At 40.6% G+C, this 136,578-nt stretch overlaps 1 protein-coding gene across 1 annotated transcript; it reads right to left on the minus strand.

Moving 5' to 3' along the window:
* Positions 1-24,812: 24,812 nt before the first annotated feature.
* Positions 24,813-119,925, minus strand: LOC126106469 (uncharacterized). Its single transcript, XM_049912755.1, has 12 exons — positions 119,830-119,925; positions 114,581-114,898; positions 108,574-108,736; positions 101,993-102,198; positions 82,296-84,971; positions 65,974-66,168; positions 58,539-59,002; positions 50,299-50,526; positions 45,567-45,671; positions 43,177-43,367; positions 31,494-31,718; positions 24,813-27,828 (listed from the first exon to the last, which is right to left on the minus strand). Exons 1-12 carry the CDS (start codon positions 119,899-119,901, stop codon positions 27,737-27,739), a joined length of 4,935 nt encoding a protein of 1,644 aa, XP_049768712.1. The 5' UTR covers positions 119,902-119,925; the 3' UTR covers positions 24,813-27,736.
* Between the last annotated feature and the right edge of the window lie 16,653 nt (positions 119,926-136,578).

The following is a 136,578-nucleotide window of genomic DNA, read 5'->3' on the forward strand; positions in this document are numbered from 1 at the left end:
TGGCCCGGACCGAGACTCGAACTTGGGACCTTTGCCTTTCACGGGCAAGTGCCCTACCAACTGAGCTACCCAAGCATGACTCACGCCCTGTCCTCACAGCTTTATTTCTGCCAGTACCTCATCTCCTACCTTCCAAACTTTACAGAAGCTCTCCTGTGAACCTTGCAGAACTAGCACTCCTGAAAGAAAGGATATTGCGGAGACGTGGCTTAGCCACAGCCTGGGGGATGTTTCCAGAATGAGATTTTCACTCTGCAGCGGAGTGTGCACTGATATGAAACTTACTGGGAGATTAAAACTGTGTGCCAGACCGAGACTCAAACTCGGGACCTTTGCCTTTCACGGGCAGCCTTGGGTACCTCAGTTGGTAGAGCACTTGCCCGTGAAAGGCAAAGGTCCCGAGTTCGAGTCTCGGTCCGGCACACATTTTTAATCTCCCAGTAAGTTTCATATCAGCGCACACTCCACTGCAGAGTGAAAATCTCATTCTGGTGACGTCATTCTGACCATGGTATTATTTCTACAGTGGTTTGAAAGTTTAACTTTAATTATAATCACCCTGTATGTATCATAGTAGGATCACTGCTGTTAGCCTTTTATTACAAACACCTTAATGTGTTTTAAAAATGATTTCACTACCTTAATGATTTACATTTTATATTTTTAGATGAGTGGCATTGAATAAGTAATGTGACACTTTTTTTCGGTCCAATTTTGGTAGAAAAAAATGCAGAATTTGTTGCAGTACATCATTGAGTATTCCCACTCGAGCCCCTATAGTTTGACGAACTTCCAGTAGGTGGTGGCACTATACATAATATTCAAAATGGTATGTGTAGAGAAGTGCGTTCAAAGCAAAACTCTCTTATCAAGTTTCTTTTGGAGAAAAACCAAAGCTTCAGAGATATTCGTAGGCACTTGCAGATTTCTTTGGAGACCAGGCAGTAATCAAAAGCGTAGTGAGTCATTGGGCACAGTGTCCATCATCACGACAACAAGGTCACACAAACCTGTCTGATCTCCCATGTGCAGACACTCTCATTCCAGGTGATCAACAGATCACAAACACCTCACTGTCCAACTGGACAGTAGCATTGACACACTTGCTCACTAGTCGAGGTACTCAAAGGTGTGTGCCTGCTGAGTTCCTTACTGCCAAACAGAAGACCATAAAGAGTAACAAATGACCATCTGTGCCAAAATGCTTGTGCGTTACAAGGCTGATCGTGACAATTATTTGTCAAATATCTTCATAGGTGTTGGAACATGCGCTCATCATTCCAAACTGGAAACAAAATGGCAATCCGTGGAGTGATGCCACACCCCCTCTTCTCTGAAGAACCCTGTGTATTGTGCTACCCTCAGAAAATTGAAGAAAAGACTGCAACCTGTTCAGTGTCATAAAAGTGCTACAAACCTCTGCTTCTCCCTGACAAAGTAACGACTCAAACGAGTTTGCACACCCAAGAGAATCTCACAAAACTTCATTGGACTATTCTTCCCCTTCCACACTACAGCCTGGATCTCACATCTCCCGAATTCCAGCTGTTTGTCACAATGTAGGCTTGACTCTGCAGGAAGCAGTACATGGATGATGGGGAGGTTATTGATGCAAGACTTCGGCTCTGATATCGACCATTAGAGTGGTAGCATGTGGGCATACAGGGCCTCCCAGTATCGTAGAGTAAAGACAACACATTGAATGGAGATTATATTGAAAAATCCCCAATTTCCATCTGTTTGGCACATTGAAGGATTCACTTTACAGGAAGCAGTATATGGATGATGGGAGCTTATTGATGGAGACCATTAGAGATGCAGCACGCAGGCATACAGGCCCTTCCTGTAAGGTGGTGTAAGGCTGACACATTGAATGGAGATAAAGTAAAAAAAAAAAAATTTGGCACCCAGAAGAGGGGGAATAATATGCAGTACTGGAATCCTGGATAAAAGCAACCGGCTTTCAGAAAAAAATGCTTTCCATTACTCACTGAATACCCCTCATATAACAAATAGCTGTCAGAACCTTCATTGTAACTTTCATATACTTCTACAACTATTACATGTATATCTATACTCTGCAAACCATCATGAGGAGCACGGCAGAGAGTACATTCCATTGTACCAGTTATTAGGTTTTCTTCCTGTTCCATTCATGCATAGAGCACAGGAAGAATGATGGTTTAAATGCCTCTCTGCATGCAGTAATTATTCTAACCTTACCTTCATGATCTCTAAGTGAGCAGTATGTAGTGGGTGTAATACATTCCTAGAGTAATTATATAAAACTGGTTCTTGAAACTTCATTAATAGACTTTCTTGGGATAGTTTAAGTTTATCTTCAAGAGTTTTTCAGTTCAGTTCCTTCAGTATATCTGTGACACTCTCCCATCAATTAAATAAACCTGTGGCCATTCATGTTGGCCTTCTCTGTGCACATTCAGTATCCCCTGCTAGTTCTATCAGGTATGGGTCCCACACTTGAGCAATCCCTACAAAGTGTTACACCCTGGTATATGTATGAGTTGGCTGATTCCAACAGTGACCCATTGATGATATAGACTACGTTTTTACATTTCATGAAGTGCATAATTTTTCATTTAAAGCAAGTTGTCAATCTCTGCACCAATTTGAAATCTTATCAAGGTCTTACTGAATATTTATGCAGATTCTTGCAGATGGTACTTCATTATAGATAAGCGCATCATCTACAAAAAGCTTGATGTAACTATTAATATTGTCTACAAGGTCATTAACATACAACATGAACAGCAATGGTCCCAACACACTTCCCTGGGACACACCCAAAGTTACTTCTACATCTGACAATGACTCTCCATCCAAGATAACATGTTGCATCCTCTCTACCAAAAAGTGCTCAATTCAGTCACAAATTTCACTCGATACGCCATATGATCCAACTTTTCACAATAAGTGTGGGTGTGGCACTGAGTAAAATGCTTTTTGGAAATCATGAAATATGGCACATACTGCCTTGATCCAAAGCTTTCAGTATGTCAGGTGAGAAAAGTGCGAGCTGGGTTTCACATGATCGATGTTTTCAAAAACCGTGCTGGTTGGCATTGAGGGGGTCATTCTGTTCAAGATACCTAATTACGTTTGAGCTCAGAATATGTTCTTTACAGTTTTCACATTTAAAGATTTGCTGCATTAGATGAGACACGCATTTAGCACGAAGTGTAGGGAAAGCTAATCAAACTTGGTCATGCCTACATATTTCCATGTATTATGTTGTTACAGTCCGAAAAAATGTAATGAGTGTTTTGTTCATCAAATGCTGCCCGACGCCAACAGGTATGAATTGTAGATTTTTCAGTTTTACTTTCCTTAACTCACAAGTAACACTGGCGAAAAATTTTTGCGTGTTTAACATGTTAATACAAGCTTTTCTCGATTTTTCTGATTGTGGCATGTAAAGTGCTTTATTTACATTGTCTGTGAGCTTTACACCTTCTTGTTATTTTCATCATTTTTATTACCTTCAGAACAACAAACACTTGACTTAACCACTCTCATTTTTTCCATTTAAAATTTCTATAAAGGTGTTCTGAAACTGCTTTGCAGCTGTTGTTTTCATGTTAAGACACAATGAGTCAAGGGAATTTTGAATTATTTTGTCTCACAGTGTATAAAATCTAATCATTTGGTTCAGGCACAGGGAACATTTGAAAAATTTGTAGTAAAACTTCACCACAAATACAGAACAACCTATGCTAATAACAATCAAACAATTGAAAATCCAGGATGGAATGTAATAATACGAGAGAAGGAAAGTTGCTACTCACCATATAGTGGAGATGTTGAGTCGCGATAGGCACAATAAAAAGATTCACACAATCACAGCTTTCAGCCATTAAGGACTTTGTCAGCAGTAGACACACATACACGCACGCACACACACACACACTCACGCAACTTGCACACACGTCTGCAGTCTCAGAGAGCTGAAACTACACTGCGGGCAGCAGCACCAGTGCATGATGGGAGTGGCATCTAGGTGGGGGTAAGGAGGAGGCAGAGGCAGGAAGGGGGGATGGATAGTATGGTGGGAGTGGCTGACAGTGAAGTGTTGCAGTTTAGACGGAGAGCAGGAGAGAAGGTGTGGAGAGGGGAGGGGGTAAGTAGCAGGAAGGACAGAAATAAAACTGGCTGGCTCTGAGCACTATGGGACTTAACTGCTGAGGTCATCAGTCCCGAAATAAAAATAATAAGAAATTAAAAGTCTGGGTATGGCAGTGAAATTACGGCTGTGTAGTGCTGGAATGGGGACAGGGAGGGGGCTGGATGGGTGAGGACAGTGACTAACAGAGGTTGAGGCCAGGAGGGTTATGGGAATGTAGGATGTATTGCAGGGAAAGCCCACCTGTGCAGTTCAGAAAAGCTGGTGTTGGTGGGAAGGATCCATATGGCACAGGCTGTGAAGCAGTCATTGAGATTAGGGGTATCATGCTTGGCAGTGTGTTCAGCTACAGGGTGGTCCACTTGTTTTTTGGTCACAGTTTGTCAGTGGCCGTTCAAGTGGACAGACAGATTGTTGGTTGTCATGCCTACATAGAATGCAGCACAGTGGTTGCAGCTTAGCTTGTAAATCACATGACTGGTTTCACAGGTACCCCTGCCTTTGATGGGATAGGTGATGTTAGTGACCGGACTGGAGTAGGTGGTGGTAGGAGGATGTATGGGGCAGGTCTTGCATCTAGGTCTATTACAGGGGTATGGGTCATGAGGTAAGGGATGGGGAGCGGGGGTTGTGTAAAGATGGACAAGTATATTGTGTAGGTTCAGTGGACAGTGGAATACCTAGGTAGGAGGGGTAGGAAGGATAGTGGGCAGGACATTTCTCATTTCAGGGCATGACGAGAGGTAATTGAAACCCTGGCAGAGAATGTAATTCAGTTGCTCCAGTCCCAGATGTTACTGAGTTATGAGGGGAGTGCTCCTCTGTGGCCAGATTGTGGGACTTTGAGAGGTGGTGGGAGGCTGGAAAGATAAAGCACGGGAGATTTGTTTTTGTACAAGGATGGGAGGATAATTACTGTCAGTGAAGGCCACAGTGAGAGCCTCGGTATATTTAGAGAGGGACTGCTCGTCACTGCAGATGCAACGACCATGGGTGGCTAGGCAGTACGGAAGCGACTATGCTAATAACAGTATCTTAAGAATATTGCAGTTCCATTATAAAAAGAAAACTAAGTTACACCATGCACAAGTGATCAGTTCATCCACCACAAATTCTTTTATCAAATAGCAGCATTTCTTCCACAGAATCTCCTGTTGCTTCATTTTTAGAAGCCCTGGCATCATATTAAGCATTTTTGCCTATTAATTTATTGTATACTGTATTTTCATCCCATAAACTGTCTCCACAGTGCATATAATTTCAAACGGTCTGTGGGGATCATAAAATTCTTTGTTCCTCCTGTTGCATGCATGACTAAAATGATCCTCCTCAAATAATTTTTGCCTGCTGTTGAAAATTATAATTTCATAAATGTATAAGAAGGGGACAGTTACAACTTGTTATTTCCTAAATAATGGGCAACAAGATTCTTTGAGCCATGCAGTAGACCTGTACCTGACTATTATCTTCCGCAATGTCAGCATCCAAGGTCTGCTATTTGAACTTCCTCACAAAACAGTATCAGATCTAATGACAGATTCAAAATGATATGCTGTTTTCCATTTACTCTTCTCAGTAACATTTTGCATTATTTGCATTGCAAGTGCAAAACTGCTTAACGTATTTGACAGGAAATCAACATGTGTCTTCTAGCTTAACCGCTTGACCACAGTTGGTCCAAGGAATCTGTCAGAGTCACTACACCCATCATTTGACTATTATGCTGTATTTTAACCTCCACACATTTTGAAATGTTCAAACAATGGAAAATCCAGGATGGAATGAAACAATATTATATATAGGGTAGTTGCTGCTCACCATATAGCAGAGATGTTGCATTGCAGATAGGCAATAGGCATATCAAAAAGACTGTCAAAAAGTGAGCTTTCAGACAATAAGACCTTCGTCGAAAATAGAAAACACACACACACACACTGAGCCAGAGACTCTCTCTCTGTGTGTGTGTGTGTGTGTGTGTGTGTGTGTGTGTGTGTGTTTGGTCTTTTTGTGACTCAGCACCTCTGTCACTATGTGGTGAGTGGCAACTATCCTTTCCACAATAATTTTGAAATGTTCAGTTTCAGCTAATTGAATTAGAACAAGTCATCTAGGGTACGAAGAGTACTCACAATGAATCTCAGAATTTTTTTGGAATCATCAACTTCAAATAAAAAAGAAGAATTGTCTGCAAACAGAAGTGATGAAGAATCTATACTTACTGGTAAGTCATTTATGTAGATAACGAAAAGACTTGTGCTAGAATGAAGCCTTGAGGCCTACCTTGTGATATCATACTGCATTTAGAATAGTAGCTTACTGAATTTGAAGCGACAGTTACACTTTGTTTTCTGTTCTGGAAGTATGCTGTAAACCATCTCAGAACATAACCGTTAAATCCAGCTTTATTTAATTTGTAGATATGCAAGATACATTTTGTTGAATAAAATGCTGTTGTAAGATCATTGACAATACTTCCAACTTTACTCCTTTGATCTAATGCTTAGCTTATCTTTTTAATAAAACTGATCACTTGATCCAGAGTGTCTTTTCCTCGATGTGCTCGCTTATAGTTAGGCCTCGAGGCACTCAGTAATTTTGCATATAACTGTAGGCATGAAGCAGTACAGACCCTACAATGTTGAAAAAGGGCAAACCCACATTAAGGCTGTTTTCTCAGTGGCAATTTAGCTCACTGAAATTTGTGACTATCACAGGGTTGAGCCATTTGGCACATGACTGAACTGTGGCAAACATTGTTTGTTGCATTCTGTTGCTTTTTGCTGCATTGCTGAAAAGGAAATACAGATGCCCCTGATGATACTGTAAGTACTGGATTCCTCATGTGGTATTTACGCCACACTGTTGGTCACCATTTGTTGTATGTATAGCATCATATTTTCCCCTATATCTGTGCAAGCCGGTAGAGAGACAGGTTACGCACTGCACAAGTGACTGATGGTCACGACACCTGGACTTGGGATTGTGGGGAAGCTCTAGCAGTAGGATGCTTTGCACTCAAGTGACGGGAGGTCAGAGGAACTCCAGCATCAAAATTAGCACCAAGAAGCATCCAGTAATAATACTTGTATTTTATGTTACACTTATTAAAAAACCAGAGTAACAATGTTGAAGTCTACACCCGTGCTAAAGCTTAGTAATTGCAATTTCATCTATTAAAAATCAGCCTCAAAAAGATACCAAATGAATTAGATTGCTATAGCAAATATTGGCAGAAATGGTCAAGCTGTCGTAAAAATGTGTCTTGCTTGGGCAGGCACAAAATGTTTAAGTCTATAACCTTTGCCTTTCACAGGCAAGTAATTTACCATCTGAGCTACGCAAGTATGATTCACAACCCATCCTCACAGCTTCAATCCCACCAGTCATCAATCAGCCATTGAGATGTGAACATTAAAGGAATCATCAGCAGCATCCAGATTTTTGTGTAATTACATATTGTTTTCCTTTGCTCCTAGGCACATTAAAATCGTAAATGTTCATGATGATCTGTGTGTTGATATACAGAGGGGTCCAAAAAAATGTATCCACTGTTTAAAAGTCCATAACTGGCAAACTAATTGACGGAGTTGTCTCATCTTTGGTAGTGTAATAGTTTGAAGTTCCGGTAATTGCCACATAAGCATTGTATTGTGTTGTTTTGTTTTGTCAGATGACAGTTGCCAGATAGTCAGTGTTTTGTGCTTAGTTGCACCTAGTTACTCGAGTAAACATGGCTGGCACAAGGCTTACATTCGATGAAAGGAAGTCAGTTTTGAAGTGGTATTTTAAGTACGAAAACATTAATGAAGTTCGACGGCAATGGCAAAATGAGTATCAAACAGAGCCACCGACACGTTTAACGATTCGTCGCATTCGAGACAAATTGGAAGCTGAAGGCTGTGTTAAAGATGTACACAAACAACAATCTGGACGACCTGTAACAGTAACAAGTCCAGCTAACTCCCGTCGTGTGTTACAACAATTCACTCAATCACCACAGAAGTCTGTGAGACAGTGTGCCCGTGAAACTGGAGTGAGTCGCTCAATTGTTCGGCAAATTTTGAAGACAGCAAAGTGGAAGTACTACATCCCACAATTGGTACACATAATGAAAGAGGACAACCCAGATCATAGAATGGAGTACTGCGAGTGGTTTACTAACATTGTGCGCAACGATGAAGAGTTTGCAGAGATGATTGTATCGTATGATGAGTCGCAGTTCAAACTCAATGGTACATTAAATAGCCACAATTGCATCTACTGGGCCACCAAAAATCCGAATGTCCATGTAGACAAAGCCATGAATTTTTCAGGAGTAAATGTGTGGTGTGGGTTGTCTTACCGGGGCTTGATTGGGCCATTCTTCTTTGACGCCACAGTTACCGGTGAGGTGTACCTTCAGAAGCTTCAGACATCCATTTTACCTGCCATCCAAGACTTGTATGTTGATGGAAGAGTTTACTCTCAACAAGATGGTGCCCCAGCCCACTACCAAAATCATGTTAGGGTGTATCTCGACGAAAATCTACCAGGAAGATGGATAGTCCATAGAGGTGCTGTGGAGTATCCACCACATTCCCCAGACCTAACTCCTCTGGACTTTTACCTTTGGGGAACACTAAAGGATGTTGTTTATTAACAAAAGCCACACACATTGGATGAACTTCGAGAATCCATTGTACATTCATGTGCAAATATTCAACTGAACACGTTGCAGTCAGTAGTTCATGCCGCAGTTCAGTGGCATTGTTTGTGTGTGGATGTTAATGGTGACCTTTTCGAACACCTACAGCGATGTCTTTAAATTGGACTTTAAGCTACACTTTCACCAAAAATGAGGCAACTCCGTCAATTAGTTTACAAGTTATAGACTTTTAAACAGTGGATACATTTTTTTGGACCCTTCTGTATTTCATATCACTACATATTTTCCCATACTTCACTATAATCACACAGTTTTGCATACTCTCTTAAGACAAAAAATGTGCTATGGAGGAATTATCCAAATTGGGCAGAAACTGGTAATATGATGTACATGCATAGACAAACAAATGACTACAATTTCAAGGAAAAAGGATGATTTATTAAAGAGAAAGAGCTCAACAGATTCAGAAATTCAATAAAATTGTCTACCTTGGCCCTTATGCAAGCAGTTATATGGCTTGGCTTTGATTAACAGAGTTGTCAGATGTCTTCTAGAGATGTTGTTGTTATTGTGGTCTTCAGTCCTGAGACTGGTTCGACGCAGCTCTCCATGCTACTCTATCCTGTGCAAGCTTCTTCATCTCCCAGTACCTACTGCAACCTACACCCTTTTGAATCTGCTTAATGTATTCATCTCTTGGTCTCCCTCTACAATTTTTACCCTCCACGCTGCCCTCCAATACTAAATTGGTGATCCCTCAATGTCTCAGAACATGTCCTACCAACCGATCCCTTCTTCTAGTTAAGTTGTGCCACAAACTTCTCTTCTCCCCAATCCTATTCAATACCTCCTCATTAGTTATGTGATCTACACATCTAATCTTCAGCATTCTTTTGTAGCACCACATTTCGAAAGCTTCTATTCTCTTCTTGTCCAAACTATTTATCATCCATGTTTCACTTCCATACATGGCCACACTCCATACAAATTCTTTCAGAAATGATTTCCTGACACTTAAATCTACATTCGATGTTAACAAATTTCTCTTCTTCAGAAACGCTTTCCTTGCCATTGCCAGTCTACATTTTATATCTTCTCTACTTTGACCATCATCATCATCAGTGATTTTGCTCCCCAAATAGCAAAACTCCTTTACTACTTTAAGCGTCTCATTTCCTAATCTAATTCCCTCAGCATCACCCGACTTAATTCGACTACATTCCATTATACTCGTTTTGCTTCTGTTGATGTTCATCTTATATCCTCCTTTCAAGACACTATCCATTCTGTTCAACTGCTCTTCCAAGTCCTTTGCTGTCTCTGACAGAATTACAATGTCATCGGCAAACCTCAAAGTTTTTATTACTTCTCCATGGATTTTAATACCTACTCCGAATTTTTCTCTTGTTTCCTTCACTGCTTGTTCAATATAAAGATTGAATAACATCGGGGATAGGCTACAACCCTGTCTCACACCCTTCCCAACCACTGCTTCTCTTTCATGTCCCTCGACTTCTAGAGATATCATGCAAAATTCTGTCTGAATGACACATTAGCTCATCCTGAGGTGGTTGAGAACACTTCTCATAATGCTCCAAACGTTCTTAATGTGGGAGAGATCCAGCAGCCTAGTTGGGGGGAGGAGGGGGGGGGCTGTACAGTTTGGCAAGCATGAATAGTAGGAGTGGAAACTCACTGTGGTTGGGCAGGAATTATCATCAGAATGAAATTTTCACTCTGCAGTGGAGTGTGTGCTGATGTGAAACTTCCTGGCAGATTAAAACTGTGTTCCAGACCGAGACTTGAACTCGAGACCTTTGCATTTCGCAGGCAAGTGCTTGACCATCTGAGATACCCAAGAACAATTTCAGTTCTCAAAAGCAAAACAGTAAAATAACAATATGACATGATGCATTTTAGCAGCCATTATTGTGTGTAGTAAAGGACTTTGTGTGGTATCAGGATTGGCAGTGGAGCAAACAAAAGACTAGCACCCACCAGTTTCCTGGCTGCTAGCAACTTCTACCAATTCAGACATATAGAGTGTGTGCACTGAGAAGAGTTTGTCAAATAGTATTTATTAAGAGTCCACGACTGTGTTCATTATACCTCATGTTGCAGCAAAATTAAGATCTTGGCTTATGATGGCTGGCACTTTCACTTCTAATGGAGAGCTTGTTCCATGTTGAGCAAGAAATAAGCAGATCGGGTATTCCATGAAGTCCCAATTTCAGCAATATATAGATAGTGATGCATACAAAGCAGAATGATTGTCTAAGAAGCAAATGTTATCGAAGCAGCTGAAAAAGACTCTAAACTCCATAAATGAATTTTTCTATGATGTATGTCCCATTATGGTTGCTGCAAAAGTTCCACAGTACAAACTTCAAGTACCTGAATACTGTGCATATCTAAGTATTGCAGGGAGCAGATATCTGACAAACTGACATGGAAAAACTATTTCGATTTCTGACCAGGAGGATCTGAAATGTAACCAGAACATATGGATAGCTGTCGATGAAACAACAGATATATGTGGATGTTTCATTGATAGCCTCATTGTTGGCAAACTCGATGGAGAAGTACCATCAGAGTAGTTACTGATTTCCTGCAAAGCATAAATCATTCAACAATAGCTTGTTTTGTGAATGGCAGTCATGAAGTGCTGTGGCTTCGAGGAATTTGAGAAGAAAATGTTGCTGATGCTGCAGCTTCCTAATGCAACACACTTTTTCTCAGCCAGTTTCAATTGAGAAAATGCAGAATTTGTTGTGGAGGATGTGGAATATTCCTGCTTCAACCCCAATAATTTCATGAAGTTCTAGGAGGTGGTGGCACTACACACAGCCTTCAAAATGGCATCTGTAACAGAGATGCGTTCCAAGCACAGAGCCGTCACTACGTTCTTTTGGTGGAAAATCAAAGCATCACAGATATTCGGAGGCACTTGCAGAATGTCTATGGAGAACTGGTAGTGAACAGAAGCACGCTGAGGTGTTGGGCAAGGTGTCTGTCATCATCATAATGAGGTTGCACAAATCTGCCCAATCTCTTGTATGCTTGCTAGCCTCACACAACTGTGACTCCTGCAATGTTGGAATGTACAGATGATCTCATTCAAAGTGATCGACAGATCACAGTCACTATCAAACATCCTGTGGCACTAGACTTGGTCACTGTTTCTATGTTTTGATACAGTGTATCAATACGTGGAACTGTTTCAGTGTTTTGGAACGGCTACGGTTCACTGTTTCGAAACAGTGGTGTTTCATTCCACCCCTGTCTCAGATAACTGAACCAGATTCGGTCTCGAGCCAGACACAGAAACCATATCGTTGTTTCAAAATAAGGCTGTTTCAATCCACCTGTGCTTGGAACGGACTAATTGTATTGAAACAGTGATGCTTCATTCCCCTCTTTGTTGGACGAGATTCGGGCTCGGCACAGGTACTGAAACACATTTAACATACCACTTCATGAAAAACTTTCAAGAGTGTCGAAATCTTTTTGACAATCAATAGCATGAAGCTTAAGATATCCGAAAATAAAGCTTCGTTTCTAGCTGACTGTCATATTCTGAAATGGCGAAACATCTGCTTTATAAACACTAACCAAACAATCAAACAACGCATACTATTCACATTCAATATAATAAATATGTGAAATTCACTCAGTAAAATTACACTTTTTGATAACATACGCTTCTTTGTTCACGTACAGCAATGATATTAAGAAACGTAAGTAAGCCTACAACATTTTGAATAAAAAAAGGCGTACAGTGACAGTTATTAGACATATACATAAATTCGATGTAGGTATAATTGCAAGCAATCTGTTTGACATATCACTGATAGTGTAATGGTGAACGGGAAGGACTAGGAAGCATGGTGAATTTATAGTAACGGTTCGAAACACCTTAAAAGACAAAATTTTTTTCTATTATATTTTGTTATTTATTCGAATTATTTGGCGTTATTTGTGAGTCTATAGTCACTGTGCCTATTATCCTCAATGATTCCCTTTGTGTGCATGAAAATTAGCAGGATGGGTATATCACCCATACTAACGGAATGTGGGAATCCCAGTAGCATATCCGCTGCTTCTGCAGTTTGCTCCCACCTCCAGTTCCGTTCGTGGTGGCTCTTCTGTCTTCAGCTATGGCTGTCCTCAGCCAATTGAAAAGTATGAAAGTCACACGACACGAAAGCAGCGCATTTGCTGCAGAAATACGAAACTGCCAAGATGCCTAAGTGATAATTTCATACTTTCTGCGATATGATTAGCGCTCTCGCACCTCATTTGTGTTTATGTGGACATACTCATACAGTAAACAGTCAAGACCATAAAATGTGTAGGTTTATTAGATTAAAAAACACAAACTTTTTTCGAAACAGTGTTTTTAGACATTAAATTGTACTGTTTCATTTGTTTCAAAACAGTTACGTGTTTCAGTTTGCCCATCTCTATGTGGCACAACTGGGCATCTCTGTAGGCAATGCTTGCAAAATTGTCCATCAGTTTGGATACTAAAAGGTATATACCTATTGGATTCCTCATCACCTAACACAAGACCATAAGGAACAACAAAGGACCAGCTGTATGGAATTTCTTGCCCATTATAAGGCTGACTGTGGTAATTTTTTGTCAAACACTGTTACAGGCAATGAAACATGGGTTTATCACTTCAAGCTAGAATCAAAACAGCAATTCATGGAGTAGTGTCACACCACCTCTCCTCCTAAGAAAAGTTCAAAGCTGTACCCTCAGGTAATAAAGTGACAGTCTTCTGGGTCTCTGAAGGGATTCTTCTGTTTCATGTCCTCCCTCATGGTGCAACAATCAAATCTGAAGCATAATGTGCTACTCTCATGTCTATCACCATTAAAATGAAAACAAACCTCTCCTTCTCCATGACAACACAAGGCATTACATGAGTATGGGTATCCAAGAGGAGCTCACAAAACTTCATTTGATTATTCTTCCTCATCCACCCTACAGCCCAGATCTCTCACCTTCCAACTTCCACCTGTTTGGTGCAATGAAGGCTGCACTCCACAAGAAGCAGGGTATGGCTGATGGGGACATTACTGACGCAGCACGATGTCGGCTTTAATGTTGACTGTCAGAGTGGTACCACGCGTGCATACAGGCTCTTCCAGAAAGTGTAATACAACTGTCACATTGAACAGAGATTGTTTTGTAGCCAAAGGGTAGGAAATAATAAGTTGTTGTTGTTGTGGTCTTCAGTGCTGAGACTGGTTTGATGCAGCTCTCCATGCTACTCTATCCTATGCAAGCTTCTTCATCTCCCAGTACCTACCGCAACCTACATCCTTCTGAATCTGCTGAGTGTATTCATTTCTTGGTCTCCCTCTACAATTTTTACCATCCACACTGCCCTCCAATACTAAATTGGTGATCCCTTGATGCCTCAGAACATGTCCTACCAACCGATCCCTTCTTCTAGTCAAGTTGTGCCACAAATTTCTCTTCTCTTCAATTCTGTTCAATACCTCCTCATTAGTTATGTGATCTACCCATCTAATCTTCAGCATTCTTCTGTAGCACCACATTTCGAAAGCTTCTATTCTCTTCTTGTCCAAACTATTTATCATCCATATTTCACTTCCATACATGGCTACACTCCATACAAATACTTTCAGAAACCACTTCCAGACACTTAAATCTATGGTCGATGTTAACAAAGTTCTTTTCTTCAGAAACACTTTCCTTGCCATTGTCAGTCTACATTTTATATCCTTTCTACTTCGACCAACATCAGTTATTTTGCTCCCCAAATAGCAAAACTCCTTTACTACTTTAAGTGTCTCATTTCCTAATCTAATTCCCTTAGCATCACCTGAGTTAACTCGACTACATTCCATTATCCTCGTTTTGCTTTTGTTGATGTTCATCTTATATCCTCCTTTCAAGACATTGTTAATTCCATTAAACTGCTCTTCCAAGTCCTTTGCTGTCTCCGACAGAATTACAATGTCATCGGCGAACCTCCATTTTTTTTTTTTCTTCTCCATGGATTTTAATTCCTACTCCAAATTTTTCTTTTGTTTCCTTTACTGCTTGCTCAATATTCAGATTGAATAGCATCAGGGATCGGCTACAACCCTGCTCACTCCCTTCTCAACCACTGCTTCCCTATCATGCCCCTCGACTCTTATAACTGCCATCTGTTTTCTGTACAAATTGTAAATAGCCTTTCGCTCCTTGTATTTTACACCTTCAGAATTTGAAAGAGAGTATTCCAATCAACATTGTCAAAAGCTTTCTCTATGTCTACAAATGCTAGAAATGTAGTATGCCTTTCCTGAAACAATCTTCTAAGGTAAGTCGTAGGGTCAGTATTGCATCTCGTTTTCCAACATTTCTACAGAATTCAAACTGATCTTCCCCAAGGTCAGCTTCTACCAGTTTCTCCATTCGTCTGTAAAGAATTCATGTTAGTATTTTGCAGCCATGACTTATTAAACTGATTGTTCGGTAATTTTCACATCTGTCAACACCTACCTTCAAGTCTGAGGGTATTTTGCCTGTCTCATACATCTTGCTCACCAGATGGTAGAATTTTGTCAGGACTCGCTCTCCCAAGGGCATCAGTAATTCTAATGGAATGTTGTCTACTCCCGGGGCCTTGTTTCGACTCAGGTCTTTCAGTGCTCTGTCAAACTCTTCACTCAGTATCGTATCTCCCATTTCATCTTCATCTACATTCTCTTCCATTTCCATAATATTGTCCTCAAGCACATCGCCCTTGTATGGACTCTCTATATAATTCTTCCATCTTTCTGCTTCCTCTTCTTTGCTTAGACCTGGGTTTCCATCTGAGCTCTTGAGCTCTTGATATTCATAGCCCGCATCTCGTGGTCGTGCGGTAGCGTTCTCGCTTCCCACGCCCGGGTTCCCGGGTTCGATTCCCGGCGGGGTCAGGGATTTTCTCTGCCTCGTGATGGCTGGGTGTTGTGTGCTGTCCTTAGGTTAGTTAGGTTCAAGTAGTTCTAAGTTCTAGGGGACTGATGACCATAGATGTTAAGTCCCATAGTGCTCAGAGCCATTTGAACCATTTTTTTGATATTCATACAAGTGGTTCTTTTTCCTCCAAATTTTCCTGTAGGCAGTATCTATCTTACACCTAGTGATATATGCCTCCAATCCTTACATTTTCTTCCAGCCATTGCTGCTTAGCCATTTTGCACTTTCTGTCGATCTCATTTTTGAGACTTTTGTATTCCTTTTTGTCTGCTTCATTTACTGCATTTTTATATTTTCTCCTTCCATCAATTAAATTCAATATATCTTCTATTACCCAAGGATTTCTACTAGACCTCATGTTTTTACCAACTTGATCCTCTTCTGCCTTCACTATTTCATCTCTCAAAGCTACCCATTCTTCTTGTACTGTATTTGTTGCCCCCATTCTTGTCAGTCATTCCCTAATGCTCTCTCTGAAACTCTCTGCAATCTCTGGTTCTGTCAGTTTATCCAGGTCCCACCTTTTTGCAATTTCTTCGGTTTTAATCTGCAGTTCACGACCAATAGATTGTGGTTAGAGTCCACATCTGCCCCTGGAAATGTCTTACAATTTAAAACCTGGTTCCTAAATCTCTGTCCTACCATTATATAATCTATCTGAAACCTTCTAGTATCTCCAGGCCTCTTCCATGTATACAACCTTCTTTCATGATTCTTGAACCAAGTGTTAGCTATGATTAAGTTATGCTTTGCGCAAAATTCTACCAGGTGGCTTCCTCTTTCATTCCTTATCCCTATTCCATATTCATCTACTACGTTTTTTCTCTTCTTTTTCCTACTACCGAATTCCAGTCACCCGTGAGTATTAAATTTTCGTCTCCCTTCACTATCTGGATAATTTCTTTTATCTCATCATACAGTTCATCAATCATCTATAATATATTGTATTGGAATCCTGAATAAAACCAACCTGGATTCAGGAAAAATAGTATTGCATCACTTATTGAACATCTCTTGTAGAAACTGTTGAGAATGTCAAATGCAAGCTGACTGACATTACAGCTGATATTGGGCACAGAACAGTGAATACATTTCACACTGTTTTGGCAACAAATCTAGGTTACTCAACATTTGCTGCAATTTGCAGTATCCTCCAAGGAAGTGAAGATGAAATTCAGGTTGGCATCTCTCCAGGAAAATTTCATCTCCTAAAATTTGCATCAGTGCATCTGTCATATGTAGAGATCATTTTCCTTCCACAAAAACACTCTTTCTGATGGGCGACAGTCTGTGACTATAACACGTTTGGATAAGTTCCTGGATGTTCATAGTGCTTCAAAAATTCAGTTAAGATGGGCATTTTAGTAAACAGATATGGTAGAAAATAATTTGTTTTATTAGCACAGCAGAGACTTTCAAATTAAAAAAGAATAAGTACTGTAAAATGTGGCTTCTTGATGTACTTTCCAAAAGTCAGTTATGTGCAAGTGTATATCAAGATAACATAGTAGGCTGTGGACTAATTCAAAAGACGATTTCACTTGAAATTACCAGTTTTGTTAAATATTTAATAAAATATTTCTCAAATATTTTATCCATTTTCTGTACATAAAAATGCAGGCTCTAGTCGTGTATCATGTATGATGACATGTATCACTCATGATATAATGGGTTGGTTATTCTGATGTAAGTAAAAGTGATATAAGTGATAATCTTGCCTCAGGAAACATTAATCTGATCTAAAACTTACTGGACAAAAAGACAGTTAAGTTACAGTTAATATTTGATATGATTATCTGACACTCTCAGTGGAAATAGTAGGTGGTCTTCTGTATTTCAGAGTCTGGTGTCCTTTCAAAGCACTTTGTTGCCTAAATTGCAATGTCTAATACGTTGCAAGTTCTGGGATTATGGATCTGAAGATGCCCACTGAACTGACCGAAACTGGTTATCTGCGTCACAAAACTTGTGATTTACACAATAAACTGTTCTAGACTTTCTTTAATATTTGTGGTGCTCCTTGAGATAGTATGATCAAAGCTCACACCAATACATTGATGTGTGAATTGTGAGAGACTCCTATAAAGCATTGCTTTTGTTACATAGCTAGATATAAGTGTTTTCCTATTTCACTTGGACAAATAGGTAACCTAGCTTCCCCTCATCCCTTTTTATTAAAGTAAAAACATGAAGTATTATTATAGAAACTGTAGTAGCAATCCCAAAAGCCACACTGAATTTCACAATTAAAAATAACAATATTATGAAAAGGAAAGTTGTTACTCACCAGTGTGGCTCCAGTTGCCAGAGACTGCAGTCGTGTGTGTGCGAGCTGTGTATACCTTTCAAAATGTTCTAACATATACCATTTCTGAGTTTTTAAAGGTTTTTTATTTTTCGTATTCAGTATTTCATTATTTGCTGTTCTTCTGTTTTGATGTTTAATTGTTTGTTTTTGATTTGCAGAGGGGAGCTAGAAGATCTACAGATTGTCAGTAAATGGTTGGTGTGGCAATCCAATGGTGTGAAAGAGATCCTAAGTGAGTGTTTCCTATGAAAGATAGTGGATTTGATATCTTTTTTTATCAAAAAGCATAAAATTGGTAGAATGCAGATCTCCATTGCCTTTGGTGCTCAGTTAGCTATTTTCTTCGTTTTAGCATAACTGCTGCATCGCACGTCACCAATCTTCCTTATACTGTGTCTTTAAACAAAAGTGTCCCATATTCTTATAGTAGATAGTATGGGTCAACATTAGAAAAAAGTATCAGCAGAGCTGAGCCATGCCATTCACTGTCCCGATGATGTGGTGTGAGCCTAATGACCATTATTCAGACTGTTACTGTCTTACAAATATTTCGGGACATTCAAGCAAAACTAGACATAAAATAAAGTAACCAATGTCTCTTCAGTGATGAAGGGTTGCCTGTTCCTGTCTGTAACTTAAAAGCCACGGAACCAGACACCATGTCAAGGGAATAAGAAAGTATTGAATATATAGAAGAGTACTACCCACAGTATCATGACACTTCGCCTTAGCTCTTTAATCAAAAGTTCACGATCTAAAACTTTCGAAACAGCAAGCTGAACTCTTGGGGTCAAGACTGCAACAATGGAACCTTCTAGCTCCAGGGACAAAAATTTCCTGTTTCAGATCAAGAGGAGCTTCCTTCGCTCAATATTTCGATATGCAGAATTCAATGTGTGTATGTAGAGATGTCAAGGGTCTGATGAAGCAGCTAGGTGTACAACATAATCCACAGGAGTGGCAACTATTTATTGACTGCAATAAAACCGGCATGAAAGCGTTACTAATACATAATGGCAATGCATTTCCACCGGTACCTTTTGCTAATGCAGTAGACATGCATTACGAAACTATGGCTTTGCTGCTACAGCCAATCAAATATTAGAAATATTAATGGCAGCTTTGCTGTGATTTAAAAGTTGTTGCACTCCTTACAGGTTTACAGGCTGGATTCATGAAATACTGCTGCTTTTTGTGCCTTTGGGACAGCCGTGACACCAAGAATCACTATACAGTCAAGGAATGGCCTATAAGGAAATCATACGTTCCTGGAAATGTAAATGTGGACAATACCCCATTGGTTGAGCCCGATAACATAATTTAGCCTCCCCTTCATATCAAGTTGGGCCTTATCAAGAACTTTAAAAGTTTCCCAAATTAAGTGAGGCAAAGCTGAAAGAGGGCATATTTGCTGAACCACGAACAAGAAAATTGCTGAAAGATCCAACCTTTGATACCAAACTCACAGATATCCAATTAGCTGCTTGGCCTTCTTTTAAAGCAATTGTGAAGGGCTTCTTGAGTAACAGAAAGGACAAAAACTATGTTACCATTGTGAATGGTCGGTTGGACATCTATAAGAACATGGGGTGTAGAACGTCGCTTAACACTTTCGCTGTGGCTGACGCTTATAAGCGTCACAACAAGCCACGAGCCAGTGCGGCTGACACTTATAAGCGTCCGCACTCACTGTCGGATTACTCAGTCTAGTTGCAGCGTCTAAGCTAGCACCAAAGCGTGTAAACTTTTGTTTTGTGTGGTCAGTTATCGAATGTATATTGTTCGTAATGGCGGCTAATGAACCGACACCTGGTCCTTCCAATGTGAAAAGGAGCAGGAAAAGTGTTAAATTGACAGAGGAACAGTTACTTAGTATACTAAATGACAGTGATTTTCTGTGCAGTGACGACGAGGCATACCACGGAGCTTGTCATTCAGAGGGTGCAGAAGAATTGCAGAGTGACGATAGCGTGGAAGCACAGCTTTCGAATCTGTTTTGTGACAGTTCCGCTACTAAACTGATGACCTCTAACAGAGACAATCTTAAAAATGTGCATTTGAAGTAAATATAATTTCAAATGAATCCAGTTTCCTTTTCCCTTTTTTTCCTTCATGAGAATTTGCGTTTTGGAATCCAAATTTTTCCTAAATGCAGTGGATTTGGTGCTTGTTTGAATTGTATTTTTTGTTACATTATCAACAAATCACGAACATTTGAATGACGCCTATGACCCCTATAGGTGTCAGACAGCAAACAGACCTTGAAACATGACCACAATACAGTCTAAGCATATTTGAAGTAATGCATCTAGGGTGTCATCATGAAGTCAGTATAGAACTTGATCCTACAGATCTTACAAGGTCTTGATGTCAGCCTGTACCTCAGGCGTGCTTAGGAGCGTCGGCTCCGAGCAGTGCCTGCCACGTCAGTGTTACCGGCCCGCACTCGCACGTTGCCGGGCCGCACTGGAGAGTTGTGCGCCTGCACTGATGCCGCAGTGAAAAATGTTAAAATTCACTTTTTACTTTCTCACCTTGATTTCTTCCCAGAAAATTTGGGAGCCATAAGCGATGAGTATGGTGAACGCTTTCACCAAGACATTCTTATCGTGGAACATCTTTACCAAGGCCATTGGAACCCTTGAATGATGGGTGACTACTGCTGGGGTCTTGTTAGGGAGAGTGATGAAATGGGAAACAAGAAAGCTCAGTCATAGCATTTTTTAAAAACCAAAAACGATTAAAGGTGAAAATATCGTATGAACTAATTTGGACCTTTTTTTGGCATCGTGCCCATATATACATACAAAATAGTATTGATTTCAAACGTTCTGAATGTGTATTTTTGTTTGACTTAATTGCGTCAATTTTCACTATTTCCATTTTTTTATTCTGCTGTGTATCTAGGAAATGTCACATCATAGAGAAAAACTAATTTTACTAGTGTATTCAGCACCCCAAAATTAGGTAAATCCACCCATTTACAGACCAGATGCAGAAAAAATAGTTTAAATTTGTTAACTAGTGTAATTTGTGAGAGTCTTTTTGTTGCACCTATCTGCGACTCAGCATCTCAACTATACGGTGAGTAAAAATGTTCCATTTCATAATATTGTTACATTCCATCTTTCATTTTCCATTGTTTGATTTTTGCCCTTAAAAATAGCTACTGTTGAAGTCTCGACATATGGAGAAGAATTCCAATGAGGAGAACAAAACAACTTTAGAAGATATAAAGTAACCAGGCCTCTTCTTGAACAAACATTGAAATGCCATGTCCAGACTGATAGTATTTACTCTAGTAGTTTATCCAGTGTAGCTGTCCATATGCAGCTTTACATGTTAACATATTTAGATGCATTAATGTACTACAGCAAGGAAGACTCCCTGCAGCAAACTTTTTTGGTAGAAGAGACTGGGACCAGGGAAACTGCTACAACCTGGTGAAAACTTGTTGTTTGGAAGCCATAATGAATTTCAAAATTTGCGAACTACTGTAGCATATCACTGTCAGCTTTTGATGAGATAAGTTATATTTTACACAGGCCCTCTCAAGCATTTTTTATTTCATTGCTGTAATCTTTGTTTCCTGAATTGTAGGGCAATACTCTATTTCAATAATTAGGAACACTGCATCAAAATCCAGTGCAGACAAATCTTACAAAATGAAGTACGATTCACATGCAAACAAGAATCAATCATACAGAAAGAGAAGTAATAAAATGATACAGGGAGGCAAAAGCTTGAGTGTATGTAGGTTGCCCAAGTTACCTGTATACAGAGACGAAGAGACTCATTGGAAAGCATTCTTTGGAATGAACATTAAAACAAGAAAAAGCAGATAAAAGATGGATATCTGCAATAAAACTTGCATGCTCTTCTGCACAGCATCTGTGTCAATGTACCACCTTTTAACAAACCTTATTCCTCCTCTTGTGGGTCACTAATTTCTTAACTTGAAGTGGCACAAGCCAAACTAATTTTGGGTTCTGTAATATGTTTTCTTGCCTTCCGAACGAAGAAAGTAGTATCTTTTTCAATAATTATACTAGGAGGCGGCACATTTGCTGAAACAACATTCATTCTCTGTTACATCACTGCTTCGGCTTTCAGAAAAATGATCAAAGAAACGGTGATATGGTACTGGTGTGAACAGAGCTTCCTTTCACTAACTGACTTTTTCTGGACAAAATAAAAAGTTGTTCCATGCTTATATCGTTTCTGATCTCCAACCACTTGAGAAGGAAAATGTGTCAAGACATTTAACATTTTACATTCTCCTCAATGGAAATCCACCAACAACAGTATGAAAACTAAAATAAAATACCCCACAATCGTAATTCCTTGAAATCAAAGAGCTTTTTTTCCTTTTTTTTTTTTCATGTGATCAAAAGGTGAAAGTGAATATCGCTGTTAATGTTATACTGCCCACTTAATAATATTCCTTCCACTGTTTGTGAATGTACTGAATACTATACACTTAAGTGTGCAACATATCATTCTCTCATCCAGGAATATATGTGAATATAAATGCAAACACAAATCAGTGTAGGTGTCTGTACACATGTACCCCATCAAAACACAAAAAACCTTATGTTCTCTAGAATGAAGAATTTAAAAGTTAGTCTGATGAACACTCCTTGTCACAGGATATTAACTATCAAGATTAAAAACCTTAGGTCTAAGCGTAGAAAACATAGTTCTAAACTGTACCTCTTGTTGTTGTTGTTGTTGTTGTTGTTGTGTGGTCTTCAGTCCTGAGACTGGTTTGATGCAGCTCTCCATGCTACTCTATCCTGTGCAAGCTTCTTCATCTCCCAGTACCTACTGCAGTCTACATCCTTCTGAATCTGCTTAGTGTATTCATCTCTTGGTCTCCCTCTACGATTTTTACCCTCCACGCTGCCCTCCAATACTAAATTGGTGATCCCTTGATGCCTCAGAACATGTCCTACCAACCGATCCCTTTTTCCAGTCAAGTTGTGCCACAAGCTCCTCTTCTCCCCAAATCTATTCAATACCTCCTCATTAGTTATTTAATCTACCCATATAATCTTCAGCATTCTTCTGTAGCACCACATCTCGAAAGCTTCTATTCTCTTCTTGTCTAAACTATTTATTGTCCACGTTTCACTTCCATACATGGCTACACTCCATACAAATACTTTCAGAAACGACTTCCTGACATTTAAATCTATACTCGATGTTAACAAATCTTTTCTTCTTCAGAAATGCTTTCCTTGCCATTGCCAGTCTACATTTTATATCCTCTCTACTTCGACCATCATCAGTTATTTTGCTCCCAAAATAACAAAACTCCTTTACTACTTTAAGTGTCTCATTTCCTAATCTAATTCCCGCAGTATCACCTGACTTAATTCGACTACATTCCATTATCCTCGTTTTGCTTTTGTTGATGTTCATCTTATACCCTCCTTTCAAGACACTGTCCTTTCCATTAAACTGCTCTTCCAAGTCCTTTGCTGTCTCCGACAGAATTACAATGTCATCAGCAAACCTCAAAGTTTTTATTTCCTCTCCATGGATTTTAATTCCTACTCTAAACTTTTCTTTTGTTTCCTTTATTGCTTGCTCAATATACAGATTGAATAACATCGGGGAGAGGCTTCAACCCTCTCACTCCCTTCCCAACCACTGCTTCCCTTTCATGTCCCTCGACTCTTATAACTGCCATCTGGTTTCTGACAAACTGTAAATATCCTTTCGCTCCTTGTATTTTACCCCTGTCACCTTCAGAATTTGAAAGAGAGTATTCCAGTCAACATTGTCAAAAGCTTTCTCTCCAAGTCCACAAATGCTAGAAACGTAGGTTTGCCTTTTCTTAATCTATTTTCTAAGATAAGTCGTAGGATCATTATTGCCTCATGTGTTCCAACATTTCTACGGAATCCAAACTGATCTTCCCCGAGGTCAGCTTCTACCAGTTTTTCCATTCATCTGTAAAGAATTCGTGTTAGTATTTTGCAGCTGTGACTTATTACACTGATAGTTCGGTAATTTTCACATCTGTCAACACCTGCTTTCTTTGCGATTGGAATTATTATATTCTTCTTGAAGTCTGAGTGTATTTCGTCTGTCTCATACATCTTGCTCACCACATGGTGGAGTTTTGTCAGGACTGGCTCTCCTAAGTCTGTCAGTAGTTTTAATGGAATGTTGTCTACCCCGTGGGCCTTGTTTCGACTCAGGTCTGTGAGTGCTCTGTTAAACTCTTCACGCATTATCATATCTCCCATTTCATCTTCATCTACATCCTCTTCCATTTCCATAATATTGTCCTCAAGTACATCACCCTTGTATAGACCCTCTATATACTCCTTCCACCTTTCTGCTTTCCCTTCTTTGCTTAGAACTGGGTTTCTATCAAAGCTCTTGATATTCTTGCAAGTGGTTCTCCTTTCTCCAAAGGTCTCTTTAATTTTCCTGTAGGCAGTATCTATCTTACCCCTAGTGAGATAAGCCTCTCATTCAGCAGCAAATAGTTATAATGCCTTTTGTACTATACAGGATCTCATCTGATAAAAAAAGTGTGTGTCACACTAACATCAAATCACTCTTAATGAAGTTGTGATAAGATCTTTTCATTCACACTTTTCATGAAGTTTATTTTACAATTAACTAAACTTACAGTTTAAAGATAGTGTATTAAGGAAGAGGAAAATAAAGCAGGTGAAGGGAAAGGAAGTAAAATAACAAACAAGAAACAAAACTTAAAGTAACAAATTTTATATGGCATAGTGCATGAACTTAACAGTGTTACAAAAGCAGTCTTGGCTGTGACACACAAACATGTGCAGCTTCTGCATCTGATTGAGTTTACAAGAAAGATGTGACTACTATTCATGTTTCACAGCTTCGTAAAGCTTCCATTTCCGTCACAGAAAAATATGCTCAATCTTTTAGCATTGCACTACCTTCTGAAGAACAACTTGTACTGAAAAAAAAACTTTAAAAAGGTTTCTTCCATGAAATCTCTGGTTTTATACAAGTTATGACCACACAACAAGTACACAAACACATCTAACATTAATACTGGTATCTCAAAAGAGTGATTATAATATTCTCTCTCTCTCTCTCTCTCTCTCTCTCTCTCACACACACACACACACAGAAAATCTCAAATATCATATACATGTGTAAACAGTACGGTCAGCATAAACATTTTTATAAAATAAACAAAATGTGCAGGTCCCACACTTTAGGTTAAAAGAACTATTGCCAAACATAGCCTCCCATACAGGAGAAATTATGACTGTGTATTTACATTTTATTATAACTTTCAACTGTCTCATAGGCTTGAGTGGAGTTTAACTACATGATGATCTGCTTCCACTTCTCATGAACATATAGTGAGGATGAAGTAAAAAATAAACAGTTAAAGTGAATTACAACAAGATAAACCTCAATAGTTAATCTTTTTAAATGCAAGTGGGACCCTGCTAACAACATCTATGGGCTACAACAATGATGATGATGATGATGGTAAAATTATAATAATTATTATCAGTTAAGTTACAAAAGCACCATCCAAAAAATTATCTCAAGTACAAAATATACAGATGGAAGAAACAAAAAAATATGTTTTATATATACATACACTTTTTCCTTTAAAGAATCTGGTTTCTGATCTCAAGTGTATTTGTTTTGACTATAGTGTAGCACCAATTGAAGAAGATATCCCCAGCCTGATTCCAGGAAATACAATTTTCAACAGAACACTTATTTTTTCATTATTTGTATATCTCCACAGAAATACAATCAAAATACACACTACAACTATTTCACTTCATAAATATCCATTCTGCAGACATTATACAACATCCAGGAACTAATAATTTGTACTTACACATACATTCGTAAGCTACTGCAGGGTTCAGTATATATGTCAGGCAAATCAATAAGCTGCTCTTAAAAGATAACTGGAAAGCTTCTTCAGCATAGCTCAGAATTTCCAACTAGTTTGATTGCAGACATATCATCTGTCCTTGAGAATGACAGGAAAGAATACATATGCATATTTCACAGACAGCACTAACAAAACAGAAAAGTCAGACTAGTTCACAAAAAAGGCCACAGTAACTGCCACTGGACAATCTTGAGGAAGTGCAGTTAGAATCAGATTTTTTTCTGTTATTAGACATCATTTTACACTTACAAAGAACATTTTAAAACTGTAATTCATTGTGAAAACTTTTTCCATTTGTGGTAATTTCATAAGGACACTTTTAGAACATTATCTCCTGTCTTCCCAACACTTTTCAGTTTTTACAAATAAAATGGGTATGTATGCAGTTTTGTTGCCTTTATAATGCTCCACTGCATAATTTAGGATCACAGCACAAAAAACCCTGTTATAAAACAGATCTTGTTAGTGTGGTTAGCACTGGCTGAACTAGAAATACATCATCTCTAATTCTGCAACTGCTACTGAATTTACAAATTTACAAAAGACAGCACAAAATCTGTAAAAGACTTTATTTGGTAGCGTGATAATTATCACTTTTGAAGATTTAGGGCTTTAATGTTGAACACCTTCGCTCCAAAAATACATACAGCACATTTATTTTGTTATTTTCCACCTCTTTCACTTTTGGAATAGCTGTACAAGTGCAAATCTTGTACACTAATGTTATTTTATTAAATGCCAATTACAAGAAGATTGTAATAGTGACTCATGTACTTCCTGCAGTCTTTACTAATTGAATAACTATCTATCCGAACAGAACTGGAATAGCAAACACACCTACTCTGGGATTACACACACTGTTGCAGAAACTATTATCCATTCAGCATCAATAATGTATACAAAAAAGTGACACTAATAACTGTTACTTCAAGACACAGGTTGCAGAAAACAGATGATATGTGCTGCGAGCATAAACAGCAAGACTCCAACTAACACAATTAGAAACACTTGCTGACATCGATCTTACTAACACACTAAACAAATACACTACTCAACAACAAACATCACACAGAAGTGGACCATACTGTCAAATACATTAAAACTTTCCATACATTAAATTCTTTCAGTTCATCATCACACTGGGCACGTTACAAAAAAATGATAACAATGAAACCAGGCTTTTAAGATGAATTATCTAAAGAATACACACTGGTTCCAGTGTGAATAACTATTAAATCACTGGAAAATATAAACATATACATAATTCAATCTAAGCTTCTTTAATCAGGTCTCAAATGATATTAAATAAATAGCTTAATAAAAGGAACAAAATCTGGTGACTTAGCTCCACACTGTTATATATGATTTACTTTCCATATAATAATAAAAAACATACAGTGCAATTTCAGGAAATATAATCTCTGCAAATAATTTTACTAAAACATTTCATTTCATTGGGAGCAGCAGTGCTGCACAGAGATAAAACTGTACACTCAGTTTTACAATGGAACGAATAAAGCAACGAATGAATATTGTAGACATGGCAAATCACATCTGCAAATTCTAGCCTGTTCAAACTACAAATTATCCTAAAACATTTCACATTCCTGATACATTCATTAATCCACATACCATCTTCATACAGCTACAGACACTAGCACCAGTATTTGCACAGCCCAAACTCTCCTCAAACTTCTCACAAAATCTTCTCCCAGCAGGTACTACTTACTATTTCACTAGCTTGCTTCCTGTGACAGCAATTGTGGCCAACGAAGACAGCGCAATATTGCTGAGGACGGCTGGTTCAACCACTGCCGTATCTGCAAAGAATTAGAAAACCAAAACTGCAAGTCATCATTGAAACTTTAAAGCACAAATTTAGAAAACAGTACATGTTCATGAGCAATAGGTAGCTGCTATGTTGGAGGTAAGCCACTCATCACTACAACAAAAGAAATAGAACATGTGTCAATGTACACTCAGGCTACAAAAGAAAATTTATTTTCCTACTTATAAAAGGTTAAATTTTTGGGAAAAGTAATTTTAAATTTCCTGTGTAAGATGATGTATCTCACCAAATGAAAGCATTGGTATGTTGATAGAGACACTAACAAACACACACACAAAATTCAAGCTTTCGCAACCCACGGTTGCTTCATCAGGAAGGAGGGAAGGAGAGGGAAAGACGAAAGGATGTGGGTTTTAAGGGAGAGGGTACGGAGTCATTCCAATCCTGGGAGCGGAAAGACTTACCTTAGGGGGAAAACAAGTCTTTCCGTTCCCGAGATTGGAATGACTCCTTACCCTCTCCCTTAAAACCCACATCCTTTCGTCTTTCCCTCTCCTTCCCTCCTTCCTGATGAAGCAACCGTGGGTTGCGAAAGCTTGAATTTTGTGTGTGTGTTTGTGTTTGTTAGTGTCTCTATCAACATACCAACGCTTTCGTTTGGTAAGTTACAGGAAATTTAAAATTACATCAAGAATTCTCTGTAGCAATCACTTTCCCAGAGGTAGAAATACATTCCTTTCAGCTACAGTCCAACACTTTATTCTGTAATTTATTCCTCTCATACACAAGCAGTGTTAAAAAAATAGGAATTTTGTAATTTCACGGGTTGTATTAGCCCAATTTACATGATTTATTGTTGTTGTGTTCTGTCGGAAACATATCAATACTCTGATAGTCATATTGGATGTTTAGCCTGCTGTCAGTTGTCAAGGTGGTTACATGTGTTTGCTTACAAGTGGCAATTATTGGTTTGTTTTGAAAATGGTTCAGAGAATTTTGCTCTAAAATTGAATAACATGTAAATTTTTTTTTTTTTTTGGAAATGTTCAATATTGCTTTTGGTGAGTCCGCTATGAGTAAAACAAGGGTTTACGAGGAGTTTCCAAGTTTCCAAGATGGATATGAAGACATTGAATGTAACAAGTGTATTGGACACTCTAGCACAACAACAACCGATAAAAATATGGAAAAAGTGAAAGAAATGATAATGAATGAGCACCAAATCTCAATCAAAGAAGTTGCTGATGATGCTGGCCCATCACCTGGCTCATGCCATGAAATCTTTGTGGATGTTTTGTGTATGAAACAAGTGACAGCAAAATTTGTGCCACATGAATTTGCTCACACTTCATTGCTCGTTTGTGAAATATTTGTGAACGACAAGATTATAATTATGCTAAGGCCTGCATATTCACCAGATATGGCCCCTTGCAGATTCTTTCTGTTTCCAGAAATAAAGAGAACCTTAAAGGGCAACCATTTTACAAGCATTGCTCAGTTAAAAGCACATCACTGAAAGAGCTAAGTGCTGTCCCAAAGACAGAGTTCCGGAAGTGTTTCAAAGATTGGAAGAACTACTGGCATAAGTGTATAACATCTAGCAGGGACTACTTTGAAGGAGATAACATTAATGTAAATTAATAAATGAAATTACTTCCAAAAACCAATAAATTCCTGATACTTTCTGAACACACCAAGTATACTTTACTCAGATTCATCTGCACTATCAACAACAATATTAGCCTTAGCTCCAACACTTGGAAAAATCAACCATTCACAGCTAGTACCAAAACAGCAGTAACAGCTTTTTGCTGCCACAACAATGTGGATATGTGCTCTGGCTTGGGTTGGGCTCATCTTCCAATCACTTGTAGAAATACTGGGATCACATTTTCCTTAACTAATATCCCTTCCACTCTAGTGCAGAATGATGCAAGCATAATAATCTTCATTGAAACTGGGGCCACAACTGCAATGATTTGTGCAGATGATTAATGCCACCTGCAGCTGTCATTTTTTTCTTTATTCATTGTACAATTGCACTATTTTGATCTTAGACCATTATCAAGTACCCTATTAAACAGAAGCAATGACAGTGTATTAGGAATCAGTAAAAAGTTAAACATAGTAACAGGTTATACCTTAAATGTGCTAGATAACCTCTTCAGGGGACACCAACTTGTCAATTTACTGATCGCTCAGGCAAAGAGGCTTGTGTGTTTGCATAAAACTGAGAGCTATGCTGATTGTAGTACAGCTACTGACAGGGTCCCCCATGCCGGATATGCCTCAGAGGATGAAACAGACTAAAAATGTCCCAAAATGCCCCATCTATCCCATATCTACTCCCACAATCCTTCCCATATTACCAAGATATCCTACCCAATGTGTGATGTGATTTGCACTGATGAGTGTCTGGCGCATGGGAAGATGTATCAGGGATACTGGGTGACCAGCCCGAGTAATTAAGCATTACACCGCGTGGGGATCCGTGGTGTCAACCAAATAAATCTCCTATTCTCACGGGATCAAATCTGCTAATACTTTAATCTAACACTGCACAATTATTTTTCCTATTCAAATGCATTAACTTACTTCCTCCCACATTTAGAGCAAGTTACTATTCATCATACCAAATAGAAATTCTATCCAAGTCATTCTGTATCATGCTACAGACACTTGAAGATGATACCTTCCCATACACTACACCATTATCAGCAAACTGTTGCAGATTTCTGCTTATCCTGTCCATCATATCATCTATGTATATAGAGAACAAAAATAGTTCTATCATGTAACTTCTTGGCAGATTAAAACTGTGTAATGGACAAGGACTCTTAACTCAGGACTATTGCTTCTGCGGGCAAGTGCTCTACCAACTGAGCTACCCAAGCACAACTCACAATCCCTCCTAACAGCTTCACTTCCACTAGAACATCATCTTCCACCTTCCAAACTTCACAGGAGCTCTCCTGCGAAACTTGCAAGACTAGCATTCCTGGAAGAAAGAATATTGTGGAAACACGGTTTAGCCACAGCTTGGGGGTGTTCCAAGAACAAAATTTTCACTCTGAAGTGGAGTGTGTGCTGATACGAAACTTCTTGGCAGGTTAAAATCGTGTGCCAGACCGCATTTCAAACTCGTCAAGTCCCAATCCGGGACACAGTTTTATTCTGCCGGGAGGCTTCGTATCGGCACACACACTGTTGCAGACTGAAAATTTCATTCCAGTCTACCATATTTCCCTGGGACACTCCTGGCGATATCGTTATCCCTGACGAATGCTCGCCATCAAGGACAACATACTAGGCTCTGTTACTTTAGAAGTCTTCGAGCCAGTCACATTCTAGGAGGCTCATCTGTCTGCTCTGACCTCCTTTAACAATCTTCAGTGCGACACCGTGTCAAATGCTTAATGGAAATCTACAAATATGGAATCTGCCTGTTGCCCTTCATCCACGGTTCGCGTATATCATTTGAAAAAAGGGCAGAGAGAGTTTTGCCATCACGATGCTTTCTAAATCTGTGTTGATTTGTGGATAAAAGCTATTCTTTCTGAACAAAATTTATTACATACAAACTTAGAATATGCTCAAGAATTCTGCAGCAACCTAACCTTAAGGATATTAGTCTGCAATTTCTACAGCCCTCGTAACATACAAGTGCAGAAGTGTGAAGTGCGCCTGACTACTCACCCCTGAGTATGCGCACGTTGTCAGAGTCGAGCCTGGTGATGCTCTGTTTGCGGGCCTTCCGCTTCTGGCTACCGACGAGCTGCCGCGACGCGTCTGCTGCACTCCCCACCGCAGACGCCGAGGTCACTGCCCCAGCACTCTGCAGGTGTGCCGTCGAACACAGCCGGCTTCCGTCAGAGGAGGTGACCACTGCTGTCGCTTCCACAGTCAGTGTGACTCTGTTCCCTGCCGAACACAGAACCACACTAATGTGGGACTGGAAGAACTTGATTGGAAAACAAAACCTAGAAAGTATAAAGATAATCACACAAAACACAAGGAGGTTAAAGAACAACTTTAACGTAATGCTTAGCTTAGCTTTTCTGAACTCTGGAGACTGGGTATTCCTCTCCAACAATCCCTTGCAGCCCACCACTCTCCTAGATTCAGTCTCCGTCAACATGCCTCCCCTTTCCCTTTTTTACTGATGGTTATCCATTTTATATCTTCAAATTTAACGCATTTTTCGGACAACACAACACACATATAAGTCACTGAGTAAGTTGACCTGTGTACAAGTCGGCATTCGATTAAACACTGAGTCTCAGTCTAGCGGCCGCTGCTCAGCTGGCCGCTTAGGTGGCACAGCTGCTGCCTGGCTGGCAGACAGCGCCGCACGTAGAGGACGTGCGTAATTGCGCGGCGGCACTTTGAATAATCGGCGAGTCACAACACTTTTCCCCCCTTTGAAATTGTTGCACTGGTCTTGATGGAGGTGTCCTGGAGATGGCTAACGTCCATAGGCGTTGTTTGACTCGCCGTAAAGTCTCGAGGAGGAGGCTTCCTGTACGGACGGAAGTGTCCCCGATGATAACGGGTCGAGATGACAGGAGACGTAGGGGTTGAATCTGCTGGGGCCCCCTGCACCAATCTGCCCGTTGCGGCAAGTCCAGTTGATATGACAGGAGACATGGGCGATGTGTCGGCGTCTGTTGGAGGAGGAGGAGGCGAGTAGATGTACTCTGACAGAGGACGGTCCTCCGGTTCCTGCATGGGCACGTCTCCTGGTGGCGTCCGTTCTGGTGCTGGCATCGCGATGACGGTGAGAGGGCTGCGTTGTGAGTATTGAGAGATGCCAAGATCCCGAGCATCAGGTAGAGCCAAAGGTGGTGTGGCAGCATTCGGAACAGGCGTTGCTGGCACCCGAGGCCGAAGCTGGTCCGAATGACGCACTGCAACACCCGCGTCCGTCTGGATTTCATACAGGCGTCTGCCACGGTGTTGTAAGATGCGGCCCGGGCTCCATTTTGGCCGCCTGCCATATCCCCGTACCCAGACGAGGTCGTCGGCGGTGAACCGGCCAAGTGAAGGCACCCGCGGCCGTGAGGTGGGAGGCCGCAGAAGATGAAGTAGCGTGCGGGGCTGTCGGCCATGTAAGAGCTCAGCCGGGCTGTGATCGCCCATGGGGGTGAAACGGTAAGACGCCAGGAACTGGAGAAGCACGTCATCAGCAGCAGAAGAAGTCAGAAGTTTCCGCATCTGAGCCTTAAATGTGCGGACCAGTCGTTCAGCCTCACCGTTGGATTGTGGATGGAACGGCGGGGCCGTGACATGCGTAACGCCGTGACGAGCACAAAAATCCGCAAAGTCGGAAGAGGCAAATTGCGGACCATTATCAGTAACAAGAGTAGAGGGGAGGCCTTCCAAAGAAAAAACGCGGGCGAGAGCACTGGTGGTTGCCGCGGTGGTAGGTGACGTGCAACGGACAATGAAAGGAAAGTTAGAGTAGGCGTCAATTACGAGGAGCCAATAAGTACCTAGAAAGGGTCCCGCAAAGTCAGCATGAATGCGCTCCCAGGGCTTCTCAGGCGAAGGCCACGGTGACAAAGATGACTTCGGGGCAGCGGCCTGTGACGCACAAGGGCCGCAGGCAGCGACCATGTGTGCGATGTCAGAGTCGATGCCAGGCCAGTACACATGACGGCGTGCCAGAGATTTTGTGCGAGACACACCCCAGTGCCCCTGGTGAAGGAGGCGCAAGACCGAAGCACACAAAGACGCAGGTACCACAACACGCGGCGAAGCATTGTCAGTGGAGAGGAGGATAACACCATCCCTAGCCGTGAGGCGGTAGCGCAAAGTGTAGTAGTTCCGCAACAGATCAGAAGTCTTAGCGGACGGGCGATCTGGCCAACCCTTCTGAATACAGCGTAAAACCCGGGAGAGGGTAGGGTCAGAACCCGTAGCAGCCGCCAGCCTGTCCCCAGTGATGGGGAACCCGTCCACAACCCGCTGCTCGGCAACATCCAGGTGGAAACACAAAAGTTCGTCCCTATCGAATGCCTGATCAGGACCCATGGGAAGGCGAGACAAAGCATCAGCATTCGCATGTTGAGCCGTTGGCCGGAAATGAATCTCATAATTGAAACGGGACAAGTAAAGAGCCCAACGCTGGAGGCGGTGTGCAGCCTTGTCAGGAAGTGATGTTGATGGATGAAACAAGGAAACAAGCAGTTTGTGATCCGTAACAAGATGAAATTTTGAGCCATAGAGAAAAACACCAAACTTATGAAGAGCATAAATGATGGCCAAAGCTTCTTTCTCAATTTGAGAATACTTTTGTTGGGCATCCGTGAGCGTTTTGGAGGCATAAGCGATGGGTTGTTCTGAACCATCAGAAAAACGGTGCACAAGGACTGCACCGACCCCGTATTGAGAGGCGTCTGTGGCAAGAACAAGATGTTGGCCAGGTCGATAAGTAGCCAGGCACGGGGCCTGTTTCAGCATAGTCTTTAATTTCTGGAAAGCCGCGTCACATGACGCGGACCAGTGAAAAGGCACGTTTTTATGCAACAGGCGATGCAACGGCTGAGCCACTGACGCCGCAGACGGTAAAAACTTGTGATAGTATGCTATTTTCCCCAAGAAAGCCTGCAGTTCCTTAACCGATGTAGGGTGAGGAAGGGCACCGATCGCAGCAACAGTGTGTTGAAGCGGACGAATACCATCCCGAGAGAGTTGAAAACCCAAGTACGTGATAGATGCCTGAAAGAATTGTGATTTCTGAAGATTACACTTAAGACCAGCAGTCTGTAAGACATTAAAAAGTGTGTGGAGATTTTGAAGATGTTCTTCAGTGGTGGAGCCAGAGACAACAATGTCGTCCATGTAATTGATACACCCCGGGACAGGGAGCAATAATTGTTCCAAGAATCGCTGAAAAAGAGCAGGGGCGCTAGCAACCCCGAATGGCAAGCGTTGGTATTGATAGAGGCCGAAAGGCGTGTTAAGGACCAGAAACTGCCGGAAAGTAGCGTCGAGAGGAAGTTGATGATAAGCTTCCAACAGGTCAATTTTAGAAAAATACTGTCCTCCAGCGAGTTTAGTGAACAGTTCTTCAGGACGGGGCATAGGGTAAGTGTCGATGAGGCATTGAGCATTTACAGTGGCTTTGAAATCGCCACAGAGACGAATATCACCATTGGGCTTAGCAACTACAACGACAGGAGAGGACCACTCACTGGAAGTGACAGGAAGCAAGACCCCTGAAGCAGTGAGACAATCCAACTCCCGTTTTACCCGATCACGAAGGGCCACAGGAATGGGCCGAGCCCGAAAAAACTTAGGCCGAGCAGTGGGTTTGAGCGTGATATGAGCTTCAAAGTCGTTTGCACGGCCTAACCCAGGAGAAAAAAGGGACGAAAATGTCGTCGACAAGGAATCCAGCTGAGCATAAGGAATAGCATCAGAGACAATATTGACAGAGTCATCTATGGAGAACCCAAAAACGCGAAAGGCACCGAAACCAAAAAGATTTTCTGCGGTGCTCTGGTCGACCACAAATATGGGAACAGTGCGAACGACGGATTTGTAAGATACCTCAGCATTAAACTGTCCCAAGAGAGAAATCTTCTGTTTATTGTACGTCGTAATTCCCGAGTGACAGGGGACAGGAGAGGAGAACCCAGCTGAAGATACGTCTGAGAATTAATTATAGTGGCAGCAGAACCGGTATCCACTTGCATGCGAACATCTCGACCAAGGATTTGGACAATGAGGAATAACTTCCCTGAAAGGGAAGAAGTGCAATTGACAGACAACACAGAATCAGAATCAGCGTCATGTTCATGAACATCATGCATGCGGTCGGATTTACAAACGGAAGACACGACCTTTCTTTTTGCAATTGTGACACACAGCCCAACTTTGGGGACAATCCTCGCGTGAATGTTTCGTAAAACACCGCAGACATGAAGGAAGTTGCCGGGGGTTTTGCTGCAGTTTCTTAGCGGGTTGTTTACGGCTAGGCCGCGGCTGCGCGTGGGAGCGTACTGCGGCCACGTCGGCCGGCGGGGACGCGCCGCACGCGTCGTCAACAGCGCACAGAGGTTGTATTTCCCCGACGTCACCCCACGCCTCTATTTGCGCCCCAGCGGCGTGAGAAATTTCAAAAGACTGCGCAATGGAGAGAACTTCATCGAGAGTCGGATTCGCCAACTGAAGGGCACGTTGCCGAACTTCTTTGTCGGGCGCCGACCGGATAATAGCATCCCGTACCATGGAATCGGCATAGGATTCTTTGTGAACGTCAATAACAAATTGACACTTTCGACTGAGGCCATGAAGTTCAGCAGCCCAAGCGCGATAGGACTGATTTGGTTGTTTTTGACAACGATAAAAGGCAACACGAGAGGCTACCACATGCGTTTGCTTTTGAAAATAGACAGACAGAAGGGAGCACATTTCAGCAAAGGACAAAGACGCAGGATCCTTCAAAGGAGCCAATTACGACAACAACCGATACATTTGAGGTGAAATCCAGGAAAGGAACAGAGACTTACATGGTTGTTCGTCCGTGACATGAAATGCCAAGAAGTGCTGTCGAAGACGTTTTTCATAATCAGACCAGTCTTCCGCCGTCTCGTCGTAAGGTGGAAAATGAGGTACAGCCAACGACGAGAAACGCCCCGCATTTGACGCCGCGACGAAATCGCGAATCGGCGCTGTTAGAAGCGTTTGCTGTTCAAGGAGATTTTGCAATAGTTGCTCGACAGTAGCCACGGAACCCTGTGAGTCAACGGTGAAAAGGAAAAATCCACTACCTCGTCGCCAATTTTTATATCTTCAAATTTAACACATATTTCGGACAACAACACATATAAGTCACTGAGTAAGTTGACCTGTGTACAAGTCGGCATTCGATTAAACACTGAGTCTCAGTCTAGCGGCCGCTGCTCGGCTGGCCGCTTAGGTGGCGCAGCTGCTGCCTGGCTGGCAGACAGCGCCGCACGTAGAGGACGTGCGTAATTGCGCGGCGGCACTTTGAATAATCGGCGAGTCACAACAATCCACTCAATACCTCTTCCTCTTTTTATCTTCATCTACCCCCTTCTCCCGCCCTCACCATCCCTCCATTTTTTTGTTTTCCACCTTCTTTTTCTGATTTGCTCTTACAAGAATGGCTTAGAGACTGCGACTCTTCAATTTTGTTCGTACTTTCAGGATTTAGAGGGCGCTGCCTGGACATCAATGTCCTAAAGTAATGCAATGAAATTTTGCAAAAAACTTGAAAAAAAAAAATTATATTTGAAGATTTCGAAGCACCATTAAAACCTTTGTGAAGAAGCGGCCGGGCCGCAACACTGCATTCGAAGGAATACACCTGAGTATATCTCACCCCACTGCTTGAGAAACCTATTGCTTGAAAACTGGATTGATTTCATATGAGAACAATGTATGGACTTACTACTACCTGTCCCTTGACAGGTGCTGCCTTGTGTTGTCCGTTTATGAAATTACTTTGAAAGAAGCAGTAGGAAACTTAACGCGACATCTTCGCAAATGACTGACACACAGTGTGCTTTCATTGTAATGAGATTCGTGCATCTATTTAGTTAGGTACATCCATTTGCTTTAATTCTGCTACAAATGTATCAGATTTGTTGCGTACAAAATTTTGGAAGCTCCAGAGTAAGAACTCAATGATTCTGGACTGGAGGAAGAAATATCTCAATGGGAACAGCCTGAAGTATATTTATATTCAGGAAGGCTGTAGTCTGCTACAATTTCTCATTGCTAATATTGTTGCTGGAGACACCGCTACTGTAATTATGATTTAGTTTTTGATGAAGCAACATCCAATAAAAGTTTCCAAGATTTTTATTTTGGATAAGATGAAGCTATCTACCGGCAAAGCAAGGAGCTAAGAAACAAGCTGGTATTGGCCTGACTGCAACATACTTCGCTGTGTGCCAGAATGCATCAGACTTTTTCAAGCAAAAGTCAATTATGTTTGAAATTGCTCAAGAACTCATGTAGCACCTTTTTTCTCACAAAGTTCATTATACTTTGTGTCATCATTATTGTTAAATTTTTAATCTATCACACAACTAAAATAATTCTGAAAAATAAACCTCGGTCTTTTTCAGTTGGAGTGCTCTACCCTTTAAGATATGTGAAACACAAATGTGCCAGTAAATTGTGGCTTAAATGGCTGATTTTCTGGACCCAAAATTATTCTCAGTAGCTGAACCTGAAAATATTAAGTACTAGACATTTCTAGATTCATCGGTACCTGTGTGTAGTGTAACAGATTTGTAACTGTTAAGCTGATGCTTCAAATCTCACCAGTAGCAACTTCTTTTTTTCCCTTTTATTTAAAATCCATGTTTGTTATCAAAAACATAAATAAACAAACAATGAATGATAGTTTCTTGAAATATATAACATCTTTTTGTTTTCAATTACTGGTCATATGAAAACATATTAAAATTTGATAGAAATGTGAAATGCTTTTTGTAAAACGATAAAAATTATTTAAGTCAATGATCTGTTTTATCTCTAAAAATAAAAAAGTGTTTTCATTTCTATTTAATATTTCACATTTGTGTACCAAAATTTAATTTATTGCATGCAAATAGTAATTTAAAATAAAAATTTTATTAAGAAACGATGATTCAATATTTGTTCATTTCTTTATTTCTCAATAAATATTGAATTTAAATAAAAGTAAAACATAAATAGCCTACTAGCGAGTTTCAATTGCAAATATGTTAAGCATCGCATTCATCTGCACTCTGTTATGTTCTCGTTTTTAAGCCTTTAACCGTTGGGTTGGTTAGCAGCAGCTCACCACACTTTTCTATCTTCTGTTTTCCTGTCGAGTGAGGCATAGGTGGTATCTCGATAGTTTGGTTGGTGTATTCCAGACTCGGTCTGCCTCTTGTGTTGTTCCCTTCTACTGTCCCTTCAATAATACATTCAATGACACCATCATGTCTCAGCAGATGGCTGGCCCACGTGTCCCTTCTGGGTTGGAAAAGCTTCCAAACACGCCGCTTCTCTGCTTCCACTCTGTGGAGCTGCTCTTCATCTGACACCTCACCTACCCAGGCAATATTAAGCAGTTTGCAGTAGCACTTCATCTCAAAAGCTACTATTTTGCATTATTCTGCTTCTCTGAGTACCATAGTTTCACTTCCACACAGCAGCATACTCCTAACAACTGTCTTTATAAGGTCTTCCAGTCTTTGTCTGGTAGATTCAGCTTGCAGTTTACTCCTACATCTGATGTAATTTTACTCCCTAGGGAGGCTTCACAACGATATAACACTCCCTGTGCAGCGTGCATACAGTCTGCTCCCGCCGACAGAGCTGTCTCAGTCTCTCACCCTTAGTACCTCAGTATATCGCATCGGGACTCAATTTGCATTGCACCTCAATATGTCACACTGTGCTCTAGCCTTCCACAGTGAGTCGTCATCTTGCACCTTAGCTAGCTGTGAGGGGACATTAGTCATTATACACAATTCAAAAAAAGCTTTGCATCACCTCGGTTCCGAGAGTTCCGGAACCTGTACAGAAAATTGGAATAGAGATCAGCATAAACATCATTTCCGTCCTTTTTATTGCTCACGAAAACCACACATTGCATGTTGTACTACCATACAATGAGATCTTCAGACGTGGTGGTCCAGATTGCTGTACACGCTGATATCTCTAATACCCAGTAGCACGTCCTCTTGCACTGATGCATTCCTGTATTCGTCATGGCATACTATTCCCAAGTTCATCAAGGCGGGTTGGTCCAGATTGTTCCGCTCCTCAACAGCAATTCGGCGTAGATCCCTCAGAGTAGTTGGTAGTTCACGTAGCCCTTTTCAATCCATGCCAGGCATGTTCAATAGTGTTCATGTCTGTAGAACATGCTGGCCACTCTAGTCAAGTGATATTGTCATCCTAAAGGAAGTCATTCACAAGATGTGCACAATGGAAACGTCAATTGCCGTCCATGAAGACGAATGCCTCGTCAGTATGCTGCCAATATGGTTGCACTATCGGTCGGATGATGGCATTCATGTATCGTACAGCCATTACGGTACCTTCCATGACCATCAGTGGCATACATCGGCCCCACATAATGCCAACCCAAAACAGCAGGGAACCTCCACCTTGCTGCACTCACTGGACATTATGTCTAAGGCGTTCAGTGTGATTGGGTTGCCTCCAAACACATCTCCGACAATTGCCTGGTTAAAGGCATATGCGACACTCATCAGTGAAGAGAACGTGATGCCAGTCCTGAGCAGTCCATTCTGCATGTTGTTGGGCCTATCTGTACCGCACTGCATGGTGTCATGGTTGCAAAGATGGCCCTCACCATGGATGTCGGAAGTGAAGTTGTGCATCAAGCAACCTATTGTGCACAGTTTGAGTCGCAACATGACACCCTGTGGCTACACGAAAAACATTATTCAACATGGTGGCGTTGCTATCAGGGTTCCTCCGAGCCATAATCTGTAGGTAGAGGTCATCCACGCAGTAGTAGCCCTTGGGCGGCCTGAGTGAGGCATGTCATCAACTGTTCCTGTCTCTGTATCTCCTCCATGTCCGAATGACATCGCTTTGGTTCACTCCGAGACGCCTGGACACTTCCCTTGTCGAGAGCCCTTCCTGGCACAAAGTAACAATGCAGGCGCAATCGAACTGTGGCATTGACCGTCTAGGCATGGTTGAACTACAGACAACACAAGCTGTGTACCTCCTTGCTGGTGGAATGACGAACTGAGTGGCTGTTGGACCCCCTCCGTCTAATAGATGCTGCTCAAGCATGGTTGTTTACATCTTTGGGCAGTTTTAGTGACATCTCTGAACAGTCAAAGGGACTGTGTCCATGATACAATGTCCATAGTCAACGTCTATCTTCAGGAGTTATGGGAACTGGGGTGGTGCAAAACTTTTCATGGTGTGTGTGTGTGTGTGTGTGTGTGTGTGTGTGTGTGTGTGCGCAGTTGTGATATGGACATAGATAAGGTTCATGAATTAGTACATGTTATTTGATTGCTGTTAACAACAGAACTTCAGATTGGACATCACTGACATTAAGTAGTCAATTGGTTCCTTTAATAATGTGTATTTTAAACATGTGTGCATTTTGTTTTGTAGTGAGAGGAAACCAACCACCCACCTATCATACCCACCTATCATACCACGCTCTCCTCATCCTCTCCCCACGACTGCCCCACTCAGCCACCACAACGAGCGCACACACAGATGCACAGAAAGCCTTTTAACCAAGTAGCCACCCCTATAAATCTAGTCAAGCCTTGCCATCACTGTTTTGCTAGCCATAAGCGGCAAGACTGCCCCTTGTGCAACGCGACATGTTACTCGTGTGGTAAGAAAAGTCATGTCCAGGCAGTTTGCTCACATTGGCAAAAGAATACCAATTCTGCCCACTCTCGCAATAACAGGTCTCGTGCACATTCTGTGAATGCAGTGTTTTCAAAACCGACTACAGGTTTTAGCAGTAATTCAAGTATGGCTGTGCCCTCATCTGGCCCCAGGTGCAGTGTGACGCCATTCCGACAAACTATTTGTATCACTACAAACTGCTGGCTGTCGTGTTGACTTTTAATTGGACACAGGTGCTTCTGTAACTTTGCTTAATTGTGCAATGTACAAATGGTTAAGTCTCACTATCCCTGTCAAAATCTAGCACACAACTCACTGCATACAACGGACAGGAAATCCCAGTACGTGTACGATGTAGTTTGCCACGTACTAGAGGTAGCTGTGGAGATCAAAAACTGTAGACGTAGACAGAAATTGGAATACATCCAGCAAATAATTGAGGACATTGGTTGCAGGTGCTACTATGAGATTAATAGGTTGGCAGAGGAGTGGAATTTGTGGTGGGCTCCATCAAACCAGTCGGAAGACTAATGGCTCAAAAAGGTAGCACAAAACACTGCAGCATTGATTGTTGCACCATGAGGGGGTAAATTCAACAGAATAAACCCATCAGTCCCAGAGGACTATTCCCATCATGTTACCAGCTGAGGGTGCAACTTCGAATTTTCTCTTTGGAGAAGTGGTGGTGCAGCGCCACTCCACGGATTGCTGTGTTGTTTCCATTTCGAAGTATTGAACCAGTGTTTCACGACCTGTGATGACATTTGACAACAAATTGACACAATCAGCCTCATAACGTACATACAGCACAGATGGTCCTTTGTTGTTCTTTGTGGTCTTGTTAGGCAGCAACGAACCCAGTGAGCCCACACCTTTTGAGTACTCCAACATGTAGACGAGTGTGTCAGCACTGCCAAGAAACGTCATGTTGTGAAGCGAGGTGTTTGTTTGTGATTCACCTCAAACAGAGTGTCTGTACATTCCGACACTGCAGGGGCCAGAAATATACGCGGCCAGCCGGCATGCAGGAGACTGGAGAGGTTTGCACGTCCTTGTTGCAACATGTGTTTGCTCACTGCCAGTTCTTCAGACATTCTGCAAGCATTTATGAATATCTGCAAATCTCTGGTTTCCCGCCGAAAGAAACTCAATGATAATTCTCCATTATAGACACCATTTTGACTGCTACGTGTAATGTCACCACCAATCAGAATTTCATGAATCTATAGGGACTGAAGCAGGAATATTCCACAATGTACCACAACAAATTGCACACTTTCCAACTGAAAAAAAAGGGGGGGGGGGAGGATTCAGAAGGATGTAGGTTGCAGTAGGTACTGGGAGATGAAGGAGCTTGCACAGGATAGATTAGCATGGAGAGCTGCATCAAACCAGTCTCAGGACTGAAGACCACAACAACAACATTAGCTACTCCTGCAATGTATCAGAATATTTGGACTGAGAGGTTCATATTGCAGTTAACACCACTGTTTAATATGAGCAAGTTTTGATTTATCAGTATATTGAAAGATAATACTCAATAGAGGCAACCTTCACCACTTGTAGTATCTATTTTGCTGTAACTGTTCCAGTTTTACATGTTTTGTTTATTTCTCTCCAGAATTTGTTGACATTGGATATAGTGTTAGTACTAACAATTAATATGTTCAATGCAGATTTTATCATGAAGTGCATGATGAAAATGAGTTACATATGGGTACTGATCATTGTTGGTCGGCTTACTACTTCCCAGGTGGCCGAACTGACCGTTTACTTTCCATTTGACTGACTAACCTCTGTGAGCAAGTGTAATTTCAGCTCACCTCTGGAGGGTTCTCTACTGCTTTGTCAAACCAACAGAGGACAAAACAATAGTCCCAGCTGTCAGGAGCTCTACTCTCGGTGACAGCCATCTAGCACTCAAGGACTTATCAGATTTGATACAGTTAAAACTCTGCGAGAATTCCATTCGAGCGTACCTAAGTCTGAGACAACAGGGACAGATCGTTACCTGCAATGTTGCTGCCTTCAGTGCTGTCTGGCGAAACTGCCGGTGAGGGAACTGTCTGTTTCGGAGGCAGCCTGGAGTCTGGAGGTGGCAGAGGAGGGGCGACTTTCCTCTTGCGAGCCTTCTTCTTCATCTGGAACTCCTCCAGGCTGAGGGAGGGCAGTGCCTCAATCTTCTCTTCCAGATTGAAATCCCTACAAGTAAAGTTTATACCCAACAGTTCTTCCTCAGTGACAAGGGAAAGTCATGGGGCAGCTGCAGAAGAATTCCTCTCTGCATATTGCACTACAGAAAAATAATAAATACACCAACATCTGCAGACAAAGTAACAGCTCAAAAAATTTGTGTAAGTAAAGATATTCATCATGTAGCCACTAAATATATTTACTTGCAAGTCATTTTGGAGCATTTATAGCTCCTTTTTCAATGCAAAAAATTCATCTGGGGATTTAATAATACCCATCTTATCTTTCTAAATAAAGCTCTCTGTGCAGCCCTTGAAACTACAATTTATTTTGCCTTGGCTCAAATACTGTCAAGCACCATGAGAGGGAAAGTGCTGCAAAAATTCTATCAGTTAAGGTGTCCGACTTTTACTTAACATTAGGGCATAATTTACTAGTCTGTCAGGGAAAGAAGACTGACAAGTGGTAGGATTGCCTTTTAAAGTATCCACACGGTACTGTTGGTTAAGGTCCAGGTATTACACCCTACAACGATTCACCCTGGTGTGCCCTCAATTGCAAGTAATCAATGAAAACAATGTCATTATACAGCATACCATTCTACAACTTTGAAAAAGAAATGTTATACAGAATAGCTGTGTAGCATAATGCATGTAACACCAGCCTTATAAGCAGGAATTAGAATTATATTAATACAGTCAGCTGCTCACGGGCGTTGATATATATCAACGGCGACATGTGAAAATGTATGCCCGACCAGGACTCGAACCCAAGATCTCCTGCTTACACGGCAGACGCTCTATCCATCTGAGCCACCGATGGCACAGAGGATAGTGCGACTGCAGGGACTATCTCACGCACACCTCCTGCAAGACTCACATTCTCACCTTTTATGTCCGCACACTACATTCGTAGTGTCCCACCCCAACACACTCATTACTCATGGAAGACATTCTTACCAAGTCCCATAAGAGTTCGGGGAATATGTGTGCATCCTCACAGAAGAAGAAGGTCATGGCCGGTATTGCCAGAATTATATACTTATTTGGATATGGTGTCTGTTCTTTCGGACATGTCCGAAGTCATAAGCAGGAGGTTGTGGGTTCATGTCTGATCAAGTGCTGTGAAATTTATTTTTATTTTTAAATTTTTTCTCACCAATTACTTGCTTTAAATGTAATCTCTTATTTATATTCCTTTGTCACTTCATTTCAATCACCATATTAACTTTTTCAATTGCTCTCATTTTTTCCTTCCCATCGTTATTTTTCCAGTCGGAATCTTTGTGCATGTGAATTTGATTATTTTTACTTATCTTTCATAATATTTAAAAATTTGAGAATGCTGACCAATTAAATGAAAAAAAAATGAATGCAGTGGTATCAAAAATATTATTTTCATTACAAGATGCACATTTTCTTGGATGGTAAAAGTGATACAAACATCTGAAACATAAACTCTTATTGCAATATGGACAAAATAACACAGATGAAGTTTTAAGCAAAAAAGAAAAAAAAGAAAAGGAAGAACGTAAAACGAAATTCAAGTAAAACGAGGACTAGAAATAGTGAATGCAATAACATGGACAAAAATAGAGAGTAATGAAACTGAAGAAATGAAATCAATGTTAGTTAATATTGGAAATAATTAAAATCACACATACACAGCAATTCCAAGTGCAAAAAGAATTATACAAAGAAATAATGAGACCAACTGAAAAAGCTAATATGGTGATTAAAATGATGTGACAAAAGAACAGAAATAAAGAAGTACATTTAAACCAATTAATTGAATAAAATTATTGATCAAAGTCATTTTGATAAAGATATAAAAATAAAAAAATTCGAAGCCACTTCCTAGTGTGTACAAGGTCTGTACAATAACCACTACGCTACGCAATCAGTTTGTACATTATATCTTTTTTAAAGCTGTAGAGCAACAAGTTAAAATTGAAAATTTTTTCATCAATTACTCGAAAACAAGGGCCCACCAGGACGAATGGCTGTAGGATGTGACAGCTCGGACCTTAACTTTCAATACCATATAGATGGTTTCAAGAAGTTGATCCCATCCCTGGGGACCTCTCCTAGTAAGTAAAACAAACTTCTGGTCATATTGTTACTAAATTAATCCTAACTACTGAGAAATTTTAAATTTGTGCCGTCTTTATTCTCATACATTAAATGAGAGAATATTTCTATTACTTACGCAGCACGGAATCTCTTTTTAGCAGGTGAGTCCGGCATGCTGTCTTCCAGGACATCTTTCCCGGGCTTCTCAAATTTAGATTTTACGGTGTATATCCTCTGCAAGCTGGATGACACAAGAAAAGGAAAATAAGATCTGTCGGATTGAGGAAAGCCTCATTTTCACTAAGAAAGTGAATGATTTTTAAGTTACATACTACTGAATTGCACCGCAATTAGAGTAGTGTGCAGGTACAAAAGGAAAGTGGAATGGATAAGCACAGTAGAAAACAAAGAGTTTTGCAGGACAAAACAGCTGACTGTCATTTAACTTACTGTGTGCATTTCAGTAGTGTCACTGCAGAGACTGGAATTCAATAGTAGGAAAAAGAAAAGAAAGAAAAGAAGTAGGTGAATATGGACTGGGGGTAAGGAACGAAATAGGAGGCCACCTGGTAGAATTTTACACAGAGCATAACTTAATCATAGCTAACACTTGGTTCAAGAATCATGAAAGAAGGTTGTATACATGGAAGAGGCCTGGAGACACTAGAAGGCTTCAGATAGATTATATAATGGTAAGACAGAGATTTAGGAACCAGGTTTTAAATTGCAAGGCATTTCCAGTGGCAGATGTGGAATCTGACCACAATCTATTGGTTTGAACTGTAGATTAAAACTTACGAAACTGCAAAAAGGTGGGAATTTGAGGAGATGGGACTGGATAAACTAAAAGAACCAGGGGTTGTAGAGAGTTTCAGAGAAAGCATTAAGGAACGACTGACAAGAACAGGGGAAAGAAATAAAGTAGAAGAAGAATGGGTAGCTTTGAGGGATGAAGTAGTGAAGGCAGCAGAGGATCAAGCAGGTAAAAAGACGAGGGCTAGTAGAAATACTTGGCTAACAGAAGAGATATTGAATTTAATTCATGAAAGGAGAAAATATAAAAATGCAGTAAATGAAGCAGGCAAAAAGGAATGCAAACGTCTCAAAAATGAGACTGACAGGAAGTGCAAAATGGCTAAGCAGGAATGGCTGGAGGACAAATGTAAGGACTAGAGGCATATATCGCTAGGTGTAAGATACTGCCTACAGGAAAATTTGGAGAAAAGAGAACCACTTGTATGAATATCAAGAGCTTATATGGAAACCCAGATCTAAGCAAAGAAGAGGAAGCAGAAAAGTGGAAGGAGTACATACAGGGTCTATACAAGAGTGATATACTTGATGGCAATATTATGGAAATGGAAGAGTACGTAGATGAAAATGAAATGGGAGGTATGATATAGACAACATTCCATTAGAACTACTGATAGCCTTGGGAGCACCAGCCATGACTCTACCAACTGGTGAGCAAGATGTATGGGATAGGAAAAATACCTTCAGACTTCAAGACGAAAATAATAATTCCAATCCCAATAAAGGCAGGTGTTGACAGATGTGAAAATTACCGAACTATCAGTTTAATAAGTCACAGCTGCAAAATACTTGCATGAATTCTTTACAGACGAACGGAAAAACTGGTAGAAACTGACCTCGGGGGAAGATCAGTTTGGATTCTGTAGAAATGTTGGAAGACTTAAGGCAATACTGACACTACAACTTATCTTAGAAGATAGATTTAAGGAAAGGCAAGCCTACGGTTCCAACACTTGTAGACTCAGAGAAAGCTTTTGACAATGTTAACTGGAATACTCTCTTTCAAATTCTGAAGGTGGCAGTGGTAAAATACAGGGAGCAAAAGGCTACTTACAATTTATACAGAAACCAGATGGCAGTTGTAAGAATCGAGGGGCATGAAAGGGAAGTAGTGGTTGGGAAGGGAGTGAGACAGTCTTGTAGCATATCCCCTATGTTATTCAATCTATATATTGAGAAAGCGGTGAAGGAAACAAAGGAAAAATTTGGAGTAGGAATTAAAATCCCTTGAGAAGAAATAAAAATTTTGAGGTTTGCCGATGACATTGTAATTCTGTCAGAGACAGCAAAGGACCTGGAAGAGAAGTTGAACGAAATGGACAGTGTCTTGAAAGGCGGATATAAGATGAACATCAACAAAAGAAATAAGAGGATAATGGAATGTAGTCAAAGTAAATCAGGTGTTGCTAAGGGTATTAGATTAGGAAATGAGACACTTAAAGTAGTAAAGGAGTTTTGCAATTTGGGGAGCAAAATAACTGATGAATGTCAAAGTAAAAAGGATATAAAATGTAGTGTAACTATGGCAAGGAAAGCGTTTCTGAAGAAGAGAGATTTAACAGCTAGGAAGTGTCTTCTGGAAGTATTTGTATGGAGTGTAGCTATGTATGGATGTGAAACACAAACAATAAATAGTTTAGACAAGAAGAGGAGCTTTCAAAATGTGGTGCTACAGAAGAATGCTGAAGATTAGATGGGTAGATCACCAAGTAATGAGGAGGTACTGAATAGAATTGGAGAGAAGAGGAATGTGTGGCACAACTTGACTAGAAGAAGGGATCGGTTGGTAGGACATGTTCTGAGGCATCAAGGGATCACAACTGAGTACTGGAAGGCAATGTGGAGGGTAAAAATTATAGAGGGAGACCAAGAGATGTATACACTGATCAGATTCAGAAGGATGTAGGTTGCAGTAGGTTCTCGGGGATGAAGAAGGCGGTACAGGATAGAGTAGCAAGGAGAGCTGCATCAAACCAGCCTGTGGACTGAAGACCACATCATCAACTGACAATCACCAGGGAAAGTAGTCGATGAGTAACAGGATTGTTAATGGATATGATAAAGTGACCCAAAGACTTGGAAACAAAAAAAAATGTACTTTTAATGATACAAATAAAATGATAGGAAGAAAAATGACTGAAGTGCAAGTTAGTTTACATTTGGCTGTTGTATTTAAACAATCATTCGCTGCAAATATTGTGTATTACTGAACAAACATACATTGTAAAGCCCGAAATAGTTCACATCAAATAACTCTTGACTCATTAAAGGTATCTGTAATCTTTTTCTCACCTATATCAATCTTTTGCAGGTCTGACAAAAGTCCAGAGTACAAATATGAGGAGAAGTCAAAAAGTAAAGAGACTTACGAAAAAAGAAATATTTATTATAATGATAGAAAACTGAAACATACGTTATTTTTCTATGTAACCTCCCTGCACTCCAACACACTTTGTCCAACACTTCACAAGTTTTTTGATTCTGTTGGAAAAGAAGTTTTTTGGTTGCACATGTAACAAATTTTGCACTACATCATTGACTTCTGTATTGGTTGCAAATCATCTTCCCTTGGGTGCTTCCTTCAATGGTCCCAACATATCCATATCACTTGAAGCCAAGTCTGGACTGTATGACGGGCACTAAGCAATTCGAATCCCAACTCCTCTATTGTTTCGGATGTCCATTTGGCAGAATGTGGATGAGCATTATCGCTACAGAATGACACCTTTTTGCAGTTTTCGCGAAGTTTGAATCTGATTGCAGGTTTCAGTTTAGTTCGCAACACATCACAATAGTTCTCACTGTTCACAGTTTCGCCTCTTGGGGTGAAATGAACAGCTACCATGCCTTTCATGTTCCAGAATAGTGTTAACATGATCTTACCAGCTAAATTTGATGTTTAAATTTCTTTACTTCTGGTGATGATGGGTGTTTCCAAACCTTGCTTGCAGCCGTACTTTTTGGTTCGTGATGAAGCACCCACATTTTGTCTACAGTAACAATTTCCTGTAAAAATGCAACTCCCGAATGTTTACGAGACATGTCCATAATTTGTGCTTTAAGCTGTGCTGAGAATTCTTTTGGAACCCACCTTGCACACACCTTCCAAAAATTTTGTCTGTCATGTAAGATGGAGTATGCTGAACTATGATGGATATGTAAAGTATTGGAAAATTTTTCCACTCTGATTCATCTGTTTATCACCACCATGCCCTCCAATGGCTTCCAAATTGTCCTCGGTTGTTGATCTCAATGGCCTGCCTGATCTTTCCCCATCACATAGATAAGTTCTCCTCTGTTTTAAGTGCCCTATCCATTCATAGATCTTGCTTCACAATAAACAGCTGTCACCATACTGCACTTGCATTCAACAAATCATCTACACAGGTTGAGCACCTTCCACAAACAGAAAGCAATTCATTGGTGCAGATCGACACTGGAGCTGCCACGTTTCACAGTCTGCTACAATACGACGACTAAAGCAGTAATAAGAGTGGCAATGTGTTATACAGAATTGTTGCAGATGACAATACTTCAGCCCTGGATACTAGCAGTGTTACCGAGCCTTATGGTGAGAAATTGCAAACTCCTCATATTTAAATGTGAGGGTTTCTGATCTTTTGTTGTGGTTGTTTAAATAGCGCACTGACGAGAATTGTACACCATTTTCCACGAAAACCAGCATCACTGAGGGAAAGTGATGAGTGTTGTTTATGCCACTCTCAGCAGAGTCGATAGTGGAGTAAACTCCCAATCGGCATTCCATTTGAACAGCACAAAAATCCCAACACTTGGCTTACATTTACTCTGCAATTTCTTATCACACATACAAGTGGGCTATTCACTGAATTCCTGCCTTACAGATCTGCTATTGTGGCATACAAAAATACCACGGGACCACTTAAAACGACAAAGTATTGGCAGCATCTCTGATTAATGAATGATGTATTATTATGACATAAATGAGCATCAGTCATATTACTCTAACTACTAGTTTTTGTTGGTAAGAACTGTTCCATTTTTCACTACATAGAGTATGGCTGCACAGAACTTACTTGTCTGGACTGCTAAAACGGTTCCTCATTTCCAATGGCATGTCCATTTCGGCATCAGAACGGTCACTGCCTGACGAGACATCTCTGCTGCTGCTGCTCAATGCATTTGAGCTTCCTACAGGTGGAACTGCGACTGAAGGAAGTGCACAAGTCACATCCGAAGGTGATGTCACAGGAACCGAAGCAAGCACACCCGCACTGTGTACTGCAAGAGCACAGCTGCTGGACCTACATAACAGAACAATCACAACACAGGGCCATTAGTACAGCACTTCTGTGTTTGAGGAATACTGGCATTTTGAAAACTGATTATTGTTGCTAAACTGTAACCACATAGGATCTTAATACAAGGCATATTCAAAAAGCAGGTCATTTGCTTGTATTTAAACATTAACAGCTCACGATAAAGTTGTACAAACGAAGTGGCATCTACTGACTGTTTACAAAGCCACAGAAGCCTTTGTTTTCATTCAGTGAGTGAAAGTACACACAATAATCGCTTCGAAAATCACTGGTCCCACTGGTTGTCAAGTGCGTTCTATAATTCAATTTTTGTGTTCAAGAGGGTGTAAGCTGCTCAGATTCATCAGGAGTTGTATATAGCTTACAGGCCTGGAAGTGAGTGAAGGACATGTTTAACTATGATGCCGACTCTTTAGAAATGTCCATATGAATTTAGTGATTGGAGTGACAGCCTCAATATCCAAAACACTGAAACTTTTCAATACGTGCACCTAAAGCTGTGATGTGACTGACAATTTGTGCTCTAGCTGATTAATTTCCTCATGATGGCTGCACGACTATTTACACAACTAACATAAGTTCAGATACGACAGATTATGTGCAATGTGGGTTCCAAAAATTCTTACCACAAAGAGAATAAAATATCAAGTGAATCAGTGTTTTTAGACCAATATCAACAAGATGGAGATGATTTTCCCCATATTATTATGGGCAATGAAATGTAAATATACACCAACAAAGGGTCGAAGTAACAGTCAATGCAGTCAACTTATCTCCTTACTTTGGTCGAGAAATGATGGCTGCCATTCTCTGCGGGAGGGAGGGGGGGGGGGGTGAAAATGTATTCTTTCATCTCATTTCATGGAATGGGGGTGAACAATTACAGCTGACGCTTACTGCGAAACACTCATGAAACTGAGATGCGCCGTCCAGAAGCTGTAAACTGTGGCCTGTGACAGCCCACCTCCAACACAGCATGCACCCACACATCACCGCCCGTACTGACGATAAGATTCAGCATGTCCACTGGGGACTTTTTGACCATCCACGTTACAGCCCAATCTTAACACCCAGCCACTTTGGCCTCGCCCTGCACTAGAAACAAAGGCTTTGTAGACAATGGTCTGAAGGTGACAAACTCAGTACTGTCAACTGGTTCAGTTCCCAGGCAGAGAAGTTCTACGCAGGGGGGTCGAAAAAGCTGGTGCAACATTATGAAAAGTTGTGTTATTGCCCACAGGGAAAATTATATGAAAAAATAAAGTAAGATGAAAGGAGAAAATATAAAAATGCAGTAAATGAAGCAGACAAAAAGGAATACAAACGTCTCAAAAATGAGATCGACAGAAAGTGCAAAATGGCTAAGCAGGGATGGCTAAAGAACAAATGTAAGGCTGTAGAGGCTTATCTCACTAGGGGTAAGATAGATACTGCCTACAGGAAAATTAAAGAGACCTTTGGAGAAAAGAAAACCACTTGTATGAATATCAAGAGCTCAGATGGAAGCCCAGATCTAAGCAATAAAGGGAAAGCAGAAAGGTGGAAGGAGTATACAGAGGGTCTATACAAGGGCGATGTACTTGAGGACAATATTATGGAAATGGAAGAGGATATAGATGAAGATGAAATGGGAGATACGATACTGCGGGAAGGGTTTGACAGCGTACTGAAAGACCTAAGTCGAAACAAGGCCCTGGGAGTAGACAACATTCCATTAGAACTACTGACAGCCTTGGGAGAGCCAGTCCTGACAAAACTCTACCATCTGGTGAGTAAGATGTATGAAACAGGCGAAATACCCTCAGACTTCAAGAAGAATATAATAATTCCAATCCCAAAGAAAGCAGGTGTTGACAGATGTGAAAATTACTGAAATATCAGTTTAATAAGTCACAGCTGCAAAATACTAACGCAAATTCTTTACAGACAAACGGAAAAACTGGTAGAAGCTGACCTCGGGGAAGATCAGTTTGGATTCCGTAGAAATATTGGAACACATGAGGCAATACTGACTCTACGACTTATCTTAGAAGAAAGATTAAGGAAAGGCAAACCTACGTTTCTAGCATTTGTAGACTTAGAGAAAGCTTTTGACAATGTTGACTGGAATACTCTCTTTCAAATTCTAAAGGTGGCAGGGGTAAAATACAGGGAGCGAAAGGCTATTTACAATTTGTACAGAAACCAGGTGGCAGTTACAACAGTCGAGGGTCATGAAAGGGAAGCAGTGGTTGAGAAGGAAGTGAGACAGGGTTGTAGCCTCTCCCCGATGTTATTCAATCTGTATATTGAGCAAGTAGTAAAGGAAACAAAAGAAAAAAATCGGGATAGGTATTAAAATCCATGGAGAAGAAATAAAAACTTTGAGGTTCGCCGATGACATTGTAATTCTGTCAGAGACAGCAAAGGACTTGGAAGAGCAGTTGAATGGAATGGACAGTGTCTTGAATGGCAAACATAAGATGAACATCAACAAAAGCAAAATGAGTATAATGGAATGTAGTCGAATTAAGTCGGGTGATGCTGAGGGAATTAGATTAGGAAATGAGACGCTTAAAGTAGTAAAGGAGTTTTGCTATTTGGGGAGCAAAATCACTGATGATGGTCGAAGTAGAGAGGATATAAAATGTAGACTGGCAATGGCAAGGAAAGCGTTTCTGAAGAAGAGAAATTTGTTAACATCGAGTATAGATTTAAATGTCAGGAAGTCGTTTCTGAAAGTATTTGTATGAAGTGTAGCCATGTATGGAAGTGGAACATGGACGATAAATAGTTTGGACAAGAAGAGAATAGAAGCTTTTGAAATGTGGTGCTACAGAAGAATGCTGAAGATTAGGTGGGTAGATCACATAACTAATGAATAGAATTGGGATGAAGAGGATTTTGTAGCACAACTTGACAAGAAGAAGGGACCGGTTGGTAGTACATATTCTGAGGCATCAAGGGATCACCAATTTAGCATTGGAGGGCAGCGTGGAGGGTAAAAGTCGTAGAGGGAGACCAAAGAGATGAATACACTAAGCAGATTCAGAAGGATGTAGGTTGCAGTAAGTACTGGGCGATGATGAAGCTTGCACAGGATAGAGTAGCACAGAGAGCTGCATCAAACCAGTCTCAGGACTGAAGACCACAACAACAACAACAACAACAACAACAACAACAGGTTTATAGGAGACAAACTGTTATACCATCTCAGACAATAAGTCATTGTGCTTAGAGCTTTGATTCTGAAGAAGCCAAATTGCTTTTTGTTTCCTTAGAGTAGCTGTTCAAAGTGAATGTTGCAATTGAAAATCCTGACAACTGTGAAATCCATTCTGTAATACAGCTTCAAATGGCAAACAATCCCAAAGCTGTTGAAATTTATGTCGTACACTGACGATATGTGATGATCGGGGTTAGGATTTTAGGTGCATATTTCAGATGAAGAAAAGTAAGTTAAAAGGTACTGCAGTGAGGTAAAAAAAGAGACAAAGGGCGTGGTTCATTCAACTAATTTACCAATTTCTCTTTCCTCTATTATAGTTTATTGAATGACAAATGTGTACATCACATTATCAAAACACGTACATCAAATTATCACTCATTGAAAGATGGAAAAAACATATACCTCAGGACATCAAGCATACCTACATTCTTTTAAAATAAGTCTGTTTCTATTAGGAGATAGAATGTCTTTGTAGATGCTAAAGCTTCTTTCAACATCCACAGAAACCAGTGGGGCAAACCTTGTATTCACTCAAAATGGCCGTTCTACAGATGTGGCGAATTCCTCAATGTCTAGATTCTTCTGAAGATTAGACTCAAGTTTGTCTTTGGCAAAGCCATTTAACTGCTCCCTCACAGAAGTAAAAATATCCCATTGGTTTTCCATTCCCAGACTTTTTCTTCTAATTATTTAATAGCCGCAGTCAGGTACTTTTAACTATGGATACAATACAGTTGTCTCTGCAAATTATGTATTTTCTCCGTTAACAGAAGTTGCTGTGCCTTGAAAATTACACCTGCATTGGCTTGATCCAAAGAAAGCAAAAACACTCTAATTATTCTCACACAACATAGCAGCACACTCAATCCAAGATCCCCAATGAGTAATGGCTGGGAAATTTGGAGGGGGCAGGCCAATGGTTTCAACATGTCTTGGGGCTTTCAGAAGACTCTTCTTCATGGCAGAGACAAACTGATCTACAAGGCTGTATTCGTTCCTTATGGATTCACAAACGCTGAGATGGACATGAACCAAGCATGTCACATGCTTTAAGTTAGAAAGTAAAGGTTTCAATTGGTCAACAACTGAAACCATGTATGGAACACATATTGCTTTGTTGGGGGGTGGGAAGCAGGCACTGAATGAAGGTTGATCAATTCTGAAGCCTACCATTAGGCATTAAGGTTCATCAAAGAGGCATTCAGAGCATGTAGTGTGATGTGTGTGACATTTCTGCATGACGATGCTCAGCCACACTCGACCAAGCAAACATGAGAATTGTTGCATGCAGTTTAACTGGGGCACTTTTTCACAACCACCCAATAGACGAGACTTTGCTCCAAGTGATTGTCATCTATTTGCATCCACGGTAAAACACCTTGGTTCCCAAAGCTCCACTGCGAAGAACTTTGAGATTATGTCGCAGGGTGCCTGCAATAATACGTGGCAGAATTTTATGCAGAGAGAATTTGTTTACTCCTAAGAGACATGACAAATACTTAAATCTGAATGATGATGATCTAGGAAAGTAATATAAAGGTGTAGTTTAAGAAAGTTCTAACAAATCTGCTTCAACTATTCAAGTATTTTAGTTGCATCAAATAGAGACCTGATTTGAGGAAACTCAGCAGCATCCCCTTGGCACCCAAGACCTCACTTCCCTCAAATGTTTCAATACATTACCCCACCAAGGTTGTGACTTTCTCAAGTCGATCCACAAGTCAGATCATTTCTCCCCGACATCCTCCCCACTCAACCTACTGTTGCCCTTCTAACCACTGTAACGTCCCTGTCGAAGCATACTATATTCCCATACCATTATCTCTACTCTGAGATTCCTAGCTGTGCAATCATTCTCACAGGAAAACCTGTCCCATGCATGCATCCACTGCCATATACACCAATCCCATTACAGGCAAATCCTACACTGCCAAGGTAGAATAACGCGTTTACCAACTAACTTGTGACCACCACACGGCATTTTATTTTAGTTGGTTGGTTGGTTGGTTTGGGGAAGGAGACCAGACAGCGTGGTCATCGGTCTCCATTTTATTTTGGAATGATCACCACTAAACAGGCTGATCACATGAATGGGCACAGAAGACACCCAGTACTCACTTGCTGAACATACACTACAGTACGACTCGAGGGACCTGAATGCCACCCAGCACTTATTTCCCTGACCTGTGGAGCAAACAGCATACATACCTACATCTACATCTACATTTATACTCCGCAAGCCACCCAACGGTGTGTGGCGGAGGGCACTTTACGTGCCATTGTCATTACCTCCCTTTCCTGTTCCAGTCGCGTATGGCTCACGGGAAAAACGACTGTCTGAAAGCCTCCGTCCGCACTCTAATCTCTCTAATTTTACATTCGTGATCTCCTCGGGAGGTATAAGTAGGGGGAAGCAATATATTCGATACCTCATCCAGAAACGCACCCTCTCGAAACCTGGCGAGCAAGCTACACCGTGATGCAGAGCGCCTCTCTTGCAGAGTCTGCCACTTGAGTTTGTTAAACATCTCCGTAACGCTAACACGGTTACCAAATAACCCTGTGACGAAACGCGCCGCTCTTCTTTGGATCTTCTCTATCTCCTCCGTCAACCCGATCTGGTATGGATCCTACACTGATGCGCAATACTCAAGTATAGGTCGAACGAGTGTTTTGTAAGCCACCTCTTTTGTTGATGGACTACATTTTCTAAGGACTCTCCCAATGAATCTCAACCTGGTACCCGCCTTACCAACAATTAATTTTATATGATCATTCCACTTCAAATCGTTCCGCACACATATTCCCAGATATTTTACAGAAGTAACTGCTACCAGTGTTTGTTCTGCTATCATATAATCATACAATAAAGGATCCTTCTTTCTATGTATTCGCAATACATTACATTTGTCTATGTTAAGGGTCAGTTGCCACTCCCTGCACCAAGTGCCTATCCGCTGCAGATCTTCCTGCATTTCGCTACAATTTTCCAACGCTGCAACCTCTCCGTATATTACAGCATCATCCGCGAAAAGCCGCATGGAACCTCCGACACTATCTACTAGGTCACCTATATATATTGTGAAAAGCAATGGTCCCATAACACTCCCCTGCGGCACACCAGAAGTTACTTTAACGTCTTTAGACGTCTCTCCATTGATAACAACATGCTGTGCTCTGCTTGCCAAAAACTCCCCAATCCAGCCACACAGCCGGTCCGACACTCCGCAGGCTCTTACTTTGTTTATCAGGCGACAGTGCAGAACTGTATCAAACGCCTTCCAGAAGTCAAGGAAAATAGCATCTACCTGGGAGCCTGTATCTAATATTTTCTGGGTCTCATGAACAAATAAAGCGAGTTGGGTCTCACACGATCGCTGTTTCCGGAATCCATGTTGATTCCTACATAGTAGATTCTGGGTTTCCAAAAACGACATGATACTCGAGCAAAAAACATGTTCTAAAATTCTACAACAGATCGACGTCAGAGATATAGGCCTATAGTTTTGCGCATCTGCTCGACGACCCTTCTTGAAGACTGGGACTACCTGTGCTCTTTTCCAATCATTTGGAACCTTCCGTTCCTCTAGAGACTTGTGGTACACGGCTGTTAGAAGGGGGGCAAGTTCTTTCGCGTACTCTGTGTAGAATCGAATTGGTATCCCGTCAGGCCCAGTGGACTTTCCTCTGTTGAGTGATTCCAGTTGCTTTTCTATTCCTTGGACACTTATTTCGATGTCAGCCATTTTTTCGTTTGTGCGAGGATTTAGAGAAGGAACTGCAGTGCGGTCTTCCTCTGTGAAACAGCTTTGGAAAAAGATTTCAATACCTTCATCATCCCGGAGTGTCTGGATATGCTGTTTCGAGCCACTTACTGATTTAACGTAAGACCAGAACTTCCTAGGATTTTCTGTCAAGTCGGTACATAGAATTTTACTTTTGAATTCACTGAACACTTCACGCATAGCCCTCCTGACGCTAACTTTGACATCGTTTAGCTTCTGTTTGTCTGAGAGGTTTTGGTTGTGTTTAAACTTGCAGTAAAGCTCTCTTTGCTTTCGCAGTAGTTTCCTAACTTTGTTGTTGTACCACGGTGGGTTTCTCCGTCCCTCACAGTTTTACTCAGCACGTACCTGTCTAAAACGCATTTTACGATTGCCTTGAACTTTTTCCATAAACACTCAACATTGTAAGTGTCGGAACAGAAATGTTCGTTTTGATCTGTTAGGTAGTCTGAAATCTACCTTCTATTACTCTTGCTAAACAGATAAACCTTCCTCCCTTTTTTTATATTCCTATTTACTTCCATATTCAGGGATGCTGCAACGGCCTTATGATCACTGATTCCCTGTTCTGCGCTTACAGAGTCGAAAAGTTCGGGTCTGTTTGTTATCAGTAGGTCCAAGATGTTATCTCCACGAGTCGGTTCTCTGTTTAATTGCTCGAGGTAATTTTCGGATAGTGCACTCAGTATAATGTCACTCGATGCTCTGTCCCTACCACCCGTCCTAAACATCTGAGTGTCCCAGTCTATATCTGGTAAATTGAAATCTCCACCTAAGACTATAACATGCTGAGAAAATTTATGTGAAATGTATTCCAAATTTTCTCTCAGTTGTTCTGCCACTAATGCTGCTGAGTCGGGAGGTCGGTAAGAGGAGCCAATTATTAACCTAGCTCGGTTGTTGAGTGTAACCTCCACCCATAATAATTCACAAGAACTATCCACTTCTACTTCACTACAGGATAAACTACTACTAACAGCGACCATGCTTACCACCATGCTTACCTCAGCACCTTTCCTCCTTTCTCAGATGAGCCACGAGAGAGTGGCCGACGATGGCCCTTCTTGAGACGGCCTTCTACCATGAACTGGTGGTACCGAAGACCTTTGCATGTTCTCGTCGATTTCCTCCTCACTGCATTCAACTCCCCGTCATAATTCTCTTCGCTCTTCTGGATTGAAACAGAAAAATCAGCAGACTCGTCCATTACTGGAAGACATTCGCCAGCACCAGTCAGTGGGATCTGTGTTTCAGAAACTGCTCCAGACGTACTGCCGCCCACGGATGGACTCTCTCCGTCATTCACTGTAGCACTGTTAGGTCCTGCATCACTCGCCTCCAATGGTACAGCTTCTGTAATATTTGTGGCTGCTGTGACAGTCTCTTCAGACATCGATTCTCTACTGTCTTCACTTTCATTGCTGGACGTGTCCTTGTCAACGGCAGACAGAACACCATCTCCGACAATCTGTCGACAAATATTTCTCTGTACAATAATGGAAATGAGAATGACACACATTATTACACTGTAGAAAGCTACCAAATACAGAGAGATGGTCCTATCACCAATTCTTTTTACATTACACAAAGTATGCCATCCTATGTGGCTAAGACAAAATAGATCACAAAAGAAAAAGATTAAAAGAAAACAAAAAATACAGTTACTGGAAATAAAATAAAAATAACACAGAATTAATAGTTTTTATTCTAGATAATAAGAGCTTTTTGAGTAGAATATTTGCTTCTGCAAAAGCTTCAACAGCTTTTTCCAAAATAGTCTTTGCCTGTTCTTTTCTTTGCTCTTTGTTTAAGCTTCCAGCAAGTGATTGCTTCTGTTGAGAAGCAGCAGCATTTTCTCAGCTCTGAACAGACAGCTTCTTTAATGCAATGTGTTTCTCAGCATCCAGCCAGTTCAGTAATTATAAAATCTGCAGGACACCTATTTCAAATTAGTAGTGTATAAGCCCTAGTTTGCGTGTTTCAGAGCCCTTTTGTCGGACATTTGACCCATACTTGACAATGCTAAGATAGGTAGTTTGAGTGGAAGTAGAACCGAAAATAACTCTATTCGCACTATACGGGAAGACTTTCAGTGTGGTTACTTTAATGTGATCAGCCGCCAGCTGCAAGCATAAGAAAATTATATCTGTGAACACTCAACAGCTGAGGAATGGTGCAGAGGAAGTAAGTCCAACTAACCTCTCACAGGACAGCCACCTTACAACCATGATCTACATTTCTGCAAAACCAGAATTGACGTTCGGATGCCGATTCCTTCTGGTGTCGCGAGAGTCATGCTCGAACCTTGTGATAGACCTGCATTAGTCTCACCGCTCATTTCAAAATAAGGAAAGAAAATAACAAGTAACACACAATGTAACATAATGTTTAGTGCCCAAGACATTTAGCAACAGCTATTCCGCAATTACCTCTCCCCGATGTTATTCAATCTGTATATTGAGCAAGCAGTAAAGGAAACAAAAGAAAAGTTCGGAGTAGGTATTAAAATCCATGGAGAAGAAATAAAAACTTTGAGGTTCGCCGATGACATTGTAATTCTGTCAGAGACAGCAAAGGACTTGGAAGAGCAGTTGAATGGAATGGATGGTGTCTTGAAGGGAGGATGTAAGATGAACATCAACAAAAGCAAAACGAGGATAATGGAATGTAGTCGAATGAAGTCGGGTGATGTTGAGGGTATTAGATTAGGAAACGAGACACTTAAAGTAGTAAAGGAGTTTTGGTATTTGGGGAGCAAAATAACAAATGATGGTCGAAGTAGAGAGGATATAAAATGTAGACTGGCAATGGCAAAGAAAGCGTTTCTGAAGAAGAGAAATTTGTTAACATCGAGTATAGATTTAAGTGTCAGGAAGTCATTTCTGAAAGTATTTGTATGGAGTGTAGCATTGTATGGAAGTGAAACATGGACGGTAAATAGTTTGGACAAGAAGAGAATAGAAGCTTTTGAAATGTGGTGCTACAGAAGAATGCTGAAGATTAGATGGGTAGATCACATAACTAATGAGGAAGTATTGAATAGGATTGGGGAGAAGAGAAGTTTGTGGCACAACTTGACCAGAAGAAGGGATCGGTTGGTAGGACATGTCCTGAGGCATCAAGGGATCACCAATTTAGTATTGGAGGGCAGCGTGGAGGGTAAAAATCGTAGGGGGAGACCAAGAGATGAATACACTAAGCAGATTCAGAAGGACGTAGGTTGCAGTAGGTACTGGGAGATGATGAAGCTTGCACAGGATAGAGTAGCATGGAGAGCTGCATCAAACCAGTCTCAGGACTGAAGACCACAACAACAACATCATTCCGCAATTACTTTCTAAGGTTGCCAACATTGTAAATGAGGCAGTTCAACTTCTACCACAGTGCCAGTGACAAACATTAGTCGCTTGAGTGTGCAAGCACAGGTGAATCATTAAGCATCTACAGGTGGCACAGCAATCGAGTCACATATTGAATTGTGCATTCACTGCCACTATCTGAGCATAAAGAAGTAACGATGAGTGAGACATTTATATTTCAAGTGGACATTGTATGTAAACATGGGTAAATGTATGGACGTTACAGGCTGGCAAAAATAGGCAACAGTGTTTGGCTATGCCCACAGCTGTACAGTGTGCGAAGTTGCTGTATTTGTTACTATTACACAGTGTCTGTCTAACGTATGTACAAGCAACGGGGTTCCACTGTCCCTCTTTACACCACCTCAAGTGTCGCTTAGCATTCACTACAGAAATATGTGGCTTATGGTGAGCTTCTGAACCATTGTACCCTATTCTCCCTAACTCCCTATGCACAGTCATTGTGCTACCTGGTATGCTTCTAATACTTTGGAACTTACAATTGATTCATTCTGCTGATTTCATGTGTAACACACATGGCCACAAAACACTTCAGAATTGCGGTTGGAAAAAGATCCTGACAGAGGGACTGGACACATGTTTCACAGCTTGTGAATCAAAATCCCTTCCAAACACAACAGCATTTGCTGCAGGCAGTGAGTGAAGGTCCAGCCTTACCAGTTAGAGAGAGAACATTGCAACGGGAACTGTATGCAGTGAAGATTTGGAGTCAGTCATTTCACCAGAGACCATTGCTCACACAGGTGCATAAAGCTTCAACGAGCTAGAAATCATCAAACGTGGACAGTAGCTAACTCGCGGAATAGAAGGAGGTCTGCATATCACGTTTTTACCTTTATTCAAATTACACACATTGTTAAGTGTGATGAAGGCCATTTGAAGCATTTCATCCTAAATGTGTGCAAGGTCAGATTCTTGCCAGGGGTGGGTCTGTGACATTTTGAAGATATTTTTCGTATCACTGAAGTGACCATTAACAGGAACCAACATGTTTATTTAAATATTATAAATCGTCAGATGTTGCCTTTCAGTCAACATCTGCATGATGAGTATGCTCTTGAGCTCAGTGACTTTGAACATGGATGTCATCTGAGTAACAAATCCATCAAGGACATTTTTTCAACCTTCCCACTGCTCAAGTCAATTGTTGAAGAGATTGTGAACTGGAAGCACAAAGATAAAACCACTGCTAGATCATCACCAGGACACTTCATGTACAGACAGACGGCGGCCACTGAGCACTGCGAAGGGTGGTTGTTAAAAATCACCTGAAATCAGCAGAATGAATCACTTTTAAGTTCCTAAGTATTAGAAGCAGACCAGGTAGCACAATGACTCTGCATACGAAGTTAAGGAGAATAGGGTAAAATGGTTCAGAAGCTCACCATAAGCCACATATTTCTGTAGTGAATGCCAAGCGACACTTGAGGTGGTGTAAAGAGGGACTCCATTGAACAGTGGATGATCAGAAATGATTGATGAATCAAGCAATATCCTATGGCAATGTCATGGAAGTGTTTGGGTTGTACAATGCTACCTGCCACCATTTGTAGGGCCAACAGAAATAAAGATGAGGTGGTCCTATGGTACAAGAGTGCTTTCCTTTGAGGGGGGTGGGAGTTGGTCCCTTACTGTGCTTAAGAAAATGCAAACTGCAGAGCGGTATGAATACATTTTACAGCACTGTGTACTAGGTGGAGTGGAGGAACTTTATGAACACTATGTTTCCATCAGCATGACAAAACCACCCTGTCATAAAGCACCATCTTTAAGGCAATTGTTTTGTGGACAACATTCCTGAAATGGACTGGTCTGCCAAGAGTTCCAAACTGAACTCAACTGAATATCTTTAGGATGAGTTAGAACTTAGCTTCAGATCCCAGATTCCAAAATCAGCTCTATAGGAATGATGGGCTGCTAATTCCTCCAGAGTTTCAGACTCTTCTAAAAGGGGGCCAGATACTTTTTGAGCGGATAGAATATTTAATGGAGACGTGTTTTGTGAGAGAATACGTCACACAGCACTGGATGTCAATGATGAGTTATATCAGTTTCTTCATTCTCTGAACTGCAAACATACTTTTCATTTATTTGTGAACAGTTTTGGAGGACCTCAAAATGCATAGAAACTGTTTTATTCCTTTATCATACTGTAAGGAGTATGATGATGGGAACACTGCGAAGTAACAACCTAAATGTAAAATGGGACCATGTGTCTAGTGGTACTATTGTTAACCTGTGGCACAGATATCCTAACAAAACTGCAGTGCTCCAAACCAATTATACAAATGGCATTCTACACAAATTTTGCCATGCAAGTGCTTTTTGATATTGATAGTTCCCACTAATTACTAGCCTCTCTGGCCACAGTAGCTTTTCGAGTGGTTTGTCGCCTGTAAAGGGTAGGTCTGTGGACCAGCATTTAAGTGCTGTCGCGGCCAGAAGGCAATCTCGAAGTGATGGTCGACTGAGTGGTTTATTGCACAGTGGCTGGAGTAAATGCCGTGACAACGTGGCTGACAGTATCCTCGGCCCGCTCCTAAAGATTTCAGTGAGTGTCATCTGAGGCTGTGAAAATTGCTTGTTGAAAAAAGCTATCTTCGCACAATGTGTGGAACCCGCCTTGTTCTTGGCATGTGAATTTGCAAGAAGCCTGTGTCCACTGTGGTGCCAGGCTGAGATCTTGTCTGCCAGTTTTAAGAATCCGGTGCAGATGTGGCTGCTGCATAGCATCTGGTGATTTCCGATTCTTAGCATAACACATACTTGATGGCAGTCCTTGGTCGAGTGGTTCTCAACTTACGCTTCGATTTGCAAGAACTTATGGTGAGCATCTGACTACCGTCTGCACAATTATGTTGTGTCGCACAGCAGCTATTCTAGCTGCCAACCTGGCTACACATTGTGACATGTCAACTTTTTCATTCACAAATACTTTAGGAGATCACACTCAAGTTACGTTTTTGTGACTGGAGCGACTAAGCTAGTGGTGCTTGAGCTGTTTGATTAGTTTGGCCAGAAATTATTTGTTTATTTTGGAACCAGGTACTTCAATTGCTAATTGGTGGTTCATCCTTATATATAAAATTCTCATGTCACAGTGTTAGTTGCCATACTCCTCCGAAACGGCTTGATCGATTCTGATGAAATTTTACATGTATATTCGGTAGGTCTGAGAATTGGTTGTAATTATTTTTTATACCCCTAAGTGATAAGGGTGGTCCACCCCAAAAAAAATTTCTTATTTTTTGGACAGAACTTTTTATTTTTATTTTGTTAGGGTGTGACATTAAAAAATACACACAACCCTAAATTTTCACCCTTCTACCACCAACCCTTATTTTTAAAAAGCGATTTTAATAATTTAATAATTTTCAATCCCGGTCAATAACTGGTCAATTATCACTTGATCAGTTATCCCTGCCAGGTGTCTACCGGTGATAAGTCTCACTATTCGATAGATATTTAATTGAAGAAAACGTACCAAAAGCAACGACTCTAATATCCCTCTTTGAATTGACGTAACTAGACTGAGAAGTTTAACTAGGTAGCATGCGTCATTCGCCAAACCGACATTTAGGCCTAGCACACACACATCGATTTTTACCATATGGAAACATATCGTACGATCAAATTCTTTTAGTGGACCAAAGAAGTTCCTATGCTCTCCTTTGTTCCTCTAAAAGAATTTAATCGTACAGTATTTTTACATACGATAAAAATCTATGCGTATGCACTTGGCTTTATTCATAATGTTGGCAAACACGTTTCGACACGAAATTGCCTATGTTTGTACGCTCATGGACGAGCCGTGTATCGGCTGCAATTGTTAAATCCACGCAGTCTACTGTAAAAACGCTACAACTAATAGTGGCCGATACTGCTGGACTTCCCCCTAAGCCTTTTCTCACTCCCTACACAGTTTTCGGTCATTATTATTGTTTGTGTCACGAGCTCCCGCCAACAACGGCTACTGTGTTACACGTATACATTGTGTTACACGTATACATTGTGTTACACGTATACATTATTCTTACAGAGTAGAGATAATTCATACGGCAAAACAACGTTTGCCGGGTCAGCTATAACATATAAAGATTTTCAGGTGGAACGAAGTTCGCTAGGTATAGCCAGTATAGTTTGATGTATCTGTTGTTTATATTTTGGGTCCACGTAAAGTGGCCTGGGTACAATAAATGCCTTTACTGAGAGTGTTTATACTGGTAATCGCCATCCACACTTAAATGAAGAAAGAGAAATTTATTGTCTCTGCAACTCCCACTTGTCTGCAACCCCCACTTGTATCAATCACACTCTAAATTTAATGTTGTCAGGTTATTCTGCTTGCTTGGACCAGTGGTCTTCCTTCTAATTATATGCAAACAGTCACAAGATTGTGAATGGCTGATGTTATTGGTCTATTAGCTATTTTTATTATGTTTCTGAAACTTGTAATGTGCAATAAGCAGGTTAATTTTATCCGATTAGACTTCTGTGCTAAACATCTATTAATTTTCTTTAACTTAATGTTGTTTTCAAAACAAGCAAAATATTTCTTTTATTATTCCAGTCAGTCATTTCTGAAAGTTATGTAATATCCAATAACAGTTGCGTTGTTGAAAATTAATTTAATTAATGCTCGGGGAGCTGCTCAGATTGTCCTGCATTATTTTCCAAATACGTTTGTGTTTTTAATAAATTAATTAATATATTTGTGGCACAGTATCCTTTCACTCAACATCAGCTCCCTATGAACAGAATCTTAACTGACAATAAATAAGTTAAAATAACCTTTATGATCCAGACAGTGAAAAAACTATTATAATTTATAAGGCCTACAGATGCCAAGATAATGTCACATTTAGAAAAAATGACTGTCATGCTGAGAAGGCACGTTATCCCAGCATCATTAACAGCCAGGAAGTTACATATTGTGCACATGGTTTGACTGTTCTGACAGACGCCAGTGCAACTTTAGTCCCAGACAGTCTAGGGCCCAGCATTGGCAGTATCAAAATAAGATCAGCCTTACATGCTGGAAACTTTCAGCTCCGCTTACCGAGCAAGCAGCAGCGTCCCGCGATTCGACATCCATGAGCGTCTGGCTGGCAGCTTCCAGACACTCCACGGCAGCTGGCTGCACGGCGACAACAGCTGGCTGTGGTTCGGACAGAAGTGGAGGGAGCACTAGCTCATCGTCCACTGGTAAGGTGAGGACGACAACGCCATCCTTAGCGGCGAGGTCTGCAAGTCCCTGCAAAACAAAATCCAGTATGCTTCTAAACGGAGAGTTAATACTGTGCATATTGACAGGAAAAATCACAAGAGAAACATTCAAAACTACAAAGAGACTGTGCTTACCTTCATGATGCGTAATTAGTACTGCTGACACACACACACACACACACACACACACACACACAACACACACACACACACACAACACACACACACACACACACACAAGTAGATGACACACTAAATATACTGTGGGGGTTGAAGGGACCAGACAACAAAGGCCATCGGTCCATCAAAGGTATTCACAGTTAGTTGTAAATATGAACAACTGTCAGCTGTATAAGGGGAGACGACAAAGAAAATATGCACTGGGCTGGGACTCAAACTCTGATTTCCTGCTTTACGTAAATGTTCGTTTGAACCGCTTTTGCTGCCCATGCATGACCCTGGACAGACCCAAACTTCCATACATTGTCAATCCTGCATCACAGCCTGTACTCTTACACACATTATATAGTTCCCCTTTATGCAAAAGACATTGTAATTTAAATTTACTGCCTGGTATCAGCAGATAAATACAATACTGCCGTGCCTTTGTTGTTAAGAAGAACAATGCAATATTCCTTCAAGTCCCAGTCCGGCAGAAATTTTCACTGTCATTGCTCCCTCATACAGCTGACTGTAGTTCATGTTTGCAACTGTGAATACATTTCATTTATTTCATAACAGCTGTAGTCACCACAGTGCCTGTTCCATCGGACATGCACGAACGTGCGAAGGAACACTGCACCACTCTTCTCAGCAACAAAGGCATTGCTATCATATTTATCTGCTGATACTGGGAAGCGACTTTCAATTAAAATGTCCCTTCCTGTACAGGAATTACATAATGTGTGTACGAGTAGAGGTTGTGACACTGGAATGATGACATATGGAAGTTTGGTTCTGGCCATGGGTCATGCGCGAACAGCCACAGCGGTTAAGCCAACTGCGCACGTAAAGTGGGAAATCCAGGTTCGAGTCCCAGTCCAGCACGAATTTTCATTGTCGTTGTTCCCTTGTACAGGTGATGGTTGCTCGTATTTGCAACTGTGAATACATTTCGTGTATTTTGTAAGGGCTGTAGTCACTGCAGTGCCTGTTCCTTTGGACATCATCAATGCATGTCCAAAGGAACATTGCATTGTTGTTCTTAACACAGGCACTGCAATGTCCTAAACTACATTTTGAAACAATGGAAAATCCAGGATGGAATGTAACAATAGTATGAAAAGGAAAGTTGCTACTTACCATATAGCGGAGATACTGATCGTGCATAGGCACAACAAAATGACTGTCAAAATATAAGCTTTAGACCATCAAGGCCTTTGTCGAAAATGGACAACAGACACACATAATCCCATACACAAACGCAACTCATACACAGTGTGGGGCTTCAGCTACCAGAGGCTGCAGTCACCCGCGCATGTGTGTGTGTGTGTGTGTGTGTGTGTGTGTGTGTGTGTGAGGGGGGGGGGGGTCTATTTTCAACAAAGGTCTGGATTGCCAAAAGCTTATATTGTGACAGTCTTTTTGCTGGGCCTATCTGCGACTCAGCATCTCCACTATGTGGTGAGTAGCAACTTTCCTTTTCACAATATTGTAAACTCAACTTCCCTAGATTTCAGTAGTATTATTTCTTCCAGAATTAATTTTTACTCTGCTGCACAGTGTGCCCAGAATGAAACTTCCTTGCAGATTAAAACTGTGTGGCATACTGGGATTCGAACCTGGAACCATTACCTTCCATAGGCAAATGGTCCCCGGCTGAGCTATCTGGGCACTATTGACATTTCCCAACCCCATCTCATAGTAGAACCAGCCAGAAGCTCCTCTCCTACCTTCTAAATGTAATGGTACAGGCTAAGAGAGGAGCCCAATGCCAAATTCAGAGAGAGAGCTAAACCCAGCCGACGCAGCATTTTGTCATACTGGCAGCTTCCTGGATAGGAACACCATTCTCTAAGAAACAACTAGCCATAGGAAGTTTCAACAGCACTGAAGTATGGGGGGTAGCATGTGCCTTCTACATTAAAAAGGAATTCTGATGTATACACGGTGGTTTACCCGAAGAAACTGAACTAATTTTTTGGTGGGCAGAGCTGTTGTAGTACCATGTTTTGCTGCTGAGAGCACATAACGTGAATACTTCAGAGCCAATAAGCAGAGTGCTATCACTGAGGAGTGTCGGAACTAGTTTCAGAAGAATTTATAGCGACAACTGTTTTTTGTGTGACTGTTACTTTTTCAATGGCTGATTTTTGTGAACAGGACGCTCTAGTGAAATTCTGCTTTCTGCTCGGAAAAGATGGAACAGAAACTCTTGAAATGTTAAAAATGACATACAAGGATGACGCTATGGGAAAACTCTAGTGTTTGGGCAGTTTTCCTCTTTCAACAATGGTGAAATGTCAACTGATGATAAACCTCGCTCTGGTTGTCACGTGAAAATGTTGAAAACATCCGCGTAATCATCAATAAAGATCAACTATGGGCCACTGAAAAAATTGTGGAGCTGTTGGGAGTGACTTTGAGTATAGTGCAACGAACTGTCTTTGAAGATTTTGGAATGAAAAGGGTGGCTCCCAAATTCGTATAACTGCTGACTAAAAACAATGTTGCATGAAAGCAAGGTTGCATGAAGAGTCCTGAAATGATCCAAACTTGTTTTTTAATTGTCACAAGTGATGAAGCTTGGTGTTATTTTTACAATCCTGAATCAAAGCTACAATCAAGCCAGTGGAAGAATTCAAGAAACTCATCAGATGAAATTATACATTAAAACAATGTCGATTTGTTTTTATGTGAGAGAAGTTGTTCATTCAGAGTTTTTTCCACAGGGTCAGCCTTAACCAGCCTGGACTTGGAAGTCTTGAAAAGATTGCAGCCTGACATGCAGCAGTCAGGCGACTGTTTCTTCCATCATGACAATGCCCCTGCTCACACAGCCCCTTGTGTATGACAATTCTTGACCAAAACTATTATGGCTGTTCCTCACCTCTCATCCCCCACATACTCACCCAATCTTGCTCCGTGCAACTCCTTCTTCTTCTTCTTCTTCTTCTTCTTCTTCCCCCCCCCCTTCCCCTCCCCCACCCACCAAGAATGAAAGGAAATGTGGAAGGACAGCTCTTCACTGATGTTGCTGAGGTGAAGAAAAAAATGAAGATGGCAATGTCAAGCATCGCAAAAGATCAATTTAAACAATGTTTTGAAAAATGGAATAAAAGATTAGCCAAGTGTTTTAGTGGACTGGAGGACATCTTGAAGGGAATTGAAGCTTGGTGCTTAAAACATGAATAAATAAGTTAAAAAAAGTTCAGTTTCTTTTGCGTACCCCCTTGTACACTCCCAGGCCTTCCGAGAAGGACACTGGCACAGCCAGGCTAAGGATTGGTCTCTACCGAGGGGTCATTGACACTCTCCAGATGCAGCTATCACAGATGCAACCCACTCCACCGCATTCTCCACACGAATTCCTGCCAGGGGTCCAAACGACACCTCAAAGTCTGAGGTAAGAACTGTACACCTTCCAATCTCAAACCACTGGGGTCCACTGATGCCAGCCGATGACCTCCAGCCACCAATATGGTGTTTAACACTGGGCAATGCCAACAACTACCACTGACACCGAATATCAATTCACTCCACCTGCAGCCATGGGGGGTGAGGCACTACAACCTGACTCAGAATTGTGGGGCAGCTGCTAGCCAGACAGCAGCAGAGCCACACAGGTCAGAGGTGCCGAGACCAGCACGCCAATGTCAGCCTGCCCTGGCCTGAGGTTTGTTGCCTGCAGCTCGACACCTGTCACCAGTGGGCAAGTACGGGTGTCTCAAAAGGAAGTTCGTATCTGAAGAACACTCTTCACATGCGCTACAAATCTGAAGAGAGTGGGTGGTACGTTCATCGCAAGATTGGCCTTTAGGAATTCAGTTGATACGGACGGCTTCTTGGGAGCTGCCAGTGTGCTCTGTATGTGAGAATTTTACAAAAACAGTGGTTTGGCAATTGTAGTGTGGGGGAAATTTTGCAGTGATTGTGGACTGTATAATGTAAATGATGCTCCAAGTGTTCCCCTTACCAGAAAATGGATCACAACGTTTGAGGAGACCGGTTGAACACCAACCAAACTGAAATCTGGGCAAACAAGGTCATCAGGCACAAGCAGATCCTCGGAAACTATAAATCGGTGTGTACCTGACAATCCTAACCTCTCCAATCGTAAGCGTGCAAATGTACATAGCTCATCACTACATCAAATTCTGCAAAAAGACCTTAAACTACACCCTTACAAAATCTAATTGCTACAAGAATTAAAGCCTCAAGTTGCCAGACATAGATTGCACTTAGTTAATGATGTGACAGTGCCCTTCATTTAACAACGTCTCATTTTCTGACGAGGCTCATTTTCACCTGAATGCTCATGCTAGTAAGCAAAACTACCACCACTGGAGTACAATGAACCCCAAACAGAAGCACGAGAAACTTGATGACTCGCCAAAAATTACTGTACAGACCGTGATGTCGGCTCGAGAAATAATTGGTCCGGACTTTTTGGAGGATGAGAGTGGTCGTCCAGTGACAGTGAATTCAGAACATTGTGTGACAATGTTAAATGACTTTTTGGTGCCCTAATTGCAAAACTTTCCTGGTTATAACCAAAGAACACACTATCAACAAGACGGAGCAACAGCTCACTCGTCCTGCACGTCTAGTTCGTGAAATTTTCACTGGAAAATTAATCTCCACGAGGGCTGACATAAAATGGCTCCCAGGCAGTCCTATTTCTGCGCCATGAAGTTGTCCTTATGGGGATACGTCAAATTTAAAATGTATGTCAAAAATCCGACTTCTCTGGAGAAACTGAAAAAGCCAAGGTGCCATGCAAAATTTTGTTCATTGTTTAAGTGCTGCAGACAAGCTATTGCATTTAAATGATTTTTTACAAAGTAAATTCCTGAACTGCATTCTTCAATAATAAATAAAGATTTTGTTGATAGCCTTCAACCTCTATTTTATTTTGACACATCAAATATGAACTTACTTTCAAGCCACTCTATTGTTTCTACACCTGTTTGTTAGAGAATGAATGAATGTTTCATCAACTATTGGCTGTCCACTCTACCACTCTACTCTTCCGGAGAACCACACCATTACACAAATTGCACAGAAGTTGTCCTGTATATTTTGCAGGGCTACACCAATTCAAGGGATAGGGTGGATTACACTAGAAAGGAGCAATAGATCATTCAGACCCCAGGGTCAAGAGGGACAGGCCTATTGTAAGCATTATTTTACAAAAATGACGTAACCTGTGAAGAACAAAACTCATGATAACAAAAACCCAAATCTATTGACATTTCTAAGAATGCTTGTCAGTACAGTAACTGAAGTGCCAGCTTGAACTAATGATTGTAAACAACAGATGTGCATTTGACAAGTCAGCTGCAAGCAGGCAATATTACATAGTGGGCATGCAGCCACAGTGTGTCAATGTCATTGTGTCACAAAACACAATGAAGCAATGAGCAATCATTCGATTTCATGTTTTACATCTACACTTTGTAAACCACCATGATGTGCATGGCAGAGGGTACATCCCACTGTGCCAGTCATTAGTGTTTCTCTCCGTTCCAGTCACATGTTAAGTGCGGGAAGAATGATTGTTTGAATGCTTCTGTGCATGCAATAGTTATACTAATCTTACCCTCACTATTCCTATGTGAGCAACACACAGGGGTTGTAGTATATACCTAGAGTAATCATTTAAAGCCAGTTCTTGAATCTCTGTTAATAGACTTTCTCGGGATAGTTTACATTGGCCTTCAACCATCTTCCAGTTCAGTTCCTTCAGTATCTTTCTAGAACTGGGCACCATTTTTTGTTCAAAGGATCTACAACAGATTTTAGTTGGAAGTTTTGTTACGTGAAATGGCTACATAGACATTCAAGTCCATGAAAAATGCTTGCATGGAAATGGTTTAATTCGTGCATAAGTGTATGAGGGGTTTTAAACATTTTAAAGGACAGGTGTCACTTGATGACATGATAGGTCAGGGCTTTCTACCCCAAGTTCATCCCATGAACACATTAAGAAAATCCGTGATCTTTTGAAAACTGTCATCTATTGTGGAGAGCTATTGCTGAAGACAGCCACTGCTATTGCTGAACGCCCATGAATCAAGTGTTCAAGACATTCTCCAGAATACTTTGAGGAACAGAAAGTGTATGTGAAGTTTATCCCACCACCTTTGACAACAACAAGGGGTGCGGCAACTAAATCAAAATGGAAAACATGGACTATTCGTTTCTGAAAAAATCCACCACGGTGAAGGAAGAGGGATGAAAGGAAAGTACTGATGATGTTTAAGAAATGGGAAGAGTTACGGAAAAGTCATCCAGATACCCAGGTCTGGGAGGACTTACTGGACAGGACGAGAACGAAAGACTTTGTCCCTTCCTTTCCTTTCTTTCCTCTCCTTTCCTTTCCATCTCATCCCCTCCAGTAAATCTTCCCTCACCTGTAGTACTGGGCAACTTTTCTGTATTTCTCACTACTTCCTGAACCTCACCTATCCTTTTCGTTCATCCCTCTTCCTTTCCCTTCAACCCTTCTGCCAGAACAAGGAGCCATTGCCCCCACAAGCATAAGCTCCTATTACAGGATGTGCGTAAATCGTACAGCTATGCACCAGTGCCCCAAGGGTGCGTATCTGTAACTACAGGCCGGTTCACGTAGACCTATTACATCATCCACGCAGGATATACTTGGCGCACATGAGCAGTAGACAGTGACAATGCGCAAAACGCAAACAGAACGGTCTGATCTCATGTAGAGGTGTTCGTCCTACCGTGTGAAACACAAGGGGGAATGTGTGACATATTGGAAGCCCATTCATGCAAATTATTTGTGCGAATCAAGGTTCCTATTTAATAAGAAATTATTTTTATCATTATTTATTAAGTAATTGTTATTCTCTTATGTAGGTTACTTCTGTTCTGAATTACGTACTCAACAGTTAGTTTTATATTATGACACTTGGTTACACAGGTACATGTATTTATACAGCATTTTGCACATTCAGGACCCCTTTTGTTTTTGGAGCTATTGCCCTGGCAATGACAGTAAATCTTTGGATTATGGCAGAACGATGAAGTAAACAAAAAGCCAGACATTATTGAGTTTGACCCTATCTGAAAAGAAGGGACGAAGGCAGTGATTATATTCACTGCTCACGAAAGAATTGATGCTCTAAGATCCATATGAATTTCGGAGCTTTATGAGGATGGACATGGACTGTTACGAGAAGCTGCTGTCTGTGGTAGAAGACGGAATTAGCAAGTGTGACACAGTCATGAGAGAGGCTGTCTAACGTTCTCGAAAGTAAGAATTACATCATATGTTTATATGTTTTGCGATCACATCAGTCAAGATCACGAATAAAATACCAGTAAATGCCCTGTTACATCGCAGGCTGGTTGTAACATTACATTTCCTGGATAATGGGGCATCTTTAAGAGTCTGGCTTTTAGCCACAGAATAGCACAGCCCATCATTTCAAAAGCAGCTGTTGATATATGCACTGTAATTTGCAATACTATAAACGATTAATACTGAAAGGTGCACTAGTGTTATTTTTCCAAGTTTGGACTATATATATGCGCTACTCAGAGCTTTGCAGACCTCGTCTGTTGCACTGAGCCAATCTGCACGAATGCAAGGACTTTCTCCCCTACCACAGCCAGTTTCTCTTTTCTGGCATGCTGAAATAAAGCAAGAGATGCAATGAAATCAAACATGAACTTTCGGAAACTAAGGCATTACGAAACAAACTGAAAATCACCATATAACATTGAATGCATATCACTCAGAAAGAAACATTTGCCAATGTACCTTATTACGATATAGCAGCCATACGTACACCTTTCCTCACTGTATGCCTGATTTAAGATGCTTAATGCCTCTTTGCTCCATTTCATTTCTAGAATATGAAGCAATCAACAAGAAAAATGCTTTCACAAACGGCTAGTATAAAAGAGTCTACTCCAAAAAAATTTTTTTCTGCATTTATAAAACCAAGTTACTGAGGGGCAGGGGGGGGGGGGAGGGGGGAGGGGGGGAAATTGCGGAAAATCCCCAACACGAAAATCTGAAATTGGCCACTAGTCACCTAACAATAAGCAAATAACAAGCAGAAAGCATTGTGGTACACCCTTCTGCGCATGAGCAAGTTATTGTTATTGCTGCCTACTGTGCACAAGCAGATTGACGGCAGTTCAGAACTGCTCTCTATTCTGGCGCGCGAATAATGTGTCTGCTAATTTTCGTAGTTTCACCCATTCTATTATTAGATGGTGGTCGAATTAGACCAGTACCGTTCACAGCGGATCTTTGTGCAATACCCACTTTATGCATTTCTGTACCTTTTATATGGGTTTTTCCTGTTGCTGCTTGGTGAATAGACTTCTTTATCTATGTGATTATATTATACGAGGTGCTATCCAAAATTCAGGACTGGTGCTGCCATCTGTTTAAAACCTTACCTTTGGACTAATGGTCACCATCACCCTCAAAGTAGTTCCCATCCACACATACACACAGGTACCAAGCTCCTGCCACTGGTCAAACGTTTTATGGAAGTCCTACTCTTTGTGGGTGTTTATCACCACCAGCGACGTTTCTTGAATCCTCTCTAGTGGTGAACCAACGGCCTTTCAACTCGAGTTTCAGTTTTAGGAATAGTGTGAAGTCGCAAGGTGCCAAATCTGGCGAGTACAGTGGGTGGGTACAGCCGCCATACTGTTTTTTGCCAAAAAGGTCCTCGTGAGCAAGGACGTGTGACAGGATGCGTTGTCGTGATGCAGCAGCCAGTTCCCTTGATGCCAAATTTTGGGCTGTTGTCGCTACACATTTTCACAGAGCTGTCACAAACGTCACAGTAGCACGAGGAATTCACTGTTTGGTTGGGTGGGACGAATTCTGTGTGGTGTTGTGCAGCTAATGGGCCTTCCAGTGTGAGCACCATCTTCAACATCTGTACAGCCAGCCCTGAACCAAGCATGTCACTCAAACACACGCGTACAGCTCCTGCTCTGTCCCCAAACACTTGTTGAATCATTGCAAGGGGCTCCATAGCACTTTTCCCAAGATTCGCACAGAATTTGATACACACTTGCTGTTCTGTTCACGGATCTATCATAAAATTGCCACACACCAAACACAGAGTATTACAGAAATCACTGTGGACATGCAAACCTTCCTCCCAGCTGAATGCCACTCCGCACACTGACTGATCAGATATGCAGCTCTCGTCACCCAGTGGTGCAAAGATCTACTACTCCTGCTTTCCAGATGGCAGACTGGTCCCAAAAATTTTGGATTCCACCTCATATAATCAAACCTTATGATATCCTCAAACCATTATCCCTATCACAAGGATCCTAACAATGCATTCTCCCTGCTCTCAAACGTGCCTCACCCAACAATCACTACCCCCTACGCCAGCCCCACCACTGGTAAATTCTCCAGTATCAAAGGCAGAGAAGCTTGCAAAACCTCATATATTGTTTTTCAGCTAACACAAGTTCACTACACAGTGTTTTAGGTAGATATGACAACAACTAACTGTCTGCCTCAAGACACCAGTACCCAATCACTGAACAATTGCATTATTCATCTCTCTCACCCCTAAAGGCATCACAGGATGAGAAAATGCTCATGGGTGGAGAGCTGCTCAAGTTTTGTGATGTCACAATGTGGCCTTTTCCATTCCACAACATTCTGTAGCATGAAACACTGAGTAAAACATTTCAGATTTTGACTTTGCAGAGAGGAATGTGACCAATGAAATGCAAGATCATGTTATATGTCACACGTAGAACTTGGGATACGCCACAATGGATATTGTCATTTTCAGTTGAAGCCCATATTTAGTTTTATATTATAACTTATGTCCTACAAATACATGCCGTTTTGAAGTGCCAGCCGACTGACAATCTACTGAATACACGTCATTACAGGTGCAATTTATCGTCCGAAGAATTATCAAAAATACATTTTTCTTGGTACATAACATATATAAAAGCCATCAAGGAGATCCTAGGATTAAAGGCCTGGGCATGTGTTACAGAAATTCAGCGTAGTGTAGTGGACAGAGACGCAGAGTTATGGAGTTGAGTGTAGTTGATTCACGTCCTGCTACATCCAAATAATTTTACTCATCTTTGAATTTTCGGATGGTCCTGGATCTTGTTATTTCACCCATAGAAGTATGTTCTGTAATATTCATTGCCATGTAAATACAAGTGTGCTCCCTGTCAGAGTGAATGTGTGTGATTTTCTGAATTATGCTAGGGAACACGCACCAAAAAATTGCAAGATTGCTTTCTACACTATTGCCTGCTTTGATGGCAATTCAGTATTCTCCCCAGTAAACCACTCATTCTTTAAAGAATCGACCTTCCGTGAATACAACAGCTTCAAATGTGTGATTACATTGCAAATGAGTTATTGTGTTAACTACTTGATATTAAGCAAGTAACCGAGTAATCGATAAAAAGTTTAGAAAAGGTTTAAAATTGTGCTTAAAGCTTGCTGGAAGTTGCTAAGTGCTATGAAACATTGTATGAATACATTCTGGGTAATTTGTGCTGTTTTTTAAGCAAAAGCAAGTTTTTTTACACCTGAATGTTTATGCCATCATATCTCCTGAACTTATATTTTCCTGACATTGTATCAGCAAGGGGGCAATCTACAAAAGTCTGGACTCTGAAGAAACTTTCGAACTCCAAGATAGCTAGTATAGCATTTATCAGATTTAGACAACAGGTTTTGGCAAGAATATGCTGGCATCTTTGGAGCTTCTGAACTATGTATCATATACTGGTATCATTTAGCAGGTACATTCAGTGGTGCCTTTTTATGTGGATATTGTCAGCAAATTCCATTGCGGATAGAGTTGGTAGTAAAGAAGTAATAATTTGTAAGTCAGGCCAGAGGCTGACTTCTACTGCACCAGCAGTAAAAATGTAGTGATAAGCTTTTCCCTTTCATCATTTTGTTGGGGATTCAGTGAGAAAATGTTTTGAAAAGGTTTGAAATTACGTGTAAAGTTTTTTGGAAGTCACTTTGTGCTCTCATTATCAAATACTGAATGAATAAAGTCTGGATATTTGCATGCCATGTTACACTACCTCAGGACAAACTCATAGGTTCTAGCTGTAATGCTTGGGTTACTGCATTAAGCTTTTAACATAGAAGTATATTATGACAGCACTGTTAATTTTTAAATTCGGTCAATAATTACTTGGAATAGTGAACGTTAAATTTTTGGTGCTCCTGGAAGCCATTAGATAGACAACCTCCAACAGGTGCTGGGCTCAGGGATGGTCAGTTATTGACATAGATGACACTTTTATTAAAATCATACAATGTAAACTCCAAGTAGGAATTCATCAATGTAGGAAGTCTCTTGTAAATTGATATCACACTAATTTTAACGGAACTTTTATAAGCTGATGTCCTTACTGACTGGATGCAGACATTTCCTTTTTGTGAAATTACATTTTCAGGGATACTGAAGATTTTACTTATGTATACTACAGACAGAACATCATCACTAGCATTTGGACAAGGGAGAAAATGTATATATTAACAGAGCTAATGAAGAAATTTTATACCTGTCCATTCTGATAAACAGAATGTATGATATATAAGCCAGAAACAGTAGACAGATGCCACTGGAGAGCAATGTAGCAGGGCTGGCTCCAGGGACTTTTGTCGCCCCATCACTGCATGTGAAAATTTCGAGCCAGTTTGTTGATACTGTCACAGTAGGATATTTGACCTTGTAGATGGTGCCACAGACTCACTTCCAATGTGACTGCTTAATTACCATCAAAGCGAAATCATCAAAGATGTTCTTTAAGTTGTGGTGACAGATGAAAATCAGATGGGGCCATGTTGGGACTCTATGGAAGATGATCAATGACAGTGAACCCAAAGCACTGCACTATTGCAGGTATCACAGCACTCACGTGTGGTCTAACATTGTCGCACTGAACAAGAGATTACTCCCTGTGGGGATGAAGTTTTCTGCTGTTAGAAACTCGATTACAGCGCACTGTTGCTCATGCCCTGACAGTTATATTACACGCTATCACATTACACACTACAATTCACAGCCCTTCAGTGGCAGAAGGTTGCAACCTGCATCAGCGAAGCAAGAAAGTCGACCGAGTGATATGCATGGCTTGTAACACCACAATTGATATTGGTCACAGAATAAAAAAATTCAGAGACATTACTTTTCAGTACACCTCCGCATAAAGTTTTTCGACTCTGTTGGCTGACTTGGATACATTTCAAGTGTTGTGTAGATGCAGGGTAGAAATTCAGCTGGCAACACTGCCAGTAGTAAGCTTTGCCATTTTGAAAGATGCAACCAAGATGACCAAATCTACTGCTTCATTTGCAACCTGTTTCACAATAGTGTAAATAATTTCTTTGTCGCCCCCAAAAAATCCGTGACCCTGGGCAGAGGCACGATTTGTCCCCTCTAGAGCCGGCCCTGCACTGCAGTCACATAACGTGATGAGAAGCACACGAGACCTATGTTCTGTGTGATGCACCAGTTCATTTCTTAGTGCATACCAAACATGATGTGATCATCATCTGACATACTTACTGACGAGAAACATGTCCCATGTGAGGACTGGATTAGTGACCACAATGTTATTAAAGCAACCGTGATTACAAAATTTAAGTCAGGAAGGCTTCGAGAATGTTTCTACTGAAAAGAGCATATAAATAGTTGTTAGCATCTCACTTAGACAGCGAACTCACATCATAAGTTCCAGTAAGATGGGTGTAGAGGACTTATGGGCAAAGTTTAAGCAGATTGTAAATCATTTGTCTGGAGTAGTACTTGCCTAGTAAGTTGATTAAGGATGGAAAAGACCCGCCACAATTTAAAAATGAAATTCAGAAAATTCTAAGAAGCTGATGCAGTTTCACTCTTGGGTGAAAACAGAATCCACAAATGATGACAGGCAAATGTTTGTAGAGATTCAAGCGTCCGTGGAAAAAATCTTTGCACGAAGCATACAACCACCATCTGACCTTACCACAAATCTCTGCCCAGTAAAAGACCCAAGTGACTGGAAAAAAAGTGCAGGCGATGCCTGCATATAGGAAGGGCAAAAGAATGGACCCTCAAAAATACAGACCAATATCCCGAAGATTGGTGTGCTGCAGAAACCTTTAACTGATTTTCAGTTTGAATATAATAAATTTCCTTGAGACTGACCAGAGATTTAGAAATCATTTTCGTGGCTCGTGCGAAATTCAGCTTGCCCTTTTCTTACACGATGTACTGCAAACTATGGGATGGGTGACGGGTGACAGGCAGAATGCATATTTCTAGATTTCCGGAAAGCTTTGACACGGTGTCCCATTGTAGGCTGTTAACAAGGGTACGAGCATACGGAATAAGTTCACAGATATGCGAGAGGCTCAAAGAGTTCTTTCACGTTATAGAACCGAGTATGTCGTCCTCAACGGCGAGTGTGCATCAGAAACAAGGATATTGTTAGGAGTGCTACAGGGAAGTGTGATAGAACTGTTGCTGTTCTTTATACACACAAATCATTTCGCCGAGAGGGTGGGCAGTAATCTGTGGTTGTTTGCTGATGATGCTGAAGTGAACAATAAGGTGTCAAAGGCAAGTGACTGTAGGAAGAGACAAGACTACTTAGACAAAATTTCTAGTTGGTGTAATGAATGGCAGCTAGCTCAAAATGTGGAAAAATGTAATTTAACATGGACAAAAAGGAAAAACCCACAATGTTCAGGTACGGCATTAGCAGTACCCTGCATGACACTGTCACACCATTTAAATATCTGAATGTAACGTTGCAAAGCAATATGAAATGGAATGAGCATGTGAGGATTGTGATAGGGAAGGCGAATGGTCGACTTCTGTTTGTTGGGAGAATTATTGGGAAAGTGTGGTTCATCTGCAAAGGGCGCCACGTATAGGATCCTAGTGCGACCTATTCTCGAGTACCGCTTGTGTGTTTGGGACCAGTACCAAGTTGGATTAAAGGAAGACAGAGGTGGAGTGCTAGATTTGTTACCGATAGATTTAACAGATATGCAACTGTTACAGAAATGCTTCAGGAACCCAAATGGGAATCCCTGGATGGAAGGCGACATTCTTTCTGAGAAACACTATCGAGAAAATTTGGAGAACTGGCACCTGAAGCTGACTACAGAACAATTCTACTGCCACCAACACACATTTCGCGGGAACCACGAAGATAAGATATGAGAAATTAGGGCTCTTACGGAGGCACAGTGAGAGCAGTTTTTCCCTCGCTCTATTTGTGAGTGGAACATGAATGGAAATGACTAGTAGTGCTACAGGGTACCTTCTGCCACACACCATAATGTGGCTTGCAGAGTACATCTGCAAATGAAGACTGCTTAATGTATCTTTACATGTCACTCAGGCCTCAGCTCTGGACTGTAGCTGTCTTAGTACCATCTCTGACGTCTCCCATTTCATCTTTATCAATGCTGTTCCTCACTACAAACGGGTACCTCTTATTTTGGGACCTCAATGACTGGCCCTTTCTTTTTCACCTTTCCCCATTCTATCCTTCTCTCCTATCCAAGGAAGGAACGGATAGTCATAAAAGCCAGGATAATGTTATCACCTTTACTTTTGTATGCACTATTATATTACACAAATGCTCCCCACGCCTCTGCTGATACACACTCGTTATTTCAATTAATTGTTCCATAACATTTTGTCACATCTGCACTTCTATTTCTGAAATAACTACACAATGAATTACGGCCTTGTGGTCTGAAAGTGATCATAGTTTGTTCACACACACACACACACACACACACACACACACACACACACACACACAATTTCAAACAGCGCCACAGAAAAAAATTACTTTGCATCAAACCACAAGTCTGGGTGGCTGATTCATGTCACCATTGCAAGAAATCATTGGGCCAAGGATCCTCTCTTGCAACAATTCCATTGGTGCAATCGAGATGTCACATATTGCGGCCATCAACATGTGACATACTGTGCCATATTGTTTAAAATAATGTGTCTCACCATTCACATGATCCAGTTCAGACCACAAAAACCTGTAAGTACCATATTGGAATAAGTTTCATAGTCCACAATTAATGCGTTTCTGACCCTATCTTCGAATACATACAGCCCAATTACACTCTTCAGCCTAAATGCCACACCACAAAGTCACTCACTGTGGATGTAGTGGCTTCTCCGTAATTATTACCAAGAGTTTTCAGTGCCCCAAATCTTACAATTTTGATTGTTCATGAAGCCCTTCAACAGAAAGTGTCTCTCATCAATGAACATTATTTTCTTAATGATTGTTGTTCACTCTTTGTTTCGAAAGCACCCGATGGGTAAATGCTCAGTGCTTTTTGTGATCGTATGGGCCTCAGTTAGTGCGTCAGTTGGATTTTATAAGTCCCAAGGTGCACATCATCTTTTGGAATTCATTATGTGCTGGCTCTTGGAATATTTGATTGTTGTAAAGGTCAGTGAATAGATTGCACCAGGCTTTCTCCAACATTATCACTCATGATGGTGATGTTTTCTACATAACTAACACTAGAATGTCCCAGGAGTTTAATGTTCACAACTGAACCAGTTTTCTCAAATTTAGCAATTAGTCTCATCACAGCCAACTTATTTGGCATATTACTTTGACCAAACATTCCACACCATTTGTGAACAGACCTACACAATATTCACTATGTTTGTAATAAGTTTTCATCATGACAATACACCATCCCTTCACGGCATGCTCCATTAATAACCACAATGAAAATAGATGAAAATAGTGCAACATTCAGTGCTGCTAACTTACTAGAACACAAATGGCAGACATTTCAAACATTGCGTTCTTTATGGAACACCCCCTCACTAGCTTACAGAAGTATGAAGAATGCAAGAGATGGCTTTTCAGGCCTATATCTACCACAATGACAAATCTAAAAGTAAACAAATTAAAATTAAAGAAAAGAACTTACAGTGTTCTTACCTGTGGGCTCAGTCGTGTTTGTGTCAGGTCCAGATCGATGTCAAGAACGACAGATGATGAAGTGGCAGTCAATTCACTGATGATGGATTCTTCCACTACACTAATATTACTACCCTCATATGACTCCACAGGCACAGAAGTCCGTACTAATTTTGAGCTGGTATTGGGAGCACTTTCATCACATGTCTTTTCATCTGCACTGTTAATAATTTGGTCCATACCACAAACGTTCACCAGTTCTACATTATCAGTGTTATCTGGATTTTCTTCTGTCCTTGTCATTTCTGCAAGCTCATCACGAGTTCCAGATGCTTCTCGCACACTCGGTATTGTAGATTCACACATTTGAAATGCACTGTTATTCTCTACATCGGTGCTCAACTCGCTACTTACAGAATGAAATGGCACCTCACACAAAACCTTTTCTTCTCGACTGATATTATCTTTATTTGCATCGGTAGAGCAAATGGTACTACCGGCACTTTTAAAGTTTTCAGAACCATAAACAACAGTTTCTTTACGGTCACCTTTCTGGGCAGTATTGTATACCTTGAGATCCAGACACTTGTTTGATGTTTCACTACCAGTAGCTTGCTTTTGGTCATCCAGATGGAAGCCTCTTCCTTCTGAAATGATATGAGGTAGCACAACACCAGCACCTTCCGTGAATCCTTTGCTCGTGCTTTCCACCATGGGCACACTTTTTGTTTGTAAGTTGTGTGCAATTTTGTTGTCCATTTTCATTCTTTTAAAATGTTTTCCAGGATGAATTTTCGACATTTCAGATCCAGTAGACACAAGGAAGTGTTCACGTTTCCTGCTGGCACCTCTCAATTTCCCTGGCTTTTTCAAAGTTGAATGATTCAAAATGTTAGCTGGAGAAGCTTCATTTGCTGTTTTAACTTTTACCTCTCCACTGTAATTTGTGACACACTCACCGTTACAGTCTGCAGATTTTAGAGGGGGGAAAATACCAGTGTCATTAGTATGGCAAATAATGGTGGCAAGTCCTTCACTTTTCCCACTGTCTTTTCCCTCCGTATCGTCCACCACATGCCGATATTTCAATAATGCTGTCGAACAGTCATTTTTTATCTTACTGCGCTCATTCTTCGATGTCTTACTGACAAAGACATGGGTGTACGTGCCTCCATCAAACTGTGTTGCACTTTCTACAGTCCTTACAGATGGCTTCACTTGCAGAAGTTTCCGCTCTGGTTTCTTCCCTTGTGTCTTTACCGTTTCTTCTACATCCGGTGCTCTGCACAAAACATCACTACTGACATGCTCCTCCAACTTTGAGCCTGAAAAATTGTCTGTGGATTCCTTCGAACAAATGTCCATAGCATGTGACACAGTCAATTCTCTTCTCTGTTCTTCAGTTGAGACCAATGGCACTCCTGGACAGTCTATACATTTTAATAGATCACTTGCATTTTGTACATTATCTACTGATTCAGAATGGTGCAATTTCTTTACTTTAGGACACAAATGACCTCTTTTCCCGATAGGCTTTGCATTGGGAAGACACCCAGAGGCAGCTGTCGATGGTCGGACAGAGTTGTCACCTTCTAGCAAACTAGTCACTGCAAGAATTGGTCCCACATATTCCACATTTTTTGTTGCTACAGAAGAATTGTTTGATGTATCTTGTGAGGGAGACAACTGTGTGATACAATCATTGCTGGTATACTTGTCAGTGAGCAAAGAGCATTCCTCTGACGGACACTCAAAACTCGTAGGATTTCCACCTAGTGAACCAAGGATTCTTTGTCGTTCAGCATTTCTGGAGTGTTGCTGTGGACATTCTACCCCCTTATCCTGAGGAGAGGCAGAGAAAGGTTGTGTACAATTACTGGAAGAAGTACAGAGATCTTTTGATACTTTGGTCTTTGTTTCAGGTTCCAATTTCTCCCCAGAAGTGATGCTCTCTTCACTGACAGAACTCTCTCTATTCGAACTACACGCAACTTCCCCAATTGAAGTACAAGATGCCATGATGCTGTCCTCTGTTGTTTCATAGTTTTTCTTCGGAAATTCTTTCAAGCTCGCTTTAGTCTTCTTGAGGTTAAGGCAATCTACAGTGCTGTTAACAGTTCCTAGTTCACAACCAGACCTAAAACTAGACAATGCACTTTCTCTCTCAGCAACAGAAAAGTCCTTTAACTCATCCGCCAATTTACCTCCAGCCACGACTGCACCAACAGGAAAGTTAGCATAATCCTCGCTATCGTTTTGCACAGTAGACGATCCCTTCTCTCTTATAGGAGAATCTTCAAACCCTGGGGGCACAACTGTACCATCTTCCCCATCACTCATTTCTCCAGCAACTTTGAGGGCACTATTTTCTTCAACTGGCGGTCCAGGACTGCCACTGCTGCGAAACAAACTCTTGTGGGACTGGGCACCAGTGCAGCAGCGGGACTCTATGTCGCCAACCAGCGACCTCTCTCTAGAGCATGGATACTGTGCATCATTGTTGTTATCCAAGAGCTTCGACCCAATGCCTTCACTGTCCGAAAGGCGACACATCCGGTCGACAACCCTGTCGATGATGTCCTGCTGGGACGTCTTCAGCGTTGTGCCTTCACCAAGAACGCCGCCTTGTTGTGGCAGAGCAGACGACGGTCTCAACTGCCTGAATGGTGATCGGCTTTCTGTAGTCCTGTCAGTTTCCTGTCAACAGAGAAATCACACTAAGGCAAATGACAGGGCTTAAACCTGTTATTTTTCACTGTGAACCAAAACAGAATTAAAACACAGCCTAACTGATTGTTGAAAAGCTGCTCATGGAAATCTGTCGGCCTCAGAAATTAATAATCACAGAACTGTGAGAAACAAGCATGTTACTGTATGAGCCCCTAATGCTCCCCCTCCCCCACCCCTTTTTCACAAAGAGCAGCTAAAGGCTATTTCACAATGTTACAACAAGATGGTGATGCACTGATCATACACATCCAAGGGTTTTTATTTTTCAACTAAAGATGTTATTACTAAACACAACACAGAAATTTGGAACTAATATAACTATCTCAAGAAACACACATGATCACAATCTACAAAAATTACTGCAGGCTTCATTTTTCTGGAAACGGGTAGTTTCCCCCATCTCGAGCATTGGTTCAGTTCGTAGGACAGACTGTAACATTTGCTGGTAACTTTTCTTCCCCTTGCATATATTATTTGCACAAAACAAGTATTATTTATTAACTTTTGTATGCAATCAACAACAGCTGTGAAGCAAACCTCTATTTTACAACAAGCTTCAGTCTCATAATTTGATCACTATCAGGTTTTTAAAGAAAGGTAAATCTGAAGCAATGTAACACCAATCATAATGAACCAAAAGGACTAACACAAATATTGTCATAAGTTGTGCTTCAGTCCTCCTAGTACATTTACTTTTTACGCATATATCTGATGACAGTCAAACTCTAAGAGCGAATCAGGTTGTAAAATAGAGGTTTGCAGCACATTATCTGTTGCACGTAATTTGGAAAAAAAAGCACATAAGTAAAATACAGTGATGGACCACAGCCTGATTTCATTTCTCAACAGTTGTAAAAACAGTTGTGGATGTCACTAAAGTGATTACTTTTAAGAAGGAAATGAAGCCAGTTAATATCTTTTACTATCAAAAATCCATTCCATCAGTCTCTAGTCACAATTCTTGTTAACCCACTTTATTTGTTAGATAACAGTCTGAAAAGTTATAGGGGGACGAAATGTAACCACTCATCACATTCTCAGGTACTGAGTGGTTGAGAGGCACCTAAATAAGGTTTTCCAAAAGCTAAGCAACGATTACAATTACTTCAGAGATAATGAAGTAAAACACACACTGCAGCCAGATTGAGACGACGGCTCATATTGGATAGAGAGACAAAACAGATAGAAGAGGGAGACCACAGAGAGAACAGTGCAGATGTAAGTTAATAGGTGAATTTAGCAAAAAGAAAATGGGAGCATGAGTAGGGAGAAATGAGGGATGAGGATAGGGACTGCAAGGTGTGAGGATAGGATGATGATGATGATGATGATGATGATGACGATGACGATGATTGGTTTGTGGGGCACTCAACTGCACGGTCATCAGCACCCCTACAAAGTCCTAATTTTTTACAGAGTCCAATTTTTTCACAGTCCAATCTAGCCACTTGTTACGAATGATGATGATGATGAAATGATGAGGACAACACAAACACCCAGTCCCCGGGCAGAGAATATCCCCAACCTGGCCGAGAATCAAACCCGGGGCCCCTTGATCTAGAGGCAGCAACACTAACCACAAGCTGCGGACATGAGAATAGGAGCAGAGAAGGGTGTGGAAAGGAGCTAGAAGAGAATGGCATCCACAAGGGCTGCAGGCTCAAAGGATGCACTTCAGAGAAACTGGTATAAGAGAAGAAGCTGTGAAAGGGGAGGGGGAGGGGGGGCTGGAAGAGGATCAGATCCAGATGGCATGGGTTCTGAAGAAGCCACTGAAATCTAGTATACTGTGCTCAGCAGCGCATTCTGCCACTGGGTTGTCAAATCTGCTGTTGGCCACAATTTGGTGGTGGGCATTCATTCTAGTGGACAGCTGGTTGGTTGTCATACCCACATAAAACGCAATGCAGAACCTACAGCCGAGTTTTTATTTATTTATTTAGACTTTTGGCCACATACCATGTTTCAATGTTTTGCGGTTTTACAAAGTGAGGTTACATTTATCTAAAAATTTCATCTGATTAACTATTGAATAAATTCAATTTGCTGGTTTTCATATAGGTTACATTCAAAAAAGATGTGATTGATATACCCTACTGTAATCAGTCAAGATGGCAAGGGAAAGATCCACGATTAATTCTAATTAGGATTATGGAGCTTATAAATTTTTGGTTTGACTTAATTGTGTAGAACATGGGCTTTGACGGAATTTTCAGCTGTATTTGATCGTATTATTTCCCTTTAATGCACAATGAGGTTTGATATTAATCGTTCCACATTCACCTTCTTGTTCTACAGAAAGCAGTCTTCATTCTGATGACAATAATAAAATATTTATGAAAGTACCATGTTGAACAGAGGCCTTTGCTAAGTTATCAACCATTTCATAATATTTAATGTTGACATGTTCTTAGAGCCCTATAAATTTTATCTTCTGTCTGATATATTCGTTACCAGTGGATTAGATTTCTTGAGAATGGCAGGTGTCTGCAAGTGTTTGAGAAAGCTTCTGCTGTCCATTAAAATCAAAATGCTTGTTTCCAGAAGGTAGGAGACGAGGTACTGGCAGAAGTAAGGCTGTGAGGGCAGGTCGTAAGTCGTGCTCGGATAGCTCGGTTGGCAGAGCACTTGCCCGTGAAAGGCAAAGGTCCCGAGTTCGAGTCTTGGTCCGGCACACAGTTTTAATCTGCCAGAAAGTTTCAAAATGGTTGTTGCTGTGAGGATCTGCAATCAATTAAAAGCTACAATTATAGCTATAGCTTCTGCTGAAAAGCTAGAAGTTTTACTGGGAAGTGATATCAGTTCCTTGTAATTTGTGCTTGGGCATAGGGAGGTGCAGCCCAATCTACCATTATATCTGGAGTCTTGGAGCCATCGGTATAAATAAATCTGGAGATATTCCAAAAATTATCAGTAATACAGGCTCTTACTAATTGTTCTGCATTAGTTGTTATTGGGAAGTAGAAGACAACAGCTACTAAAGTTATTTCTGTGTACTGGTATTCTGAATTACAATATGCCGGTGTACTTCAAAGATTAGATAAAATGATGTTTAGGTTTACGAAGCTTGTACAGAGCTCTGATTTTAGGGCAGTGTATATTCTCTGTCTATTCATGTCGTCTTGAAACCCTCTCTTTAGTTTCTGCATCAGTGGGTGGTTTATTACAGCAAGTCTTCTTAGAATATAAATAACTGTCATTAATTTCCTTCAAAGGGCAGTGGACTTTTCTGCATCTTCAACTAACCATTTGTTTGTTGGTGAGGAGTGCACAGCTCCTAGACAAGTTCTGATGCAGCTAAACTGGAGTTTTATAGTTTTCCGCAGAAGAGACTGCTGCCATAGTCAATTTCAGATGATGTGAGAGTCCTGTATATTAATAGTAGTATGTTATGTTCCACACCCAACCATACTCTTGTGTCCGAGTGCAACATGTTGAGACAACATTGGATGTTCTCTATGAGATATGCAATGTGCCATCCTCATGAGACACCTGAATCCATTATCGCTCCCAGAAATTTATTTTGCCTCTTCACTGGGAAAATCTGGTTCATTCAAAATCTCATGTGTATTAGTCACTGTGGAATCTTTCATCTACCAAAATTAACAATTGTCATCTTAAGGGCCGAGATTTGTAAACCTTTAGATGTCAACCAGGTTTCTAGTTGAGCCGTTGCTGTTCTCATTACGCCCCTCATTCTTCAAGGCTGGTCTCAGAAGTATATATACATATATCATCAGCATATTGGAGTATTTATATAGCTCTTGGTAGCTCAGTTCCCAAGTCTGCTGTATAAAAATTAAAGAGAATAGGGCTCAATATCAATCCAAGTGGAATGCCAGAGTTTCATATCTTAGGAAAATAGGTTTACTTTTTAAACGTAAAAGAACAGCTTGATAGGTTCCCAGGAATTACGCCAGATAATATTGTAAAAACTGCACAATATTTCAGCAAGACAACTGCCCGCTATCTTCAGGTGCTACTGTCGCGTCGCTGAGAAGCTCGCCAATTTATATGTTGGCTTTCTAGAACAGCCCAGATGCCAGCGGGGGCATAACGTCATCAAAGACCAATCGTAGACAGTGTCAAATACCAGAGCCCTCTGCTGAAGAAACGGGTCGCGGTCTGTAGAAGCGTGCCGCGGTCGGGAAAATGCGGCCAGGAGCGACGGACCCCGTTCACACACGCGAGGTGTTGGTGCGCGATTTAAGCATCTGCATTAAGGTTTCCCATCTGCGTTGACTCAGTGCAGTTGCTAATTTGCGGCGGACGATTCCTTAGTGCTGCCAAGGCTGGCTCCCACGATTTGCTCAGGTGAAACCCCGTGTCTGTTTATTAGTTCACTGCTTATACATATTTTGACCGCCTCTTTGATGATGGAGTCCCAGTTTGTGGAAGCATACGAGAGGACCTTGGTTTCTTCATAGTCAAGGCAGTGCTGGGCTCTGTTAAAGACATCCTCGGCCTGAGGAGACCAGGAATATATAAAATCCCATGCCACTGTGGGAAGTCTTATATCGGCCAGACGTGTCGTACTGTTAATGACAGATGCGACGAACATAAACGTCACACGAGGTTGGGTCAGCCAGAGAAATCTGTGGTTGCTGAACACTGCCTTGACACGGGACACAGCATGACCTATGAAGAAACCAAGATCCTCTTGTGTGCTTCCACATACTGGGACTCCATCATCAAAGAGGAGGTCAAAATATGTATAAGCAGTGATCCAATAAACAGAGACATGTGGTTTCACCTGAGCATAGCCTGGGAGGCAGCCTTGGCGGCACTAAGGAATCGTCAGCCGCAGATTAGCAACTTCACTGAGTCAACGCAGACGGGAAACCTTAGCGCAGATGCTTAAATCGCGCGCCAACACCTCGCGCGTGCGAACGGGGTCTGTCGCTCCCGGCCGTATTTACCCACGCTGCGGCGCACTTCCGCAGACCGCGACCCATTTCTTCAGCTCTGGTATTCGACGCCATCTATGATTGGTCTTCGATGACGTTATGGCCCTGCTGGCACCTGCGCTGTTCTAGAAAGCCAACACACAAATTGGCAAACTTCTCAGCGACGCGACAGTAGCACCTGAAGATGGCGGGCAGCTGTCTTGCTGAAATATTGTGCAGTTTTTACAATATTATCCGGCCTAATTCCCGGGAACCTATCAAGCAGATGCAGCACCGGGAAAGCCTCAAACAGCACACGTAAGAGTACAGTCCTGAAGAAAAATATGCTTATCCTATAAATGAAATTGTAGGGGCAGCAGAGCTGGTATACGACACTATTAATTTCAGGTTTCTGTCCACAGTACACTTAATATCTTCCACCAACACCACGTCTCTAAGGAATCAATCTAGCTCTTGTAACTAGCTTTTACGGTCCAGTCTGTTTTAAGGTTGAGAGACCTGGACCATAAAAACTAGTGCCAGGAGTCAAATTAATGCCTTAGAAATGTGATGCTGCGGGAAGATGTTATACGTACTGTGGACAGAATTAAGAACCAATGCTTCTATTATGGACGAATTTAGCATCACGAGAAGTTTATCTTGTTGTGTTAGTCAAAGATACTTCCAGTTCTTTGAGCATATTTTGAGAAGAGAAAGGAATTATTTAGAAATGACCATTTTGCAAGGCAAAACTGAAGGCAGAAGACCACAAGGAAGAGCTCCAAGTAGATGGTTCGAACAAATGAAAAAGATTGTCAGCCTACCTCTTCTCATTATCTTAAGAGGAGCAAAAATTACTGTGGCTGGAGACATCTAGTCAAAGATTCAGGTAGTTAAGAAATTAATGAAGAAGTGAGGTCACAACACTCATCAATGAGTCAACTGACTAATGATGATGATTATGCTGCTTTCACAGGTGGCCCTGTCTCTGATGGGATAGGGTAACCCTGTGACAGGACTTGAGTAGAATGTGCGAAGTGGGTGCATCGGACAGGAGTCACACAGGGATAAGACAGTGAAAACAGTTTTCTATCTAGACTGCGAAGATTTATAAATTTAAAATCAGTTTCGGTTCCATCACACCATCTTCAGACCTGCAGAGAAACAAAAAATAAAGTAACTAACCATAATGTAACCTAATACAAACAATGCTAATATTATACCATATCTGACACCAAAGAACAAGAATATACTCAAATAAGTAAGCTGCAAGAGTAACCCATCAAATTCTACACGAACGGTACGCTACAGAACAATGGTAGTGTTTGCATTGTTGATACAAGCCCGAAAGGTAACTACCCATAGCTTAAGCTGTGAAAAATCTGTGCAGGAGGCTTACGACCTTCATGTGAATACTGAGCACACCTGTTTTCCACTCTTTATTTGATTGCTAATAACAACTGTTTACTTGCTGTTAAATTTTGTTTCATTTGTTTACATGTTTTGAGCATGGCCCTGTTGTAACTTCCTTTGCACATTTTGCAATTCTTTAGTGGATGCTGGAGTGAGGAATAGATGTGCTTCGTGGACAGAGAATGCAAATATTAATTTATCCTAGTATTGAAATATATCAGATACAGAGGTTTACAATTCAGTCAGTCTTCAATAAAATGACTATTCCGTAGATGAGCTCTGACTGCTGTGAATGTTATGAAATGGCAAACACACAAAATGGACTCTGTGCATCGATGTTTGAACTTGAGTAGACCTGCCACTGGAGGTCCAGAGAGGGTATGCTTGCATATCATTGGCAGTGACGTAAGCATTAAGTAAATCACTTATTAGCAACCAAATAAATTACTTAGAAAAAAAGATACGATCAGTGACTAACAGTAGGTGGCATCAATGATTCAAGCTGAAACCATGAATTATGTCTGATGCATCCATCACATATAAATTAAAAATATTTCCTTGCTTACTTAATACACATTATACACGTTTTAATGTATTAAAAGTCTGTAAAAGGCTTAAAAATGTGCTCATTATTAAAACACATTGTAGATCAAGGGTAAAGAATCACAAAAACAGATTATGAGTGTTGTTCACAAAGCAAGCACAATGGCACCCCATGCCTGGCACTGACCCCCTCCTCTGTCAGTTAGCTCCTTCCACTGTTCTCAGTGTGAACCAAGGTTCGTTGCCGAGCAGTCGCACTCTTTGTTCTGTGACATTTCGAAATGGTGGCACCCATCAAAAATCTCATCAAATGTGATTTTTTCTGAATTCACAAAATGCTCGATCAATTGGAAGTTATAGGCAATTAACAACTATGATCAGAGTGTGGGGCTATCAGTCATTACAGATGACGAAGGAAAAAGTTGAAGATAAAATTCAAGAAAACCATTAAATTGGTTGGTTGGTTGATTAAAGGGACCAAACTATCAACAATCCCTTTTTCCTCGAACAGGCATGTCTACAAGACCACAGAACAGAGATAACCTAACACAGACATGCCAACTTTGAAAAGTGAAAAATCAGGAGAATTTTAGCGGTGTACTATTGTGAATTACAACACATCCCTGATGATTTAAGTTGCAATAATTCAATAACTGTAACAATTCAATTACATTTGCTTTATTATTTACATGTAAATACTAAATAATGGACATACCTGAGCCTTCGGACTGTATAATTTATCATTCAACATGCTGAACAATATGAATGATGATCTCTGCAGGTTTCTTTGGATTCACACACATTCAAACGAAACACTCTCGAGAGAACTACAGTTCGAAATTACGATCCGAGGAAACAAATTAACGTATATTAGATTTCTGTTTTGACATTAGCACAGTTTTTGCATGAATAAATCATGTTAAATGATCACACGTTTTCATTTCATAATGCAACCCATATTTGCATGGCATCTTATATCCGTAACACATCTTTCCCAAATTTAAATCAATTTTATACAGGATGTACATGTTAGGCTTAGCAAATAATCTGAATAGTTTATCAGTCTGAATTTGTCTGATTACGATAGTTACTTATTCAGCACACCCGTAGCTGACTTAGCCTTCTTCAAAAACTCAGAACTAAATTTCTGCTCAAAGCACTAGCCTTTTTGAACTGATTTTAAAATCAAAAATTTCTCCAAAGACGTTTCTGAAAGTGTGGACCTGAACTGAGTTTTGGTCTTTGTAACTGTGCTAAAAATTCTCTCACACTCTGCATTACTATGTGGAATTGACAAAATAGCCAAGATCACCTGTGCAAGTTTATCATATTGAAGAACTCCATCAGCCAATTTATTCTGACCTACCCACAACCACTGAACATCAATTCTCTCTGCTGCTAAGTTGGTTTCTTCCAGCTGAAAGTTACAGAGCTGAGACTGAAGAATATCTACTTCTGTATCTAAGTGTTCACTTTCGCTAGTCAGAATATTAGGAAATCTGTTTATGAAAAATCTAAGGCTGGAAAATGATGCTTTGCCAATTGTAGAAATATTTGCAACTTCTGCATGCATTAAAACTTCATCCTTGAATGGAAATTTGTGTATAATGTAATCACATGATGATAAGAAACATTTTCTTACAGACTTAAGGAATATAGACTTTTCCTCAGGCTTCAAAATGGTCACCAAAGTAAATTTAGAATTCCCTATCATCAGATCACAAACATCCTTTTGATTTGCTGGAGTGTGATAATCTACATCAATAAGAGAGCTGGAGGTTTTAATAATGAGTGGTCTCTCAAATCTTGCTATCACATTCTTCAGTAGTTCCTCCAAAAATGACCTCAATAAGTGGATATGTTGGGCACTTGACTGATGAGCTACATTTGGGCTCTCAAACACAGGCATAAAACTTGAAAGGAAAAGGCATAAAGATTTATGTAAATTTGATGACAGAAACATGAACAGTCGTTCCTCACATGATAAAGCATGGTCCACGGTGTCAATGGTTTTCTGTAAAACTGATGATTGTGTTTTTCTTTTAAGTGAGGAGTGTGGTGAAATCTTATCACAGTGCTTGGACTTGTTATATGAAGTAGACACGTCTACATTTTGAGTATGTTTTGGAATTTTATAATTCTTCAAAGTTTCCACTCCAGAATCCTTACTTACAATTTCACTCTTTAACAAACTTACCAACGGGTCCCAATGCTCCAAAATCCTATCCAAACATCTTTTCAACAATAACCATCATGTAGGCACATGTTTCAGGATTTTCCTCATTTCAGTGTCGTGTAAAGTCAAACTTTCTAAATTTTTCTTTCCTTTTGCACTCCTTTCCAAATAATAAAATATGTCAATAATATTTTCTTCAACGTTTAAAGCCAAACATGCTGCCCCCTTCTCAGCAGCAAGATTAATTAGGTGACAAGAACAGCCTACAATGATTAAGTTAGCAATTTCTTGCTTCAAACATCCTGTCACACCCTTTTTTAGCCCTATCATTACAGGAGCATTATTAGTGCCAAAAGCCAGACAGTTTTTTAATGGAATACGGAATTCCCGTAAAGTTGAAAGTAGAAGATCAGCAATATTAGCTCCAGTGACATCCCCTTTTAAATTAGGCACAGAGAGGAGGCAATTTTGAATTTCATGGAGTTCAGGGCTGAAGAACGATACGATAATATGATATAACTTAAAGTCTGTTTTATTACTACCATCGGTAGCAGTAGCGAATGGATTCGACAGCAAGTGCGTAATAACTTTCGTGTTTTCTTCCATTTCCGTAAGGGTAGCGGTCGTTTTTGTTCTGGCGCACCCATATCGTTTCGCAATTTCAGAATCGGGAAATATTTTGCGAAACAAAGGCCCAGCATGGTCGGCACAGTTTATAGGCAAGTTATGATCTACAATAAATGTGGTAAATAAAGCCTAGACATTAGTCACAGAATCTATATTTTGGGGTTTACACGAGAAGTTAATTTTCTGGTTCTGTTCTACACAATGGACACTCTCCTGGTGTTTTTTAGTTTGCACATGTTTAAGAATGTCACATTTCCTGCCATGAGCTACTGAAAAGTCACATCTATATACACTACAAAATGCGTAAGTTTGTCCCTTCCTCGATTCACTTAAACACGGAAACTCTTCCTTATACACATTTCTGAACACTGCATCATATTTCTTCGCCATTCTGCACAAAAAATAATCAACACCTCCAAAGATACGCAGCCAACAACTACTACTGAGTACACAAATCGCACAACAGAACTGAGAACACAATGATCCTACGTTCTAGACAATGGTCTTGTAGCAGTGACGCCAACCCTCACACACCGTTTCCCCCTATATTGCACTTCAAATTCCCCTAAATAATTTATCACACCGTCGGGTAAGCAAGCGGGGTAGTGGGGCAGTAAAAGGGAGTCAAGAAAGAAATTGTCAAGTGGAGGGGTGGGGAGGGGAGGGTAGTAAACCTAAATATTTTTCCCCCTGAAACATTTATCTCTCAAACTTCTCCTAGGCAGCTTAATTCCCCCTAAATTTAGGGGGAAATCCCCAAATTTGGCAACACTGCCTTTTAGACACAAAAATGCTGATCACTTTGCTTGGAACAACTATCAACTAGTCCTTGTCCACGATAACGTTACGATTGCGCTGGTGCTACCAGAAGCGGAGGAAATTGGCACACGATAAGTTCCTTACTTCCTTGTAGATACGAAGTGCAAGCTACGCGTGCTGCCACTCCCGACAGCCACCGCACCAATCTACGAAGTTAACATAGACAAGTAGCAGCTATACCTTGTCATCCATCAATATATCGAAGGCGCAGGATTTTCAAATAATAAGGGAAGTATTGAAACTGCTCTGAAAATTGGGAGATCGGTCTTCACTGTCGAGAGATCAGGAGGAAGAAGGAAAAATCGGGAGTCTCCCGCTTAAATCGGGAAAGTTGGCATGTCTGCTAACATACAAACCCCAGGAGAAGAAAAACCCAGGACACCAAAGGCAAAATAAGGGACAAAAAGAAGAAAGGGAGATAGAGGAAGATAGGCAGGCAAAGTCCCCCATCTACAGAGCAGCCAGAAGCCTCTGAAAGCAGAGAAGCATATTACATTAAACTTTTCTACACATTTCACCGTCATTCCTACCTGAAATAGTGAGAGAGCACCTTGGCTACAGAAAAGTGTGTTATTGGTAGATGGCTAACACTATGACAGATGCCTGTAAAATGAAGTGGATGGGGGCTGTCCCTCAATTTTTGTCCAAATATGAGAATGCTGCTGATGAATTTCTCATCCGCATCGTAATGAGAAATGGAACTTGGGTTTCAGATATGGCTCCGGAGAACATGCGTCTATCTATGGAACCGAGAGGGAGGGGGAGGGGGGGGGGGAGGGAGGGAGGGAGAGAGAGAGACCAAATCTCAACTCCAGAAAAGAGTTTTTCTGGACCTAAAGGGTTTGATCCATGTGGACTTCACCTACAAGAAAAAAAAACAATTCAGAATCCCATTGTGAAACTCTTCAACACTTTTGGTGTGCCAACCCATACAAGAAATATGGAATGTTGTCAGCAATGGTGTTTTTGATTCACGACAATGCATGGCCTCATGAAGTCAGCATGAACACACCAAGGACTTCAATTTCTTAGAGGGATGTTTTTGGACACACTGCCTAGAGCTCAGAGTTGGCACGAATTGATTTTCACTTATTCCCAACTATTGAGTGGAAAACAGTCTGCAAACAATGACGATCTCAAACAAGCAGTGACATCGTGGCTCAAATCTTTGCAGAAAAACAATACAGCATAGGAACAAAAAAAATTGGCCCCTCATTGCAGTTAAGTGCCTTCACAGCTATAGCTAGAGGTCTGCGCGGATAAGAAAAGTGCAATCCGCATCCGCAACCGCATCCACAGCAATTAATCCGCATCCACAAGTTTCTTATCCGCATATATTTAGGTTTTGAATGAGTAATTAATAGTAATGGACAGTAGTACTTAGAATTATGGTATGTAATGACATAGTTACTGTTAGGGTGCCATTTCTGCGACAACTTAACTACTTTTGACTTCTTAAATCACAGGAAATGCTCTATACCTACTCTAAAGCAGACCATTCCAAACAGGAAAGCATTGGCACTCCGGCGCACACACAGTAGCGGCTCGGATCTCGTGAGATTGGAAACGCTATTTAAAAAAATAACATTCAATGTAATAGTATTAAATGATGGAAATACGTGCATAGAAACAATTATATTTCGCTGCTCTTGTCCCAAGGCATCTGACAATGAAGATGGTTTTAAGCTGTTACTAGCACATTGCATCATTTACCGACAGTTTTTTTGTACTCACTGCTTGGATGTGTCAAATTTTGAAGCCATTCATGTCAGCTGATGATTATATTATAGCTTACGCGTTCAGTCCTCGTCATTTCCAGGTGAAAATATTTACAGTATTAGGCCTACACTGCAAAATGCTGGCGCACCTGTGAAAAAATTAAACTGCCAGCAATAATTGATGTTGTCTGGAAGAAATAACTCGTCTTCCGAAGAGTGACGACAAAATCACTGGTTATAGAAATTAGGAGTCCATTTAGCTTTAGCTAAAAATATGATTGAAATCTCGAACATCACCTTTTGGCTGGTTTATTGAATTAAGACCTAGCGATAAATGAAATGTCTGTTTCATTCTCAACAAAGCAAAGTTTTCACACTTTAAAACATCCTCAACGTTGGTCTAAATTACTAAGATAAAATTTGCAGTAGATTTCGCAGTTAATACTTTCAATGTTAAATAATAATTTTTTTCAAAGTTTAATAGAGCTGCAAACGATTTCAAGATGTCTATATAAAAACCACTGTCCCATAACTTCAAATGTTAGGCACTGTTCCCTGTTAAGCAATACCGAGTTACAGTTAAAATGTTCAATTTTGTTACGAATTTCAGCCCTTATCTTTACTAATTGGCTGGTAAATTAAAAGACACATTATTATTTTGGATTATTTGAATATTTTGTAAGTTTTCAATGTGATCAGAATAATCTTTCACGGGCTATAGCAGTCACAGCTTGTTGGTGGTCATGAGCTGTAGTTTGAAATCCCACTTGTAATTAATTACAAGGCCCGCTGTGCCACCGCTCTGTCTTCAAATTTGGCAGACCTTCAGGAACTTTAACATCTGCCTTGGTATTTAAATAAGTAATTATGCTACTTTGTCCAGCCTCACACGAATGTTTTAGCAAATTTGAAGTTCCACTTTTATGTCCAGTTTTTACATGCAAAACAAGCCACTATATCTTTTATCTTTTTGTTGCCATCGAATCTGTATCCGAATTTTTTCCAAATTGGCGATTTCAATTTGTTTTCCTTCACTAATGTAAAATTACCTTTTTTCACCTTACACGAAATTGTATCCATCGATATGGTGTTCATTTGAAGAAAGAACTCTCACTGATATTTGCTACGATGCACGTTGTCACTCGGTCACCACAAAGCACTAACTGAAGGCAGTATAAATTTGCAACGGGCACCTGTCTGGCAGACAGTGGGCAGGTTTGCCACCCAGAGAGCACTTCACAGGCCACACCAAAGACACAGTCGTGGAAACAGATTAGGCGCAGGTCTCTTGGGTACAGCTACGTCGGTCGTAGCCAGGGGCTTAGGACAACAGACATCCGCTCTACCCGGGCCCTACAAGATTCCAAGAATGTCAACAGACTTGAAGTTTTCAACTAACATTGCAACATACGTACTGGGCAGATGCCTTGCTCATTATCCGCAGATGACACGTGGATATCCGCGTCGGTCGCGATTTTATCCGCCAAGTAACAAATACCGCAGATATCCACGGATATCCGCATCCGCGCAGACCTCTAGCTATAGCGATTATCTTGAAAACAGAGTAGGGTACTGTAACATTTTTTTACAAAATTGTGTGTTGTTATCTTTCATTTTCATTTAATTATGCCAAAGTTTTCTTTACTTTCTGGAAGACCCTCTTATATGGCTGCACCATTACATCGAACAATGACATTGTCACTTTGCAATCAAACTATCACCATTGAATCTATCCTTGATCTTGAGCTGTGCTGCAAAATAGTGCCAACACAATCTACATAAAAAAAATGGGAGGGCGACATCAATGGTTTAAGCGGAACAGCATTACGACAAGCTACACTGCGGCCTCTTTTACAGCTGTCTTTCTTGTTAACATTTACTTACTGGGGCAGTTTAGTTCCACAAGCGACTGGACAAATCTAAACAAAAATGCATGTTTCAATCATCTTATGATGAAGGATTATTCACTCAAAACTAGTTATGAGTTTTCAGTAAACCACAACAAGAAACCAAATGTCATGTAGTTATGATGAAAAATCTTGAAACATTTTCCAGTGCTTCAGTCAGCAGCGTGGGTCATATTGAAACAAAAATTGTAATACTGTGAACTGTAACTTATCAGTGGACTAACTGCCTTATGAACATGCAATGTGTTCAAGTTTTTGGTAAAATTGCCCACTCCATTTTGTATACATTATTTTAATCACTGACGTACCTAATAAAATATTCTCGGGTTTCAAGCCACACCAAGTGGTTAACTGTCCACGTGCTTTCGGCAGAGATCTCCTCTGCCACTGTCAAATGGTTAACTGTTGTCTGAATGCCACTGGTACTCTTATATAGCTGTGCTGCCATTAGTGACGTCATTGGTGCCTAGTCCCGTGCCACATGTGGCAATGTTTTGGTGACATGACGACTGCGCCCTCCGCGGGGAGTTGAAGGGGATGCAATGGTTGCGCCACCAAAACATTGCCATATATGGTGTGGGGCTAGGCACCAGTGACGTAACTGACAGCAATGCAGCTATATAAGCACTGCAGCGGCATTTAGATGACAGTCAACCACTTGATGATGGCAGAGGAGATCTCCACCGAAAACCCATGGACAGTTAACCACTTGACACGGCTTGAAAACCAAGAATATTTTATTGATGGATATCAACTGCAAAAGCATGCATTCGTACTGACGTAGCTTTCTTCTCCAGGTATTGCATACAATGGTCTCCAATGAACTCACTGCCTCGAAGACAACCAGACAGAGGTATAATTCATCTTGTACCTCCACTTAGAGCCAAAATCAGCTCCTGGGACCGTGATGCTCTACGAAATGTTACATTTTCTACCCACCAACACATATTATAGCTTGTACTTTTATGACTGACGTCTTTTATATATGAAATGCTCCATCTCACATAATCTTGGCTTCATTCATGAATGGCACAACACATTAGTGATGCAGATAAAGTTCTCACAGGAAATTATGTGCAGAAACGTTGCATTGGATAGAAGATGGTGAGACATTCTTGAACACAATAATCTTCAGCAATGAGTAACATTTCATATCAATGGTAAGGTGAACACCCACAAATTCAAAATATGGGGCAGCAAAAAATCCACAAGCAGCCCTGAAACACACTCAATACAACCCCAAACTTAATGTGTTTTGTGCCCTTTGCAAATTGAAAGTGTACTGTCCTTTCTTCTTCATGGAGAAAACTGTCACTGGTATTTTGTATCTGGATATGCTTGAAAATGTTTTAATTCCACAGATCGACGAAGATAACCGAAATTGTATGATTTACTACCAGCAAGATGGTGCATCACCCCATTTTCTCATGTAAGTTCTAGGTTTACTCAACCATTTCCCATGCCTGTGGATTTGCTGTGAAAGGCTAATCACATGGCCACCTCAGTCCTCATACTTGACTTATGCAACTGGGTTTCTTTTTCTGGAGTTTCATGGAACACCACATGTAACTTCCTCGCCTCCAAACAATTTACTTGGCCTGAAAAACTGAATCTATGCAGCTGTTACACAAGCTGTGCCCAATCTACTGTAACGAGCGTGGAAGAAATTGATTACCGGTGGGACGTTTGCCACTTCACAAATGATAGTCACATTGAACCAAATATTGTGAAACTTGAAGCTGTTTGCTCCAAACTTCCACATCTATCGATTTGTAACATTATGGGATTGCTTTATCATTTTAAATCATTCACTAATCGAGCAGTCGCTCGGCAACAGCTACAGTTAGCAAATAATGTTGCGAGAATGTAAAAGGTGAACGACCTGTGACGTAACTTGTTTATTGTCAAAGCGCCGTCAGAGATGCAGTGAGTTATTGACTTTGAAAACCGTGGCGTGAAAAACGGACAGAAGAACACTTTTACACATGCTTTTGATGCACAAGATATTCTCGATTAACAGTTACTCAGCTACTCATTTTTTTCTTCTCTTGTCTATTGTAACTTGTGTCGGACGCGCTTGTCTTGCCGCCGTATTATTATTGTTAAAAATAATATTATTTTAGTGTAAAGTAAAAGTGCAATACTGCATAGCAGTAGATTTATTGTGCAACGTGTTTGTGAAAACGTCAAAGGAATTATTTTCATTACGAGAAGAGAAGTGCCAGTCAAAACGGTATCCATGTTAAATCCTTCACTGCAGTGTAAGTTCATCTATTAATTGCCATAAATTCAGATTTAAATGGAACTGGTGTATGGACTATTTATTTATTATAGAATCTATGTCTCACTCTTTCATGAAGTTAATTAATTTTCTTTACGTTTCTGCAAAATAGAGATTTCACAGTGACGAATTCTTTCGTCGAGATCGGACGGAAGTTGCATGCGGTGAAATATTTTCTCCGTGCCATATTCTACTAGTAAATGTATGATAAACTACGGTCCCTTAGGAAATTCATGTTGAGCTATCCAAAAATAATTATATTTTGAATAGGCATTTACTCTCCTCTGCAATGCAACTTCTGACTGATCAGATGATCCAACAAGAAACAGCCGCACACGGTCGGCGTTCGCAAACATATATTTCCACCGCTGATTACAGCTATATGTTACAGCACAAAAGTAAACATATTGTTATAATTAGCGACTACGAACGGGGACATTTATAACTGTATGTTTATGTATACACATTACGTAAACATATCGTTACAGATTCTGTAAGTTATCTCAATAAATTTCTACAGTACTCCAATGTTAAAAAGTCCTTTTCAAGTTACACTGTATACAGTAGGGGTAACAAACTACCTTGAGAGGTACACTGTCAAAAATCAAACTGTCTGACCTCGGAGGCCGCCATCCTGAGGCGGTAAACTGGAGGCATCGGCAGAACGTGCTGTGCCTCCCCAGCTCCCAGCTCCTGCAAGTAGCGCTTCTTCGGTGGTTTCGGTGGTCCAGTAGCCGGAGGGACCGGGGGCGGCGTCAAGGGGGCGGGGCCGGGGGGCGGCAGTGACGCCAGCAGGCTGCTCAAGCTCCCCATCTGCGTCTCGTCTGCAAGAATCGTCACAGCATTTAAATTGGGCACCTGTAAAATGTCTGTTAGATACTAGATATGGCACCCACTCATTACTTTTATGGTATACTTGTTATCCAGTTGAAGAGTTCATAGTGTTTTCATTTTGGATGTTGGTATTCCAGCTGCTATGGGTTTATTTACCAATGTCATTTTTATTTGCAGTTCACAGTTACTATTTGAGTTTACATTTTGTCATTTGGAGGTAGTGAGTGGAGCTATGGCTGCTAGAAAATGGAGTGCCAAGTGGAGAAACCTAAACATTTCTGACATTCTTCTGTCGGAGTTCAATAGAGGGTGACAGCAGCGGAGGCAACAAGAAAGATTTGCCCCGCATACGAGGCTAATGCCACATCAATGTACCATCATGAGACATTTACATGCATTGAGGAAGGTTAAAAAATCAGGTGTATGGGTACCACTTGATCTATGCAAAAATCACAAAAATCAGTGGGTGGCTGTATGTGCATGCCTGCTTGCTCTTCATCAATTGGCTTGTGAACAACACCAACCACTCTTATCCTTTATCATTACTGGTGACAGGAAATGGTGTCTTTATGCTAACATAAAGAAAGGAAAGGAATGGTTGAGCCCAAAAACAAAGCAGCAACTTCTTGTACAAACACCTGCGCGCATCCACAAAAGATAATGTTATGCATCTGGAGGATCAGCGACGGTGTGGTGTACTATGAAATGCTTCCCTGAGGTGTAACAATTACTGCTGACATCTACTGTCAACAACTGAGATGCTTTGCAGATGCAAACCGAGAACGATGACGAGGAAGACCGCATGAAGTCGTGCTACTCCATGGTAATGCCCAACCCGATTCTAATAGACTGCCAAAATCATTTTACAGGAGATGGGTTGGGAAGCCATTCCGCAACCACCAAATTCACCTGATCTTGCACCATCAAATATTCACCTTTTCTGTTCTCTGTCAAATAACTTTCATTGAACTTCCTTTCCGGATGAAAATGCACTCCAAACATGGCTCAGCAAGTTCTTCAGCTCAAAACCACATGATTTCACAGTCATGGAATAAAAAGGTTACCCCAGCATTGGCAGACTGTTGTAAATAGTGCAGGAGACTATATTATTGATGATTAAAGTCTCTGTTAATACGTATTTGTGTTTTTATTAAATTTAAGGAAAAACACTATGAAGTTAGGCACCAACCTAATACATCTGTTGTGCTTTTTATTCAGATAAGTCATTGTTTTCACATACTTCTACAGACACTACATATTTTTAAAATCATTAATTCGACCTAAAATTTTATTCTTAAAAAGTACATCAAAGGTTTCCTGCGTAGTTTACTTGCAAAATGAGCGCACTTAAGTTGCTGGACAAGTTAGTGACATCACTGTGGAAACTCTCAAAAATACAAATTTAAAAATTTAGAAGGTCCAGATTGTTTCATTTTATGATACTAGATACAATGGGAACCATACAGGCAACCAGATGCACATTTAAAGTTTATTCAAAACTTACCTAGGTTTTGACAGATATAAACCTGTCTTCTTCCTAAAAATAGGATACATTGCAAGCAGTACATGGAAGACATAATGTGCAGCAAAAATAAACATCAAAATTACATACAGTGTAAATAAGAGAAACGAAGTCATAGGGCTTAGTAAACAATAAAATGATCCGCATAAATTCTGTGGCATAGCCATATGACTTACTCAACAGTAAACTGATCCAAGTAAAATCTAAGTTAGATGTGCATCATACACACATACATACAGCTGGCATGACAGAGGGGACAAGATAGCAGGAAACTTAACCAATGAGGTGTTCATACAAGAAATGGTGCCAACCACAAAAAACACCTGAAATTGAAATGACATTACAGAAACAGTAATCTAACAAAAATTATAAAAAAGCAAATAAACCTATGCAAATTGTGAACAAAACCATGACGCACATTAAAGTAGGATAATGACAAATAGCATCTTTGAGAAAAGTAGCATCTCAAAACAGAGTGGAAACCTGATGCAGCTGCTATGTCTGTCTTAGAACAGGCCGAAAGCCATCAGAAGAGTTATGTTTTCAAGCAAATTTTTAGCACAGTTTTAATTATAGGGGATTTATCCTTAATGAGCAATTACAATCAGGCAAAAATCTTCTTTTTAGGTTGGTTGGTAAAATAGGACTCATAGCGTCTGCAGTAGCTGTATTGCACACTGATGGGGGTAGCAACTTCTGCAACAAATGGTAAGTACTGAACAGAATAGACAACAAGTCAGTTGTCAGTGGGGAATTCAAATGCTCACTCACAATTTTCTATGGTTCATAAATAAATTTAGCTGGTATTTTGTTCTATTAGGTTGAAATTTAATGACACCATCACAATTTTTGCCAAAATCAAAAAGGAGGCATACAAGTAGGTTACTGCAATGGTAAATGTATATCTCAGATTGCATTACGCATCAACCAGTTATGGCAATCCTATTTTTGAGTTGAAATGCTGACTGAGCTGCAAATTGCCACATTCCAACTTAACCTAGCCCTCAGCTATGCTACAGACCAGTCTGTCAGCATATCTAGTGTTCTTCCATTTATTTTCATTGGCTTTGTAAATTCGCAACCAAACTATCAAATTTTATCCTAACCTAGGCTAGGTCTCAGGGTACCTTACAGGCGAATTTGTCAGCACGTCTAGTTTTCTTCCATTCACATCGATTGCCATCACCGATCACAATCAAATTGTCACATTCCAAACTAACGTAGGCCTAAGACTTCATTGCAGGTCAGTTAGTCAACATGTATAGTTTTTTCTATTCATTAAGGGATTTTCTCTGCCTGAGGACTGGATGTCTGTGCTGTCACCACCACCACTCACTGAAGTGGTTGGATGGAGGTTTCCAAAGAACAGACAAAACGGAATGTAACATTGACATTGACTGAAAGTAATTTTAATGCACCAATTTTTCAGTTAGTACTCTCAAAGACCTCGTGTAAACTCCACAATGATATTCACAAATCAGCAGACTGTTATTTCGGAGTCCACCACTGACATCCTGGGGTCATCACAAAGAAATATCTGACTTACAGAAAACCAAACCTCAAGTGACTGAGGAATATTTCCAATGCAGGCTTTCCTCAGAGCTAGCCAGTCTGAAAATAAATATATTATCAGTTATTTTAGCATGCAAATCTTTCTCCTTTGCTGTTTTCTTTATTTCCAGAAACAAATTAAAAATCCACACATGCTTTCCTCAGTATCAGACAAGGATGAAAATGTTTATAAAGTTTACCACTTCAGCTACTTGTGTCTGTTGGTGAATGAAAGCCAATGACATAACTGTCAATTTCTTGCCCAACTTGCTACTTGAATAGCACAATAACTGACACACATGCTTCTGATTCTCATGAAGCAGTCCAAAATGCACCGAGAAGGAAGCGAAGTTAAGAGATAGCAAAATATACATAGGACAAACAATACACACACACAACAAAGCTACAATAGCCGAACAAAGTTGTATTTCCTCTAGCCACATCATGAATTACAGGAAAATAGAGAAACTGCCCACAGCCTCAGCCCCTTGGGATACAGTGGTCAAAGAAGTTGTGGAAATGCAACTACCGAGCAGCCTGCTCAACCAAGAACAGTGTTTGCAGCTCGACAAGGAAATCACTCATTTCATGTCTAGACTCCCAGAGTAATTATTGTTCTGAGTCTTCACTGTCCAGTCTTCCAACACATACCATCCAGTTTAATAAATAATCACAATTCATTACCACTGTGAATTTGCTGACTAGCCACTTTCTATGTTTTATTCTGGGATGTACGAAGTTTTATCTAAGACCGTCTCTCATGTTCCAACTGTCGTATCACTGACACAAATGCAAATATTCCACAGAACACGCTGAGCATAAGGACATTTCCCTAATTACAAAAATTATTTCCAAGGAACCACTCTAGAACCCATGTAGAGACGAGTACAGGAATGACACAGCACATGACGGGTGCAGATGGCTAATGGCTAAACAATCTGCAACACACACAACACTATGTGCAAGGGCAGATCCACGGTGGTTGAACTCTGCCACCCGCATGTAAACACCTCTGCCAATGAGTCTGCCCACACTATGCATCACATGCACCCTCCATGGCAGGTCTCTGCACTATCCTGCTGCACTATCCACACCAACCTGCCTGCCTCCACGATGATGGCAGGGATACTAAACCACCATTTGCAACAAACAGCGTATATACATATCATAATCCTCTATAAATACAACTTTGTTATCGGGGAACACCCACCCTGTATGTCATTGCATCAAGTGGTTTTAAATCAGTTACCAACTCACACTGACAATATCTACAGAGTTGTCAACCAAAACAACACCAGTCCCAAATGCATGCCTAAAGATGATGGAACAACAGACACTTTTATTTTGAGGTTTGTCTAGTGTGAATACACCTCCATTTGAAGGTAAAGACAACATTCCTTTCCATTTGGTAGACAGCCAAAATGTATCAACCGTCAGGAAAAATGCGAACACAAAAATACACAGGGGACAGCGATTTTGGCACCACCACTTGCAAACACAAATGGTCACTCTTGACAAGCAAGTCCCAGTACAGCAACAACATGCCAGAGCACTGCAACAGATTCTTCTGCCGCGAGTAGTAGCCCGAGATGAGAAAGTCACTCGTACAACAAGAACTTAAGACGATGCCTCTGTAGATAATTAAACAAATAGTTTTGTGCTGTGGGCAACCACAGCTGAAGTAATCCATATACGAGGTGTGACAATAAAGCAATGAGACTGATGTGGGGGGAAAAAAAATATGATGCTTACCGTTTTAGTCAAGTTTAGTGTTTTCTACTTCGAAGTAGTTCCCTTCTGATTGCACACACTTTTTCCAGTGCCTCTGCCACTGATGGTAACATTTCTTGAACTCATCTTCTGTAATATCCTCCAAGACCCTTGTCACAGCTTTGTGTTGTTTGAAAATGGTATCCCTTGACTGCCATTTCGACTCTTGGAAATAGAAAAAAAATGCACGGAGCGATATCTGGTGAATAAGGTGGCTGTTGTAGTACTGAAATTTGTTTCGAGGTTAAAAATTGCTGTACTGACAGAGCAGTATGGGATGGCACATTATCATGATGCAGAATCCAAATATCAGCAGTGTTGGCACGGACACGAAGAACTCTTTTACGAAGTCTTTCTAAAATTTCTTTATAGTAATATTGGTTAACTGTTTGTCCAGGAGGCACCCACTCTTTAGGAACAATTCCCTTGGAATCAAAGAAGCACACAAGCATGCATTTCACTTTTGATTTTGACATGCGAGCTTTTTTTGGTCAGGGTGATCCCTTTGAGCACCATTGCGAACTTTGGCGTTTTGTCTCTGGATCGTACTGAAAAACCAACTTTCATCACCAGTGATAACACAACTCAACAATTCTGGATTGATTTCCGTTTCCTCTAACAGATTGGCTGCCACATTTTTCCGTGTTTCTCGCTGTTGTGGTGTGAGATTTTTGGGGACCATTTTTGCACAAATCTTTCTCATACCAAGATCTTCAGTTATTACTAGATGAACCATTTCTCAATTGATGTTCAGTTCTGCAATTATTTTCATGGATAATCTTCGATCAGATTGTACGAGTTCACACACCCTGGCCAAGTTGACATCCGTCCGTGAGGTTGGTGGTCGTCCACTGCGGTCTTCATCTTCAATATTCGTTCTGCCTTCATTAAACATTTTATGCCAACGAAAAACTTGAGCTCTTGACATAACCTCCTCTCCAAAAGCCTTCTGAAGCTTATCGTAAGTTGTTGTCGCATTTTCACCCAGTTTAACGCAAAAAGAAATGGCATTCCATTGCGCAATATTATGCGGTTCCATTTTTGTGACAAGAGACACGAGTACATGTTAACTTATTACAGCATAACTCTCAATTGAGCAGTTGCATCGATGCGCTGCTTGGACTAGAAGTAGCTTATAGACCAAGATCAAAGATACTGTGCCTACGCAAGCCTGCAGGGTTGCCACATCTGGCAAAGAAAATCAGTCTCAATACTTTATTGTCGCACCTCGTATGACACACAAACTGCTTCCAGCTGCATATGAACCTTACTTTATAGAAACAAGACCAGTTCCGCAAATGAAATTGCATCGTCAAGTGTAGACACCCAAAACAATAAGCCCATTGTGTGGGAAAGAGGTGAACTCAGCCTTCTCCTAACAAAATTCCGTTACCTGCAACACACAGTGTGTATGTACACCTTGTGATGCGATTGATATCACAAAACTGGTTGCGTTCTAATAAACAGGTTCATAGACAGGTAATTAAAATTGGCAGTGACAAGAGAGACTACTGTACCCTACCTGCCAGCTTTCCAGGAGTAATGGGACCACCGCACGCCGTGTCACACTCCAGTTTTAGGGGTCTTGTCTGGTTGGATGGTCTCGTCACCAGGGTGCGCAGTGGCGGAGCGGGCAACTTGTACCACTTGAAGTCTGGATTTGCTTGTAGAAATGCCTCTTTATACTGAAACAGTGATCACGCATTTTTTTTTTTTTTTTGTTTTTTTATCATTCACTACAGTATTAGTAATTTAGTCATACAATGATACCAAATATGTCAACTTAATAGAAAGAAAAACAGAAGTCATATACACTACTGGCCATTAAAATTGCTACACCAAGAAGATGATAAACAGGTATTCATGGGACAAATATATTTTACTAGAACTGACATGTGATTACATTTTCACGTAATTTGGGTGCATAGATCCTGAGAAATCAGTACCCAGAACAACCACCTCTGGCCATAATAACGGCCTTGATACGCATGGGCATTGAGTCAAACAGAGCTTGGATGGCGTGTACAGGTACAGCTGCCCATGCAGCTTCAACACAGTACCACAGTTCATCAAGAGTAGTGACTGGCGTATTGTGATGAGCCAGTTGCTCGGCCATCATTGACCAGACGTTTTCAATTGGTGAGAGATCTGGAGAATGTGCTGGCCAGGGCAGCAGCCGAACATTTTCTGTATCCAGAAAGGCGCGTACAGGACCTGCAACATGCGGCCGTGCATTATCCTGCTGAAATGTAGGGTTTCGCAGGGATCGAATGAAGGGTAGAGCCATGGGTCGTAACACATCTGAAATGTAACGTCCACTGTTCAAAGTGCCGTCAATGCGAACAAAAGGTAACCGAGACATGTAACCAATGGCACCCCATACCATCACGCCAGGTGATACGCAGTATGGCGATGACAAATACACACTTCCAATGTGCGTTCACCGCGATGTCGCCAAACATGGATGCGACTATCATGATGCTGTAAACAGAACCTGGATTCATCCGAAACAATGACGTTTTGCCATTTGTGCACCCTGGTTCGTCGTCGAGCACACCATCGCAGACGCTCCTGTCTGTCATGCAGCGTCAAGGGTAACCGCAGCCATGGTCTCCGAGCTGATATTCCATGCTGCTGCAAACGTCGTCGAACTGTTCGTGCAGATGGTTGTTGTCTTGCAAACGTCCCCATCTGTTGACTCAGGGGTCGAGACGTGGCTCTCGGTCCGTTACAGCCATGCGGATAAGATGCCTGTCATCTCGACTGCTAGTGATACGAGGCCGTTGGGATCCAGCACGGCGTTCCATATTACCCTCCTGAACCCACCGATTCCATATTCCGCTAACAGTCATTGGATCTCGACCAACACGAGCAGCAATGTCGCGATACGATAAACCGCAGTCGCGATAGGCTACAATCGACCTTTATCAAAGTTGGAAACATGATGGTACGCATTTCTCCTCCTTACACGAGGCATCACAACGTTTCACTAGACAACGCCGGTCAACTGCTGTTTGTGTATGAGAAGTCGGTTGGAAACTTTCCTCATGTCAGCACGTTGTAGGTGTCGCCACCATCGCCAACCTTGTGTGAATGCTCTGAAAAGCTGATCATTTGCATATCACAGCATCTTCTTCCTGTCTGTTAAATTTCGCGTCTGTAGCACGTCATCTTCGTGGTGTAGCAATTTTAATGGCCAGTAGTGTACATACAGGTGTATTTAACAAGGAGAGGACAGGTATGCAGAAGGAACCATCACCAGCATTTGCCTGAAGTGGCTTACAAAAATTGCAGAAAAATTACATCTGGATTGTCACGTGAGAGCAGAAATGTACCGTGTGTACTGCAGCAGCTGTTGATTCCTGTGAGATCTGCACACACTGCTGGTGACAACCAAGACTCTCTCTGACCCAGAGAAATCTTGAGCAGTGCCCCTAGAGATAGCTGCAGCACGAGAAACAGGAGAATGCAAGTGTCCGTAGAGAAAAAAGGAAGCAGTCGGCAAAGTGAGCACAAGTAAGAAGCAACACAGTGCAGTGTGGAACCAAATTAGCAGCGAGTGAGCTCGGCTTCCGGCACGCTGACCAGGTTTCCCCTTGCTGATGCGATGCTTGTGGACTGAGGAGAGTATGTGGCTGTTTCCGTTACCGAGTGTGGACAGAAGCGAGAAGTGAAAATTATGCACACACTGGGGGAAAGGGGGGGGGGGGGGTAGCTAGTGTATAGTGGTGAATTTCACTAGCGAGAATACTAAGTCTGACAAATCAGTGGCTGTCTGCCATCTCAAATACTAAGGGTGTTTTGTTGGAGTAATACACTTAGCAATGACAGGTTATGTTAGAGAGTGTTGCACTGAATTATTCCATCTGATTAAGCCAAGGTGTTTGGCATGGTTGGGAGTCTGAACTGCCTCCTGGTAGACACTTGTGCAGATATTCAGATATTTGTTCCTTGAAGGTCACAGTGTCAAACTGTTTCTGCCTGACGATTCCAGTTGAGCTTAATTTGATTCCACCTGATTGTGCTGCATAACAGGTTATTGGTTCCGTGAACCTATCCTGTGGCACATTAAGATTAAAGAATTTTTTTATGAATTTGTGACTGTGATGTGTAACAGGTTCTACCCTGATGGACGAAGTAAATTACTGTTAACCTGTTCTGAGACACATTAACATTAGGAGACTTATGTATATGTTGCTGTCAGGTGTAGCAGGTTCTCTCCTGTTGGAAGTAGTTGTTTATTGTGACTGTTGAAGGGCACATTTAGAGCTAAGCCTTCCAATAAAGAGTTTAGTTACTTCTGAATTATGATGACTGTTGTGCAAATAATAGTTGTACAGAACTAAACACATATAGTAACTGTGTGAATGCTGTTATTATACTTTAATGTTACCTCTCATGGCCGTTTGATTGGGTTAACAAAAAAAATTGTATGAACAAACCAAACTGTGGTTCACATCATTAAGGAAAATATTTTTCTACTATCGATTCATGTTACTGATGTACTTGTGTGCACATTTCTCTTATGTACTCTGAAGGCAGGTTAGCAGTATGACTGGATTAATGTACACCTGTTTCTTAGAACACTCTGTGCAAGTGCAGCATAATCAACTATTTGGCACAGCTACTTCTTGTTAATTGAACTGATTAAACAGCTCTGTTGAGAAAGATGAATTGATTATTGTATGACATGATCTATTTTGAATTATCAATACAGTTGTTTATAACAACAAAAACAATCAATTACTGACAAAATTATTTAATTGGGTAGATAAAAAATCTACTCACCAAGCGGCAGCAGAAAACACACACAAAATACTGTTGTAATTGGCAATCTTTCAGAGCCAGTGGCTCCTCCTTCAGGCAGAAGGGTCGAAGGGGAAGGAAGAGGGGTGAAGGAAAAGCATTGGAGAGATCTAGGGAAAGGGGTAGATTTCGGGAAAGTCACCCAGAACTGCATGTCACGGGAGACTTACCGCATGAGATGAGAAGGAAAGACTGATTGTTGGAGACTGCATCGGACAAGATTTGAAAATCTTAAGAGCTTAAAGGTGGAAGAAAAAGTAATATGCAGACATAGATTACTGCTTAAGTAGCATGCGTGAGTTGATAAGCGTGAAAAGGCAAGTGCATTGCACTTAACAAGAGGTGGGAGGGTGGGGGGATGGGGCGAAAAATAGACAGGAAGAACATCTCTCATTGCAGTTCTGGATGACTTTCCCTTTTCCTAGACCTCTCCAGTCCTTTTCCTTCACCCCTCTTCCTTCCCCTTCAACCATTCTGCCTGAAGAAGGAGCCACTGGCTTTGAACACTTGCCAATTACAACCGTCTTATGTGTGTGTCCTGTCACTGCTTGCTGAGTAGATTTTTTATCTATCCAATTAAATTGCTACATTATGATAGTTTAACATTATTAAATTTCTGTTAATGGGTTTCAATGCTTAACAGAGTGGAGAATAAATTTTAATTTATCCACTGTGAATAAATTTTGTCATCTGTAATTATTGTTATGTCAAAACACCCAGCACACACCGCACCTTAACTTTGCGGCTTGCTGTCCCACCTACATCTTCCTGAATCACATGCCAGTGTGCTAACAAGTGCACTACATCGTTTGTTACACCTAGCATGTATGTACATACATATGTATGAATGATGATGCACACTCGAACATGGCCTTAGGACCAAGACCCAGCTGCCCTGCCTCTGTTCCATCTCTACGTCTTTCTTCTGCCCATCTTAAAAACCGAGTGACCATCCCCTGATGATGAGTGAGATACTGAGCTCAGAAAAACTGTGTGACTGAAGTATTATGCACCACCAATCTTGGGTACACAATTTTCTTGTACTTTCTGAACGAAACAGACACATGAGTATGGTAAGAAGTGACACTGGGTGAACAATACTTGCATTGTAATGGGCCCCAATATTCCCAGCGGCATCACGGAGGTTGACAAGTCATGAAGCGCTGCTCGACAATCACATGACACAAATGCACAGTGTGTGCCAGTAATAAATGGAAGAGTTTCAAACCATCACTCTGCTTAAAAACTGACAGTTTCATGAACAACTGCATTAACTCCTGCCCTCCACCCCTCCAATATACATAGTACAAACATGCAATAAGTGTCTTCATGCAGGATATATGCAACACCATCCATTAATCTGTCTTATTTGATTTTATGCAGAACAGTAAAGAAATTTTGTTGATGTAGCAAAGGAGGCAGGTGGGAGACGGGGGGGGGGGGGGGGGGGGGGGGGGAGAGAGAGTGTGTGTGTGTGTGTGTGTGTGTGTGTGTGTGTGTGTGTGTAGAGGGGGGGAGGGGGTAGTGTCGCCCTTGGAAAACCATTGTGTAGGCTAGCATTGCAGGTACACCGCACTGCAGCCATTCGCCTTGGTGGACCCTTATTTGCGAGTCATCTACAATATAAATAAAATTTCTAGTGATTCACTACAACCATCATGAAAGCACTCATTTGAAAATCGCACTGTAGCTTAGCTGTTAAAGTATTTGATAAAAATGCTGCAGGTTTTGGGATCAAATTCCATTGGGCACAATCAACTTTCTTTTTATATACCTTTATCGAAATGACTGACCATTATTTTTGGACAATTAATTAAAGTATAATTTTTTTCGTTTGTATCATTTACTGCACGTTTTTAATCATCACAGTAACTTTCTATTGGGTCCCTTTTTTTACTTCCTTTTATTCTTTTGTTTACTTGGAATATTTACCCATGTGAATTTAACCAATCTTATGTATTTACTTTGATTTAATTGCTTGCTTTTTGTGATTCAATATTTTCATCCACCTTATTGCAATCACTATATTACTCATTTTACTCAAATTTCATTTTGCATATAAAACCTTCTTTCATTTAATCTTCACCTGCACTATTTCACCCATGGTGCACAAATAATCTACATTTTAAATTTCTGCGTGACAATTACCACAGAAAAAATAGAACATCTTTTAAACAAAAATAATTTTTTTACCACACTGAACAGCCAATAGAAACAGATCATTTCACCTATTATTTTTTTTTATCCAATAAATTTGCACTCCCAAAAATGTAAATACCATGACAGATAAATAAGATTATAAATAATCTTATGGAAAAAGATTCCATACGAAAAAAGAATAAAAGGGAGCAAAAAATGAGAATAAATGATGCAGCAAATGATTAAAAATGAGAAGTTAAATTTAAACCAATTAATTGAATAAAAATTATGAACACAATGATTCTGACAGAGACTTTTTCTAAAAAAGTGGATTGCATTGATGGTATTCAAAACCACAACCTTCTGCATACCAGCCAAATAACTTAACTGCTCAGGTACCATGCTGTTTTGAAATAAGGGCTAATTTCAACCACAAGGAATTCCAAGCCTACTTTCTGTTAACTACTTGCAAATGAGGGCTCGTACAGATTATTTTGAAAGGTCGATCTGCCCGTGGAGACCTCTCCACACGAGACAATATGAAGTATTTTACAGAACACAACAGGCTACAAGCCACGGCGGACCTGCTTGGCTAGTTCTGTGTAGGAGGCCTTCTCCCGAGCCTCGAGGTTCGCCCACCACTCCCCGAGTATCTTGGTGACCGAGCGGTTCTCCAGGTGTGGAAAACGATCACGAACGACGCCGCGGTGACGCTTGCAGAAGATGAGGAATGCATTCATGGGCCGCCGGGCATGGTGCGGTGGCTCCGGACCTCTGGCACCCTCCGGCTGCTTCTGGATCCCCTCCTCGCACTCCGCCTCGTCAGACTGCGACGCTTCTCGCTGCTCCGCCTGAACTCGATGTGCATTTCCTTTAGCTGTGTTTTGTTCCTTGGCTACTCCCTGCATAAACAGATCACAATATTACAACATACTACCCATATGCATGTGGCTCGAAGACTAAGTAAGAGAAACCAGTATGTTGCCTGGACAGTGAGTGTATCCTTAGAAGAGCCGAAGAAAAGTGCTCTCTACATACATAAATTATCTGATGGATGGGATGACTACCAATCTGCAGCTACATCCTAAGGACACTGGGGTGTAAGGGATAGTGTCATCTTGAAGATGACTGTAGGATGATACAGAATGACTTTGAGAGAATTTCTATTTGGTGGAATGCATCGCAGCTTGCTCTAAAAGTGGAAAAATGTAAGCCAACGCAAATGGGTACAAAAAACAATCTTGTAATGTCCAAATACACTATTAGAGGTGTGCTGCTTGACACATACACGTCAATTCAGTACCTGAATGTAACGTTTCGGGTCAATTCAGTACTTGGACATAAGGTTACAAAGTGACATAAAATGGAATGAGCCTGTAAAATCATTGCTGGGGAAGGTGAAGGGTAGACTTTGCTTTAGGGAAAGCGTAGCTCATTTATAAAGGAGACGGCATGCAGAGCACTAGAGTGATCCATTCCTAAGTATTTGAGATCTCCACCTGGCAGGATTTAAGGAAGCAATTTTGAAGTGTGCTGCTGGATCTGTTGTCAGTAGGTTCATTCATCACATAATTGCTACACAGAGAGGTCAATCCAAATGAAGTGGTCCAATAAAAATTAAGTTTGTTGCTTGACAATATGTGATTACCCTATAATTGAGAAGTTCAAAACAAGTTTTTTTAAAAAAAATTACCTTTCACCTTTACTGAATGGCAGCCATTTTCGTTTGTAAGTGCGCGATGATTTTTCAGTTCAGAGACGTTAGCAAAAATATGAATAGCTCTGCACTGGGTTAAGTTACAACACTGCGACTGACATGATTGTTTTTAGAGAAGTGTCCTCTGCAACATTGTATATTACACAAAATACCCTAAATTCAAAAATAACCAGTCAAAATGACCTAAAAAGTTTGGTATCCAAATTTTCAAAAATTTGCTTTTTAGGCCCAAAAATAATTATGAGTCTATTTTTGTCCTATAGTTAGATATCATACACTACTAGCCTCATGTAGAGCAAGAACACTTACAAATGTTTCCTTAATTTTTTATTATTTTTTGAAATTTGAAAATTTTCATTTTTTATGAAGTTTGGGGTTAGTTATCTCAGGTGTGACTGAATATAAAAATATGATTTTTGCACAGTTTGTACATTTATATGATAGCAACGTACTGTAAAAATTTTAATACTGATATCTGACTGTGAACAAAGGTATGAATTTTTGAAAATGAGGAGATAATTCACATTATTCTACAACTGATCTTATGGCTATTGCTTATTCATGTGTGATATTGGTGGGATATAATTAATTATTATTGAAGTAAGGTACTGAATTATATATAAAAAGTGGAAACATCACTGAAATAAACATTTACATTATTTTGACATACTTAAAATAAATATTTTCAATTAACATCCTTCGAGATGCGACTGTTCCTAAACCTGGTGATGAATGTTAAGGACACTTATTTCTTCAGACAGCTTCTGTGATATAGAACAAGACCTCCATCACATGCATTTTATCATGGCAAGATGAAAAAAAAGTGCTATTCAGCCTCCAACCCAAAATTTGAAAAATTCTTTCTGTTCTTATCCTGACTACCACTTCCATCTGAAAAGTATATCAGCTTCTCAACCTTGGGAAAATTTTCTTCAAAAGTATGTAATTTATTATATGTACAGCCAAAGTGTTGTGCTCCAAGTACTCACTTACAATGCAAATCGAAGAACTGCAAACTTCATCCTTCTCATTTTTAAAATTGAGAATAAATGGATGCACTGTTGCCTGGTCACTGACTCAGTGGTACCCTTGTATAGCATCCTTAATTACAAATGTAAAATTTTCTGCAAAATCAGCTAACACTATGCATTCAGTTTCGTTATGACATGTTTTATTGTTTTAAGCTGTAGACAGTCCATTAGTTGTAATTGGTTTTCCCCATTTTTCTGCAGATCTGAAGACGATTATTGCTAACCAAAATCGGTAATCAGAGGACAAAAAATTCCCTTATTTCAGAAGACAATTACTCTTTTTCTATTAGAATTCAGAAGCTTTTGAAAAGAAAGCACACTGAAATAAAAGGAAGGAAGATTAGGATTTAAAATCAAGTAACAAGGTCATTACAGACTGACCCCAATTTTGCTTTAGGGATTGAATGGGCTCCTTTTAAAAGGAGCCACACAGGCATCTCCTTTTAGTAATTTGGAAAAATAAAGAAAAAAAAACTAAACCTGTTTGAGTGAACAGGGATTTGATCCTTCATCCTCTCAAATGCATGGCCTGTGTCCAACCATTGTGTCAACTCCTCTGCAGTACAATGATCTGCTTTTTAATCTTGGTATTGGAATATTTCACAGACATACATGAGAAATGAACAGCAAATTCTCCAGTTCTGACTTTTAAAGCACACATCTCTAACACGTTGGGATAAGCAGCTTCTGTACCTCCACATAGCTCTTTCTTGGCCCCGGTGCCACTGCCAACAGATCTCTTGATCTTTCGGCCCCCCCCCCTCTCCCCCACGCTAGGGCAATCGCTGCCAAGTTAGTGTGACATAGTTACAGTTACAGATAACTATATATCCTTTATTAAGCACTTTCTCATGGAAGAAATTTCCTGGTTCCATACTTTGCTTTTAGTTCCACATGGGCATTATCAGTTTCAGAATATCTGCAAATCTATGTATTTTGGGAACTGGTATACACCACAAAGCTTGTAGGGAAGCTTTAACTCATTCTGAACATCTGAAACCTAGGTCACCAAATATACTTCTTGGTATGTAAATTACACTCTGGCTGCTGTAAAGGAAATGCTTTAATTTGCACAATCAACTGTGTTAAACACTGGCACACAAATGTCTCTAGGCCCTTGTGGAATACTTTGGCTGGTATCAAAAAGTCACAGTACCATATAGGTACTACATCACAATGCCAAGTACAGAGCTACATGTTATTGAGACTGTTTCATACATACCAAAGCACTCCACAACCACTCGGGCATTTTTATGTTGGATGAATGCTGCTAATAGTAAAACTTTAAAGCTTTTTCTTAACGGCAGCACAAGTGGTGATTTATGAATATTTGTACCTTAAACTACCAAGAGCTGTGGCAGCACAGTATGAATCATGCTCAAAAATATGTCATGCTCACTTCTTCATTGCGTTTGAAGTGTGAGCACTGACATATGAGTCCAGATAAAATTAGATGTCAAATCATTCATTCTATTTACACAAACTTAACACAATTATTTTTGGTCTTGTGTGTGTGTGTGTGTGTGTGTGTGTGTGTGTGTGTAAGTATAGCAATCTATAATCAGAATTTTGCCACAGCACTGTATAAAACTGTGGATGTATAAATAAATAGTATAGCATAAATCAGTATTCTTAAATGTTGGCCTGAGTTTCTTACTAACTACAGCTCCTTTCCCACTACCCGATTTCGAATTATCTTTCCTTTCCCTTTTCATTTCTACATTATCTTCATTAATTTCCAGCTCGATGTAGTATGACAATTTTATATAATTATTATTTTTCACAGCTGACATTTCGACCTCTTCCTCCCTTCTGATTTTACTGCTTTTTATGTTGATAGGTTCATTTTACTCTCTTTCGGCGTAAGGTCTCTTATTTCGTTCCTAACAATTTTAATCACGAAGATTTAATAATGTATACTCCCGAATCTCGTCCATAACATTTTCCAATATCTTGGAAAGAACTGATGATGGATATGGTGTTCCTACAACCGGTCAGATGAAAATGTTTCGTCTACTATGTAGAATCTCGGCTATCCTGTCAATATTTTCGATGGGTATTTCCAATGCCCTACGCATCGAGAAATTTAATATTATGCTATTTTAGTAAGTCATTTCCTTGTATCAATGACTAACACAATAAAACGTAGAACTGGAGTTACGCTACTATTAATATCTTTCATCTGCATAATGGTGCGAAATCACCAGGTCTGAACGTAAGAATGAATTGCGCAATTCCTCGCAAAACACAGGCGGCCATGTAAGAGACGGCGTACTTTAATGTCACAATCTGCATACATGGTCAAGTAACATTAACCATTATTTTAAAACTTTTACTTTCCGCTGGAGTGTTTCAGCTGATGACATTTATGGACCAAAATTTACTACCCATGCCAATGGAGGGTCACGTAAGGTCATGTTTATACTTTCTTAACCGTACAATGGCTTCCAAATCATTTTGAAACGAGATAATCACGTCAAGGATTTCAATAAATGGCACCAAGACAAAAAGACACCGCGTAAATTATATGTGTACCTAACGCAGCGCTGACAAAACATACTTTGCGTGATGGATGTTTTGACGTCTGTCAGCGCAAATCATTTTACGCACACGCACCTGGTCCTACCTCCAACTATTGAATTTTATAGCATTGGAATGACTGAAATATGCCCTTCGACATCGCTACCTTACACAATACGAAGCAAATACCTTCCTTTAAAATTTTATTGCTCTTACTATATGACATGACAGATGTTTCTAAAATTAGAGTTCTTACCTGGCAAATCTTAATGACTTCAAATTATCACACTACATGATATAAATTCTGTGTTTACAATTTTTCTGTTATGCACAATTTTATTATAAAACACTGCTGTCCAATATCATGAAACCGCTTTCAAGGTTATTTCATCTTTACACCACGAAAGTTGCACACTGTGCTTTATATGAGTATTTCTAAATGAAATTTTAATTTACGTGTGAGAAATAATCCACATTACAACAACCTGCACTTTGCTCTATCATCTCAACAACATGTATCTGTACTGACATTCTTACTACACCGCAAAAAGCGTAAAATACTCACAGTCGTCTTTAAAGCGTCGCTCGCCATATCGGAACATAATGCTGTGACGTCACATTTGCATTCAATCGACATGCCGAAAACTTGGCAACACGCCTCCTCTCGTAGAAATGTGACCGTGACTCAATAAACATTAATCCATACATATTGTATGATCTTAAAGCTCCCATTATAGATTTCTATTTGAGTTACAAAACTATATTTTCACGTTTAAAATTGGTAAGCTCCGACACAATGTTGTCCGTGATCAGCTGGTAAACTTGACGCCTGATGTGTCCAATCAACGAGCAACAGTATTTGAATTTAGCGGAACTTTGCAAGCGAAAATTTGTAAGTGTATTATGACAGTAGGTTTGTTTATGACAGTAATGAGCTTTACGACAGGACAATAACAAACGCGTAATAGTAAAAGAACATAATTTGATCTGTACAACAAACTGGAGGCGACGATTGTGTCTATTACGCTCATGTCGAATGTGAAGACAATTATAATGCCATTCCCTAATTATACGTCACCATAGTCAATGACAGGATTTTTTTTTTGACAATGCAGGAACGGAACCTCTGTTTATTCTCTCAACGAATTCATACATGTATATAAAACTGAATCAGTTTCTTTTTACAGTTACATACAACGGACAACGTTCGCCAAAGTGCGAAATCTGCTGTTTAAAAGTCTTTAACAGAATCCACAAATGCCATAGTAGTCAATTCATAAAACTATGACAGTATCACTACTGGATTTTTCATAGGTGCAGGTTTGATAATTTGAGAAATTCTGTAACATGAAAGCGCGTTAGTCATATTCACTTGTACTGTTGTGCAATTTGAATGTGACCCTCTGCAGAAACGAATTTCGGTGGAATCGCCACCATGATAACCTTGTAGCTTGTACCGGCTAAAACACTTTCTCTTGCCGCTTGTGTGACAATGACCTCCATTCGGCTCAAGGACACACAAACATCTCGCGTATTAGCACAAGGGATGGTCTGTATTTGACGCAGATGTCGTAAGAGTGTCAGACACTAAGAAAAGTCTCAGATGTTGTATCTTACAGGAATATACCGAGAAATGGCCCAAACAGATTTCTACAAAGTAGCGAAAGAGAAGACCTGTTGCGCAACCTACCACACGGAAATTGGAAGTGACTTGTCGCAATGCAAAAGGTCGCGTAAAACGCTTTAAAACAGTATCTCGTGTGCTTATTACTGTTCTCACAACGCATATGAAACATGGATCTTCCGTTAAATAAGTTTAGTGCGAGCTGCTGTTATGACTCGGTAATGTGGAAAGATTTTTTTGTTCGTTTTTCTCAAAACCACGGATGACACGACGCTACAACGACGAGAGTGAATTACAAACGGAAAAGACTTATTTTGCGAAACGCAGAAGTAGAAACATTTTTGGTTCTGCAGGCAGTAGTTGCCCTCTGAAAACTCTGAGGAGAAAAGTTTGTCATTTTTTGTTGAAGAATCTGTTGCACAGTTCTGAAGCCAATCGCGCTATGCTAAAAAAAGGCGAACCAAAATTCACTTTGGCAAGAAATTCAAACTGTGATCTGTGCTGGAGACTTCGGAACAGATGTTTGGTATACACAAGTGCAAGCAGTTCATGTTAGCAAACTACTGCAAGCACTCAGCTAACATGTCGGGATGAATGCATTTATTCTAGCATTTTTATAACAGCAGAAATACAGCAATAGCCCTAGAAAAGTGCAGGAGCCAACGTTCAGCATTGTACATTGAAAATAATTCTAAATGAAATAGCTTATTGTCGTGGATGTAGAGCTGTCAAAGATATAGAGTAACTTCAGGATGGTAACAAATCTTGCTGTTTCTGTTATATGCTAGTGACCTGGCACACAGTATTAATAGTAAACTCATACTTATTGCAGATGATCTATAATGAAGTACAATCTTAAAAAAGCTGCACAAATATTCAGTCAGATCTTCGAATAATGCTCAAGTTTTAAGAACCAGTACTAAGTGAAGAATCTAGGATCATATACTACAGCCCTCTACATAAAGCTCCCAAAGAGACTACAAACGCTAGATTAGCCTAATTTTAGCACATACAGAAGTACCTAAGTTATCATCCTACTCATACTCCATATGCAAATGGAATATGAAGAAAGCATAATACAATGCCACACACATCACAGTGGTTTGCAAAGCACACATGTACATTGGCAATCTGTGTAAAAGAGATTGGCAGTCTTCCGTTGCCTTCGGCACGTACTTAACAGGGCATACTAACATACTGTACAGAAGCTTTCGGCGGCCACCCTGATAGGGGATCATATGCCACCTGATGGATTTCAGTAACATTTATTTTATGTACTGTGAGAGACTGACATTCACCTTAGGACCTCATCCACCCACATTAATTGGCATCTTTAAGAGATCGGACTATTTGCTGCCTCCCAAGACTGTGTGTTGGATGTTTTTAAGGACGGTGCACCAATCCAGTTCCTGTATATAGAAAGAATAAAGGTAGCAACTACCAACCATTAACAAATCACCAGTGCTTATGATCTCATCACAGTGTGTATGTAATAAGCATCTGTGGTTTAGAGAAACAACTGAAGGAACTGAGAACAAATAAGTCACCAGGTCCGGATGGAATCCCAATTCTGGTTTTCAAAGAGTACTCTGTGGCATTGACACCTTACTTAGCTTGCATTTATTATGACTCTCTTGCCCAGTGCAAAGTCACAAGCAACAGAAGAAAAGCACAGCTGACTCCTGTGTATAAAAAGGAAAAAAGAATGCACCCGCAAAATTATAGACCAATATTCCTAACATCGGTGTGCTGCAGAATCATTGAACATATTCTCACTTCAAATATAATAAATTTTCTTGAGACCGAGAAGCTTATCTCCATGAATCAGCATGGTTTCAGAAAGGATCACTCGTGCAAAACTCAGCTTGCCCTTTTTTTTTTTTTTTGCATGATATACTGTGAACTGGCTGGTTCAAATGGCTCTGAGCACTATGGGACTTAACTTCTGAGGTCATCAGTCCCCTAGAACTTAGAACTACTGAAACCTAACTAACCTAAGGACATCTCACACATCCACGCCTGAGGCAGGATTCGAACCTGCGACCGTAGCGGTCGCACGGTTCCAGACTGTAGCGCCTAGAACTGCTTGGCCACCCCTACTGTGAACTATGGAAGAAGGACAATAGCCTCTTTCCATGGTTCTGCTTTTCTGGAAAGTGTTTGACATGATGCTCCATTCCAGGAATAGATTCAGCGATATGTGAGTGGCTTGAAGACTTCTTAAGTTATAGAACCCAGTAAGTTGTCCTCGACAGTGTGTGTTCATCAGAGACAAGGGTATGATCAGGAGTGCCCCATGGAAGTGTCATAGGACCACTATTATTTTCTGTATACATAAATGATCTGGCAGACAGGCTGGACAGCAGTCTACGGTTTGATTATACTGTGGTGTACTGGAAGGTGTCATCATTGAGTGGCTGTAGGAGAATACAAGATGACTTAGACAAAATTTCTAGTTGGTGAGATGAATGGCAGCTGGCTCTAAATGTAGAAACATGTAAGTTAATGTGAATGAGTAGGAAAAACAAAGCCATAATTTTTGGATACAGCATTAGCAGTAGCCTGCTTAACACAGTTATGTCACTTAAATATCTGAGTGTAACACTGAAAAGTGAAATGAAATGGAATGAGCATGTGAAGATTGTTGTAGGGAAGCCAAATGGTTGGTTTTGGTGTGCTGGGAGAATTCAAGGGTAGTGTGGTTCATTTGTAAAAAGAGACCACATAGGCCTATAGGACACTGATGGAGTGTTTGGGATCTGTACCAGTTCAGATTAAAGGAAGAGATCAAAGCGCTTAGAGGCTGGCTGCTAGATTTGTTACTGGTCGGTTCAAACAATGGAAATGCGTGGAGGAAGGTTGACATTCTTCTGAAGGAACACTATTGAGAAAGTTTAAAGAACTGATATTTGAAGCTGACTCCAGGATAATTCTTCTGTCTCTAATATACATTCCGCATAGGGGCCACAAAGATAAGATACAAGAAATTAGGCCTCATATGCAGGCATATAGATTGTCATTCTCCACTCCCTCTATTTGCAAGTGGAACAGGAAAGCAAATGACTGGTAGTGGTATGGGGTACCCTCTGTCATACTCTGTAAGGTGGATTGTGGAGTATCGGTGTAGGTGTAGATGTAGATATAGATGTGTAAAATTCCTTGGGGTCTAGCTGGAAAATGGATTAAAATGGGGCAAACAAATGGATAACAAGAAGCTTAGTTGTATTTGTATTTGTTATACTATTAGAAACTTCTTCCATTGTGCTGACTTTAAAGAGTTTATTTTTTTATAAGTGATGGCTTATTTTTCATATGTTTACTCCCTGTTGTCTTACAGAATTGCCGCCTGGTACAGTGAGTGCACCTAAGTAAATAAAGTGTTTGTTCAGCATAAGTGATCAGTAAGAATATTGTGGTAAGCAGATGATTTGACATCTTGCAGAAACCTTTTTAAGGGTCTTTGGGGTCATACATTCATTTTCCAGTGCATTTACTCCTTAATCGTTTTTGTTTCTTTAAGAAGAATCAGTTTCAACTGAACTACAATGTATACAGTCACAATACAACACACAAGAATAATTCAGTAGGGTAGTGCCTTGTATTTTGCAGTGTCTGTACAGCTGGATCCAATGTTTCTTCGGACATGCATCTATGTCCAAAGGAATAGCTGTTGCTGATGATTCACAACAGTATTTAATTATTAAATATATTTGCAAATTGTGAATATGATTGTACAAGGGCTATATGATTTGCTAGTATGATATAAAACTATACAGACACTGTACACTGAGCTGACAAAAGTCACGGAATAGAGAGATGCACGTATACAGATGGCAGTAGCATCACGTACATGATGTATAAAAGGGCAGGGCGTTGGTGGAGCTGTCATTCGTACTCAGATGATTTATGTGAAAAGATTTCTGACCTGATTATGCCCACACAGCAGGAATTGACAGACTTTGAATGCAGAATAGCAGCTGGAGGTAGACGCATCATTCAGTTTCGGAAATCATTAAGGTATTCATGTTTTGAGATCCACAGTGCCAAGAATGTGCTGAGGATACCAAATTTCAGGCATTACCTCTCACCACAGACCAACACAGTGGCCAACGGCCTTCACTTAACAACCGAGAGCAGCGGCGTTTGCGTAGAGTTATCACTGGTAACAGGCAAGCAACACTGCGTGAAATAAATGCAGAAACCAGTGTGGGATATATGATGAATGCATCTGCTATGGCAGTGCTGTGAAATCTCCCTTTAATGGACTATGGCAGTAGATGACTGACACAATTGCCTTTGCTAACAACATGACATCACCTCTCCTGGATTCATTGGTTGGACCCTACATGATTGGAAAACCATGGCCTGATCAGAGCTAATGGTGGATTTTGAATGTGGTGCAGATTTCACAAAACCATGGGCCTAAGTTGTCAACAAGGCACTTTGCAAGCTGGTGATGCCTGTATAATGGTATGGTTTGTGTTTATATGGACTGGACTGGGTATTGCATATGTAAGGCTATTTGGAAACCATTTGCAGCCATTTATGGACTTAATGTTCCCAAACAATGAATGGTTTTTGTGGATCACAATGCATCATGTCACCGGTCCACAATTGGTTTGAATAAAATTCTGGACAGTTCGAGCAAATGATTTGGCCACCCAGGTTGCCACATGTGAATCCTGTCCAACACTTATGGGACATAATTGAGAAGTCAGCTTACCTGCAAAATCCTACAATGGCAACACTTCTGCAATTATGGACAGCTATAGAGGTAGCATGGCTCGATATTTCTGCAGGAACTTCCAACAACTTGTTGAGTCCATACTATGTCAGGTTGCTGCACTACACCCAACAAAAAGAGGTCTGACATGACTTTAGGAGATATTCCATGACTTGTCACCTCAGTGTAAAATACAGACACTGCCCTTCCATATTTCATGCCAAAGCAATGCAATCTGATGACCAAAAACAATGGCTCTCCACGTACAGAAATCATACATTTTGTATGCAAACACTATGAGGCACAGACACTAGGACATATGGGAGTTTGAATGCAGTGAGTTGCTCACCAATAGGCAAAGCAATTAAGACAGTATCTCTTCATAAAGTGGGAAATCTGGGTTGAGTCCCAGTCTGGCACAGATTCTTATATGTTACATGTAAATTGCATAGCTGGTGTATGCTTGTACTCGCAGTCTGAGGATACATTTCATAACAAAATAATTTTCATGTAAACTTTGATTCCTTGTCCAGGCTTCAGAGTGGAGTTACGTACTTTGGTGTTAAGGTGTTAAATAATCTCTCATCAGACCTATAGCAAGAAACTGGGTATTTTTATCAAATCAAAAGAAAATAAAAACATACATAATTAACCAATTTTCGTACAAATTATTTGAATATTTAGATTAAAAATTCTGTTAGTTACATGACTAGTAGCATTGTTTGTTACAAAGCTGTTTTATGACAAATGATAATGTAGGGGAGACTGGGGCTGGTTGGCATTTTTTATTTTTTTATTTTATTTTTTTTTTTTTTTGCAATACTTGGAAAAATTCTGATGAATATGGCAAATGGCTTAACTTAACAAAATTATGTAGGAACCATTAATTAAATACTTGTTTAGGTAGCCGCAAAAGCACTTTTCCAAAAAGCCTACAACTATGCTAACTAAACATTTAGCTGACATGCTCGTAAGGATGAGTTGGCATAACCTAATATGGACAGGGGTACTTAGGCACAACATAACATTTTTCGAGGGAAAATATTTCATTTTATGAAAACTAACGATTAATTCCTTTTCAGGAATTAGACTCTTCAAAAAAATAAATTCCTTGTGAAGATATAATATTTAAATAAAAATAAATTCTGCTTGAATGTGTAAATAACAGTATGAACTTATATGTATGAACAAACAATGAATTCTGTGAGAAAACTAAGTTCAGCTTAATATTATAGCTATCTATAATTATTGAAACAGAATTAGTTCAGTATTTTAAATCAACATTGTGTGTTTGAATCGGGTGCTCATTTATTTGAACAGGTGGGTTCAGTTTCATTATAATTTTACTTTGGCTGTATCAGATTGAATCATCACTGTCTGGCCATCTCCACTTTTTCCTCTTTTTGATCGTGGTGGACACACAAATCTCATTGTCGCAGGTTTAGACGACCTTTCTCATACTGGTGGGAGTAGCACTTCAACAAAACAAAGTCATTTATGTGGAATTCAGGGTTATAAGGAGGCCCTCGAGTTTGTGGGGGATTCATTGCCGGTGTTGTTCCATGTGACGTGCGTGCATTTCTGTGACATGCTCCATGGTTTGTGGGAAGTGGGAATTGTCAAATGAGAAGCCTCACCACTACATTGACAGGAGACTAAGGGTGGAAGCTCTTCACCATGGAGAGGTTCTTCGGGCTCCGAGCAGTCATTAAGGAAGGGCAAGCTATCATCACTTTGGGCATAGCTAACGTCTGACATGCCATTGTCAGAATATGTAGAAGAAAATTCAAATTTTCTGGGAAGTTTGTTGTTCTTCAACTTCTCAGTCCTAGCCATATCATCCTTCTTTCTATACATAGAATTTTCTTATTATTATTCCTTTCAGCCATGTTTCTATCTTTTATGGGGCTGCCTGTTTGATTAGCAGTGAACCTTTCTTTTCCATGACATTCACTTCCTGCTTGGGGAAAGGCCAAATTTCTCCTGGGGTGATGCGTGTTTATTTACTTTTTAGAGGTGTGGGGCAGATTGTCATAGCTATGCCAGTTAGCCCCATGGGTATATCAAAAACAAAATGGATATCACCTAATCCCAAATATCAGGAATAAAAGATTTTGGTATATGCATGCAACTACAGTTAAGAACTCTTTTGGAAACTGCCACCAGTAGGATCTCAGTTTGATTTACAAGCTCACCAAAACAAAAACAAAAAATTGCAATTAAATAATTTTGTCACTAATTAGAAAAACAGTGAAAGAGGGTTTCTTCCTTTGTGATGTTTCTGAGCAGACTGAAGTTGAGGTGAATGCTGCACCTTTATATACACTCCACACAAGCCCAATGACAGTGCTCTACCTCCACGGTGGCAGCAAACAGAAGCTGTATGCCAACCAGCCCCTTATCCTAACTAACCCTGGCCTCCCCTTCCATGTATGGCGTCCCATTTACGTTGATCACCCTAAATAACTGTTTGTCCAGATGCAAATTACAAAATGTTTCAAGCAAATGTTCTTTAGCTGTCAAGGGGACATCAATCAGCACAATTGCCTTTGTTATAGCTTTGTTTTTTACGAAGATATGAACAGAGGTATGACTTTTTAGAATGGCACCCTGTATTTTTTACTTAGTAATTCATTTCCTCTCCTAAAGACCTATTCAAAAATGTATCACAGTGTACCATTCACTGAAACATGACATTTAATTACATAACACAACACTGACGTTGACGCACCCAGCGCTTAGGGCAGCTACTGGGGGTAATGAAACACATCCATGTGCTGATGTCAGAGAACAAATGTAAACATAAGTAGAATGCACACCCGTCATTCTGTCAACCATTGTCAGTTGAAGAGTTGCGCAAGTAGAATGTACACCAAGGAAGAGGAGATAGAAATGCTACTCATCTATGGGGAATGTAAGTTAGCAGAACAATAATTGCAATGCTGTTTTCTTATGTACGGGTACATTTAGTACATTAGTTTAGTCCTTTTAAATACTGTTGTGTAGAGTAGGCATACAGTAAAGGCTGTCCTTCCTACAAACAGCATCAACATAATGTTTCTTTTATTGTTGTTGTTGTTGAAGGTAGGCGTAATGCTACGCAGGCAGCGGAACTGCACAGAGAGCGATACCCTGACAAGAACCACCTTTCTGACAGATATTTTCTCATCTTGTTGCGATGCTTCAGGAAACGGGAAGTTTCAACCCACGACAATGCAATCATCATAGCACTCACACAGGCGAAGTTGCCGAAGTTACTGTTCTTGCTTCCGTTGCTATGAATCCACATGTGAGCACATGACAGCTTGAACATGAGATTGGCATTCCTAAAACCAGTGTACATCATATTCTTACATGTCACCGGTTCCATCCTTACCATGTACACCTACATCAAGGACTGCAGGGGTATGGTTTCCAGATTCATGTAAAGTTCTGTCAGTAGCCACAGAGAAAATCCTTGCCAACCCAAGCTTCTTCTCCAATGTTCTATTTACCAATGAATGTTTCTTCTCAAATAAAGGACAGGTAAATACAAGGAACATGCATTATTGGTCCAGCGACGATCCACGATGGCTTAGACAGGCGGAACATCAGCGCCAATGGAGAATTAACATCTGGTGTGGGATGCTTGGTACTACATTTGTTCGCCCTTATTTCATCAATGGTTGTCTAAACAGCATGACATATGCCAACTTCTTCAGATGAATTCTTCCTCCTCTTCTGGATGAAGTGCCGCTAAGAAACAGAATGCTTATGTGGTATCAACACAATGGATGTCCAGCACATAATGCCTTGTGTGCACATCGTGTTCTGAACCGAAGATATCCTGCCAGATGGATTGGTTGAGGTGGAACAGTTACTTGGCCTGCTAGGTCTCCTGATTTAAATACTCTGGACATATTTCGTTGGGGATGCGTTAAGGACGTCTATCACGATATTCCAACAACTCCAGAGGACATGCAGGAATGTATCGTGCTTGCTTGTAATTCTCTTCAGCAGGCAAAACTAGAAGCAGTAAATAATTCTTTAATTCAACGATGGCACCAGTGTATTGGTGTCCAGGGTCACCACTTTGAATATTCTACTCTTGGGCAATGATATAGGAGAGTCAAAGTCAAATTTGTGTTGTGTTTTTACTTGGTTTTCATTTCTTTTCTGACAACTCCAGCAGGCGGACGAATTTGTGATCCCGGGCTCAAAGACAATGTTGTGTTTTGTGATTAATAACGTTGTGTGTCAGTGAAAGGTACACAGAGATACATTTTTGAATAGGTCTTTAGGAGAGGAAATGAATTACCAAATAAAAAATACAAGGTGCCATTTAAAAAAAGACATACCGCTGTTCATATCTATGTAAAAAGCAAAGCTACAATGAAGGAAATCATGCTGATTGATGTCTCTGTGACGGCTAAAGAACATTTGCTTGAAGCATTTTGTAATTTGCATCTGGACAAACAATTATTTAGGGTGGTCAAGGTAAATGGAACACCCTGTATATAGATCTTGGTTTTATATTTGTAATTTTTCAATAATGCAGTAGTAATCAAGCTAAGCTTAAGCTACTAATACATAAGTTTTTTCAAAGCAGCAGCTTTCTTGCCAATTTACACAATTAAATTTATATAGCATAAGTGTGAATAACATTAATCAGTATTGATGACCAACGCGCAGCACACAGAAGCATGTAACAGAAAACAGTATTCACATTAGCTTTAAGGCTCTTGCTCACTTCCTTGTGAAAGTACACACATTCACTCCCACATAGGCACCCAAACGTTCTCTGCTGCAGTAACTGCGAAACTGGCATGGAGTACCAATTACTTGTGATGGAAGTCTGAGACAAGGAGGGGGGGGGGGGGGGGGATGGGAGCAAAAGTGATGAGAGAGGGCAATACATGATCTGGATGGGGAAGGAGTGATGTGGGCAGAATAGAAAAGTGGAAAGCTCCCCTTTCCTTTCTCTATTCTGTCCACATCATTCCTTCCCCATCCGGGTCATGTATCTCTCTCTCTCTCTCTCTCTCTCTCTCTCTCTCTCTCTCTCTCATTCCCCCCTCCCTTACCCCCCTTCCTTCCACCCCCTATCCCTCTCCCTCTTCATCATCACCTTCCTTTCCTTCTCCCTCCTTCTCCCTTTCTCTGTCTCTCATACACTATATCCTCTGAACTCCTTTTGTATTGTGCAGCCGCTGAGTCAACCTGTTGAAAAACCCACCTCACACTATGCTGCCACCTCCTGCTTGCCTCGTGTGGCCATACATACCCCCTCCTCACCTGCATCTGCTCTTAATAATTGGTATTAAATGAACAGTCATGTCGTTACTGCAGGGGATAGTATTTGGGTGTCTGCATGGGTGTGGGTGTTTACCCTTACTAGAAAATTAGCAAGAGCTTGAGAGGTAGTGTGAATAATGTTTTCTGTTATGTGTTTCTGTGCACCAGGCATTGGCCCACTATAAGTGAATTGTTGCCTTTCCCTTAGTCTATGTATTTTCCCATCCAGGAATTTCCATTATTGTTAATCAGCATAGTGATGGCTTATTATTAATACAGTATACAGATTAAGTTTCTATTTTGTCTAAGTCTCATGTTAATCTTTCCACATCCTGAATCATTCTACATCCTCGAAGGTTCTGCTTCTTAATGGGATCTATGGAAACTCAGTGAATGTATGATGCATAGTATTTCAGTTTTCTTGTGTACCCACATTGAGTAAATTGTGGTGGAATCATTTTTATTTGTCTGTGGTGCATTATATTCCTAATATTACCTGCAACCAATTAAAATTTCATGCTTCCCATTCAAAGATTAAAACTCTATTCCCACACTCTGAAACGTATGAGTATGAAAATTTGTAATAACACAAAGGAGAAAAACTTTCATGGCATAGAACTTGCTTTGCTGAAAAGAAAATTACACGTCATCCTTGTGCAAAAAAATTATTATTCAGTTACATAACTTGTAAATGTAAATAGAGTTTGAAATGTGGCAGACACAAGGGACACTATATTGAAGTGGCTGATACCATATACATTAAGCAACTAGATCCACATTCTGATTCATTAGAGTCATATTCAAATTCATTACATTTATCTATTCATTTATATTAATTACTTGTAAATTTTGATTCTTTCATCAAATATGCAAAGACTCAAGTTATCAATCATGTAAACACTACTGTATTCATTGTTCGCACATAATTTGTGATGAATTTTGAGCGACTCAGCAACAATAATGTCAACTAATGTAGGAAAAACTCTCAGGTCAGCAGTGCCGCAGTACTATTTTTCACTCAGTTGGTTCTGAACATTCATAGTGTATACATGTATTAGATGTATTGCTGCCAAGCAATAAAGTGATCTTTCACAGGCTCGTGGTCTCAGTTATTCTACCTCAACCAGGTCTTTTCCACATTGTGGCCCAATGGAAAATAGCAGTGACCACACAGGTGGCAGCACTCACAGTCAGGATGATGAAGTAGTTCTATTGCAAGTATACAAATTTTTTTTTTCAGTCTGAAGAGATCTGGGTTAGACTCGGCAACAACCTTCTAGTAGTGAGAGCGCAGCCTGCTAGATGGCTGAAGAGTGAAGGCATACCTCTGGGAAGATTCTCTCACCGTTACAGACTTCCACAGGATATTGATCCAGACACTCTCTTGGTCCTGGCCACTAAGAAATGACTGCAGCCTCAGTACTCGCAAACTGAGTGGGATACCCTTCTACACATAGTTTCACCACCTCCACCAGTTCAGGCTCTACCACACTTCATTGTGATGAGCAATCCCATTATGGACAACTATTGTGGCTCCCCCTCATGTCAGGTAATACCATCTTCACTGACCAGCAGCAATCACGCTTCGCTCAATCCCCTCGACTCGATGAGAAACAGTCCAGTTGTGCAGTGCTTCTGCAGCAAGCCATGACACAGCTTGTCATGTGCACCTGCATAGAGAGAAGAGAAGGTCAACAGCGGTATCATTCACCCTCCTCCAGTGCTCTGCACTACTAGGGGTGGTCCCTGTGGTGACGCAACACCAATGACATCAGCTAACATAGATTGTACAGCTGTGTCACAATACTATCTTTGGACTCGGTTGGTTCTGAATCTTTGTACTGCGTACACATTTTAGATGTATTGCTGTCATACAATAAAGTTATCCATTACACAGTTGTGGACTCAGTTATTCTACCTGGAGTATCCTTGCCTGGCTCTTCTACACAAAGACATATACATCAATCAAAATTACATAATGTTCTAATACACTGAAGATATTGGTAAATCTAAAAATGAAGTAATTATTGAATTAAGTAAGACTTAATGACTACATATTAGTAAAACTGCATATGTTACAACTTTCAGATCTAGTCATTAAATATTTTATTATTTTGAGGATCATGGTGTATTCACATTCCATCATGCATACCACAAAATCAGTGTCAGTGTTATATAGCCAATTGTCAGTTGTTTTTAGTCTATGTCAGTATATACAGAAAAATTACAAAATTTCATTAAAGAAGGCAGTTAAAAATTAAACAGTGTGATGTGTTCTCATTAGAAAGTCATAAAAAATACCACACAAAGTTAAAACTTGTGATGTATTTGTTTATAGCAATGAGCATCTCAGCCCCATTGTTGACAAATCACAGTTAAGCATGACAACTATTTACTGTATGTTACTGCTATCCAATTTGATTTGTGAGTTACTTGCTTCGTATTGATCATTTAACAAAAGCATGACACATACTCACACTCTTCACATTCATAAAAGAACTGATAGCAAATCGTAAAGTTACAGTCCGTATTTTTATAGTAGTGTTTACAGTGTTCACTCAGAAACAGGAGGAGATGGACTTGCATTCACCAACAGCAGCAGTTCCTGTCAGATTTGAAACTGATTGCCACTGACAAGGTATGACACTTGTCTCGAGTCTTTGCTGGTTATGATCTTGTCGTGACGACTGCTCTTACTGTGTGTTACAAGGCTGTGCGTGGTACACAATTCCTTGTAGATACCTTGGACAGTACATCTCAATACACTAATAAATTAGACAACTTAATTCACAGTGCAGTAATAGGCACATCCAAACACGATGATGCTTGTGCATTTTATCATATATTCACATCGAACTATCTTAATGATTCCGTACAAATGGCTGGCACATACGCTTCACTTCACTTCACTTCACTGCTGTGACTAATATCGTCAGTAGACTGTCACCAGAGCCATACTGAGGTTATCCTACACCCTTGGCAGAACTATCAAAGCTGCAGGCCCCCCTGCCACCCCCAAAAAACTACAAGGTGTACAACTTTGCTTCCGCTGTTTGCCAATAGATGGCAACAACGGTAAGTAGTGGTCGAAAGAAACAGATCGCAGACATCAGGCAGTTAGTTTGGACCTCGGTCAACATAACCTCATTCAAACATTAGTCAATTTGTGCCTGCATCATAAAGTTGTTCTTGATTGAAAATGTCACTTTACAAGCCTAATTCTCGTAATTTGCAGAAGGTGTTACAGTTTTGTTTCAATATGAAGAAAACAGCGGCTGAGTCTCATCGAATGCTCTCAAGCACATATGGTAAGGACGCTATTAGTGAAAGAACGTATTGTGAGTGGTTTCAATGCTTCAAGAACAGTGAATTTAACGTCGTAGACTGGCATAGTGGTGGAAGAGAGAATGTTTCTGACAATGCAGAATTGGAGACATTGATGAGTGAAGACTCGCATCAAACTCAAGAAGAATTGGCACGATTAGAGGGAGTGACTCAGGAAGCCATTTCAAAATGTCTCAAGGCTATGAACATGATTCAGAAAGAAGGAACTTGGGTCCCGTGTGAGCTGAAACCAAGAGACATTAAACAGAATTTGTGTGTTTGTGAACAGTTGCTTCAGAAGCAAAAACGTAAGGAATTTCTGCATTGTATTGTGACCGGGGATGAAAAATGGGTTCATTACAATAACCCTAAATGCAAAAAATCATGGGGATATCCCAGCCATGCTTCCATGTTGACTGCCAAACCAAATATTCACAGTTCCAAGGTCATGCTCTGCATTTGGTGGGACCGGCTTGGCATCATGTACTATGAGGTGTTAAAATCAAGTGAAACAATCACAGGTGATTGTTACTGAATGCAATTAATGTGTTTGAGCAGAGCATTAAGAGACAAACGGTCCCAATACAGCGAGAGGCATGATAAAATGATTTTGCAGCGTGAAAACGTCAACTTCAGTTTTAGAAAGAGAAAGAAGTTGCCTTGTGCTAGGTCAGGTGAATACAGAGAACGTTTCATAACTGGAATGTTATTTTCTTGGCAAATAATTCTTCACAGATGTCACATTATGTGCCAGTGCATTGTCCTGATGAAGAGTCTATAAGTTATTCTTCCACAGATCTGGTCTCCTCCATTGCACACATTCACAGAGGGTCTTCAGAACAGTTACATAATAAGCTTGATTGACAGTTTGACCTTGAGACACCCAATCAGAGTAAATAACCCCTCAGATATCGAAGAAAACAATCATCCTTGCTTTGAATTTTGATTTGCTCATACACACTTTCTTCTTCCCATGAGATTGAGGGGTCTTCCTATGCATGGATTGTCAGTTAGTCTCTGGATCATATTAGAATATCCATGTTTCATCACACGTAATTACTTTGATGAGGTTATCAGGGCTATTTTCAGGAGTTGTTGCTTTTCCTCATTTGTGAGGATTCTTGGTACCACTTTAGCAATAACCTTTGTCATGCCCAGATCATCGTGCAAAATCCGTCTACCAGTTTCATTATTGAAGAAGGCAAGTTCTGAAATAGACCAAATGCTCAGGTGGCAGTCTTCTCAAACAATTCTACTGACCTTCTACACACTCTCTTCAGTTTTCAAAGTGGAAGGACAGCCTGATTTCACATCATCTTTGACATCTCCCGTACCATTCTTGAACTTCTTAACCAACTCAAAAACTTGTGTCTAAGATTGACACTGATCGCCATAAACTTGTTTCAACAAATCTTAAGTTTCTGTGGCGGATTTTCCAAGTTTTGTGAGGAATTTGGTGTTAAAACATTGTTCCACTTTAGAGCGTAGCATAATTCCAACAGAGCTCAGACACAAGAACCATTTCTAAGAAGATTCACAGTCAGATTAACCACCACAGTGGCATGAAATTTTGTACGCATGTCAGGGAGAGTCCGAGGCTATTCCCCCACTCTTCTCTCCGTCACTGATGAAGCCAGAAATGTGCACAACAACCAGTGTGGTTTCCTTATTAGTACACCTCATATATTCAATATCTCCTGTTAGTCCTACCTGGTCGGGTCCCACGCACTTGAGCAATATTCTAGAACTGGTCGCACAAATGATTTGTAAGAAATCTCCTTTGTAGACTTACTGCACTTCTCCAGTATACTACCAATAAACTAAAGACTACTACCTTCTTTACCCACAACAGAGCCTACGTGACCTATTTGTGTGAGTTGGTCGATGCCAACAGTGGCTCATTGATATTATAGTCATAGGATACCATACTTTTTCATTTTGTGAAGTGTACAATTTTGCATTTTTGAACATTTAAAGCAAGTGCCAATCTTTGCACCACTTTGAAATCTTATCAAGATCTGACAGAATATAAACAAGCAGCTTCAGACTATAGATAACTGTGTCACCTGCAAAACGTCTGAGGTTACTGTTAATATTGTATGCAGTGTCGTTAATATACAACATGAATTTGCTAGGGTCCCAACACACATCCCTGGGACACACCTGAAGTTACTTCTACATCTGACAATGACTCTCCATTCAAGATAACATGCTGTGTCCTCCCTACCAAAAAGTCCTCAGTCCAGTTGCAAATTTGACCTGCTGTCCCATGTGAGCACACTTCTGAAAATAAGCATAGGTGTGGTACTGAGTAAAATGCTTTTCATAGATCAAGAACTCCTGGCCTACCTAACTGCCTTGATCAAAAG

This window comes from Schistocerca cancellata, chromosome 10 (assembly GCF_023864275.1).
Source record: "Schistocerca cancellata isolate TAMUIC-IGC-003103 chromosome 10, iqSchCanc2.1, whole genome shotgun sequence".
NCBI lineage: Eukaryota > Metazoa > Arthropoda > Insecta > Orthoptera > Acrididae > Schistocerca > Schistocerca cancellata.

Bases quoted from the DNA above. Each gene is read 5' to 3' on its own strand.
- LOC126106469 (XM_049912755.1), bottom strand. From the start codon at position 119,901: ATGTCGATTGAATGCAAATGTGACGTCACAGCATTATGTTCCGATATG. The intron at 114,899-119,829 runs GTGAGTATTTTA...CTGTTTATGCAG, and splicing joins GCGACGCTTTAAAGACGACT to GGAGTAGCCAAGGAACAAAA. The intron at 50,527-58,538 runs GTAAGCATGGTG...TCTGTTATGTAG, and splicing joins AAAGGAGGAAAGGTGCTGAG to GTCCAGCAGCTGTGCTCTTG.